Source organism: Elephas maximus, chromosome 21 (assembly GCF_024166365.1).
Source record: "Elephas maximus indicus isolate mEleMax1 chromosome 21, mEleMax1 primary haplotype, whole genome shotgun sequence".
NCBI classification, from domain to species: Eukaryota; Metazoa; Chordata; class Mammalia; order Proboscidea; family Elephantidae; genus Elephas; species Elephas maximus.
This window is the reverse complement of record NC_064839.1, coordinates 74246297-74387414: the sequence shown is the minus strand read 5'-3', so window position 1 is coordinate 74387414 and position 141118 is coordinate 74246297. Positions and strand designations below refer to the sequence as shown.

At 39.6% G+C, this 141118-nt stretch overlaps 1 protein-coding gene across 1 annotated transcript; it reads right to left on the bottom strand.

The window, feature by feature from the left end:
* Positions 1 to 69801: 69801 nt before the first annotated feature.
* Positions 69802 to 129157, bottom strand: NEIL3 (nei like DNA glycosylase 3). The gene is made up of 10 exons (XM_049864396.1): positions 128952 to 129157; positions 112088 to 112215; positions 100141 to 100275; positions 99417 to 99630; positions 96826 to 96900; positions 94903 to 95069; positions 82941 to 83107; positions 81009 to 81426; positions 71842 to 72016; positions 69802 to 70013 (listed from the first exon to the last, which is right to left on the bottom strand). The coding sequence occupies exons 1-10, from the start codon at positions 129105 to 129107 to the stop codon at positions 69831 to 69833; spliced, it is 1818 nt and encodes a 605-aa protein (XP_049720353.1). The 5' UTR covers positions 129108 to 129157; the 3' UTR covers positions 69802 to 69830.
* Positions 129158 to 141118: the final 11961 nt, after the last annotated feature.

Genomic DNA, 141118 nt, shown 5'->3' with positions numbered 1-141118 from the left:
ATTCCTCCCACTCAAAACCTAACTCTTTGTACATGTGGATAAATGTTTTATCTTCACTTGAAATGTATATTGGTCATCTTAAGCCTCTCTGAAAGCCAGTTCAGCAATTGTGGTAACAATCCCAGCTGAGCCCAGCCTTCTAGGTCTTCACACCAAGGTGCTAGACATAGGAATACCGCTGTCTGAGGCCCTGCAGAACGGCTCCTCCAAAGCTGAGTACTACCCAGTGACCTCTGTCAACATCAAGAGGAGCAGAAGAGTCACTCACCAAAGCACTGTCTGAATTCTTAACCCAAAAAATCATTAGATATCATAAAAATATTTTTGTTTTAAGCCATGGGTTGGCAAACTACAGCTCATGGGTCAAATCCAGACCACCACCATTTTTGTATGGCCTATGCACTAAGAATTGATCTTACATTATTAAATGGCTGAAAAAAAATAAAAATAACAATACTATTTTTGTGACACAAGAAAATCGGTGTACATGAATAAAGTTGTATTGGAACATAGCCACGCTCCTCTGTTTTGTGGCTGCTAACTGAGAGGTCAGTGGTTTGAACCCAGCAGCCACTCCACGGGAGAAAGACCTGGTGATCTGCTTCCATAAAGACTACAGTCTACTACAACCACTGTGGAAAACAGTGTGGCATTTCCTCAAAAAGCTAGAAATACCTTACAATCCAGCAATCCCCCTCCTAGGCATATATCCTAGAGATATAAGAGCCATGACATGAATAGGCACGCACACCTATGTTCATTGCAGCGCTGTTCACAATAGCAAAAAAGATGGAAACAACCTAAGTGCCCATCAATGGATGAATGGATAAACAAATTGCAGTACATATATACAATGGAATACTACTCAAATATAAAGAATAATGGAGCCCTGGTGGTGCAGTGGTTAAGAGCTTGGCTGCTAACCAAAAGGTCTGTAGTTCAAATCCACTAGCCACTCCTTGAAAACCATATGGGGCAGTTCTACTCTGTTCTACAGGGTCACTATGAATCAGAATCAGCTTGATGGCAACAAGTTCTATAAAGAATAATGAGGAGTCCGTGAAACATTTTATAACATGGATGAATCTGGAGGACATTATATATGCTGAGTGAAATAAGTCAATCACAAAAAGACAAATATTATATGGTCTCACTATTATAAAAAGCCTGGAATAGATATACACCCAGAAAGCAAAGGTCTTTAAGGGTTACCAGGGATGAGATAGAGAGGAAAGGGGAGTCACTTTCTAGACACTAGACACTTGTTACTCTTGGTGATAGGAAAGGCAATCCCAAATATGGGTGAAGTCAGTACAACCTGACCAAGGTAAATAAAGACACTAAGAAGCGCAAAAGGGACAATTTTGGTAAATGCTATAACATACACAATTTTGCCACAACAGAAAAAACAACCAAAAAATATGTGCGTGGTTACATAGATAGATATGGATGCACATAGGTGTATAGGAAGGCATATGCCAATAAAACCAAAAACCAAATCCGTTGCTGTCGAGTTGATTCCAACTCATAGCGACCCTAAAGGAGAGAGCAGAACTGCCCCATAGGGTTTCCAAGGAGCACTGATTGTTTGGTTAACAACCATAGCTCTTAACCACTATGCCACCAGGGTTTCCATGCCGATAAAGGCATGTGCATATATAGATGTATCTGTAGGCGTGTGTATATACATGTTTTTATGTGCTACATATATACAAACCACACAGGGGGCACAATTACAGAGGCTACTTGACATATACAAACAACTCGTGGGATTGCTTTACTGGGTTGAAAGCCTGGGGACCATTGTCTCGGGGGACAATTTAGTCAATTGGCATAACAGTTCACAAAGATAATGTTCTCCATTCTAGTTTAGTGAGCAGCATCTGGGGCCTTAAAAGCTTGCTAGCAGCCATCTAAGATACAACTGTTGGTCTCTAGTCTGGAGCAAAAGAGAATGAAGGAAACCAAAGTCTTAAAAACTAGGCCAGAGGACTAGTAGCCTACATGAACCATGGCTTTTTCTAGCCTGAGACCAGAAGAACTAGATGGTGCCCAGTTACCACTAACCAGGGAAACAATAGAAGGTGTTGGACAGAAGCAGAGAAAAACATAGAACAAAACTCAAATTCCTAAAAAATGCCAGACTTACTAGACCAAAAGAGCCTAGAGAAACCCCCGAGACTATCACCCTAAGATACCCTTTGAACTTGGAATTGAACCTATTTTTGCTGGTCACCTTTCAGCCAGATAATAGACTGGCTTACAAAATAAACAGTATCACCTGTGAGAAATATGCTCCCTTAAATGATTAACTATATGAGACCAAATAGTCAACAGTTATTCAAAAGCAAAGAAAAGACGGCAAAGAGGGGAAGGAAGTGAGATCAATGGAAACAGAACAACAGAAATAATGAGAATGGTGACACATTGTAAAAACTGTAACCAATGGCATGAAATAATTTGTATAAAAATTGTTAAAAGGGAACCTAGTTTGCTATGTAAACTTTCACCTAAAACACAATAAAATATTATTTAGAAACAAAAACCAAACCAAAACAAAAAATGATTACAACCTAGAAAGCCCTACAGGGGCTATGAGCTGTAATCAACTTGGTGGCATACAACAACACCAGTTTTTATTCTACAGGGGAGTAAGTAAAGTAATTGGGTCCCCAAACCTAAAATATTTACTATATGGCTGTCTTAGTTACCCAGTGCTGCTATCACAGAAATACCACAAGTGGATGGCTTTAACAAAAATGAATTTATTCTCTCACAGTCTAGTAGGCTAGAAGTCCGAATTTAGGGTGTCAGCTCTAGGGGAAGGCTTTCTCGCTCTGTTGGCTCTGCAGGAAGGGCCTTCTCATCAATCTTCCCCCGGACTAGGAGCTTCTCTGCACAGGAACCCCGGGCCCAAAGGACGTGCTCTGCTGCCAGCACTGCTTTCTTGGTGGTATGAGTCCCCCAACTCTCTGCTTGCCTCCCTTTCCTTTTATCTCTTATAAGATAAAAGGTGATATAGGCCACGCCCCAGGGAAACTCCCTTTACACTGGATCGGGGATGTGACCTGAATAAGGGTGTTACATCCCACCCTAACTCTCTTTAACATAATCTAATCTTGTCTCATTAACCACAGGCAGAGATTAGGATTTACAACACACAGGAAAATTACAATCACAAAATGGAGGACAATCACACAGTACTGGGAATCATGGTCTAATCAAGTTAGCGCATATTTTTGAGGGACACAATTCAATACATGACAATGACCCTTTACAGAAAAAGTTTACTGGCTCTTGTTTTAAGCCACTAAATTTTAGGTTAATTTCTTACACATCAATAGCTAAAGAGCTGTAATCTAAGTCAAAAATCGACATAGAATTTTTGAACTAAATAGACAAAAAAAAAAACAAACAAACACATTTTAACCTGACAAATGTTAACAGTTGATTTCTTAACCTATGGTCAAAACCTTCATAGTCAAGACTTAACTTCAGAGGCAACTACTGAAAAAAAGTAACATCGAACTGCATCGAATTTTTTCCTATTCATTGTGTACACAGGGCAATATTTTGTTTCAGTGAGAAGCAGGATGTATCTGACATTTCTTGACTTCCTGTCATATGCCAGGCACCATACTAGGCTATGTGACAGTAATGGTAAGTAAAAGTAGATAAAAATTCTGCCCCATTGGAGCTTATAGTCAAATAGAGAAGGCAGACAGCAATCAGATAATTCCACAATAAAATCTGTGATAATTTTTAGAAAGAATTGTGTATAGTGCCCTGATAACCATACCAGGAAAATCTGGCAGCTAAGCTTCACCCCAAAAATGAGATACTTCAGCTGAGACCCTAATGGTGAGTAGGGTTAATGAGGTGCAATGGGGTGAGGATGCTATGGAAGGGAGAATTTTTCAGACTGAGAGAGCGTGGTACGTTTGGGAAACTGGCTGGAGACAGGGAGAATGGTGCAAGAGGAAGGCTGAGATTGCAGCTTTTCTGGACTGTACTGCCAGCTTTAATTTTTATTCTAAGAGTCACTGGAGTGTTTCAGGAAGCGGTGTGGCTCAGTAGGAGGCTGTGGCTTCAGTGTAATCAGACCCACATGTTGCAAAATGATTTTGCAGAGTGGAAAAACGATTGATGGAAATGGGAAAGTCGTTACACAGAACGGAAAACCATCAGGGTTGGTGATAGCCTATCAGAAGGATCAGGATGTAGTTCAAAAAGGAAAAAATAAATAAGATCCTCTGAATTTAGGGAAGTGATTAGTGACTTTAATGAGGACTGTTCCTAGGGCGTACTCAGGTCAGAAGCCAGGATGGAATGAGCTAAAGATGACTGCTGGCTAGAAAATTTGGTGTTGTTGTTAGCTGTTGTTGAGTTAGTCCTTGACTCGTGGCACCCCCATGCCCATCCCTGTGATCGGTAGCTGATTGGACCACTGTGATCCATGGAGTTTCCATTGACTGATTTGCAGAAAAAGATCACCAGGCCTTTCCTCCCAGTTCATCTCAGTCTGGAAGCTCTGCTGAAGCCTGTCAGTGTCGTAGCAACATGAAAGCTCCACTGACAGAGCGGCGGTGGCTGAGCATGAGATGCGTTGGCTAGGAACAGGAAAAGAAAATAAAAACAACTTCTGTATTTTTCTGAAGTTGGCTGTAAAGGGAGAAAAGAGGGTGATATCTGGAGAGGAGAAAGCAGAGTCAATGGTTGGCTGTTTTCCTTAAAATGGGAGATCCTCAAGCATGCTCAAAAGCCAATGATTAGATCCAGTAAAGGGGGGAAAGTAAAAATAAAATTAAAAAAAAAAAAAACGAACTCAGTGTTACAGAAGTAACACTTGCTGGTGTGAGATTCCTGGGCAAATAGCAGGGGACAGGATTCAAAGCTTAGGTAAAGGCAGGGAGGCCTTGCAAATTAGGAGAGGACTCTGAGGCTGCAGCAATGAGCTCAAATACAACAACCATGATAAGGATGCGGCAGAAATGGGCAACATCTTGTCTGTTGTATGTAGGGTCGCTGTGAGTCAAATCCAGCTCGACAGCACCTAACGACACCAACAAAGCTGCATGTAGATAGCTCTATATTTTAGAAGGCATTGGGGACTTTGATGAACAGCTTTACAAAGAGATATAGCTTTTGTTACATTTTAATTTGAAGGCTGATCCCAGGAGGAAATAGAATTTATCGGTATAGTAAACCAAATGGAAAGACTTTAATGAAGGAACTACTTACATACATGTGAGTCAATTTAAAACAAAAAATAGAAGCACCAGCTGGTAGCCTAGGGAAAGAAATAGTGTTTCCAGAGCCTGGGGGGCGGGGGGGCGGGGCGGTGGTCTGGAACTGTAGAACAGGAGCCCTGGTGGTAGCTTTAGATTTGCCAGAACAGTCATATCAGAAGGAAAGAGGCACCGATGTGGGATGGAACAGTGAACAGTACCCTGGTCTCTCTCATTCCAGCCTTCCATCTGCTGCTGCCGCCTTTTTGCAGGATGCAGCTGGGGTTCAGCTGAGGAGGGAGCCTGGGAGATGACCTGGAAGGGGCCAGCCTCCCAGAGCACTGAGTTAAACAGAAAAAAAAAGAAGGGGGTGGGGTGAGAAATTGAGTATGTCTGTTGTTATTACATCTTTAATCCTTGAATTCACCTGAATTCTGTGGTCTCTTGCCTTCACCATGTGTAGATCAGGGATCATTAAAGCACACAGCACAGACAATGCGTCAAACCCAGAATGCTTCGGCGGTGAAGCTCTGCTGGTTTTGCTCCTGCTCCTCTGGGTACTTCTCAGATTGTTATCCCTGTGCCTCTACATTGAATGCTCTGTCCTGGGGCCCTGTGCTCTTCTGCCACACTCTTCCTCGGCTGGCCCATCTACTCCTATGGCTCCAAGTCTGAGCTATGAAGTGATGACTCCCAGATCTGTTTTTCCTGCCATCTCTCCCTCTCTGAAGCTTTGGACTTCTACGCCAGCATGTCTACTGGACAGCTCCACCACAGGCCCAAGGTCATCCCAAACTCATTAGGTACAAACCAAACTTGTTTTCCTTTTGAAACCTGTTCCTTCTGTCTTGTTTCTTGTCTCAAGGAATGGCAACACCATCCATTCAATTATGCAAGTACCTTGACACCCACTTGTCCATCACCCAAACATGGAATCAATCATGGAGTCCACTTTACCTCCAAAATATTTCAAACCCATCTATTTCTTGCCATCTTCACCAGCATTTCCTTAGATGAGCCATTACTTTCTCTCACCTAGATCATTCCAACAGCACCTAACTGACCTTCTTACCTTTAGTCCTGGCTCTTCTCTGATCCATTGTCTAAACTCCAGCTTGAATAAACTTTTTATAACCCAAGTATGATAATACACATACTTTTTTAGTAATTCCATTGGTTCTAGGATGGAGGGATAATCACTAATATAGTTTGAAAATGTGTTAAGATGTGGTCTCTGCTGACATTGCCAATCTAATTTCTCACAGTTCTCCACCCCCAATACCCTACCTCCCACTGCGCCCCCTCCTTTGCCAGGATAATTCCTCTACACCCTGCAGCTTCTAGCATAAACTCCATCACTTCTTGAAGGGTGCGTTCCCTGAGCCCCTTAATCCAGATGAAGTATCCCTTCTAAATGCTTCCTTAGCAACTGTTCTATCCACTGTTATGCCCATCATAACATTCATCACACTAAATTGTTATGGTCTGTAATTGCCCTTCCTAGATTACAGGATTTGCACAGATAAAGAAATATTTCTGTGTTGAGTATTGAATCCACAGTTCCAAGTATAATGTTTTGACCTAAGTAGGAAATCAGTAGATATTTGCATTTAAAAGAAGGAAGGAAGGAAGCAATAAAACTCATATGGAGCCATGCTGGAGTTAGTCCCAGAGGAATTTCGTAAAAGGACAGGATGCCAAGGCTGATGATGAGGGCGGAGAAGTGTGAGTGGCAGTGGAGAGAGGGAGAAGGTCTATTTACACTTCATCTTACCTGTAGGCAAACAGATGTTGCTTTCGTCAGCTTGAAACATAGAGGTGGAATTAATTACCTTAAACCTTCCGTAATAAAAACACTTTTTATTAGGGACTCAAAAGTGTTGTCTGTTTACATTGGTATATGACAATTAATTAGCAAGATGCGACAGGCTGTGAGTGAGTTTGCAATAATTCCTGCCTTGGGTGTTCTACACAAGTGGGATAATAAGATGTGATCTTAAAGAGTAGGCAGAATTCTGAAGCCAGCCTATGAAATATTAAATTTCAAGTTTCCATTGACAATTTTTTTTCTAAATTTTTCCTTCTAAGCACTTTAGTATAAAAGCAGGAAGTTTAAAGGAATTTGAACTGTCTTTTTAAAGCTAACTTCTGGACTTTTAAGAGTTAGTCTTAGGATCTAACTGCATCTCCCCTTGGTCAGCCGGACAGGAAGCAGCGCGTGGGGCAATGGAGGGAAGGCCAGGGGCATTCCCTGCTGTCTGCAGCTGGTGGCCAGTCTCACACCCCACTGCAGTTTTCTGCCACTTTTTGAGAAGGAAATTCCTTCATACAATGGTTGCTAGTCAGTGAATATTTAGATATTTTCTCTTTCAAAAGAGAAGACCCCTCAACTTCTGCCACAGCACGTATGGCATCTTGGTAATGTGAGTTAACAAACAAACAAAAAAGCTAACTAAACCAGTCGCTGTGGAGTCGAGTCTGACTCGTGATGACGCTACGTGTTGCAGAAAAGAGCTATGCTCCATAGGGTTTTCACGGCTGTGACCTTTCTGAAGCAGATAGCTAGGCCTTTCTTCTGAGGTGCCCCTGGGTGGATTTGAACCTCTAACTGTTCGGTTAATAGTTGAGCTACTTAACCATTTGTACCACCTGGGAATGCTGGTAATGTGGGTAGCTGTTCCTAAGTCACAAACTTCTTCCCCACAAAAAGAAAAAAATAAAGCTTGTGAGAACTGGCCTTGGCAAAATAACTTACATCTTCAGAGGTCCACTTCTCACATGACGTAAATCGGAGCAAAATATTCATCAGGCAAGATGAGTTTCTTTTTTTTTTTTTAATCCTTTATTTTTGTCTTCCAAGCAGAGAAATTTCTTTAATTAACAAGTTTCCTTTTGTCTAATGCGTAAGAGTCTTTGTTTCAGGGTGTGAGGAAGATGGGGAAGTATGGATATTATTCTTTTCAGATTTTCTTTGGGTCCATTTGGCTTCCTGGTTAACTTTGTTGTCAGGTTACACTGTTTGCTACAAGTACCGTTTGGAAAGTGTTGTCCTTTTTTGTACTTGGAATGGCTTTCCTGAAACTTTTGCTCCATTAGACCAAAGTACTGGTTGTATTCTTTAACTCAGCTGAACTTACTGGACAGTATACTTGTATGCTGTGTGTTGTATCCCCTCTTGGAGGTTGGGGCTAAGGGTTTGTCACATCTTTCTTTCCTACAACTTCCATTCAAGTTAGCAACGAAAGCACATTATTATAGCACTGAATACCAGATGTGGCAGGTTTTTAAAGCTCTGTAAATAGTTTTGCCATTTTTATTTGGGTTGCTGAGTCAGGAAATTGACATTCTACTGTTGTGCTTTTAAAAGTATTTGCTGCGACTTCACTTTTTTTTCCTCTGACAGTTAAAACAGAAAGGTAGGTTACCTTTCTTGATTCCAATTATCTCCCCGGTAGTATATGGCTGATATGCTACTGTGTCAGATAAGTTATGTGAAGTAGAAGAAGCAAATGTCACCTGGTAAATGTGACAGTGTTTGTGAGAGGGCTTAAAAGGCATTTCTTGTCATTTATGGGTCTCCAAGAACATTTCTTTTAAGACAGATAGAATTCTTTTGAAAAGACGGAACTGGATTTTTTTTTTTTTCCTGCCAAATTTGCTAAAAGACTACCATATAAATGTCAACTTTTGTTTTTAGAAAAGATATAAGTTGAGATAGGGTCATGTTCTATTTGATTTCATTCTACATTTGAGAGTAAAACTGGAAAAAGTTATTCATGGCCCTTGAGACCTTCTCTGATTTCCTATTGTCAAACAGTAGGTCGTATCTCAGAAAGATCAGATTCTCATTGCTGCAGTGAAAGAAAGATTTGAGAAAACCATTGCATAATATGTGAAAAAAATGTGTGTCTGTGTGTTTGTGTGACTCCGAGTTTACACTTTTGTGTTCTAAGGTGGTAGAAGGCAGCTAAAGTGTTTGTGTACTTACCCAAATCCTTTTGGTTACACAGAACTGCTTGCGGTTTGTCCATCTGGTGAGGTCGAGTTTAGTTTTTTTTTTTTTTTTTCTCTCCATTTTGTTTCATAATAACATTATTATTTTAAAAGTGTACAACTTTCCTGCTTTTCCTGATGAAGCATCTTTTTCCTTTTACCACACTGAGAAAATTTAAATCACAGTTAAAATAGAAATGCTATCTGTATTTTTGTGGCAAGGATACATCCTTCAAAACTTTGTGAGTCAGACAAAGGAACTTCTTGCAGAGATAAGATTAAAGATGAAAGTAGGTGATTATTTATACGGACTAGGCAGAAAATGACGGTTGGGTATTAAATTTGAGTTCTTGGCATTATGGGTTATATCACTGTGTCTTTGTGTCATATCAGAGACAATAAAACTATAAAACAATGTCTTGTGATTTAAGCTAAGCCTGTCTTAATTCTTCACAGAATGGAAAGGAATGAAAACTAATTTTTCTGAAATGCTACCGGGATCATGACTCCTACTAGATAGGCCTGCAGACCACTTGATTAGTTCAATAATTTTCAGCACCATATTGGATATACTTTTTCCTATCCTGACAGAAGGATTCCTGCAGGTAAAAAAAACTTTGGTCCTAAATCCCTTTTAGTTGGTTACTAGCTTTTTGATAAACATGCAACAGGAACCCTTATCTTCCTGTTAGTATTTAGTTGCTCTGTTAAAATGAAATGGGGTAAATCAGCTCCTCTAGCCCTCAATTTTCTTCAACTCAGCACTTAAGCACTGCCAGAAAAAGAAAACCCCTAATCATCCTCAAGATGTCTTCCTATTTGCAACCCAATAGCCTCAATCTAATGAGCAATCAGCAGGACCTTTACTGGAACCATGAAGAGACTGTACAGGAATTTTATTTCTTTAGGTTTAGTGAACAGAAAAAAGAGATGATGCTCTATGGGTAGGCACAGGAAAAATACCGGGAAAACCAACAGTACTTCTTTTAATGTTAGAAACTGACCTAAAGAAAAATAACATAGATGAAAAGGAGCAAGAAGGAAAGCTTGCTGAAGAAAGGTTTGCCAACTCTACGTAAGTTTTTCTGTATGTTGTCGTAGTGAAGAAGCTAAGTCTGTTTAAAAGTAAAAATAAGAGTTTTATTGGGGCAAAAAGGTAGTTTGTAAAATGGGGCAACAGTGCTGGGGGAAATCCAACAATGTGCTCCAGGGGGCTGCCGTAATACAGACACTTGAGAAGAAAACAACCCAAACAAAGGGTGCAGCTAAAGCATTTTTGATTGGTTAACATTACAAAGTTGACTTGCAGGTAGCAAGGTCTTCGGCTGATCATCCTTGACGGGGTTGACCTCTTTTGCAAGGATGGCTCCAGGTGACAGGATTCCAGCCGACCACTAACATCACACGTTTCCGGGCATCCAGACATCTGCAGTCTATGTTAAATTGAGTCACTGTAGCATTATGATGGAGAGTTCTGTTGAAATATAAGAGTTTGTTGGAGGAGCACGAGTGAAAATGCTAAGTATTTTAGTGTTTAAGGAGAGAAAAAGTATTTTGATACAGAAAGCTAAACTTCATTTTTATTTAACATTAGCTTATGTTAACTATAAGTTGGGTTAGTTAGAACAAAGGTTTGGAAAATAACAAGTATGGTTGAAGGGGTTTAAGGGGAGGCATCTTCTTAGAATCGACTTAGCAGCTGAGGTCACATGTTTAACACCATGTCTAACACCTGTGGAGGTCTTGGATTATCTTTTTCTAACATCAACTATTTCTAACTACAAGCTCTTCCTTTAGCAGAATAAGGTAGGTAAAACCACATTTATCTACACTGAGGTACGGTGGAAAGTTTCACAGAAGTGGCAAAGCTGCATTGTGTGACAGAAACTGCATTTAGAAATCCAAGATGGAGTCGCTCATGACAAGAAGGGCTCAAACCCTAGCTAGACGTCCCAGTCACATCAAGAGTTTTAGTTTTGAAATGCTCTTTCCCAATGTGTTTGTTAGCAGTTGTTTTTCCCTAAATACACTCCTCTCTGTCTTGGGGCAGCAGTCAAGAGCTACGGCTGCTAAACAAAAGGTCAGCATTCGAATCCACCAGCTGCTCTTTGGAAGCCCTACGGTTTCTACTCTGTCCTACAGGGTCACTATGAGTCAGAATCCATTCAACAGCAATGGATTTGTTTGTTTTCTGTCTTTCACAAGCACACCCCAGGCTCTGAGTAACCAGGTTTAATCTGCAAGATGAATACTGAAAATTCTAAAGGCACAGAGGGAAACAGGCTGTTATCTACATGGAGATGAATTACACCTGTAACTTGCTACTGCACAGCCCCTTCCTACCTCAACCCCTGCACTCACAGCAGTTGCCAGCTTCCTGATTTTTCTTTCAGAAAATCTACTTCTGCAGAAAATTTGAAATGGGTGGGAATTTAGGAACAGGTAAAGGAGAAGGGTGCGTGGTAGTATGATTAGTGTTAGAAAGAATCCAAGAAAAGAGTATACAGATACCCATACATATTTGATATATACATTGAGGTTGGTGGTGAGAAGGACACATCTTTTTTTTTTTTTTCTGAGAATATTTACTAGAATTCTGTTTAGGTTTGGAAAGCTGGACTAATCTGAAACTTGAGGTAACCAAATAATCTGAAACTTGATGTGACTCTAGGACCTAGTCCAGTCACTAAATAGAAGAGTTTATTTTTTGAATTCACCCTTATTAAGTTAGCATGCGCTTTTTAAAAAGCGAGAATCTGTAGTCCCGCCTTCTCTCTTCACCTCTATCATTATTTTCTGTGTGTTTAGCAGACGAGAATATGCGTAACATGTTACTCACATGTGTACATGTGTGCAGTGGGGTCTAAACAAACAACAACCCACAGGAGGCTGTGAAAAGTGGTAGGAGGGGGAGCTGACAGGGGCTGGGGTGGACTGGGAACTGGGTGAAATGCTAAGGCATCCAAGAGTTGCCAGCAAAGACCTTCTCTATTCTCACAAAAAACAAAACAAAGCAAAAAAACAAGTATCAAAATAAAGGGCAGCAATAACATGTGAAAGAGGACACAATAGTAACCCGGAGCAAAAGGGCTATAAAGGCCCTTCCTCCTATTAGCCAAGCCATGAGTGTTTTATCTCTGATCTATGAGTGTTGAGAAATCAGACTTGGCCAGCACACTGCCAAGAACCGTTGACAACTACCAAGAAGCCTGTGGATACTGAGAGAACAGAAAGCTCAGCACCCAGCTGCAGCCCTGAAAGGGTAACACAGTGGATCTACTCATTCTTTGATCATTTAATGATTTTTCCTTGGGCAGTGTTGCAGACCCAGGAAACACAGCTATGAAAAAATAGACAAGGCCCTTGTCCCTGTGAATCTCGTGCACTGGGGAGCTGGGGGTGGGGGTTATTAAACAAATTCTGCAATGAGATCAATTCAGACTGACTGGGGATGGATATAGATGTAGACTGAGACTGGTGACCAGAGAGGTCTTCTCTAAGGTGGTGACTCTGAGCTGAGACTTGAATACTGGGGTACAAACCAGGCATGGATGATAAGAGGTCTGATATTTTGCAATGAATATTAATCAGCAAAATTGGCCCATAATTACCACATAATAGGGTTTCAAAATGACAAACTTCTATACTGTGTCTAAGAGTTCTGCATAAAATCCTGCATAAATATCATGAAATGTATCTCCTAGACATTCTTTCAATATTTTATAAAACCCACTCGCTGACCATTCACACTCAGCCATATTTCTCCTGTTAAGATAATCACTTTTCCTTTTGGTCTTTCAGTCTTAATTATAGTTCCTTTTAAACTCTCCTTTGCACTCTCAGTTTTTAGAGAGAGTGTTAATTTGAAAAAGTAAAAAAAAAAAAAAACATTTTAGACTATGTTAGAAATTTTCTTCAGACAAAGGATATAATAAATGGTTGTCTTGGCAAGAACAACTTTTTTCCCCTGTCTTCGTGTTACTTTTTTTAGCTTTCAAATAAAAAAAAAAAAAATTTCAAATAGCAGAGCTAAAACACCTGATACGAAAACTGAAAATATTGTATTTCTACTCTCAGAGTATTTGCACATTAATTAATTCCCTTGTAATATTAGCACTTGCTTCCCGAGTTTGCCATCGAGTTGACTCCAGCTCGTGACATCCCCATGTGAGTCAGAGTAGAACTGCACTCCATAGTGTTTTCAGTGGCTGAGATCTTACGAAAATAGATCACCACGCCTTTCTTCCACAGAGCCGCTTGGTGGATTCAAACCACTAACCTCCCAGTAGTAGCCCAGAGCACACTCTTAGTGCCACCCAAGGAACCTTGGTCTTATGTGTGGCGTAGTGGTTAAGTGCTACGGCTGCTAACCAGAGGGTCGGCAGTCTCGTGTGTAGACAGGGAAAATATTCGTCAATGTATTTTGAATGCATAATTTCAGAACAACAGTAAAAAATTTCTGTTTATTATGACGGCTAGCATTTGCCCATGTTCTTCCAATTTATATTCCATTCTTTTTTAACTCAAGTCATTGTCAGTCTCAGATGGTGTCTTAGTCATCTAGTGCTGCTATAACAGAAATACAAGTTGATGGCTTTTACAAACAGAAGTTTATTCTTTCACAGCCTAGTAGAATAGAAGTCCAAATTCAGGGCGCCAGCTCCAAGGTAAGGCTTTCTCTGTCTGTCATCTCTGAGGAAGGTCCTTGTCATCACCCTTCCCTGGTCAAGGAGCTTCTCAGTGCAGAGACCCCATGTCCAAAGATGCGCTCTGCTCCTGGCACTACTTTCTTGGTAGTATAAGGTCCCCCTGTCTCTCTGCTCTCTTCTCTCTTTTATATCTCGAAAGAGATTGGCTTAAAGCACAATCTGATCTTGTAGATCTCATCAGTATAGCTGCTGCCAATCCATCTCATTAACATCATAGATGAATGATTTCCAACACATAGGAAAATCACATCAGATGACAAAATGGTGGACAATCACACAGTACTGGGAATCATGGCCCAGCCAAATCGATACACATATTTTTAGTGGGCACAATTCAACTCATGACAGCTAGGAAACGTTAAAGCTGTAGTCAGTCATTTTTACCCTGGTGCAAATATACCTTACTTCCTTTCCGAGGATCTGGTCTTCATGAGGGCAAGAAGTGGGATGAGAATAAGGGGTTGGAGGACCTGAGAGTTAGTTACCCCTAAAGAGGAAAACCTATGTAGGACAGGGAGACTGTGTTGTCAAAATGAAAATATAGTCTTATTGGTTTCTATGCAGCTATGGGTAGGGGAGGTTCTCTAAAAGTAGAATGTTGACAGAGGACATTATTAACATCCCTGAAAAAAAAAAAAAAAGATACACCACTGTAATTACCTAGAAGATTGGCTGGACCTTCTTCAACAAACATTTGTTATGTGAGTTCTATGAAAGATATGAATAAAATATTCTTCCTGCCATCTAAGGGTTTATAATCCAGGGAAGGGTGGGCAATACGGAGGAAAACAATGCTAGGAGACAGTACTCCATGGGTTTGACACATTTCTTCATGTCTTGCGAGCAGAGGTACTGACTGCTTTTGCTCCAGACTATATTTTTGAGGAATATTTGAATAGTGAACAGACTTGGAAGGTAGAGAAAAGCGATCTGCCTCTGGAGCAAAGGGCAGGCTTGTTGACTGTCCAGTATAATAAAGATAACGTCTCTTTCCAGAATAAAGGTCAGGTAGGCTTGTTGGTGGCGGTAACTGCTACCCAGTTGGCTCTGACTCATGGATACCTTATGTATAACAGAGCAAAACACTGCCTAGTCTGGCACTGTGACGGTTAAGGTTATTTGTCAACTTGGCTGGGCCATGATCCTCAGTTGTTTGGCAGTTTTGCTGTACTGTGGCAGCCTTTCAGTGATGTAATCACCCCCATAATGAGATCTGATACGATGTGATTACCTCCGTGATGAGATCTGTTGTGAGCAACCAATCAGTTGAAAGGGAGTTTCCTCGGGGGCATGGCCTCCATCCAATATAGGTAGACTTTCTGGCAAGTCTCACTAGCTTTTGCTCCCTCTGGATCCTGCAGCTGGCTCCTGTTCATCTTACCCCCAGTTCTTGGGACTTGAGCTAGCAGCTTACCTGTTGTCTTACCTGCCGATCTTAGGATTTGTCAGCCTCCACAGCCTGTGAGCCAGAGGCCTCCTATCTGACCTTCTGATCTTGAATTCACCAGTACCTTGTGGCTATGTGAGTCAGGAGAAGGCTCCAGCCTGACCCGGGAACTTGAGATTTTCCAGCGTCTACAACCACGTGAGCCATTTCCTTGATACAACTCTCTCTCTCTCTCCATTCTCTCTCTCTGTATGTACGTATGTGTGCGTATATGTGTATATATATATAAATGCTTCACTGGTTTTGTTTGTCAAGAGAACCCAGCCTAGGACATACATCATCTTCACGATCATCAGTACATTTGAGGTCATTGTTACAGCTATTGTTTCAATTCATCTTACTGAGGGTTTTCCTCACTTTCACTGGCTCTTTCCTTTACCAATTGTGATGTCTTTTTCTAGCAATTGGCCTTTTCTGATGATGTGTCTAAAGTAAGCAAACCGAGGTCTTGCCACCCTCTCTTCTAAGGAGCACTTTGGTTATACTTCTTCTAAGACTAATTTGTTCATTCTTTGATGATCCATGGTAAGGTAGGCTTACTGCTCATGATAAAGGATTTGAGTTACATAAGCTGAGGGTTCCTCTCCTATAACGCAAACCACTGTGTGTGCACAAATGTTACCTGGCCCTTTTGGATCGTCCTGTAGGAATGGGAGTTCAGGAAACCAGTGCAACTAGTGATTACTCTGGCTATTGCTACATGAAGTCCTTTAGTTGCGTGATAAAGTTCTTTGTCTATGACCCAGGAGTTTCTTGTTTTCTGCCTGCATCCATGAATCTGAAACGCAAATTTTGTTGTCTTGAATTAGGATAAAAATCTTAGACCCTTCACAATTCTTGACAACTAACATGCTGAGCACCTTTAATTTCAAACACAGTATATAATGAGTGATAAAGTTGATTATAGTTCTTTTTTAAGTGAAAGTCTACAAATCAAGTCAGTTTCTCACACAAAAACCCACATACACCTTGCTACACACTCCCAATTACTCTCCTCCCAATGAGACGGCACACCGTCTCCCTCCACTCTCTCCTCTTGTGACCATTCCGCCAGCCTCTAACCCCCTCCGCCTTCCCATCTCCCCCGCCCCAGGCAGGACATGCCAACACAGTCTCAAGTGTCCACCCGATCCAAGAAGCTCACTCCACACCAGCATCCCTCTCCAACCCATTGTCCAGTCCAATCCATGCCCAAAGAGTCAGCTTCAGGAATGGCTCCCGTCCCGGGCCAACAGAAGGTCTGGGGACCATGACCACCAGGGTCCCCCCAGTCTCACTCAGACCACCAAGTCTGGTCTTATGAGAATTTGGCGTATGCATCCCACTGCTCTCCCGCTCCCCCAGGGGTTCCCCTCTGTGCTCCCTGCCAGGGCAGCCATTGGCTGTGGCCGGGCACCATCTGGTTCCTCCAGTCCCAGGATGATGCAGTCTCTGGTTCATGTGGCCCCCTCTGTCTCCTGGGCTCATAATCGCCTTGTGTCCTTGGTGTTCTTCATTCTCCCCAGATCCAGGTGGGCTGAGACCAGTTGAGGCAACCTAGATGGCCGCCTGCCAGCATCCAAGACCCCAGATGCCACTCTTCAAAGTGGGATGCAGAATGTTTTCTTAATAGATTTTATTATGCCGATTGACTTCGATGTCCCCTGAAACCATGGTCCCCAGACCCCTGCCCCTGCTATGCTGGCCTTCGAAGCTTTCAGTCTATTCAGGAAACTGCTTTGCTTTTGGTTTAGTCCAGTTGTGCTGACCACCCCTGTATTGTGTGCTGTCTTTCCCTTCACCTAAAGTAGTTCTTATCTACTATCTAATTAGTGAATGCCCGTCTCCCACCCTCCCTCCCCCCTCTCATAACTACAAAAGAATGTTTTCTTCTCGGTTTAAACTATTTCTCAAGTTCTTATTAATAGTGGTCTTATACAATATTTGTCCTTTTGCAAGTAATTTCACTCAGCATAATGCCTTCCAGGTTCCTCCATGTTATGAAATGTTTCACAGATTCCTCACTGTTCTTTACCGATGCGTAGTATTCCATTGTGTGACTATACCATAATTTATTTATCCATTCATCCATTGATTGGCACCTTGGTTGCTTCCATCTTTTTGCTATTGTAAACAGAGCTGCAACGAACATGGGTGTGCATATATCTGTTCATGTAAAGGCTCTCATTTCTATAGGATATATTCCAAGGAGTAGGATTGGTAGATCATAAGGTAATACTATTTCTAGCTTTTTAAGGAACAGCCAAATCAATTTCCAAAGTGGTTGTACCATTTGACATTCCCACCAGCAGTGTGTAAGTGTTCCAATCTCTCCACAGCCTCTCCAACATTTATTATTTTGTGTTTTTTGGATTAATGCCAGCCTTGTTGGAGTCAGATGAAATCTCATTGTAGTTGTGATCTGCATTTCTTTAATGGCTAATGATCCTGAACATTTCCTCACATATCTATTAGCTACCTGAATGTCTTCTTTAGTGAAGTGTCTATTCATATCTTTTGCCCATTTTTTAATTAGGTTATTTGTCCTTTTGTGGTTGAGTTTTTACAGTATCATGTAGATTTTAGAGATCAGGTGCTGATCAGAAACGTCATAGCTAAAAACTTTTTCCCAGTCTGTAGGTAACCTTTTTACTCTTTTGGTGAAGTCTTTGGATGAGCATAGATGTTTGATTTTTAGGAGTTCCCAGTTATCTAGTTTTTCTTCTGCATTCGTTATAATGTTTTGTATACTGTTTATGCCATGTATTAGGGCTCCTAACGTTGTCCCTATTTTTCTTCCATGATCTTTATCATTTTAGATTTTATATCTAGGCCTTTGATCCATTTTGAATTAGTTTTTGCGCATGGAGTGAGGTATGGGTCTTTTTTCATTTTTTTGCAGATTGGTATCCAGTTATGCCAGCACCATTTTTTAAAAAAACTGTCTTTTCCCCATTTAACTGTTTCAGGGTCTTTGTCAAATATCAACTGCTCACATGTGGATGGCTTTATGTCTGGATTCTCAGTTCTGTTCCATTGGTCCAGGTATCTGTTGTTGTACCAGCACCAGGCTGTTTTGACTACTGTGGTGGTAAAATAGGTTCTAAAATCAGGTAAAGTAAGGCCTCCCACTTTGTTCATCTTTTTCAGTAATGCCTTATTTATCCGAGGCCTCTTTCCCTTCCATATGAAGTTGGTGATTTGTTTCTCCATCTCATTAAGAATGTCGTTGGGATTTGGATTGGAATTGCATTATATGTATAGATCGCTTTTGGTAGAAGATATTTTCACAATGTTAAGTCTTCCTATCCATGAGTAAGGTATGCTCTTCCACTTACGTCTCTTTCGGTTTCTTGCGAAGTGTACTGTAGTTTTCTTTGTACAAGTCTTTCACATCTCTGGTAAGATTTATTCCTAAGTATTTTATCTTCTTGGGGGCTACTGTAAATGGCATTGATTTGGTGATTTCCTCTTTGATGTTCTTTTTGTTGGTATAGAGGAGTCCAACTGATTTTTGTATGTTTATCTTGTATCCCGATACTCTGCTGAGCTCTTCTATTAGTTTCATTAGTTTTCTGGAGGATTCCTTATGGTTTTCTGTGTATAAGATCATGTCATCTGCCAATAGAGATACTTTAACTTCTTCCTTGCCAATCTGGATGCCCTCTATTTCTTTATCTAGCCTAATTGCTCTGGCTAGGACTTCTAGCACAATGTTGAATAGAGTGGTGATAAAGGGCATCGTTGTCTGGTTCCTGATCTCAGTGGGAATGCTTTCAGGCTCTTTGCATTTAGGGTGTTGTTGGCTGTTGCCTTTGTGTAAATGCCCTTTATTATGTTGAGGAATTTTCCTTCTATTCCTATTTTGCTGAGAGTTTTTATCATGAATGAGTGTTGTACTTTGTCAAATGCTTTTTCTGCATCAATTGATAGAATCATGTGATTCTTGCCTTTTGTTTTGTTTATGTGGTGGATTATATTAATTGTTTTTCTAATGTTGAACCATCCCTCCATACCTGGTATGAATCCCACTTGGTCATGGTGAATTATTTTTTTGATATGTTGTTGAATTGTTTCGGCTAGAATTTTGTTGAGGATTTTTGCATCTACATTCATGAGGGATATAGGTCTATAACTTTCTTTTCTTGTGGTGTCTTTACCTGGTTCTGGTATCATGGATATGGTGGCTTCATAGAATGAGTTTGGCAGTACTCCATCCTTTTCTATGCTCTGAAATACCTTTAGTAGTAGTGGTGTTAACTCTTCTCTGAAAGTTTGGTAGAACTCTGCAGTGAAGCCATCTGGACCAGGGCTTTTTTCTGTTGGGAGTTTGTTGATTACCTTTTCAATCTCTTCTTTTGTTATGGGTGTATTTAGTTGTTCTGCCTCTGTTTGTGTTAGCTTACGTAGGTAGTGTATTTCTAGGAATTCATCGATTAGTTCTAGGTTTTCAAATTTGTTTGAGTATAGTTTTTCATAGTAATCTGATATGACTCTTTTAATTTCAGTTGTGTCTTTTGTAATATCGACCCTCTCATTCCTTGTTCGGGTTATTTGCTTCCTCTCCTGTTTTTCTTCTGTCAGTTTGGCCAGAGGTTTATCAATTTTCTTGATTTTTTCAAAAAACGAGCTTTTGGTCTTGTTAATTCTTTCAATTGTTTTTCTGTTTTTTATTTCATTTATTTCAGGTCTAATTTTTATTATTTACTTTTTTCTGGTGCCTATGGGGTTCTTTTGTTGCTCTTTTTCTATTTGTTCAAGTTATAGGGATAATTCTTTGATTTTCGCCCTTTCTTCTTTTTGGATGTGTGCATTTATTGATATAAATTGACCTCTGAGCACCGCTTTTGCTGTGTCCCAAAGGTTCTGATAGGAAGTGTTTTCACACTCATTGGATTCTCTGAATTTCTTCATTCCATCCTTAATGTCTTCTATAACCCAGTCCTTTTTGAACAGGATATTGTTCAGTTTCCAAGTGTTTGATTTCTTTTCCCTGCTTTTCCTGTTATCGATTTCCACTTTTATGGCCTTACGATTAGAGAAAATGTTTTGTAATATTTCAATGTTTTGGATTCTGCCAAGGCTTGCTTTATGACCTAATATGTGGTCTATGCTAGAGAATGTCCTATGTGCACTAGAAAAGAAAGTATACTTGGTTGCTGTTGGGTGGAGTGTTCTGTATATGTCTACGAGGTCAGGTTGGTTGATTGTGGCATTTAGATCTTCCGTGTCTTTATTGAGCTTCCTTCTGGATGTCCTGTACTTTACCAAAAGTGGTGTGTTGAAGTCTCCTACTATTATTATGGAACTGTCTTTCTCATTTTTCAATGCTGATAGAGTATGTTTTATGTATCTTGCAGATCTGTCATTGGGTGCATAAATATTTAATATGGTTCTATCTTCTTGGTGTATTGTCCCTTTAATCATTATCTAGTGTCCTTCCTTATCCTTTCTGATGAATTTAACTTTGAAGTCTATTTTATCAGAAATTAATATTGCCACTCCTGCTTTTTTTTGATTGTTGTTTGCTTGATACATTTTTTTCCATCCTTTGAGTTTTAGTTTGTTTGTGTCTCTAAGTCTAAGGCGTGTCTCTTGTAGGCAGCATATAGACAGATCTTGTTTCTTAATCCATTCTGCCACTCTCTGTCTCTTTATTGCTGTATTTAGTCCATTTACATTCAGGGTACTTATGGATAGGTATGAATTTAGTGCTATCATTTTGATGTCTTTTTTTGTGCATTGTTGACAGTTTCTTTTTCCCACTTGATTTTATATGTTGAGCAGATTTTCTTTACATATTGTCCTTTCCTCATATTTGTTGTTGTTGATTTTGTTTCTGCTGAGTCTGTATTTTTCCCTTGTTTTTTATTTTGATGAGTAGGATAGTTTGTCTCCTTTGTGGTTACCTTATTATTTACACCTATTTCTCTAAATTTAAACCTAACTTTTATTTCTTTGTATCGCCGTGTCTTCCTCTCCATATAGAAGGTGTATGATTATATTTCTTAGTCCCTCTTTATTACTTTAATGTTATCTTCTTTTATATAATAACATCGCCGTTACCCTGTTTTGAGGGTTTTTTTTTTTTTATAATCTTGCTTTGTTTTTTTGGATTTCCCTGTCTGGGTTGACTTCTGGTTGCTCTGCCCAGTGTTCTAGTCTTGGGTCGATAACTGATATTATTGATTTTCTAACCAAAGAACTCTCTTTAGTATTTCTTGTAGTTTTGGTTTGGTTTTTACGAATTCCCTAAACTTGTGCTTATCTGGAAATGTCTTAATTTCACCTTCATATTTAAGAGACAGTTTTGCTGGATACATGATTCTTCACAGGCAATTTTTTTTCCTTCAATTTTTTAAATATGTCATCCCATTGTCTTCTAGCCTGCATGGTTTCTGCCAAGTAGTCCAAGTTTATTCTTATTGGCTCTCCTTTGTAGATGACTTTTTGTTTATCCCTCGGTGCTCTTATAATTCTCTCTTTATCTTTGGTTTTGGCAAGTTTGATTATAATATGTCTCAGTGACTTTCTTTTAACATCTACCTGATGTGGAGTTCGATGAGCATCTTGGATAGATATCTTCTCATATTTCACAATATCAGGGAAGCTTTCTGCCAACAAATCTTCAGCAATTTTCTCTGTATTTTCTGTTACCCCTCCCTGTTTTGGTACTCCAATCACTCTTAGGTTATTTCTCTTGACAGAATCCCACATGATTCTTAAGGTTTCTTCATTTTTTTTTAATTCTTTTATCTGATTTTTCTTCAAATATGTTAGTGCCAAGTGATTTGTCTTTGAATTCAGAAATTCTAGCCTCTTCTTGCTCAATTCTACTCCTATGACTTTCTATTAAAAAAAATTTTTTTTTTTCTATTGAGTTGTCTAATTCTGTAATTTTATTGTTAATCTTCTGAATTTCTGATTGCTGTCTATGGATTTATTCCAGCTTATTAAACTTTTCATTATGTTCCTGAATAATCTTTCTAATTTCTTCAGTTTCTTTATCTGTGTGTTCCTTGGCTTGTTCTGTGTATTGCCTCATTTCCTTCCTGATGTCTTGAAGGGTTCTATACATTAAACTTTTCCATTCTCTATCTGGTAATTCCAGGTATGCACTTTCATCTAGAAGATCCCAGGATTCTTTGTTTTGAGAGTCTGTTGAGGTCATCATGGTCTATTTCTTTATGTGACTTGATATTGACTGTTGTCTCTGAGCCATCTATAAGTTATTGTATTAGTTTATGCTTGCTTACTGTGTTGTAGCTTCTTGCTTTGTTTTGTTTTGGTATACCCCTATGGGTTGCTTGAGTGAGCTAGCTTGATTATTTTTACCTTTGGAGCTCTGGTGTCCTGTCCCCAACTGGCTAGAGTTGTTATCAGGTATATCAGTCTAGGAGTCCTTTCAGTTTTCTTGTATGAATTCAGCTCAGGTTTCCAGGTAGCTGATATCAAGTGTGTGGTCAGGCTCTGTCCTACAGTCTTAGAGGGGCAGGGTTGATTGGCATATATACCTGTATCTGATTGCAGCAGGGGGTCACGCTCTGAACAAGGCAGGGGGCTGAGAACAAACCCCCAAGTGTCTCTGAGGAAAACGCATCCCTGTTCCCTAGAGTGTGCTGGTGGGTGGGTTCTGCAGAGGGACCATGGGCACCCAAAGTTTTTGGTTGTAAGGACGGGGAGGTACCAGTTATCTTTGGACCCCTGTCGTGTGTGGCTGGGTGACCTGAGTCGAGCTATCAGTTCTTAGGTCCCTGATGTGGGTGGGTGAGGACCTTGTTTAATAGGCAAAGCAATCTCAAATGTCAAACACCCACCTTTCCACCGCACTGCTGAAATGGTTGGAGTCTGCCAACAAGGGCCTATTCTCCCGAAATAGGCCCACACAGGTCCATGCAGAAGGGAAAGGTGCTCAAGGTTCACGGACAGCTTATGCCTGGATAGGAGCCACTTCTGTCCTGAGTTCCCCCGGTTAATGGAGCTAGCAAATTATCTTTTCCCTCAATTGCAAATTTTTTCCTTCCCCAAGGCCCAGAAGATGGCTCTAGGTGCTCATCAGGGTCTATCTCAGGCCCAGGGATTCAGCCACTAAAGCTGGCTTGGGGATGGGGAGGGGGGTGCAGTAAAATATACACAAGTACTTAGCTTTTGCCAAGAGTGCCATTCTACTGAGGTTCTGGAGGTGTTAGTGGGCTGTGTGGCTGCTGCTTCTCCCTGAGGAAACTGTGGCAGAACACTAGTACCAGCACACCACCGCCGCTCTGGGAATGGTGCCTGAGGCCTCCCTGCAATTCAGGTCCGGTAACTCCTCTCCACTTCTGAATGGCCTCTTCCTCCCCCTGCCCCTCAGTTCCTTGTCTACACTTGCATTTGATGCTCAGGGCTCCCAGCTTGTCACAAATATACTTGTTTCACTTGTTTTTTCGGGTCTTTGTTGTACAGAGGGCTTGCTGGAAGCGTCTGTCTATTCCTCCATCTTGGCTCCGCCTCCAAATAGTCCTGATTATAGTCCTTTTATTAATAAAATTTTAAACAAATTCCTCTAAAGATATGTATGAGAGACAGATAACTCTGATTGGAGAACATGTGGGAAGACTTAGAAAAGTCAGTATTTGAACAGTGTATTGTAAGAAGGGTGGGCCTTCAATAGCTGGAATATCAGGGATGGGCATTCCTCAGAGCAGGAATAGTTTGAGGAAAGTCTAAGAACATATTTAGGAATGAGAGACTGATTATGCTGGTAGGTAGGGTCAGTGAAGGAGAAGAGGAAGAAATAAGGCCAGAAAATGGATAGCATCCAAATTTGAGGGAACTTTGGAAGCTGTGTAATTTTGACTTTATTCTTCATTAGAATCATGGAGTTTTTTTTTTTTTTTTTTCTTTTACAATCTAAGTACCTCGTACTGAGGAATTAGTTTTGGCCCGGGGAAGGGGGAGCAGGGAACTTAATAGAAATAATTTCTACTCTTTCAAAATGAGGGTTGACATTGTCTTGAAGTTTCTTGACCAAAGGTTAATTTTTTTTTTCTTTATTTTTCTGAGAAAGAGGAGGCATACACACAAGGACTGTAGATTCACTGTGCCATTCACCACAACTTGAATGTCAGTTGGGTGGTATCACCAGGACCACGCGAGATCATGGCGTCGTCTCCTTTTTGTTCCATGTAACCCACAGCTCTAGAATGTAAATACCCATCTGGGGAGAGAAGCACAACTCCCCTTTCTGTGCCGCCATTCAAGCCACTGAGATTTTTTCAAGTGGGGCAGCCCGATTCCATTGCACAGCAAGTCTCCTCCTTACACAGAAAAGCAAATCTAGCTAAATATGCACATAATTGCCAGAAATACTTTCTGAAGAAAGCAATCTTCATCTCTTGAAAGGCTTCAGTAAATGTCAATGATTTTAAAAGTATACTGCAGTGCTACATCCAAGACCATGCTTGCTAGAAACAGCTCATTTACAATCCGAGAAAAGCAGTAAGAAATAAAATGCAGGGATATAGCTTTTAAGATATCTTCGTGGTTGATTCTTATAGTATTGATGTTAGAAAGTTCTAGCATTAATGATATTTACCACAACAGCACAGTATGAAAGCATCAAGGTCACTTCCCAAATGTTCTTTCCCAGTGTTTCTTTCCAGAAGTATAAATAGGATTGAGTGTCTAGAAGCTGCCTCGTAGTGGTTTTATCATAAATTCTGAATGATAAATGACTTTCAGACAGTCCTAAGCATCCCACAATGGGCTCTAATAATACTGAAGAAAAATTTTCATGGTGAATACAAATCACCACTAAAGCCTATAATACATCATGCTGAGTAATATCACAATAAGGATGGGAAATGAGACTTTCAATAGGCATATGCCTTTATGTACTTTGACTGGAATTTGTGTCCTTTCTATCCCTTCCCTCAATCTAACAATAAATATTATTCTGAAAAATAAGAAAATACCTTAAATATCTCTTTCAAAATTTGATTTGTGAAAAACTAATACAAAATTTCCATTAGAAGATATTTGCCCTATAATTCTTACTTATCAGTTAAAACAAATATAATGATTATGCTTTAAACATGTTCACTTTTATTTTTATGTGAATTCTTATTTGAACTTTACAATAGCTCTGAATAATAGATATCCCCATTTTATAGAAAAAGGAAGGAAGTTTTAAAACATTGCTTTGGCTTTTTTTTTTTTTTTTGGCTAACTCCCAATGTTAATGAATGATAAAACTAGTAGTAGAAGCTTAGATCTTTTTAAAATTGCACATTAGCCTTACCAACTACCTAAGATCTGCATAAATTAATTTCTGAGCTTTTATTCTGATCAATAAGGAGCCCTGGTTGCACAGTGGTTAAGCACTTGGCTGCTAACCAAAAGGTTAGTGGTTGGAACCCACCAGATGCTGTTGGAAAAAGATATGGCAGTCTGCTTCGGTAAGGACTACAGCCTTGGAATCCCTATGGAGTATTCTATCCTGTGATGGTTCAGATTGTATATCAGCTTGGCTGCCCCATGATTCTCAGGGTTTATGTGTGATCACCCCCATGATGGGATCTTCTATGAGTAGCCAATCAGTTGAAAGGGAGTTTCTTTGGACATGTGGCCTGCATCCAAATATAAGTGGATGTTCTGGCTTTTGCCTGTTCTGTATCCTGCAGCTGGCTCTTGTTCATCTGACCTCTGGTTCTTGGGACTTGAGCTAGCAGCTTACCTGCCAATCTTGGGATTTCTCAATTTTCACAGCCTGTGAGCAAGAGCCCTGCTGTCCAACCTGCCGATCTTGGGTTTGCCAGCCCCTGTGGCTACATGAATCAGAAGCCTCTATCCTGATCCATGCACATGGGATGTTCCAGCTGCTACAATTGTTTGAGCAGTTTCCTTGATATAAGTCTCTCTCTATACATATTTATACATATTACTCATTTTATTTCTTAGAGAACCCAACCTAAGACGTACCCTGACCACCAGCATGGTGGTCTCAGGTCTGAAGCTGGGCTTCCCACATATCTCTGGCTTCCAACGAGATTGTCCCAAGAGAATGAAGCAGCTGCTCATGATCTTTTAGGATCTAGTCAGGAAATGACATCAGTGCCACTATCTTCTATCGGTTAAAGCAATTCCAAGTTCTTGGCAGGAGTGACAAATAATTTGTGACCTTTTTTTTTTTAACCACCACCATCTCTAAAATCCCCTCTCTGCTTTCATTTGAGCCAAATATATCATGCATTACTATATCTAACCTAAATTTTTATGATAAATTTTCTGATAAACCTCACCTAAACACTAAAGCAATCCATTCTTTTGAAGTTAAAATAAATTCTATGTGATTCCATCAAGTAATTTTAAGAATGAACTCCTTAATATCTTCTTATGTTAAAACAATTTTTTTTATTAAGAAATTGCTATTCTAAAATCAGTCAAGTCCACTTAGAGTAATAACAGCAGAAAAGATGGTGATTTCAAAAGGATGAGAAGACATGAGATCACCTAGCCCTTTCTTAGTAACTCGTATTGTTCAGTAAGTCAGCTCAGTGCTGTTCTATGCATGAAGCTTGCCTTCTGTGTAAAGTGATAAAAAAAGATAATGGAGTAAACATTTGTAAAGTTTATAAAATGATTATCATCCTTTTCTAGAAACAGTTCAAAACCTTTTTCCTAAAATGGAGCAGTGAGAGAGTAGCTCACCTAGTTGGATTTGAAGTGTTCACACTATCTAGTGGTACTAAGTAGTGCTTTATAGTACTGCCTGTCTCAGTATGCTCCGTGGCTGACTCACCACTTTCCTGACGACGGTAGGCATGCATAACGTTTCACTCTATGTATCAATTATTTCTTAAATGCAGTTAAGTTTCTTAGAAATGATAGGTAGGAAAAGAAAATGCAATTCGATTTAGTATCCTAAATTGGGCCCTTTACAGCAGTTTACATTTGTGTTCTGTGTTGAAGTTTTTTGAAGTGTTTTCCCAGATTTGATTCTTTTGATCTTCATAACAGTCTTGTGAGTTAGATTAGGATCCCACCACCCACCTGTCAGTTTCTCTTACTGGGGTGACTTGCATGGAGCTATGATGCTGGAAGCTATGCTACTGGTATTTCAAATACCAGCAGGCTCACCCATGGTGGACAAGCTTCAGCTGAGCTCCAGACTAAGACAAACAAGAGAGGCCTGGTGATCTACTTCCAAAATGTGGCTAATGAAAACCCTAAGAGTTACAACAGGACATCGTACGATATAGTGCTGGAAGATGAGCCCCCCCCTAGGTTGGAACACACTCAAAATACAGAGTGGTCACTCACAACAATGGACTTGAGCATACCAATTATTATGAAGATAATCTAGGACCAGGAAATGTTTTGCTCTGTTGTACCTAGGATTGTCCTGAGTCAGAGCCAACTCAAGGGCAGATAACAACAGATTCCGATTTTACTGACACCCAAATAAAGTTTGTAAAAGCCAAGTAACTTGCCCATAAGCCTAGTAAGTCAGGGGAGGGAGGATTATAACAGGAAACTGACTAATCCAGTGCTGCTTCCTTCAAACTACCAACAGAGGAGAAGAAAGGACAACACAAATGGGGAATTTTGTATATTTAGTTGTCTGACCAGAATAGGCCTGAGCTATTGTGAAAGCCCAGGTTGTTTGGAGAAACCAAGAGGTTTTAGAAAAGGAAATGTGTGGTAGTAAAAAAGAAAAAGAAAAAAGTAGCAGTTCAAGAACTGAAGAGCATTCAAATAACCAGTGATATGCTTTAATCCCCCATTAATCCTTTTTTTGTGCTGTGTATAATGACCAGGCCCCTCTTTATTTTTAGTATTTTTGATTTCTCAAATCTCTCGGAGTATTTGTTACATTAACCATCATAAACTTGGAGAAAGAAATGGAAAAACTAAAACAACAGTCTATGTGATATAATTAAGCAAGTGGAAGGTGATACATAAAAAGGAAATAGTTGTGGCACTTGAGACCCTTGGGAGATAAATTGTTGCCTTTTAATATTGTTAACATACTATATTTTCAATTTAAAAAATAAACCTGCTTGATTTCTCTAAGTCCAGCTTTGAGTAAAATGATGATACATGCACTGCTTCCTAAATGATTATTTTTAGGGTTTGCTCTATTTTATATTTTTTGTTGTCTTTAACAAGCAGATAGTGTAAGAGTATATTACATGTGGCTCTGAAATTGATTCTACTTAAGTGACTAAGTTTGCATCTGAAAATTCCTATGTGCCAGAAAAGGTTGTTTACTTGAAGATGAATTAAATTTGTCTCTGAGCCCCATTTTGACTACCTTGTGGGGAATTCAGTCTCGGCCATTATTGGTGTCCTTCTATTCCAGGATCCTCAGAGTACCTTGGGCATAGGGAGACTCAGGCGAGCTGACCACGTGGGGACACCCTCCAGTCACCAGTCCACCCTGGACGCCTTACATGTGTTCCTGTCCCAGATCTGAAGTTCAGCTTTGTTGTTTCTGTGCCACCAAGGGCACAGGGAGCTTTGACGTGGCTGAGGACCCTATTGCTAGCATCCAGTCTTAAGTTTGCCCTAGGGCCATTTCCTTCCAGAGCCTTGTGCTCAAAGGCACTGATCTCCCTGACCTCTGCTGTTGTTATTAAGTGCAGCTGAGTTGGTGCCGACTCATAGTGAACCCATATACGACAGGATGAAACACTGCCTGGTCCCGCACCACCCTCACAATTGTTATGCTTGAGCCCATTGTTGCAGCCATCTCATTGAGGGTCTTCCTCTTTTTCACTGACCCTCTATTTTACCAAGCATTATGTCCTTCTCCAGGGACTGGTCCCTCCTGACAACATGTCCAAAGTACCTGAGACAAAGTCTCACCATCCTTGCTTCTAAGGAGCATTGTCGCCGTGCTTCATCCAAGACAGATTTGTTTGTTCTTCTGGCAGTCCACGGTATATTCAATATTCTTCCCCAACACCATAATTCAAAGGCACCTGTTCTTCTTCAGTCTCCCTTATTCATTGTCCAGCTTTCACATGCATATGAGGCGATTGAAAATACCATAGCTTGGGCCAGGCGCACCTTAATCCCTAAAGGAGCTCAAGGTTCTTGAAAATAAAGGCCAAGAGACAGGACTGACTACAAACCACTTCTGCTGTCCTTCTGCACAAACTTGAGGCAAGGGGACACAGAGACCTGGCTACCTGCTTGGAAAAGGTAAGGAAAGCAAGGGAGAGTAAAAATTCAAATCCATATAGCAAAAATTTATCCAGCTAGAATCAGTTTCATTTCCCAGTCCTCTTTGAAAAGCTGGTATAAATGAATTCTCCCAAAAAGTAAGATCTGCTTTTTTGTTTGTTTATTTCATTTATTTCCAAAAACTCTCCCTCTCTTTGTTTTCTTTTTTTTCAGACTTAAGATAGAAATTATCTCTGAGTGAATAAGCCTCATCATCCCCTGGTGTGAATTATTCTCATCAAATTAATGTCCTACTTAATTATTGAAGTGCATGGAGATAGTTGACTGGGAAAAAGCATAAGGAGGAGAGGAGTGGAGGCCAGGGCTAAAACCTGGGCAGCCTGAGGACAAAATGGGTGCGATGGGCTAGTAGAAGACAAATGGGAGGGTTAGAGTGACAAGCGGAAGTTCCCTGTTTCATAATTATTATTATTATAATTATTATTGCTGTTTCAAAGACTGCAAGCAGCCTTTGCTTCTCTCAACTCAGAGTCTTTCTCTTTGTCCGGAAAGAGAAAGCTTGGTGTTTTCCTGTATCTTTCATAGAAGAGGCGCTCCAGTAGGATTTCTTTGTCTCTCTAATCTTTAATCCTGTCGCGCTCATCAATTTATCTCCACAGGGCTCTCTGTGCATGTGAATGTCTTCTTGGTTTGAATATTTTGGTCACAGTGGTAAAGAGTTAACATCAGGGCCACTATGACTGAAATATTAAAACCAAGAAGACAGTTGAATGAAATATAATAAACCTAGAGATTATAATAACCTAGAAAGAATTTTTGTATTTTCTTTCACAGCTTCTTAAATGATTTGCTTTGGAAATCATTGCAAAAAGTATACATTACATTGGATCATCTCTTCAACCACCTAATTTCCTCACTTATGAGCCTCAGTTACCAACTCAAACATTTTTAAAGTACAGTACTTCTTAAAAAAAAAAACCCATTGCCGTCGAGTCGATTCTGACTCATAGCGACCCTACAGGACAGAGTAGAGCTGCCCCATAGAGTTTCCAAGGAGCGCCTGGTGGATTTGAACTGCCAGCCTTTTGGTTAGCAGCCATAGCACTTAACCACTACGCCACCAGAGTTTTTGCAGTGCTCCCTAGTTCAGTAAGTGACACTCCATTCATCCACTGCTTAGAGCCTTAACCTGGACTCTCCGCTTACTCCTAAACCGATCACATCCAAACTCGAAGCTGTTCCATCTCTACTTTCTCTTGAATTCATCCTCTTGTCTCCACCTTCACTGCCTTTCGCTCAGTAGAGACCGCCATTATCTCCTGTCTAGCTGATTACCATCGCTGTCCTCCTTCCCCCCACTCTTCCTTCCAGGACCTCTTCCTCTCTCACAGTAGGTTTACTTTACTAAAAAGCAAACTGGATAGGTCGTTTTCCTTTCTCAGTACTTTTCAGTACCTTCCGACTGACCACAGGGTGAAGAGCGTCCTCTATTTACTGACTTACAAGGTCCTCAGTGATGTCCCAATTATTCTCCCCCCATGCCATTCATTACACTGTATTGCAGTTCCTAGTTTAACTCACTTCTTTGCATAGGCTGTGGAGCCACTTCTGCCTTATTGCTCACAGCATCTTCAGCACTAAGCACAGTGAACAGCTGATGCTTAATACATGTTTGTGGAAGCGAGTGAACAAATGAATTAACTTGAAAATAGATTCCTAAAAACCACATATTTTTAACCATTAACATGATAAAAAAAATTGTACTGTATGAGTAGAATAGAGACTAGCTTAAACTATCAAAGTTGAATCATTGTTATGAGCACTGACTCTTGAATCAGACTACCTGGGTTCAAATATTGGCTGTGCCACTTACCTTGGAAAAGTTATTTTATATCTATGGGCTTCAGTTTTCTCATCTGGAAAATGGGGATAATAAAAAATTAATTTCATAGAAACATTCTGAGAATTAAAGGAGCTGACATGTTAAAATTCTTAGAAAGGTCACTGATGCATTATAAAAAACAAAAAACCCATTGCCATCAAGTGGATTCTGATTCATAGTGACTCTCTGGGACAAAGAAGAACTGCCCCACAGGGTTTCCAAGGCTGTAAATATATATGGAACAGGCTGCCGCATCGTTCTCCCACAAAGCAGCTAGTGAGTTCAAAATACCTACCTTTCTGTTAGCCACCAAGTGCTTAATCACTGCGCCATCAGGGACTCTCTCCTGTCATTCCAGGAGCAGCAGATCCACCAGTTTTCACAAAGGCACATGTTAGAGAGTCAGTGATAGGCAGATAATGTGAAAAACATCTGTGTTAGAAGGAAAAAAATGGGAAAACAAAAACTTTGTCCTGAATTAATGCAACAAAAAAACCAAACCAAACCCAGTGCCGTCGAGTTGATTCCAACTCATAGTGACCCTATCGGACAGAGTAGAACTGCCCCATAGAGCTTCCAAGGAGCACCTGGCAGATTCGAACTGCAGACCCTTTGGTTAGCAGCCATAGCACTTAACCACTACGCCACCACGGTTTCCAACAACATAAAATACTGCTTTTGTTTTTAGTAGAAAGTAGAAACACTTAATGGAACTAAGGAACTAACAGATATTTTGAAGTCCCACTTGATAAAGCTTACTATGTTTTATCATTCACATACAAATAAAAATTGTTACTCGATATGTAAACAATACAATATTATTGATCAAGTTTTACACTTGGATCTTGAGATATAGAACAAAAACAGGGCCCATGTCTATTGATTCTAAAATTATATTTAGTTCTCCAGAAGGGTTTAGTATAATTTTTTTTCTTTTTCATTTTCAACTGTACCCCAACCACAAAATTTATAACACAATGAAAGAGGGGAAAAAAAGGTATATTGAACAAGATATTGGGGAACTCTTTCTTTTTTCCTTAGCATTATCTCTTACTAAACTTTTTTCTTAATTGTACTTTAGATGAACGTTTACAGAGCAAACTAGTTTCTCATCAAACTGTTAGTGCACACATTGTTCTATGGCATTGGTTAACAATCCCATGACATGTCAACACTGTGCTTTCTCAGCCCTGGGTTCCGTCTCACCAGCTTAAACTTTTAGGCTCTCTGTATCTAGGCAGGCACCAAGTGTAACTGACATTTTCTTTTGGGTGTCTCTCCTCTCTCTCTGGGCTAATAACCACATTAGCCTAGACCCTCCTCGTTGACTCGTGACTGAATTATTGCCAACGCTCCTGTTTTCTTCTGCTTCAGTTCCTACAGCCCACTGCTCACAGGCTCACCTTCTTACAACAAGCTCCTCTAAAAACTCTTCAGCACTTTCTCAGAGGATTGGCTTCAGTTCCTTAAAGGACTGGATATCATCCCAACACCTTAGATTCGTACTCAACACACCACATCAGTTGGTTCTCACTGTATAATCTTATTTCTCACTGTCCTCAAATCATGACCTCCATCTAATCAGGTGGGTTTCCTTCCAGTCTTCTGCATATATTCTAGAGGGAGCCCCATCTCTGTGCCTTTGCTGTGTGGTCCCCGTTGCCTAGAACAACCCCCTTACCAGCCAGGAACTTACCTTTCCTTTAGGTCTCATTAGCATCCTAACTGTTGTGCGAAGATTATTTGGACAATTCTGGCCCGTAACAATGTCTATTTTTTCTGAATTCCTACAGCAGTACTACATTATGTTAACATTAAATGATTCTTTACATTGGTCTCTAGTTGTTTCATTAAAATAAAATATACCATATGTTGTAAAATATTAGAACTCGCCCACCAGGCTTACCTGTACAGTGAAAATAAAAAGATGATTAGTTCAAATATCCAGTGAATTTTAGTATGTCCTTCTAGCCAACCCAGACCTTTTAGAACAACTGGTCCAAGCAGAGCGGAGGAGTGGCCTGAGAGCAAAGCTGAAACGACCTGAAAATCACATCCTCATCTCTACCTGCATGTATTTAACCAAATCTCTGCAGGTAGCTCCTTGGGTCATTGCAGGGAGCTTTGGTGTCATTATGTCTCTCAGAGGTCTTCTGCCACCACTTTCCCTCATTTCCAACAATCTTCAATGTTCATGAAAGGCACTGCTGCTCTGACGGTAGTAAAAATAACTCCATGATGTAAAATCAGGCTTTGTGTTCGTTGTCATCTGTGGTCTCAACCTCAGGAACACCTGAATTGTTTCCTTTTTATTACACCGTGTTGTATATGTATTTCCGAATGACGTGGCATTTTTGTTGTTGTTGTTGAGATTGTTTGATGGAGTCATACGGAAGCACACGCAATAGTCTTTCAGAGTCACAGGAGAGACAGAAGCCCTTCAGATCACCTTCAGATCACAAGAAAGGAAAGAGATATTTTTTATATAGATGATCTCCTTGCTAATGCTTCCACATTAGGGAAAGAAATTCCAAAATACAAAGTTTTATAATAGAAGGAATTACAGAACTACAAATGATTATAACCACAATAACTATCAAACCTGAAGGATGTAATTTCCCTACAGATTTGTTCAAATTTGTCAGGCACCGGAGAAGAGACACAGGGAACAACTGTCATTTGAGTAAAAGGGTAGTAGTGGCATAGATGAAGGGTCTTCACCACTGATGAGGCTGATGTTCCATTTTGCTTGTTAGACTAAAGAAATAAATTCAAGATTTATGCCTGGTGTTTCCTAAGACGCCATTTAATAAATGCAACCAGAATTTTTAATGTGTAGATGGCAAGAGTATCCAGGAAATCGATCCATCTATGTGTCATGCATACTAATTAAGGAATAATGATTGTCATCTGAACAAGATTAACCCTCCAAAAGTCAATTAAATATAGGCAAACAATTTTGGACCAAATTTTCTGGAAAGCCAATATTTAAGAAAAGGTAAAATTTAAGTTCAGAGACTCAGTTAAGGTAATGAGGAAATTTTATAGCATATTCAAGGAAACTAGGAAGGACTAAATTGTTTGCTATATCAGTCCATTGAACTGTGGGAGAAAATAGAAAAACTAAGTGAGGCTGTGTAAATTCTTCCAAACAAATATTAAAAGTCCTAACAAAAATATGTAGATGGATGAATAAGATGCCTGTTAGCAAGAGAAAAGCTAGATATCACTTGAATTTCAGATGCTTGGAAGATGATAGAAGATACAGGGCACCCAGATCATAAAGTCTACAGGAAGGATACAAAAAGATGGGAGAAAGAATAGCATTGTATAGGGAAGAGCGGAAATCATCAGAGTATCAAAGCCTTACTGCAGAAAAGTATGTTAGTCCATCTAATATTTTTTAAAAATTGGCAGTGGAATACAGTACAGAAATTTGAAAAGAATAAATCATTCTAAGCTAGAAATACAGCAATTGGAAAAAATGCAAACTTCGACATAGCAATTGTTTATAAGGGAAAACTTTATCCATACTATATTGGTAAAATCTATCCTTTCGGCAAGAATAATTTATTGTAGGATAAATGGCTATAGATTTCCACCTGAGCAGTGAAAAAAAAAAAAAAATCCATGCTGGAAGTATCCGTGGATTAAACCACAACATAATACGAATCAATGTCTTCTTGAAGAGTCAACACTATTAAAAAATCCATCACTTGGTTCCTTAACTTTAGAAAACAAACTCTGACAAAATACAGGTATTGTAAAGCACAGTCAATAATCAGCAGGAAATCTGTACGCTATTTGAAAACACCCTAGAGCAAATCCTGGAAAAGCCTCAAAAAGAATGTGAAGTAAACCGTTGCCTCTACCATCCTCCACTTCCTTCTTTCTTCTTCCCACTTTTTGCCTCCCTTTGCCTCTTTTTGTCCCACCAGTCACTGCCCCTCTTCCCAAAGTCCCTACATAGTTATCTGGAAAATGGTAGGCGGGTAGAGTTGGAAATATATCTTTTCAAAGATGGTAAGTTTTTCCAAATGAGAACAAAAAAATTCCCCACATACTGTGTCAGGTTAAGGACAAACTAGAATCTAAACAGCGAGAAATAATTGAGAGTATCACTATTATCCCAATCATTCAACCTTAACATCTTAGAGTTCTTTTTTCTTCTCTCTCCCATTTCCTATATATCCTTTTTCAAACTAATTGCCTCAAATCTAGATTGCAATCATGGCTACAATTTATGGAGCATTTCCTATGACTCAAAAATGGAATATATTTCCGTTAATGCTCTGAGCAACACAGAGGTTAGACACTGCAGCCTTCATCCTGGAAATGAAAGCCCTGAGTGTCAAAGACCTTTAGTGATCTGCCCAAGGCCACATAGCTGGCAAGGGCTAAGAATTAGATCTTAATTCATGTTCTTCTACATTCTCTTCATTATAGCCCACTTTTCCTTCCAGTCCCTTCATCTTCTTTTACCTAAATAATTGCAAGAGATTTCAGATTGATCTCCTTCTTCCAACCCGGTCTTCACAATTGTTCCAAAATAATTTTCCCAAGCACATCTTTCATATCCAAAGTAGCTTGTGAAGTCTGTTTGATATGTACTTTCAGAAGAACATTGTTGTTGTTAGGTGCTGCCGAATTGGTTCTGACTCATACCGACCCTATGTACTACAGAGCAAAATACTGCCTGGTCCTGCACCATCCTCACAATCCTTGATATGTTTCAACGCATCATTGTAGCACTAAATCAACCCATCTCCTTAAGGGTCTTCCTCTTTTTCGCTGACCTTCTCCTTTACCAAGGATGATGTCCCCCAGGGCTGGTCCCTGCTGATAACATATCCAAAGCATTTGAGACATTCTCACCATTCTTGCTTCTAAGGAGCATTCTGGCTGTACTTCTTCCAGGAAAGCTTGGTTCATTCTCCTGGCAGTTCATGGTATATTCAATATTCTTCACCAACACCATAATTCAAAGGCATCAATTTCTCTTCAGTTTTCCTTACTCTTTGTCCAGCTTTCACATTCATATGAGATGATTGAAAATACCACGGCTTAGGTCAAGTGCACCTTAGTCCTCAAAGTGACATCTCTGCTTTTTAATACTTTAAAAAGGTCTTTTGTAGCAGCTTTTCCCAATAAAATACATCGTTTGATTTCTTGACTACTGTTTCCAAGGACATTGATTGTGGATCCAAGTAAAATGAAATCCTTAACAACTTCAATCTTTTCTCCGTTTATCATGATGTTGCTTACTGGTCCAGCTGAGGATTGTTTTCTTTATGTTGAGATGTAACACATACTGAAGGGTGTAGTCTTTGATCTTCATCAGGAAGTGTTTCAAGTCCTTTTTACTTCCCACAATCAAGGTTGTGTCATCTGCATAAAGAAGGTTATTAATGAGACTTCCTCCAATCCTGGTGCCCTAACTTCTCTTCATATAATACAGCTTCTTGGATTATAAGCTCAGCATACAGGCTGAATAAATATGGTAAAAGGATAGAATTCTGATGCACACTTTTCCTGATTTTAAACCATGCAGTATCTCCTTGTTCTTTTGGAACTACTGCCTCTTGGTCAATGTACAGGTTCTTCATAAGCACAATTAAGTGTTCTGGAACTCCGTTTCTTTGCAATGTTATCCCTAATATGTTATGATCTGCACAGTGGAATGCCTTTGCATAGGTAATAAAACACAGGTAAACATCTTTCTGGTATTCTCTGCTTTCAGCCAGGATCCATCTGACATGAGCAATGATATCCCTCATTCATGGCTCCTTCTAAATCCTACTTGAGTTTCTGGCAGTTTCCTGTCAACATACTGCTGCAATCATTTTTTAATGATTATCAGAAAAATTTTACTTGTGTATGATTTTGATGGTATTCTTTGGTAATTTCCACATTCTGTTAGATCACTGTACTTTGAAATGGGCACAAATGTGGATCTCTTCCAGTCAGTTGGCCAGGTAGCTGTCTCCAAATTTTTTGGCATAGATGAATTAGCGCTTTCAGCATTGCACCCATTTGTGTCTTTCAAGACACAATTGATATTCCATCCATTCCTAAAGCTTTGTTTTCACCAATGCCTTCAGTGCAGTGTGGGTTTCTTCCTCAATACTATCAGTTCCTGATCATATACTACTCCCGAAATGTTTGAATACTGACCAGTTCTTGTTCATACAGTGACTCTGTGTTCTTTCCATCATCTTTGATGCTTCCTGCATCGCTCAATGTTTTGCCCATAGAATCCTTCCGTATTGTATCTTGAGGCTTGAATTTTTTTATTCAGTTCTTTCAGCTCAAGAAATGCAAAGCCTGTTTTTCCCTTTTGTTTTTTCTAACTCCAAGTCTTTGCACATTTCATTATAAGGCTTTACTGTGTCTTTTTCAGCCACCCTTTGAAATTTTCTATTTTTGGAGCCCTGGTGGTCCAGCGATTAAGCCTTTAGCTACTAAGCAAAAGGTCAGCAGTTCAAAACCACTAGTCGCTCCTGGAAACCCTCTGGGGCAGATCTATTCTGTCCTACAGGGTTGCTGTGAGTTGGAATTTACTCGATGACAACGTGTCTGGTTTTGGCTATTCAACTCTTTTATTGTTGTTAGGTGCTGCTGAGTGTGTTCTAACTCATAACGACTCTATGTTCAACAGAATGAAACACTGCATGGTCCTGTGCCCTCCTCACAATTGTTTTTTTGGAGCCCATTGTTGCAGCCACCATGTTAGTCCATCTCTTTGAGGGTCTTCCTCTTTTTCACTGACCCTCTATTTTACCAAGCATTATGTCCTTTTCAGGGACTGAGCCCTCCTGATAACATGTCCAAAATATGTGAGATGTAGTCTCACCATCCTTGCTTCTCAGGAACATTCTGATTGTACTTCTTCCAAGACAGATTTGTTCACTCTTTTCGCTGTCCATGGTACATTCCATATTCTTTGCCAACACCACAATTCAAAAGCATCGATTCTTCTTTGGTCTTCCTTATTCATCAGTGAGTTTTTGCATGCATATGAGGTGATTGAAAGCACCATGGTTTGGGTCAGATGCACCTTAGTCTTCAAGGTGAAGTTAGCTCTTTTATGTCATCATTTCTTCCATTAGCTTTAGCTGTTCCACATTCGAATGTAAGTTTCAGAGTCTTTTCTGACATCCCTTTTGGCCTTTTCTTTCATTCCTGTCTTTTTAATGACCTTTTGCTTTCTTCATGTATGATGTCCTTGATGTCATCCCACAACTCATCTGGTCTTCGGTTGCTAGTGTTCAATGCATCAAATCTATTCTTGAGATGGTCCCTAAATTCAGGTGGGATATCCTGAAGGTTGTACTTTGGCTCTAGTGGACTTGTTTTAATATTCTTCAGATTCAACTTGAACTTGCCTATGAGCAACTGATGGTCTGTTCCATAGTTGGCCCCTCATTTTGTTCTTACTGATGATGTTGAGTTTCTCCATTATCTCATTCCCAAAGATGTAGTTGATTAGATTCCTGTGTATTCCATCTGGTGACGTCCACATGTATAGTCTCCATTTATGTTGTTGAAAAAAGGTATCTGCAATGACTAAGTCATTGGTTTTGCAAAATTCTATTATGCAGTTTCCAGCATCATTTCTATCACCAAGGCCGTATTTTCCTACTTTGATCCTTCTTATTTCCAACTTCTGCATTCCAATCACCAGTAATTATCAATGCATCTGGATTGCATGTTTGCTCAATTTCAGACTGTAAAAGTTGGTAAAAAAAAAAATTCAATTTCTTCATCTTTGGCATTAGTGGTTGGTGTGTAAATTTGAATAATAGTCTATTAACTGGTGTTCCTCGTAGCCATATGGACATTATCTTATCACTTATAGCATTGTACTTTAGGATAGATCTTGAAAGGTTCTTTTTGATGATTAATGCAATGCCCTTTCTCTTCACTGTGTCATTCCTGGAGGCATAGTAGACCATATCATTGTCTGATTCAAAATCATCAACACCACTAATGTCACGTAACAATATGTGTATAAATTTTTCTATAAGAAATTTTTTTTAAACGGCCAATACCAGCCCATTTCATCTCACTACTGCCTAGGATATCAATCTTTATGCAGTCCATTTCACTTTTGACGGCTTCCAATTTTCCTAGGTTGCTGCTTTGTACATTCCACTCCATGTTCCAATTATTAACTGATGTTTACAGTTGTTTCTTTTCATTTTGAGTCATGACACATCAGCAAATGAAGTTCCTAAAAGCTTTACTCCATCCATGTCATTAAGGTTGACTCTGCTTTGAGGAGGCAGCTCTTCCCCAGTTGTATTTTGAGTGCCTTCCAACCTAAGAGGCTCATCTTCTGGCATTATATCAGACAATGTTCTGCTGCTATTCATAAGGTATTCACTGGCCAATTTTTTCTGAAGTAAATCACCAAGGTCTTCTTCATAATCTGTCTTCGTCTGAAAGCTCCACTGAAACCTGTCCACCATGGGTGACCCTGCTGGTATTTGAAATACTGGTGGCATAGCTTCCAGCATCACAGCAACACACAAGCCACCGGAGTATGACAAACTGACCGATTAGTCGTGGCAGAAGAACATAGTGGTTGGTAAAAGTGTTGAAGGCAGGGCAATTAAAGAACTCAAGAGAAGGAGGGACAACAGTGTGATAACAGACAACTGAATTAGCTCTCTGAAAGCTCAAATTTGGGAAAAGGTATAATAAATACATTCACCAAACCAGTCGCTGTTGTTTCCAATTCATGGCAACTCTATAGGACAATAGTAGAGCTGCTCCATAGGGTTTCCAAGGCTGTAAATCTGTACAGAAGCAGGCTGCCATGTCTTTTTCCCTCAGAGCAGCTGGTGGGTTCAAACTACCGATCTTTCAGTTAGCACCCAAACACTTAACTACTGTGTCACCAGGGCTCCTAAGAGATATAATAGAAAACAATAATAAAGGAAGATAGGGAACGGAGTAAACACAGATATGGGCAACAAGCCAGGAAAATGTCATAAAGCTGAAAGAGGTGAAGTGTGACAATTTCAAAAGGAAGAAGAGTTTAAGTGGATGGGTGCTCCACTTCCGGAGAACTCCAATCTATGAGACAGTAAGAGTAAAAAATTTAAATGACTTTAAGATGGCATTGCATAAATTTACAGACAATAGCCTTGTGAAAGGCCATTAAGGGAAGCTTGTGATATTTGGAATATACTTTCTTTTGAAGTTAATATGACTGAGGACAGTTATTTTCTTTTTTAAAGGACACTCTGTGGCTATGGTCAAAGATAGACTCATAGGCAGAATGGTTAAGCAGGTCACTCTATATGGAAAGTCAATGTAGCTTTATTTCATCTATGACTCTGTTATTACTAACTTGGTCAATTTTATGGGCCCCTTCCAAGCCTTAGGTTCAATATCTTCAAAATGAGGGAAATAGTAACTTCAACTTCAGAATGTAGTTGTGAAAACAAAAAAGAATATATATGAATAGACTTGGCACGTGTCTAGGACCTGCTAAGCATTGGATAATGGTTAGAAATCTATGAGCCTTCTATATGGTTTAAAATAAGGGAGAATGCAAGGGAGCAGGAAAGGATGAAGAAAGGAAAGGAGGGAGGGAGGAAGGGAGAATACAGGGAGAAAAGAAAGAAAAATTGTAAATGGAAATATGCCAGAAGACTTCAAACAAGAAATGCGTAGCCAAATAAATGAAAGTCAAATACACTGAATCTCAAAATTGTTCAACTAACATAAAAAACAGTGTAAAAAAATTAAATTAGTAAAAATGATTGAAACAGAAAATTACCAAATAATCTGACAAGTTAATGAGTTATTAGGTAACCATCTGCAAGGAAAAAGAGACAAAGAAATAGAAAATCATGGGCAGATGTAATCCTCCCTCCCCATTTTCCCAAAGTGACAGCAGGCTCTGTTACAGAGAAAAGGGAAGTGAGATCAAACTTACAGTGCTCAGAAGTTCCAGCCCAGTGGTCTAGCTGGACAACAGAAAGTCTGAGACTGCAATTAGGTATATGGGTTACTCGCTCTGTGAAGGGATAACAATGACTGAATTTGCTTATTATCCCTTTTCTATTTCAGGAAAGTTCGATGTATGGATAGCCCAAATAATGTATTTGAAACAATGATAAAAGAAGTAAAAACAATCATAATAAATAAAAGTAGATATTATTAAGTCAGTTAAATACCATGCCTGACCTTTAATATTTGTTCAAACGCATCCAGAGAGTCAATTTAGCAAACTTCAATGGGCACGTGAACTGCTTTATGGTCAATCAGGCTGTGAAGCTGTTCCCTGTGGCAGTTCTGAAAGACCACGGTGGAGGGCCAGCGAAGCTTGAGACATTTATTTCCAGTCATTTCCCTTGCCTGCCTGAAATTCATCTTCATGTCATCAATCTCTTGATATACTCTTAAAAATCATTATCCTCGTCTTCTGACCTGGAGGAATTCTCTCCTCCTTCACACAGCTGCAGTCACTCTTTGGTGTTTTATCAGACAACTTGATTAACAGTTCAGAACTACAATCTATGTGAAGGGAGAAATCTTTTTTTTTCCCCCAATTCTTATCTTAAATTCTAGGAGCTCTGGTGGTGCAGTAGTTAAGCCCTCAGACACTAACAGAAAGGTCAGCGGCTGGAACCCACCAGCAGCTTCATGGGAGAAATATGTGGCAGTCTGCTTCCGTAAAGATTATAGCCTTGGAAACCCTATGGGGCAGCTCTACCCTGTCCTATATGGTCACTATGAGTCGGAACCAACTCAACAGCAATAGGTTTGGCTTTTGGGGCTAAGTTCCATACAGTAAAGTGTTCAAATAATATATTGTGAATAGTTTTGTCACTGGGAATAGTTTTATCAGCCAGCCTGGAGGCCAGTGTCCTGTGGCCTGTGGCCTATAAGGTAGGTAAATTGATTTTTGACACCAGCTCTCTTGGTGTCATTTGTCATCTGAGAGTCTGCCTTTTTTGTTTTGTTTGTTTTTCTCTTAAGGAAGAAAGACTTTACTGAGACATGAGAGGGTCAGCATAGAAATTAGTAGATTAGATTTTTAAGTGTATGTTTTTCTTAGAAAATGCCATGGGTTTTTGGTTTTTGGTGTTAATGTTTGCCTTATGGTCTAATTCGTATTTTTGGTATATTTTTATTATTAGACCAAGAAAAAAATCAAGATAAACTTTTTTTTTATTTAAATATTAGTCTTTAAATGAAAAGCAATGAAATACAGTAAAAAAAAAAAAAAAAACCTGTCTGACAGTTTATCTCCTTTATCATTTTAAACTTGGGAAGATTCCTTACACAGGATGAGATCTGAACGACTTAAAAATAGTGTCTAGGCATTTTAAGCACATCAAAGAACTCAGCAAAAGTTAGAAGAATAAAATGTGGGAGAAGAGAACAGTAAGAGTTGAAAACAGGTTCAATACCGTGAGGGCAGATCAACGTTTGCCCAACCTTGCTAAGGGTAGAAACACTTGGGTAATTTTTAAAAACATTGATGCCTGGGCTTCACTCCCAATGGTTCTGATTTAACTGGTCCGGCATGGGGCCGGAGTGCAGGTATTTTTAAAAAGTCTCCATGTTCTTTTGATATGCAACCAGGATCCAGAATCCCCTGCCTCAGGCCAGTGTGGTTCGTGGGTGCTGGGGGTTCCTGAGACCCTTTCCCGTGGTTCATGAGGTCAGGACACTTTTGGTAATAATACTAAGGCATTATATGTCTTTTACCAAGTCGACATTCTTGTTGGTGGTGCAAAGCTAGTGATGGGTAAAGCTGCTGGCATCTTAGATGAATCAAGAAGTGGCACCTAATTTTACTACTGGTCATCATAATCTTTACTGTCACACTGACAATTAAAAAAAAAAAAAAAGCCAGTTTCTCTTAAGAATGCCCTTGATGAAGCAAGTGAATAGTACTAATTGTATTAAATCTCAACCCCTGACTATACGTGTCTTTAATATTGTGCGTCTGAGACAGCCATTGTGCCTAAAGTGTGCTTCCTACATGGTGACATAAGCTAGTTGTGTGATTGAATTATGAGCCAAAACTAGTGTCAAAGAGAGAACTTTATAGCAGCTACCTTGCTTTGAATTGGGGGTTTTCTTACCCATGGAACCAAATATTCACTTTAAAGAAATCCCTGACCAAAATTAATCTGTCAGTGGCTTTTGTTTCAGCCAGAGTGGCAAATCCCTCCTTTCCTGTTCAAAGCCAGGCTTGTCCCACTTGAATTTCAAAAAACTTGGCTGAGCCGAGGGCCAGAGGCCATCTAGTGACCCGATATCCATTGGGCTCAGTAAAATGGGGAGGGGAGGCTCAATTAATTGTGTTAAGATTCCCTCACGGTTGAACTTCTATATTTCTCGTTATAAAACTCATGCTTTTTTGAGCCATTTGCTTTTCCTGGAATCAAAATGATCTCCCAATATGCATATAGAATAACTGCTCAGGATAAAATTTATGTCCAAATTTCATTGAGTTTTGGTTATTTTTTGACACCAGTCAATGATTTTATGAAACATTATTTTTGTTTGGAAGAATCTCTAACAGACCATGATTACACAGATTGGGGTATCTGGCAGACATTTTATCAAAACTGAGTGAAGTAAGTCTGAGACTTCAAGGAAAACTACTGTCACTATACTGTCAATGGTAAAATTTGAGCTTCCATGTGAAAGTTTGCTCTTGGAAAACTTATATTCACAGCTGTGGGACTTGACAGCTTCCCGTTACTTAAAGGCTTTTCTTATGAAATTTGTAGTAATAATAATAATTTTTTTATTGTATAATGAAATTATCAACATTTGGAATAGGTGCATAATTCGGTGAGGTAATATGACCAATGCAAGATGTTTCCATATTATGCATGGATAAAAGACCCATTGAAGTACAAGAGACACCAGTAGATTTCAATGTAGGAGATTCAAACAAGTTCATTGACAGGATTTCAGTTTCCGCATTGTACACAACATTTAGGAAATTATCACTTGTTAAGTTTTAGTGTAGTATTAAAGAAGAGCACTCTGGTTGTATTTCAACCGAAATGCCCCTTAGAAGTGAGGATGGCGAGACTTTGGCTCTCTTTTGACACATCATTGTAGTTGGCAAGTGGAGGGTCAGGGAAAAGGAGGGAAACCCTTAATGAGATGAATTGACACAGTAGCCACAGACTCAAACGTACCAATGATCACGAAAATGACACAAACCAGGGTACGGATTTATTCTGTTGTACATAATGTCATCATGAATCAGAACTGACTCTATAGCATCTAGCAACAATAACAAACATCAACAAAGAAGAAAAATCCAAAATTACCTGAAAAGGATGTTAAGATACCCTGGTTGCATGGGGCCAGATTTCCTTATGTACTTCAGACAGAAGGACACGATGCAACAACTGAATTCAGAAGCAGAAATGAGAGCCCAACACTCTTCTGTTAAGACAATTAAAGAGATTTTCAAATAACGTAAAATAATGTTATTCTTCTCACTAAATTTTCTTGTTTTGAAAAATTGTTATTCTTCATGAAAAATATTTTACATTAACATACAATGGATTTATCATTTTTTAATGAATAGATATTTTTAGAATGTCTCTGTTAAAATTTCTATGGTAAATATAGGTAAAGAGTCCCTGAGTGGTACAAATAGTTAACGTGCCTGTCTACTAACTGAAAGGTTGTCAGTTTGAGTTCACCAAGCAGTGCGTCAGAAGAAAGACCTGGCAATCTACTTCTGAAAAATAAGCCCTTGAAAACCCTATGGAGCACAGCTCTGCTCTAACACACTTGTCACCATGAGTCAGTGTTGACTCGACAGCAACTAGGACTGGCAACCCACATAAACATTGGGGTTCTAAATAATTTTTAAGAGTGTAAAAGAGTCCTAAAACCAAAACATTTGAGAACTGCTGCACTAAACCAAAGGGGGAAGGGGACAAATCCTTGTAAGATGAATGAACCGGCTGAACTGAAGGAAACTGAGGGAGCTGAAATGGAATGTGAGACTAAAGTCCAAGGGAAGTCAGGAAAATTTTGAGGAGCTACATGACATGGTCAAGCCGAAACTGACAGCTCAGAGAGATGGCGTTCACAGTGGCAGACAAAACTAAGCAAAGGAGAGTATTACAGATAGTGATCCAGGCATTAAATGACTGTCATCTAAACCAGAAACTGATTCTCACCTGTGGAAAGAAAGACGTCAATGTTATGACTGCTCTAGAGGACATTATTCTGAGTTTTGAAGGGACGAGCCAGAATTTACTCTAACTTCTTCTACTTGGTGATTATACATATACATATGCCCCATGATTTTTAGGGGTTGGGAGGAGGCTAGACCTTGAGGAGCAGCATTACAAAGTAAATCATGCTTTGCTCTGGTAAGGTCATTTCTTGCCCCCAAATTATTTGTGATACCTTAGTTGATTGTCATATTGGCAGTATTTGACACACTGTTAGGATCTCTGAATCCATGCACTTAGCTCTGTTTTATCCTCTTGGTCTTGGACGTGTCATCCAAAGTACATTCCCACGTTTGAAATCTGGAAGAGTTGGAGGAATTTGAAGTGAATGTCGGAAGTGGAGTTTGAGGCCAGGAAGCAAGGATTCTCTCCCTCACCTTGGAGCCTAAATGTATCAAACCATGTTCATGCAAGAACAAAACACCAAACCATGATCCAAAGTTCATAGTGTAGAAGACATTTTCAATCTTTGGGATATGTTCTGTTGTTCAGAATGTTAAGATTGTTACTTCACCCTGTGATACTTAAGTAGGTTTGATGTAATTAATTTACCAGGCTGACCGGTGCATGCTGCTCTTGCATAGCCATGCTTCTATGAGCTGCTACTTGAAAATCAAATTGCCGTGTTACATTTGTGTCATATGTTATGCCTGGAGTATTGTCCTTTGAAATAGATTGGTCAGGGTATGCTACTCACAAAAGAGCAATAAGCAACCGGTTTGATATCCCTACTCAATTTTTGCTCTCGTGGAAAGAATGCCAAAGTAAGTTGTCATAGACTGCTCCTGAAAAATAAATAAGCCTGTTCAAACCAAGTAGAGTATGAAGAAAAACCTCTTTCCTTAACCAAACACTTCTTTATTCAGTGGAAGTATTCACATTCTCCAGGTACAGCTGAAAAGTTCTCCGACAGTCTCAACTATGGCAGATTTTCCCCAACTACATGTTCACAACTGGGCTTCCAACCCCTTTGTGCTCATCGGATTGCTTCAGAGTAGCCATGTGGTTATCATTGAATGTGTACAGACTGCCATTTGTGGCCGCTAGGAAGAGGACACGCTCTCCGTTTCCTGAGAGGTGAATACTCAAAGTCAGTTTTCAAGAAATTTACTAAATGACAGATTTCTTAGTATCAGGTTCATTCTGTGATCCCATCTGGGAAAAAATAATTTCAAATTGGCCTTAGATAGATGAATGCATCCTTGAAGTCATGTTGGAAATATATCAAGCTCAATGAGGTTCATTCAGCCCATTAAACAATTTTTCTGAGAAAGGCAAGGCTGAAGAAAATGTCACGGACCTGGTAAACTACTAACACTTTAACTTTATAATTGATTGGTTGATTAAATTATCAGTGATCTCAAATATCTGAAAGAGTAGCATTTATGGTACAAAAAATTCAAAATTTAGTCAACCAATCAGTAGTTATGGTAGAATTATAAAAATCTATGTGATGATCAAAATAAAGGTTCCTTTCCTAAATTACTGAGTATAAAACATTTTCTGATCATCAGTTAAGACTGTACAATTGAACCCACAAACAATTGCCATCAAGTCGACTTCAACTCATGGTGACCCCATGTATGTCAAGGGAGAATTGCGCCCCATCAGGTTTTCAATGTCTGTTTTTTCAGAAGTAGATCACCAGGCTTTTCTTCCAAGGCACTTTGGAGCGCATTAACTGTTTGCACCACCCAGGAACTCTGGACATTTGAAAAACACTGTTCATTGACTGTCATTGAAGAAAGATTTCTGTGGAGGAGGCATAATAATTACAAGATTTAACCTGTGCAATGCAGGTAGTGGGCTCATGTGGCAAACAAAGCTTGTGGAAGTTCTCTTTCGGTTGGTTCTGTTTTTTAGTGACCTAGGAAATAAGGCAACCAGCTGAACATGAGGATGTGGAAGGAAGTGTCTAGAAGTTTGATGTCTGAGGACAGAAGAGGAGGTATGACGCTAACATTTAAGAGAGTTGAAAGAGAATAAACTAAGGGAATAGAAAATGATTGCTGGGTGGCCCACACGATATTAATATAAATAAGTGAGACCTGCAGTGTTACGGAGAGTTTTCCCTCCATCTCATTTAGATTCAGAGATTCCACACTTGTTGGGCAGAGATGGATTTGATCATGATTTAGCCAAGCAAGCATGACGGTTATTGGGATTGCCCACAAAACTTCAGCTGGATAAATGGGATGGGGTCGTGGGGGAGAGTAAGAAGGTGGTTGTTGTTAGCTGCCCCGGAGTTGGCCCCTGACTCATGGCAACCCCATGAACAAGGAAGTGAAATACTGCCCGGTCTTGTGACATCCTCATGATCGTTTTCTCATCAAAACCTTGTCATCCATAGGATTTTCACTGGCTGATTTTTGATGTGAGAGACTAAGAAGACATAAAAAGGAGGCTCTTTTCTGCCCATGGACGGAGGCAGGGTGCTGCTTTTCCCTCTTCTAGTAGGGAATGGTGCCTGATGTTCTTGGATTAGATCAAATGCAGTCTATAAATTCTAAAACACGTTGATTGTAGACTTAGCAAAATTATGTCTGGCTTTGCCGTTCCCTTTTGACTAAGAAGAATCATGAGAAGGTCAGCTGGATCTACTTTCAAAACATAAGGACAAAATAGAACTGATTTGGAAATAGTCTGTGCTTAACTGGTGCCAACGTTCTTTTCCTTTAAAGGAGTGAATTGGACACCACAAAAAATACTAATGTGCTGGAGAATACATCTAACTTCAAACCATCCCTTTGAAGGCAAGTGCCATTGTAAAATGTCCTCTTACCTCTGTGATTCATTTTGCTCACTTTTTGTTTCTTAGAACGATATTTCACACACACGCATCATCTCATAGCAAGCCTAGAAATCAGAAAATAACAATTATGAGGAAAGAATGTACTAAATCTATGTTCTTTTTAGTTGTGAAAGTCATCCAGTAAGCAATAGATTTCTGATTTTTCCTTGTCTTTTTTATATACAATGTTATGCAGAATATGCTATTTATATAAAGGAATAAAGTAAAGGTTTTTTTTTTTTTTTTTTTTGGTTGGTATTTTTGTGGGCAGGGAGAGTGGAAGGTTTCTACCTGTCTCAATTATAAGTGCTGTCATTTTAGTCTAAAGACATCTCCTGTTCTTTAAATATTTCACCTGAAATATTTCAGATTTTCACTTCATAGGAATGTCTCCAGCATTCCATACTAAGCTGCTGTAATAAGTCACTTAAATTGCCAGGTTATATTTGAAATCCTCAGTTGCTTGAATATTTATTGTAAAGCACCCAGTTCCGTGATTTTCATTCCTATAATTAATGAGAAGCTCAGGAAAAATAATTCTAATTTGTAAGACAAGAGTGATTGCAATGTATTCTCAAAATTTTGTTAAACTCCTTAGGTATCATTCTTCCTTTCATGAGCACAATTTAATTAGAAGGTGAGGAGACGTGTACTAACTAGAAGGCTGGGTCACGCACATTTTAATGGGGAGGCGAAAACCAAAACCAAACCCATTGCTATCCAGTCAATGGAGAGGTGAGCCACCAGTAATAAAAGGCTGCCTGGATCATATTACGCAAGCCCTTCTTTCCCAGGCACAAGTGACTTTTTTTGATGCATTTTTCTATCATTTTCAAAATATTTTCCAGTCTTAAATAACAAAACACCTCTTTGATTAATGCAATTAAGCCCGAATTTGGGTCTCCCAGCATCTGTTGACAATATTTGACAATTTCATTGGCCCCAAACCTATTCTAAGTTAGCTACCTCTTTTATCATTTACTTTGAATCTGTTATCTTCCTAAAGTTTTATGTCAATTCATCCTTCATTTCTTAAAGAATGCAGTCTACCTTCTAGTTATGCTAGACAGTACTTTGGTTTTAATGAGCGCTGGTGGCACAGTGGTTAAACACTCACCCACCAGCAGCTGGGTGGGAGAAAGAAGTAGTAATCTGCTTCCAAAAAGAGTTACAGCCTTGGAAATCCAATGGGGCAATTCTACTCTGTCCTCTTGGGTCGCTATGAGTCAGAATAGACTGGATGGGTGATTTGTTTTTGTTTTTTTAATTTGGTTTTGCTCTTTTTTCTCCAAATTTCCTCTTTTTATGTTGCTCCTAAGGCCAAAAATAGTTATCCTTGACTTGAAGTGACCATTTCCTCCTCTGCCTTTCCATTTGTCATCCAGTCCTGGCCATTTCTAATACAAACCCTTACTAGAATCCTGCCTAGGCTGAGATTCTTATTTATATCTTAATTATTTTCTATACCACCTCTGCCTCATTGATGGCCTTCTGAAATCTTCAATCTGTGAGTTTCAGCAGATCTAGAATCCTGCTATACTATGTTACCTCTCCATTTTTTAAAACTCTGTATTCCTGACCTTTCCCTACAATCTTTGATGGCTTCGTCATCCATTTTATTGAACTTTCAGTTACAAGCTCTTTTTTTTTAATTGCGCTTTAGGTGAAAGTTTACAGCTGAAGTTAGTTTCTCAATCAAAGATTGGTTGCAATACCTGCAATGTGTCAGCACTCTCCCCCTTTCCCTTTCCACCCTGGGTTCTCAATGTCCCTTCATCCAGTTTTCTTGTCCCTTCCTGCCTTCTCTTCTTTGTCTTTAGGCAGGAGTTGTCCATTTGGTCTTGCATATTTGAACTAAGAAGCACATTTCTCACATGTGTTATTGTTTGTTTTATAGGCCTGTCTAATCTTTGTCTGAAAAGTGGGCTCCAGGAGTGACTTCAGTTCTGAGTTAGCAGGGTGTCTGGGGGCCATAGTTTCAGGGGTTCCTCCAGTCTCTGTCAGACCAGTAAGTCTGGTCTTTTTTTGTGAATTTTAATTTTGTTCTATGTTTTTCTCCCGCTCTGTCTGGAACTCTCTATTTTGATCCCTGTCAGAGCTGTCAGTTATGGTCACCAGGCACCATCTAATTCTTCCGGGCTCAGGCCGGCGACGGCTATGATTCATGTGGTTCTCTGTCCTTTGAGCTAATATTTTCCTTCTATCTTTGGTTTTCTTCATTCTCCTTTGCTCAGGATGCGATGGGACAAATAGATGTATCTTAGATGGCCGACTAGTTCACCTTCTTTATTCTTGATATCCTTTTAACTTTTTCATACCCTTCTCTTGAAATAGTCCCCCAAAATTACAACACAATGTAGCTCACTTCCATTGTGTTTCTGTGAGGTCTATTTTCACACTATCATTCAAAGGGTATCAACTGAATCCCTGGCATGTGCCAGAAAACATGTTGGGAGCTGAATATAAAATGTTACCAACGAGGATACCAATACACAGCTTTTCTCCCCATCTCTCCTTTTTGTTTTTGTGTCCTGAGGTCTGGAAAACCAGGCAATTGAGCTCGAGAAAATAATGCACAAAGAGTAAACGGGCTTAGAATCCCATCCTCCTCTTAAAAGTGGCAGGAGTTCATTCTGAAAGTAAGTTGTAGAAGTTTGGTGCCTGAACCTGGAGACCTACATTTTAGCTCCTCAAAAGCACATTTTGCTTATCCCACAGTGTTAGAGTTATATGAGATTGTTGGATACATGAGCTCAAAATACAGAAGTTATTAAATCTGCTAGTGAGGTATGTAAAGACAAGTTAAATTTTATCCAGTTTCTGAAGTGCGCATAACATGGCCATACATTTAGATGAAAAGAATGTCTTGAAGCCTTTTGGGAATGAAGATATTATACAGCAGAAAAGTTATTTTTGAAATTAAAAATATATAGTTATTTGTAGCTCTGTTTTTCCTTTCAGTATACTTATTTTGGAGCCCTGGTGGCCCAGTGGTAAAAGTGCTTGGCTGCTAACCAGAAGGTTGGTGGTTTGAACCCACCAGTCAGCTGCTCTGTGGGAGAAAGATGTGGCAGTCTGCTGCCATAAAGACCACAGCCCTGGAAACCCTATGGGGCAGTTCTACTCTGTCCTTTTGGGTCACTTTGAGTGGTAATTTGACTTCACAGCAATGGGTTTGTTTTGGGATTATACTTATTTTGTAAAGTTCTTTTGCTTGTGTGTCAAGAGATTATATTTCCAATAGGTTAGGAAAGCTTGGAAAATAAAGATGTGTTTTGTATGTATTTAATTTCAAGGTTGCACCTCTCTTTTTTGCCTGGAAAGCAATTAGATGTAGCCCTGGAGATGGAGTGCTGGGGTGGATCTGACTGTACAAATGGAAGAGAGATCAAAAATATCAGAAAACTAGGACTCGCAAGCTTTAACATACTTTAAGAGCATACAAGAGATGTAAGGCTGATAAGAATAACTATTTAAAGACTAAAAGAATTTCAATCACTAACTAATATCTGGAGCCCTGGTGGTGCAGTGGTTAAGAGCTTGGTTGCTAACCAAAAGGTCGGCAGTTCGAATCCACCAGCCGCTCCTTGGAAACCCTATGGGGTAGCTCTACTCTGTCCCTATGAGTCAGAACCAACTGGACAGCACCCAACAACAACAATTAATATCTACCATGAGATCCTTTGTACTCTCTTGAATTTCTTGGGGAAAAAAAACAAACTTTTTTTAGGTAATGACGGGCTATACTATAATATTTCTGGAGGAGCCTTAGGGAAGCCTCTGAGAGTTGATTGCTGTGAACACTAGAGGAAGTTGTCCATTGTTCATCCAAACAAGGCTGAGATGTCAAATACAGGCAGGGACGCAGCCCACCCTGTTATTCTCTTGACCTCCTAGAGAACAAATGCAGTGAACCAAACGGCCTGAGATGTGTAGTGCTGCTGAGATTCTCTGTGTAGGATGGCTCCTCCTATGCTGGTGGGAGGCGTATTTGGAGCTATTACCTGACCCTATTTCACCCTGGAAGCGCTGAGCCCAAATGTAAGTAAAAACCCACTGCCGTCCAGTCGATTCCGACTCATAAAAAAAAAAAGTAGCAACCTCCAAATGTAAGTAGTCGGATATAAACTCAGTCGTGGTGGTTTTTTTTTTTTTTTTTAAATGTGTGTGACATTGAGAAGTTAGAAACTTCTTAATATCATTATTTTTAACTGTGAGTCAAAATCGACTCGACGGCAACGGGTATGAGTGCTTCTGCCTGTTCTGCTCCTACGATCTACTGAAGAGAGCGACCAGAACTTACATTCCAGGCCCCTGATGAAAAAGTCACAAAAGGCTTCGGAACTCTTTGTTAGGAGTTATTTATGAACAAGTCTCTGCCACACTCCTCTGAGACTAAGGAACAGAGAAGTAGAAAAGGCAAAGAAAGAAGGGACGTGGTTTGTTACCTGTACAAGCACCGAGTTAGGGTTACTTGCCTGTCATGGTTAGTCGGGGGAGGATAGGAAGTCACCCCAGGAGTTTGTGATAAAGTTGCCCTCCAAGAATAAAATCAGTAAGATGCAGAATTTAATGGATGAGATTAGTTATCTGTAGAAATGACATACCCTAAGGAATAAGCCAAAAAAGATTATGTGAAGAAATTTAGAAACACCCTGAGGAATTTGACGATACCAGAAGCTTGATTGTATCCGTATATTTCCAGCAACAATCCAATCACAGTAAATGGATGGAGCTGTAACACAATCAAGCAGTAACTTAATCAGTTATGGTGAATAGATTAAGTCCTCTAATCACAATCAATTGTATTGTAACCCACCTGAAGAAAGACTGTACTAACTAAAGAGGGGTGTCTGTAAGGAAAAGGGGAGCCCAAGGAGCCGGAATTTGTCTATGGCACCAGCTCCCTCCAGTGTGAGAAGTGCAGCCACAGAGCTCAGCAGAGCAAGCAGGTAGGCCCAGGGGCTGTTTCCATGGTGATCTGGATTTCAGAGGCTTCATTCATATGTAGATTTGCCTACAAAGACAGAGTGCAGCCATCAGCCAAGCCGCAGTCCTTATCAGCTTTTAGGCCAAAGGATGGCAGCTTTAGAATTATAATAACAGCCGAAGAGCAGTGAGTAAAATTAATAAAGGAAGAGTAAGATTTTTTTAAGAGGGTACATATTCATTCAACATCCCACTGAGGAGTGCCCACTATACTTGAGCCACTGGCCCAGGAGCTTGATGCAGCAGGTTGAAAAGAAGGATGTCCATGTCTTCATGGAGTCTATATTTTAAAACAGTTCATTTAATTTATATATTAAATAAGTTACACAATGCACTGCTTTGTTTCAGTTGTGACTACTTCTAGGAGGAAAAATACAGGATTTACCTAAACTGATAAAAATCACCTGGGCACCTGACCTGATCTGAGGTTTATAGATTTCTCTGGGGATCCCTTTGGAAGATTTATACGTACCTTATTAAAGGGGAAAGAGAAGGCCAAAGACAAGAATGAATAAAGTTGAGGGGCATAAAGCTAGGTTAACACTGGAAAGAAACTGGGTGAAATTAAGTAGTTCAAAAATGATCTGTGACAAAACAATTATTCTTGTAGGGACTATTTAAAAAGACTACTGTCAATGTTCCCTTAAGAGTGGCACCAAAGAGGGCTGACATAACCTGCTGAGGTGGAGTCAATTCCGGCTCATAGAGACCCTATAGGACAGGGTAGAACTGCTTCACAGGCTTTCCAAGGAACGGCTGTTGCATTTGAACTGCCGACTTTGTGGTTTGCAGCCTAGCCCTTAATCACCACGTCCCCGGGCTCCAATGATGTACCACTTAGAAATGAACTACTTTCGATATTTTTAGAACAGATAACAGCTTTGAAGATCTTACACCACTGGAACTGACCATGGATCAAAATTATCTATGTTCGCTTCTGCAACAAAAGGAGGGTGCTGGAAACGTGTTATGGTTACAGCCCTATTGTAAAGCACTGAACAATCAGCTGTAGCAGATAGGACCAATTTGGGGATGCAAGTCCACAAGGCATAAAGGTGGAATGATTACCAAGTGATGCTGGGATAGAGCGTTCTCCTGTAATTTCCTATCGGAGGCAGAGAAGCGTCATTGAAAAGTTTTAGATCAACCATGCACAGGTTCTAAGTGGGCCTCAAGGGCACTCAGGCAGAAGCTGCGTTACCCGGGAACTTTCAGGAGTGGAGTACCAGGACGTAAAATAGGGAGTGCTAAAACACCTTACGGTGTAAGACGTAAGGCAAGTACAGGCGTATGTTAGCTCTCCAGTCACAGATCTAGCAGAAGAGGGAGCAGGAGCAGGTGAAGCAGCAAATAGGCAGGTGGAAAAAATGTACCTCCTTGCAAAAATACAGATGAAACACCGTAAGCAGCCCTGCTGATGGTAGGGAAAACCAACCTACTGACTGTGGCTGGAATTACAAGGCATTGAGCATTTTTTCTTGGAGTATTTATTCATTAGGCCTCAAAGAAATTCAATAGCTAGAAAATGAACACACAAAAATGAGAGAAAGGAGGAAAAAGGAGAAAGAGAGAGCGACTCCCTAGGTGTAGGGTACAAACATAAGGGTTAAATTCTCCTTTTCCAGGGTCTTTAGTTTCTGTTAACTTCAAGGAAACATTGTTTTCTTTTTAGCTCCCACCCTCTGTGAATTGTTCAGCTGACATTCAAGACAGGATGCTTCACGCTCTGAGATGAGGGCCGTTTGTTTTGTTTTCTTCTAAAAGTCTGTTGGGGAGTTTTAATCAAGGAGACTTCATGGGAGTTACATGTATATAAATTGAGATAATCTCACATTAAATAATTGTGTGGTGAACCAACCGCTGACCCAAATGAGAGAAGGCAGAAAGACAAGAGGGTTTAACAGTGACACAGTGACAGGCAGGAAGCTCCACAGGGAGCTTTCAAAAGACACAAGAAGAGACAACAATTGAAGGTAATCTGCAAGGACTGGGATGATTATATTATTTAATTATGTAAATAATGTTAAAACCTACTTGCAAAAGGGTCTTAGAGATCTTTTAATACAACCCCCTTGTTTTATGGTTGGAGGTTCTGAGATCCACAGGGGTTAAGTCAGTTGGCAGCGTTACACGTTATTTAGTGACAGTTATTATTGCTATTTAGTGGCAGAGCTGCAACTGGAAACCAGGTCGCCAGATCCCAGTCCACTGCTCTTTTTTCAACCTCACAGTCCCATTCCACTGCAAATTAATTTGCGCGATTACTGTGATACATTTTTTTTTAAAGTATAATGTAAGTATTGCATGCTGTTGTTGTCAGGTGTCGTCGAGTTAATTTTTGACTCATAGTCCTTTTATTGTAAGATAAACCAAAACCAAACCTGTAGCTGTCGAGTGGATTCCAACTCCTAGTGATCCTATAGGACAGAGTAGAACTGCCCCATAGGATTTCCTAGGAGCGTTGCACTGGATTTAAACTGCCAGCCTCTTGGTTAGCAGCCTGAGGTCTTAACCACTGCACCGCAAGTGCTCCTTATTTGAATATTAAAAAAAAAAAACCAAACCCAGTGCCGTCAAGTCGATTCAGACTTATATCGACCCTATATAGTAGATTAAAATGTTTTCTAAAACCAGGTCTTTGAACTGGTTCCTTTCAGTTGGGGCCCCTGCTGAGAATTTGCATTTCTAACAAGTTCCTGCTGGTTAGGGACCAATTCTGAGAACCACTAGTAAAGCTGTGGTTCTCAAAATTTATTATACTTAAGAACCACCTGGAAATCTTGTTAAAAAAGATTCTGATTTAGTTATATCTGGTGTGGAAATACAAATTCTAACCGGGGGTTTGAACTGGAATGAACCAGTTGGAAGCCTTGTCTAAAATACACTCAAATACTCTGCTCTAGAACACTGATCCTCAAATTTGAGCTTGCACAAGTGTTACCTGGAGGGCTTGTGAAGTAACATTCATGGACCTTAATCCCGGAGAGTCTAACAGACTTCAGAGTGGTGCTGCTGTTGCTGGTCCATGTTTTTATTAGCTTTTTTAGGTGGCACAGTTAAAAGTGCTTGGCTGCTAACTGAAAGGTTGATGGTTCCAACCTACCCAGCTGTACAGCAAAAGAAAGGCCTGGCAACCTATTACCCAAAGGTCACAGCCATGAAAACACTATGGAACGCAGTTCTGCACTGAAACACATCGGGTCGCTATGCATCAGAGTCGAATTGATGACAACTGGTTTGGTTTATGGGCTAGTTCTACTCTGACCTGTAGGGTCGCTATGAGTCGGAACGGTTTGGTTTGGTTTGATTTACTAGCACTGCTCTAGGAAACTGAAAGGAGTTAGCCTGTTCTTGGTAATTTGGGTGAAAGCAATACATAATCTGCAGTGAATTGATAATTCATAAAATTAATAATATGCATGAATTAATGGACATGAAAATAATTACCACTACCAGAGTTTGCTGATTTTAGCTCTAGTTATCTTTTATATGGAAACCTTGGTGGCATAGTGGTTAAGTGCTACAGCTGCTAACCAAGAGATCAGCAGCTGGAACCCACCAGGCACTCCTTGGAAACTCTATGGGGCAGTTCTACTCTGTCCTCTGGGGTTGCTATGAGTCAGAATTGACTCGACGGCAGTGGGTTTGGTTTAGTTTTGGTTTTATCTTTTATATGTACAATATACTTTCTTTAAGACTTTCCTTGACAAACTGCCTTTATCCATACTCCTTTTCTGCATATAGGCTTTTACCTGGTTGCCGCTGACTAACTCCTCATCTCCAGTGCCACCTCCTTTGGGAAGCCTTCCTGGTCTCCTCCAGGCCGCCATGACAGGTCTCCCTTTTATTTTCTCTTTGTACCCTATATTGCTCCACTGTAGCCATTGTCACTAGGGGGTGAGGGTGGGGGACCATTGCCATGAGTCGAGTTGATTCCAACTCAAAGCAACCCTATAGGACAGAGTAGAACTGCCCCATAGGTTTTTCAAGGATTCCAACTGTCAACCTTTTGGTTAGCAGACAAGCTCTTAACCACTGAGCCACTAGGGCTCCAGCCTTGTCACACTGAACAGTAATTGTTGCTTTTCATACTTATTCCCACTCCCCCTCTCAAGACTTTAAATTCCTTGAGGCACTGTTCTTTAAAATACATGTAATAAAACTTGTTCTTAGTGAGTGAAATTCATGGTTCTTAATTATATGTTTATTATTCTCTCTCTCTCTCTGTATATACACACATATCCACTTTCTGCTTGGTAAAACTAAATCAAACTCAGGGCCAACAAATCAGCTCTGATTCATAGCGACCCCATGTGTTACACAGTAGAACTGCACCATAGGGTTTTCGTGGCCATAATCTTTACCGAAGCAGATCGCCAGGCCTTTCTTCCATGGCACTGCCACTGGGTGGATTCGAGGATTCAAACCACCAACCTTTAGTTTAGCAGCTGATTGTAACCTCCTTGTGCCACCCAGGGACCTTCATCCTTGGCAAACCTATAAATAAAATGAAAACTAATGTCTATCAGAAAACAATAAATATGTGCTAAGGTCTCTATGAGTTGGAATTCAGCTCAACAGCAACGGGTAAGTGTAATTGAAGGTAATAATCAAGGCAGGCATTCAGAAAGTGCCCTCAGAAAGTTTAGTGTCATTCATTTTGGTTCCTAGAATCATACAGTGGGAGAGAATCTTCGCTACAACCTGGCTCACACAGCACGGAAGTCCTTTCTGAGTACATCCGCCTTGCAGTAGGTGAGTCACTGAATTTGTGTGATGTCATTCCTGGCAGAAGCTAAGCACCTCGCAGTAGACCTATTTCAGTTTTAGCAACTCGCATTTTTGAAATGTTGTCTTTTTTATTTAAACCTATATCTCCCAGTTCAATTTTTCTGGACTTGCACAGAATAAATATAATTTTCTTTTTCATATCAGTCCTCCAGATTTCTAATGGCAGCTATGTTCTGCCTGGCATATATTTTCTCAGTGAAAAAAACTACATTTTTTTTTTTTTAATTTATAAAAGATGTACTTATCAAAGACAGAAAACCCTAATGGTGTAGTGGTTAAGAGCTATGGCTGCTAACCAAAAGGTCGGCAATTCAAATCTACTAGGCGCTTCTCGGAAACCCTATGGGGCAGTTCTACTCTGTCATATAGGGTTGCTATGAGTCGGAATCAACTCGATGGCAGCTGTTTTTTTTTTTTTTTTTTTTAAATCAAGGATATCTATTAATTCATGTGTGATTGTGTCATTTTAATATCAGTGCTATACAAAATCTCATTCAGAAGGGATATATGGGAACGTGCACATCAAATTTAAGCCAAAAATACAAACAAGTACAAATGATAACCTGTTGCCTTTGAGTCGATTCTGGCTCCTGGCAACCCCACGTGTTACAGAGTAAAACTGCTCTGTAGAATTTTATTGGCTGTAATCTTTAAGGAAGCAGGTCTCCAGGACTTTGTTCTGTGACACTGCTAGATGGGTAGTGGTCGAGTGCAAAGTATTTGTGCCATTCCGGCACTTCGTATGAATGAGACACACTTGTTAAAGGAACTTTGCTAATTGATTTTGCTTTCAGATTCTATTTCAATTTCCCATTTTACGAGAGGTTTTGGTCATTGGTAATATCCTTTCGTCCATATTTTTCACTTAAACAGAATTCTATTCATGTGAGCATTTGAAGTATTATCAGAGGAAAACTTAAAATAGCAATGCACCATCAAATGTTCGAATTTGTCCTTAATTTTTCTTCACGGTGACACTCCTACCCAGTTCAAGACACCTTTGATAAACCTCCTTTCTGTTTGAAGTCTCCATGTCTGATAAAAAATGGGATACTTGAGTTTATGCAGCTGTTCATGAGCTAATTATCTGCAGTCATTTCTGATTACTTAATAGGCCACGGTAGGTTGTGTGTTGCTGCTGAGCTGAGTTTACACACTAGGCTTTAATGTGCTGATACGGTTAATTGTGTTCACTGCTGCCCGCTAATAGACCATTCCTGAAAATGAGACCATATCTCAACGGAATTTGCTTGTTTATTTTAAATAAGTAATAACTACCAACTCGGATCCTAGATCCAGTGTTTACCATTTTAAGAATGCACTTTTTACTGCGGTATGATTTCTAATGCATTTAAATTATTCAAGTTTGGAGAGGAGTTATTAAACTAATGAGTCAATAACCAGCTCAACTACTTAGATTTAACATTTTTCCTGCTCTGTTCAGTTTCCTAAATTGTTTTCTGCCATTGATAGCAAAATAAATTCTTTTTAAATGCTGCCAAACAAGCTGAATGTAATAACATAATAATGAGAAAAATAAATGCATATTAAAAGCAGGCAAGTATTTATTAATATGTAAACCGAGGTGCCAAGGCTGGCGATTGGGAGTGACACAGCTATGTTAGTACGGAAGGTGGAGATGGGATTGTTGCTATGAGAATGTTAATTTGCTTTGCAATTTTGCATTTTATGGTAGCATTTAGCCTAAAAAGCTAGTATGCAGTTTTAAAAAATTTAGAAATTTGTTCTTCCATTGACTCTATATTTCTGTTTCTAGTTGCAAAACCCTGGATCCAAGTGCCAGGACAGATGCTCTAGGTGTTGCCCTTCGTTCTTTCCTGCCAGTTCACAAGATCTTATTTTTTGCTTCCTGCCGCTATCACTTTTTCATCATTTCTTTTAACTTCCTTTTTTTCCACCCTCACTGCTCTTTTGTTAGCAAAGCCAATAGGATTCAAATAATAGGTATTAAAGAATTTCAAGCCAAGAACCCCTGGCTTCCCATCTTAAACTTCCAGCAGTGATAGGGTTCTGTTCCGCGACGCTCCCCAGGCCGCCTCTGGATTCACTCTTGTTGCAATGGAGTTCAGTAAACGGGACCCTGGGACGGCGTGGGCGGTAGCTCTGGGTGAAACCGTGCTATCCTGAGACCTGCTTCTCTGCAAACACTAGACCTGGAGTGCTTACACGCACGCGAAAACCACAATCTCTGTCGCAAAGAAATAGAGAAAGAATGAGATTAGAAGAATTTTAATTCGACATGGTTTATACTTATTCTTCTGCTCTATGACTTTTATCTAAAATGTGATGTATGCCTGAGTTACTCTGAAGCTTTGATCTCTCGGTTTCTTAGGGATTAACAGATTTTTATCAGTTCTTTCATGTTTTATAGTTCTAAATATTTGACTCTTTACTGGAACCATCTAACTCACTTCAGCATCTTCTTTCTAATACTTTCTTTTGGAAAGTTCTGGACTCTGTGTTCCCCGAACACCAAATGTACTTCCTTATGCTTCCTCAGGTTGCTTCTTTCTGCCTCTAGTCCTTTGTCTGGGAAAATTCAAGCCCTTCTTTAAGGTTACAGCCATTGCCATGACGTCTCTGAAACATGTCCTGATAATAGTTGTGAACTTGGGATCACGGTAGTAGTAGTAGTGTAATCATAAAGATAATAAAATTAACTTGAGAGCTTTGACAGCTTCCTTACCTGTTACCAGTTGCCACAGTCAGCTCTGGCTCACGAGGACCCCACATGTGTCAGGGTAGAACTGTGTTCCACAGGGTTTTCAGAGTCAATTCTGGCTCACGGGGACCCCACATGTGTCAGAGTAGAGCTGTGTTCCACAGGGTTTTCAGAGTCAGTTCTGGCTCACGGGGACCCCACATGTGTCAGAACAGAACTGTGTTCCACAGGGTTTTCAAGTCGAGTCTGGCTCACGGGGACCCCACATGTGTCAGGGTAGAACTGTGTTCCACAGGGTTTTCAGAGTCAATTCTGGCTCACGGGACCCCACATGTGTCAGGGTAGAACTGTGTTCCACAGGGTTTTCAAGTCAATTCTGGCTCATGGGACCCCACATGTGTCAGGGTAGAACTGTGTTCCACAGGGTTTTCAGAGTCAGTTCTGGCTCACGGGACCCCACATGTGTCAGGGTAGAACTGTGTTCCACAGGGTTTTCAGAGTCAATTCTGGCTCACGGGACCCCACATGTGTCAGGGTAGAACTGTGTTCCACAGGGTTTTCAAGGCAATTCTGGCTCACGGGACCCCACATGTGTCAGGGTAGAACTGTGTTCCACAGGGTTTTCAGAGTCAGTTCTGGCTCACGGGACCCCACATGTGTCAGGGTAGAACTGTGTTCCACAGGGTTTTCAAGTCAATTCTGGCTCACGGGACCCCACATGTGTCAGGGTAGAACTGTGTTCCACAGGGTTTTCAAGTCAATTCTGGCTCACGGGACCCCACATGTGTCAGGGTAGAACTGTGTTCCACAGGGTTTTCAGAGTCAGTTCTGGCTCACGGGACCCCACATGTGTCAGGGTAGAACTGTGTTCCACAGGGTTTTCAGAGTCAATTCTGGCTCACGGGACCCCACATGTGTCAGGGTAGAACTGTGTTCCACAGGGTTTTCAGAGTCAATTCTGGCTCACGGGACCCCACATGTGTCAGGGTAGAACTGTGTTCCACAGGGTTTTCAGAGTCAATTCTGGCTCACGGGACCCCACATGTGTCAGGGTAGAACTGTGTTCCACAGGGTTTTCAGAGTCAGTTCTGGCTCACGGGACCCCACATGTGTCAGGGTAGAACTGTGTTCCACAGGGTTTTCAAGTCAATTCTGGCTCATGGGACCCCACATGTGTCAGGGTAGAACTGTGTTCCACAGGGTTTTCAAGTCAATTCTGGCTCACGGGACCCCACATGTGTCAGGGTAGAACTGTGTTCCACAGGGTTTTCAAGTCGAGTCTGGCTCACGGGACCCCACATGTGTCAGGGTAGAACTGTGTTCCACGGGGTTTTCAGTAGCTGTTTTTCTGGAAGTAGATCAGGTCCTTCTTCCGATCTGGATAGACTTGAACCTTCAACCTTTTAGTTAGCAGTGGAACACGTTAACGTTTGCACTAACTGCTTTATTACCATCCTAATAAATAATTAAGACTTATGTCCTAAGCCCTCTAGGTGGATATCGCACTTTACCCTCACAATAGCCCTGTGAAGTTGGTGCCATTATTGTCAACATCAACAAATGAGGTGGCTAAGACTTAGCAACAGTAGACAAAGTTTAGTAGAGATCATGTCCAAGGTCATACAACTGGTAAGGGGTAGAGAAGGTCTATGAACCGGTAATGCGACCCCAGAACCCAGTCTTACTCCAGAATCGGAGTAGCCATCACGCACACCGACTCACACAGCACTGATTGGCAGAATAAATCCCTTTTTCATTTGTTCAGAGTCCTGTGTTTGCGTCATTAGTTTAGTGTGTGTCCCGGTGTGCATTGGCTTACTTATCTGCCCATGGGCTCCTAGAGGGGAGAAAGTGATTTATTTTATATCCTCAAGACCTAGAATTGGTCCATCTCAGGAACTCTATTTATAGCTGTGAAATGCAATTTATTATTATTCTTGTGTGTGTGTATTTGTATTGTGTTTCAAGTGAAAGTTGATAGTGCAAATTAGTTTTTCATTCAAAAATTTGTACACAAATTGTTTTGTGATATTGTTTGCAATCCCAGCAATGTGTCAGCACTCTCCCCCTTTCCCTTTCCACCCTGGGTTCTCCGTGTCCATTCGTCCAGTTTTCCTGTCCTTTCCTGCATTCTTGTCTTTGCTTTTGGGCAGGTGTTGCCCATTTGTATACTTGATTGAACTAAGAAGTATGTTCCTCACATGTGTTATTGTTTGTTTTATAGGCCTGTCTAATCTTGGGCTGAAAAGTGGACTTCAGGGGTGGACTCATTTCTGAGTTAGCAGGGTGTCCAGGGGCCATAGTCTCAGGGGTCCCACTAGTCTCTGTCAGACCAGTAATTCTGGTCTTTTTTTTGCAAATTTCAATTTTGTTCAACATTTTTCTCCTGCTCTACCCAGGGTCCTCTACTGTGATTTCTGTCAGAGTGGTCAGCCACTGTAGCTGGGCACCATCTAGTTCTTCTGGGCTCAGGTTGGTGGAGGCTGTAGTTCATGTGGTCCAGTAGTCCTTTTGAATAATATTTTCTTTGTGTCGTTGGTTTTCTTCTTTCCAAATATGATAGGACCAATAGATGTATCTTACTTAGACAGCCACTTGCAAGCTTTTAAGACCCGAGTCACTACTCACCAAAGTAGGATGCAGAACATTTTCTAATGAACTCCATTATGCTAATTGACTAGATGTTCCCCGAGACCATGGTCCCCAGCACTCAACTTGGTCCCTTAAGGTGTTTGGATGTGTCTAGGGAGCTTCTCTGACTTTGCCTTGGTTAAGTTGGGCTGACTTCCTCTATATTGTGTATTGTCTTTCCTTTCACCAAAGTTAACACTTGCCTACTATTTAGTTAATGATTCCCTGCCCCGTCTTGTAACCATCAAAGATTGTTTTTTTCTGTGTGTAAATCTTTCCTTGGGTTTTTATGATAGTGGTCTCACAAAATATTTGTCCTTGTGTGATTGACTTATTTCACTCAGCATAATACCCTCCATTTTCATCTATATTGTGAGATATTTTTCGGATTCACCATTGTTCTTTATCATTGTGTAATATTCCATTGTGTATATGTACCGTAATTTGTTTATCCATTCATCTGTTGATGGGCACTTAGCTTGTTTCCATCTTTTTGCTATTGTGAATAATGCATCGAACATAGCTGTGCATATGTCTACTCCTGTGATGGCCCTAATTTCTCTAGGATGTATCCCTAGGAGGGGATTGCTGGATCATATGATATTTCTTTTTCTAGCTTTTGAAGGAGGTGTCATATCATTTTCCATAGTAGTTGTACCATTTTACATTCACATGAGCAGCGCATAAGAGTTCCAATATCCCTGCAATACCGCCAACGTTTGTTATTTTCTGCTTTTTTAAAATTATTATTAGTGCCAGCCTTGTTGGGGTCAGATGGAATCTCATTTTAGTTTTGATTTGAATTTCTGTAATGGCTGCTGATCTTATCTTTTTTATTGAGGTGCTGAAGTATTCTACAGATTAGAGCCTTGTTGGATATGTCATAGCCAATTTTTTTTTTTCCCTGTCCATAGGTTCTCTTTTTACTCTTTTGGTGAAGTCTTTTGATGAGCATAAGTGTTTAAATTTTAGGAGCTCCCAGTTATCTAGCTTATCTTCTGGTGTTTGTGCATTGTAATTTATGTTTGTATTCTTTTTATCCCATGTCTTAGAGCCCTTAGTGTTGTCCCCGTTTTTTATCCCATGATCTTTATCATTTTAGGTCTTTGATCCATGTTGAATTAGTTTTTGTGTATGGTGTGAGGTATGGGTCCTGTTTCATTTTTTTACAGATGGATGTCCAGTTTTGCCAGCACCATTTGTTAAAAAGATTGTCTTTTCCCCATTTAATGGGGTTTGGTCCTCTGTCAAAGATCAGCTGACCATAAGTGGATGATTTTATGTCTGGGTTCTTGATTCTGTTTCATCGGCCTATGTGTCTGTTGTATGAGTACCAGACTGTTTTGACTACAGTGGATGTATAGTATGTTCTGAGAACAGGTAGTGTGAGGCCTCCTACTTTGTTCTTTTTCTTCAATAATACTTTATTTTATCTGGGGCCTCTTTCCACATAAAGCACATAAAGTTGGTGACTAGTTTTTCCATCTTGTTATAGAAGTTTTTTTTTTTTTTTTTTTTTACAGATTTATCCCCCAGTATTTCCCGTAGTAATGAGCCCTGGTGGCACAATGGTTAGGCACTTGGCTACTAACTGAAAGGTCGGTGGTTCCAACCCGTCAGCTACTCCATGGGAAAAAAGACCTGGCAACTGAGTCCATTGTTACGGCCATTGTGTCAATCCATCTCTTCGGGGTTTCTCTTATTTTTACCATCCCTCTACTTCTCCAGTGATTGGTTCCTGCTGATGGTGCATCCCAAGTAAGCAAGTTAAAGTCAGACAATATCCTGTGATCCGTAGGGTTTTCACTGGCTGGTTTTCAGATGTAGATCACCAAGTCTTTCTTCCTGGTCTGCCTTAGTCTGGAAGCTCCACTGAAACCTGACCACCGTGGGTGACCCTGCTGGTATTTGAAATATCAGCGGGATTACTTCTAGCATCACAGCAACATGTAAGCCACCACAGTAAACTGACAGACACGTCGCGGTTGTATATATTAAGGGCATGTAATTCTGGGTCCAGCCTCTTTTACTTAATACATGGAAAGCAGAATAGCTTATTCAGAATGTGGGCTTCAGCATCATGCAAACTTCATTCAAATCCTGGTCTGCGTGACATAGACACATTTCTTAATTTATGTAAGCCCAGGTTTCCTAAACTAGAAAATTAGAAATACTGCTTCTACTGCTACCACTACAAGCCTATTTCGTGGGGTCATCAAGAGGATTAAATGAAATGCAGATAGTCCCCAACTTACAACAGGGTCCTGTTTCGACAACACCATCATAAGTTGGTTCTGACGTAAGTTGAATACCTCACTTTTTTTTTTTTTTAGTTTTCATTATTATTGCTTTTATTATCAGTATCTTTATAAATCTGAGCTTTATTTGTCTTTGGGAGTTGGAAACATTATCTGAAATTTACAGATATACTTTAATATGTACATACATTAAAAAATACACAGATCGTAAAAGTTTACTCTGATGATGAAAAGTGGGACGATGTTGGCATTTTATCAGTTCCAGTAAGGACTCCACTTGTGGAAGGTTCTGGACCATCTGGGTTATGAATCCCTGGTAATGAGGGTGGCCTTTCTAGTTAGAAAATTAGTGAGAGTTGTCTGCATAGTCCTTTTCTTTTTTTCTTCATATATTTCGCAGTAACATCTCACTGCTTCCTAAATCTGCCTATTGACTTTAACAAACCGATCAGCATTTGGGTCCATGTTTTCAAGCAACTGGAGCCCCTGATTTAGTTTAGAAAACTAAGTGTTTATGGCTGCGTTTTGAACCAAACTGTAGCGACCCTATAGGACAGAGTAGAACTGCCCCATAGTGCTTCCAAGGATCGCCTGGCAGATTCAAACTGCCTACCCTTTGGTTAGCAGCCATAGCACTTAACCACTACGCCACCAGGGTTTCCAGCATGTTTTGAACAGTAAGTCATAAAATTGAACATCTGTGAGTGAACATCTGAGAATGATAACATCAGGAAATTACATGCTGCAGCGTTGTATCCAGTACATATTACTAGCAATAAGATGTACAAAAATGGACAGTTGTGAGTGCAGTTCGTTGTAACTTGAATATGTCGTAAGCCGAGGACTACCTGTAATGTATAAAAAGTGCTCAACACCTGTCACAAAATAAACAGCGGTTCTTAAAATCATTATCTTCCTCATATTACTGTCTAGCTCACTCTCAGTTTTTTCTCCTGTCATCAAAATACTTTATCTTCTTGTGATATTGGTTTGAAATAACGGAAAATAGGCAGATAAAACCCAAAAAGATGAATAGCAGCAGACCTCATAGCATCTTCCAAATGTTCAGCATAGTGATTAATAGATACGGGCTCAGGCTCTGCAGTCAGACCACCCTGGTTCAATCCTGGTTCTGTTGCTGTAGGAGTCAATAGAGTTGTTCATCACACTTCAGTTCTCCTTCAGGGCACAGAGCGGGGTTGCTCTTCCCCATCTCGTTTGAAGAAATACAACCTCCTGTGGTCAACGAAATACGAGAAGCGAGTGTATAACTTCCAGCCAGAAGCGTTTAGAGCAGGTGTACCCGCCCCTCAAGGCAGTGATCATGGAAAGCAGTAGGTGTGATGAAGCTTTCCGCCTGAGTCCCCAAGTGACTACCCTGAGCAAAGCCCTTCTGCCAGCCTGAGATTGACTAGTACGATCAAGGATCAAGAAATAATCCCAGTGGGTGCCTGATAAGAGTCTGTATTCTGCTGTTGTTGGGTGGAGTGTTTTATAAAGGTTAATAAGATCCTATGGTTTGGTAATGGCGTTCAGTTCTTCTATATTCTCACTGATTTTTTGTCCACTTGTTCTTTCAGTTGTTGAGAGTGGGGTGTTGAAGTCCAAAACTATAATCGTAGCTTTTTCTATTTCTCTTTTTAGCTCTATCAGTTTTTGCTTCATATATTTCAAAGCTTGGTTGTCTGGTGTAGATAAAGTTAGGGTTACTAGGTCTTCTTGGTGGATTGATCCTTTTATTGTATCCTTTTTCCTAGTAATTTTTGTTGCTCTGAAGTCTGCTTTATCAAATATTAAATGTAATCATTCCTGCTTTTTTTAATGTTTGCATGTTATAACTTTTGCCATCCTTTTACTTTCAACCTGTCTATGATGTTAAGCTTTGAAATGTATTTCTTGTAGACAGCATATAGTTGGGCCATTTTTTCTTTCCAGTCTGTCAATCTCTGTCTTTTAATTTGTGTATTAGGACAATTTATATTTATTTTGACTACTAGCCAATAGGTTGGTGGTTTGAACCCACATATCAGTGCCTCAGAAGATAGGCCTAGAGATCTGCTTCCTAAAGGTCACAGCCTTGAAAATTCTATGGAACAGAGTTCTACTCTGCACACGTGGGGTCGTCATGAGTCAGAAATGACTCCGTGGCAACTAACAATTGTTTAAGTATAATTGTCTTAAATATCTCATCTACATACATTAAACACTATATTAGATAATGTTATATCTTTTGCTGCAAATATATATGTGATTAAAAAAACTCATAAGGTAAATATTATGTCTTTACTTCCATTTTTATGCATTCTGTTGTTCTTTCATCTTTTATCATTTTTAGTTGGGAGCGCTTCCTTTAGTTATTCTTGAAGGGTAAATCTCCTAGCAACAAATTCTCTTAGTTTCCCTTCATCTTTACTTCCCTATTATTCCCCAAACATAATTCCTTTGCTTTCTCTTTCAGCGCTTAAAAAGCATTGTGCCACTTCCTTCTGGCTTCCATGGTTTCAGATAAGAAATTCACTGTCATTAGAATTAGTGTTTCTTTATAGATAGCACATCTTTTGTCTCAGGCTGTTTTTAAGATTTTTTTTTTATCTTCAGATTTCAAGTTTAATTATGATGTGTCTTGGTATGGATTTCTTTGGGTTTGTCCCATTTGGGGTTCATTCAGCTTTTTGAATCTGTAGGTTTGTCTTTCACCAAAATTGGAAGTTTTCAACCATTATTTCCTTGAATACATTTTTAATCCAACACTCTTTCCTCTCCTTCTGGACTCTGATGATACAAATGTTAGAATATTATTGTCCCACAGATTGTTACTGCTCTGTTCATTTTATTTTTATTTTTTTCAGTCTATATTCTCTGTTGTTCAGGTTGAGTAAATTTTTTTGATCTGTTTTCAAATTTACTAATTCTGTTCTCTGCCATATACACTCTACTATGGAGGCCAATCAATGAGTTTTTTTACTTTGACTATATTTTTCAGCTGTATACTTTTCATTTTTCATAATTTCTATTTCTTTGCTGAAATTTTCCACCTTTTCATTGGTTTTAAGAGAATTCACAATTGATCCTTGAATTGCTTTATGATGATTTGCAGGAATCGAGGACAAATTCTATATTACACACATTGTCTTGAGTTTTATAACATAAGTAGATACAAAGGACAGGGAGAGTGAAAGGACATACATGATTGCAAGTTTTCTATATTTTATGTGAAGTGGTTCCATATTAACTCTAATAGACTACACACATACACAGACAACTTTTGTTCTTAAGTGTTAAAACTTTTATATTCTAAATCCCTACAGCTTTCCATGAGACTGTACTTGAAGTTATACAAATATTTAGCATGTGCCTGTTGTCTAACAGGAACTTAATGCTTGGTGAATGGAACAAAAAAAGAAAATACTCTTTTCTTTTTTGAAGATCTCATTTTTAAAACTTTATTTGAGAAAACAAGAAATACCTTTAATCATAAATTAAAAAGCATAGTGGTAGTAACTGAGAAAAGTATTTATTACAGATGGAATAACTTGTTGCTGTTGAATCGACTCCGACTCACGGTGACCCCGTGTGTTACAGAGTAGAACTGCTCCATAGGGTTTTCTTGGCTGTAATCTTTACAGAAGCAGGTCACCAGGCCTTTCTTTCACAGTGCCGCTGGGTGTTTCTGAACTGCCAACATTTAGTAGTCGAGCGCTAACTGTTTGTGTCACCCAGGGACCAGACAGAATACCATATTATTTTATTATATTGTATATTCCTCTCTTAAAAAAAAAAAATTGCTTCCCTCCAAAAGTTACAAGAGATTAAGAGCATACTAAAAATACTGTTTCATCACTAAATATATAAAATATACATTCTAAGTGGAATACACTGTACATTTGATGAAACACAGCACTCATCAAGATTAAAAAAATAATGTAGCCACAGGATGAAAAGATAAAAAAAAAAAAAAATTTTTTTTTTTTATGCACTAAACATTATACATGGCTTAAAGAGGTTCAATGCCGGTTAATTTACACAAGAAAAAAATATTAGCATCCTGGAATAATTTTTATTCCTGGCCCATTTTCTGCCCATTGGAAAAAATTGCACTGTTTTTCCTTCCCAAGGGGACACACAAAAAAATTCCTTCCGTTATTAGGTCCAATCTTCAGCACTGTTCTCATGATGGAGCGTTTGCCATGGTTGCAGAATGGGAAGGACAGATCTGCCCACTAGGGAAAAAAGAAGACAAGACTGTAATGCTGATATGGAAGTTAGCATGAGGTACAGGCTCAGCCTGGGCTCATTTGATTAGTGCCAGATTGTCTTCACTGTTGTTGCCATTAATTTGACATTGTAAAACAGACGTCAACCATTAGTGGCTGCCCTTAAAAAAGCTTATATCCTGGAAGAAGCATCCCTGCCAAATCTGGTTGAATCACACAGAAAATTGCCCTCACTCTGAGCTTCCCTTTGTCTTACAGGCATACGTATAGAAGTTCCTTCACTCCATTAAGAACAGTTGAACGCTAACAGAATCCTGATGTAATGCAATCGCCAGTGGCCCTGCTACAGCTCTGTTTTAGTTAAAATAAGATCAAAGATTTGCCGTGACTCTAACACTAAACTTCCTTCGTCTCTTAGGAAAAGAAAGGATCCAATGCAGACTTAACCAGACTAAATTAGGCAGATTCCATCATGTCGTTCTTACTCAGTTTGGCCTCAAAAGCGGTGTGAAGCAGGCTGTGATTTCAGCACTACTGCTGATAACATCCTTTCCATCTATAAAAGCTCCTTGGAGAGGAGACTGGTGAGCTCAGTAGGGTAGTGTCACATCTTGTGCAAGGGTTAAGATCTAAAACCAACATCAATTTTTCCAGAGGAAATTCCTTAGGAAGGCACCAGGTTGCAGAAAGATATTTTATCTCTCAATAAGCCTAACCGGAAATTTTGTTCCAGCTTTTGAACAGATCAATATTTTCTTTTTCTCAATTAAGCACCCGATGAAGCAGTTGGAAAAACACGCCTCTTTAACCACTGGAATCACAGTCAGCCTGGTGATGCTCACACTCTGAGAAAGGTAGGAAGTGGGCTAACTCCATTTCCATCGAGTCGATTCCCACTTATAGCGACCCTATAGGACAGGGGAGAACTGCCCATAGGGTTTCCAAGGAGTGGCTGGCAGCTTTGAACTGCTGACATCTTTTGGTTAGGAACGTGGCTTGCCGTAGCTCTTAACCACTGTGCCACCAGGGCTCCACGCTGACTAAAGGGACCCCACATTCTTGCTTCCTATCCCACACTCATTTTCAAGAATACACCCATAGATTGGGAAGGCATGAAGAATTGCCTATCACTAAATCATTATTGGGCCATTTCTTTTATTTACGTCAAGCGTGTGCAATCGGACTTGCTTAAGTTGATTGTAAATCAAAGGATGTAGATTATTTGTCTCCCGCACCTCTATCAATACATAAACTGAGGGTTTGGGTGTAGCACTGGTGTCAGCAGGAGCAAGCTCTTATTTTGGGTTATTAGCCACATGGGCCAGGTGCTTCAATACCTTTCTGTCTCTACAAACCGAGGGCAACACTTCTACACTTGTGGTTACAAATAGGATTTTATTAATTTTTTTTTTTTTTATGAAGTACTTTAAATTTTAAGTTATTCATCATTCGGTCTTTTTAGAATGAATATCAATATGGCTATTTAAAGCTTAAAGGTAAAACTGGGAAAAGATGGCTATTTGTTACATTTTAGCCAGAGTATTCAATTACACTGTGGTGAGGTTGACAAAAGGAGCCCTGGTGGTGCGGTGGTTAAGGGCTCAGCTGCAAACCAAAAGGTTGCCGGTGGGTACCCGCCAACCGCTTTGCGGGAGAAAGATGTGGTGGTCTGCGTCCATAAAGACTGCAGCCTTGGAAACCCTATGGCGTTATTCTTCTCTCTCATAGGGTCACTGTGCGTCAGAATCGACTTGACGGCAGCGGGTTATAAGGTTGTTATGAGTCATCAACTCAACGGCAATGGGTTTCTAAGGTTGACGAATCGTATACGTACTTCAAAAAATCCACATTGTGCTTCTCTAGGTAGAGGACACGCATAAAACTGCCTGCCCTTGTTTTCGCCATCCTTCCTCACAACTCGGAGAACGCAGAGACGGTTGTGTTTACTGCAGCGAGGACTGCCAGCGTTCAACGCCCAAGTACCATCTGTCCCGTGAATTTGAAGTTCACTGTAATGACAAGTTACAAAATAAACTACAGCAAAATAGTGCTAAAGGGATCATCCACACCACCCCATCCTCACACATTAGAATTTTGCTTGCACAAAGAGATTATAGCAAAAAGTGGACCATGGTCAACTTTAGGCAAACACACAAACCACTATGGGTCTTTATCTTTGTTTTCTCAGGTAATTCTAATTTACTTCCAAAGAATCCTACGTGCCTAAAGCACCTAGTTTAAATTTTTAAAGAATAAAAACAACTGAGTTGTCCATCTAGTACATCAACTGGCTACAATTTCTTGGTTTTCATTTGAGATATTCAGTTCTTCCCTTGGTCAAGGATCAACATAACAGTGTAGCCACTTTCAGTTCCTTTAAAATATTCTCAAGTCCAGCTACCCCTCCAAACATAACTAGAGCCACAATCTTCTCTAATTATTTTCTCACTGGTAGTACGCTCTCATCAATGGCTCTGACAAGGCCAAAGAGATCACTCTCTACTGTCCACTTTAAAGGCAATCTTCGATGCTTTTCTTTGATCAAGGCCACTATAATAGTAGCAATCATATTTCAGCAAGATGCAGGCTGCCTGGCAGAGCAGAAATGTGTATTTTGTAAAGCTAGGAGGGAAGCTTTATTCTGCCCGGTGACTAGGATCAAGAGTAGCTGGAGGTCATTCCTGTATACAGTGTACAAAGGCCACACGCTGCTCGTCTGTAGCTGTATAAGCTGAATTTTCTCTTTGAAAAAAACTTCCACTGTTATTTTTAGTATTTTGCATATTTAAATACTGTCATTAGAGCAGTTTGTCTTATAGTGAACCCATTGAAGAGAAAAACTGCTCATAGTAATTAAAATCAGAAGTCCCTCCATCTAATATCCCTTTTTAAAAAAAGATTTCAATGATAAAACAGTTCATCCTTTCTCTTTTTGGGGTAAATGTCTAAGAAATAAAATAACATTCTTAAAAATTTTAAAAAAAAATACGTGAAAATCATTTCCCTTTTTCTCACTTTGTAAACTACATTTTTCATGTATTTTTCCTATAAGAATGTCTCAAGTCAGGATAACTGAGATGTTCATAATATAAGATCTTTTATTTAGGATGACATTGGAATTGGTTTAAAACTCATTTCTGCAGCAGATGTTTAAATACTTTGCTTGAAGAACTGCAAGGGATTGAAACATTGTGAGGATAGTTTCTGAGCCTGCTGGTAGAGCAGCCGTTTGTAAAGTGAAAGCAGCTGTAGGCATTGCTAAGAAAATCATTAATAGTTAAATATTTCAGCAGCAACTGTTTTGTTGGTACCCTTTTCACTGGGCAGGATGCAGGTGGAATGGCGTGTATTTTAGAATTATGGGAATACCACAAGCATCCCTCCCTTACACAACCTCCCTCCCCTCCACCATAAGAGGGGATATTAAGACTTGAACTTCAAGAGACCACCACCTGCCTGCCGGTGCTTTGTGCTTTGGTGGGCTGCAGGTTGCTCTGATGTTGGAAGCTATGCCATCGGTATTTCAAATACCAGCAGGGTCACCCATGCTGGACCAGTTTTAGTACAGTTTTCAGACTAAGGCAGAGTAGGAAGAAAAGCCTGGCGATTTACTTCTGAAAATTAGCCAGTGAAAACCCTATGGGCCAGAACAGAACGTTGTCCAATACAGTGCTGGAAGAGGAGCCCCCTAGGCTGGAAGGCACTCAAAATACAGTTGCCACAAGGGTCTGGAGCGTACCAGTGACCGTGAAGAGGGCACAGGGCCCGGCAGTGCTTTGTTCTGTTGTACAGAGGTTTGCCGTGAGGTAGAGCCAACTCAGTGGCAACTATCAACAACCTCCAGAGAAACTAGTTGTCTGGCTGGTTACAGAGAAGCCAGGGATTTCAAATTAAAGCAAGTGGGTCATAAAAAGTTTCAGTTTTTTAATTTTTAAAGGAGAAGGAGAAAAGAAGTTATAAGGATACTAACAGAAATCAGAAATGAATAACATGACACTTTCCTTTTAAAACAAACACACACATGCAAACGTGGTTTTATATATTATTTTAAAGACGGTGTCTTAGATAACTATTAGTTAAGCGTTTCCTCATCCACTTGCTTCAACCTGGAGATCTCCAGGGCACCACATCTGCAGGGAGACGCTCAGAGTCCCTTACTACTAAAGCCTTTCTGGGGGAGGTGGGACTAAGGTGGGAAGGAAAGGCCCCAGTGTCTTCCCTCATTTCTGTCTTTCACTCCATTTCTTCCTTGGGTAAAACAAAACAAAACAAAGTATATATATCGTTGTTGTGTGCCACTCGTGGGGATCCTATATGACAGAGTAGAACTGCCCCGTACAGCTTCCTATGCTGTAATCTTTCACAGGGTCTTTTCCCCCATGGAACCACTGGTGGGCTAGAACTGCCAACCTTTCGGTAAACGGCAGAGTGCTTAACCATTGCACACCAGGGCTTTCTCTCTCTCTCTTGCTATACATATATGTACACACACACACTGATGTTTCTGGTCACTCTGAGTATCTGAGAACCAAGTATCTTAATACATATATATAATCTCACCCTTGATACTCAAACTATGAGTCGCTGACCAGAAGCAACAGCATCACCTGGGAACTCGTTAGAAATACACAGGGCTTCTAACTGGTTCTACCTGATTCGAACCCCTGCTGAGAATGAACATTTCTAACGTGTGCCCAGGTGACGCTAACACACTAGTTAGGGGCCAGCTCTGAGGACCACTAGTACAGTAAAAAAAATAGTGGTTCTCAAAATTTGTTATACGGAAGAGGGAGCTTGTTAAAACGTAGATTCAATTTATTATACCACTTGTTAAAATGTAGATTCCGATTCAGAATATCTGGGGTGGAAAGGAAAATTCTCAGCAGGGGTTCGGAGCGGAACGAACCGGCTCGAAGCCCTGGGAATACAGAATCATCCACCAGGTTGCCTACAGAACTAGAATCTGCGTGTTAACAAGATTCCCAGGTGACTCAGACACATTATCTTTGCAAAGCACTGAGTTAACGTAGCCAAGATACTGACACCACCTGTCATCACGTCAGTTCTAAATATGCACAACTAATCTTCATTTTATGATAGCAAACATTATCCAGGATAATGAAACATTCTGATTAATTGAAGATATCTGGGTTCCTCTTTGTTTTAATCATTTCACAAAAACTTTCTAAAATGTAGCAGAGCATTGTCTTAGGTAAATTTGGTATACAGAAGAGTCTGACTTATTCTGATACACAGAACCATCGTTTTGAGTATTCATACTAGGTTATAAAGCGGTGTTACTAGAGCAGAGGTCAATAAGCTTTTCCAGGCAGTGAACACTCTAGGCTGGCCAGTACTCGCTCTGCTGTGGTAGCGTGAAAATCAGCCATAGAAATATGTAAATGAATGGGTATGGGTGGGTCCCGATAACCTTCTATCTACTAAAACAGAGAGGGGCTGGACTTGGATCTGTTGGGCATAGTTTGCTTGCCTGATACAGAGGTCGTTGGAACCAAGAACAACGCTCGAAGCACAGTAGATTCTCAATAAATCCTTATAAATTAAAAAAAAAATTAAGTGATACAATAAAAGTTATTATCAAGAAGGACGACACGACCAAGCACGGGTTTATAATTTTAAAACGAGTATTATTATTTTTTTTGGTCAACTACTATGGTTTAACTTATTTTACAAACAGGGTGATTCATTACAACGAAAATCTTGCCTGAATTTTTTGAATTAATCACGCTCATGGAATGTAGATTTTGCAGTCTAGCAGTATTCTGAAGACTAAAACAGAGGTAAATTGACTCATTCTGGACGGTTCCAGTGGCTCTGAAATCCTTAGTGACTGAAAGCTGCAGAAGGTGGGCCGGGAGCAAGCGCAAGGTGTCAGCCCTTGCTCCGGTGACTTAGGCAGCCTTCACCACCCCGGATGGCAGCAGCCAGGAGAGAAGGTTAGCGACTTTGTCAGTTTCACTTCCTTCATGTAAGTGAGCCCTTAAGTCCATTCAGGAAAAATTTCAACATAAAACAAACGTACTCTCTGAAAATCCATCACTGTGCGTTGCGCTCAGTGATTACAATGATTGTATCGAAGACTTAAAGCTGTTTCTAGGACTGTGATTCTTAACTGCTTAAAAATCGGTGCAACCATCCAATTTATAACCGAGTTAAAAAAACCGAGTAGCTGGATAAAATTCAAGTATCTCAAAACCAGTTCCAAAATATGTCTCATCAATATAGCAGCGAGGGCTGGTGCATCATGGGGTGATGTGATCAGCAAGTAAGAGAACAAATTATTAAAGAAAAAATAAACTGGCTAAACGTTCCACGAGTGGACCACCTGCTATAATACTGTTACCATGTTGTGAACTTCTGCTAGGTATCTTGTCCACAAGATGAACACCGTAGCTGCCAGACAAGGAGAAAAATGAAATAAATGACAGTAATTTGCAATTTATTCCTTGCAAAGTAGCGGGGTGCGGAAGGGCTGCTGGGTGAATTTATTTCATCACTTGACATTTATTCTGCTGGTTGATCTTGATTGATTGTAGGGTCTCCGTCTGGTGTTATATTAACACGTAGGCAGGCCGCAGCATTTCGAAGTAACGCCGTGCACTGTGATTAATCGTACGATCCTATTACTAATGGCTTATGAAAAAATCATTTAAATTTAAGGTTACGTTAATGTTTTTTTTTGAATCCCTAATTCATTACTTATATTGTCTGGGATTTTCTACAAAGCACTAAGGAAATAAAAATATGCCAAGATATTTCATCTGGGTACAACAAATGCCACAATATTTTAAAATGATCACTTCTACTTCTTTTTACTTAAGCCAGAGAACAGAAGAGACTGTTCAAAACTGATTTCTACCCCAGGGTAGCCTGCCAGCCCAGACACTCTGAGCTAACTCGTATGTGAGCTCTCATCAAGAGGCGTTAATTATGGTTACATTGAAGAGGGGGTGTATTCATTAAGTCAATCAGAAGTTTGGCACCCATAGTTTAATCCAAAACTCTGTCATTTCTGAGCATTCTGGACCAAAGTTAGACAAGTTATCATAAATAATCATGGACAAAGTATTTTTAAAAAACCGTCAAGGGTGAACTGGCCCAAGGAGCCATCTTAACTGATAGTAATTTGGAGTTTTTTTAACTGAAGATTTTTACCAAAGTCTGCAGTCTGAAACTGGGCAAACATGCTGTCGAGATTCTCGGTGATTGGAATGTGAAAGCTGAAAACAAAGAAGAAGGATCCAGAGTTGGAAAATATGGTCTTGGTGATAGAAATGATGCCAGAGATCACATGATAGAATTTTGCAAGAACAATGACTTATTCACTGCAAATATATTTTTTGAACAACATAAGTGGTGACTAGACACACAGACTTTGCCAGAAGGAATACACAGGAGCCAAAGCTACTACGTTTGTGAAAGAGACAATGGATAAGCTCAATATCATCAGTCAGAACAAAGCTAGGGGCTAACTGTGGAACAGACCATTGGTTGCTTATATGCAAGTTCAAACTGAAGCTGAAGAAAATTAAGTCCACGAGAGCCAAAGTATGACCTTCAGTATATCCCACCTGAATTTAGAGACCATTTCAAAAACAGATTTGATGCGTTGAACACCAGTGATCAAAGACCAGATAAGTTGTGGGATGACATCAAGGACATCATATATGAAGAAAGCAAAAGGTCATTAAAAAGACAGGAAAGAAAGAAACGACCAAAATGGATGTCAGAAGAGACTCTGAAAGTTGCTCTTGAATGTAGAATAGCTAAAGGGAATGGAAGAAATGATGACGTAAAAGAACTGAAGTTTTCAAAGAGTGGCTCAAGAAGACAAAGTATAATGAAATGTGCAAAGACCTGGAGTTAGAAAACCAAAAGAGAAGAACATGCTTGGCATTCCTCATGCTGAAAGAACTGAAGAAAAAATTCAAGCCTCAAGTTGGAATATTGAAGAATTCTACTGGGAAAATATTGAACGATGCAGGAAGCATCAAAGATGGAAGAAATAAACAGAGTCACTGTACCAAAAAGAATTGGATGAGGGTCAACCATTTCAGAGGTAGCATATGATCAAGAACTGGTGGTACTGAAGGAGGAATGGTGAAAAACAAGGCTACAGGAATTGACAGGGTACAAATTGAGATGTTTTAACAAATGGATGCAACATTGGAAGCACTCGCTTGTCTATGGCAACAAATACGGCAGACAGCTGCTTGGCCAACCAAGTGGGAGAGATCTATATTTGTATCCACGTCAGAGAAAGGTGACCCAACACAATGCTGAAATATCAAAGAATATCATCAATACCATATGCAAGTAGAGTTTCAATGAAGATCATTTAAAAATGGTTGCAGCAGTATATCGACAGGAAACTGCCAAAAATTCAAGCCAGATTCAGAAAAGGACATGGAACGAAGGATATCATTGCTGATGTTAGATGGATCCTGGCTGAAAGCAGAGAATACCAGAAGGATGTTTACCTGTGTTTTATTGACTATGCAAAGGCATGAGTGTGTGGATCATAACAAATTATGGATAACACTGCGAAGAATGGGAACTCCAGACCACTTAATTGTGTTCACGTGGAACCTGTATGCAGACCGAGAGGCAGTCATTCGAACAGAACAAGGGGATCCTGCATGGTTTAAAGTCAGGGTTGTATCCTTTCACCATACTTGTTCAAACTGTATGCTGAACAGATAATCCAAGAAGCTGGACTATATGAAGAAGTACGGGGCATCAGGATCGGAGGAAGACTCATTAACAACTTGCCATATGCAGATCACCCAACCTTGCTTGCAGAAAGTGAAGAGGACTTGAAGCACTTACTGATGAAGATCAAAGACCATGGCCTTCAGGATGGATTACACCTCAACCTAAAGAAAATGACAGTCCTCACAACTGGACCAATGAGCAACATCATGGTAAATGGAGGAAAGATTGAAGTTGTTAAGGGTTTCATTTTACTTGGATCCACAATCAATGCCCATAGAAGCAGCAGCCAAGAAATCAAACAATGTACTGCACTGGGAAAATCTGCTGCAAAAGACCTCTTTGAAGGATTAAAAAGCAAAGATGTCACTTTAAGGACTAATGTGTGCCTGACCCGAGCCATGATGTTTTCAATTGCCTCCTATGCATGCAAAAGCTGGATAATGAATAAGACCAAAGAAGAATTGCTGCCTTTGAATTATGGTGTTGGTGAAGAATAGTGAATAACCCTGCATTGCCTGCAGAAGGTACAAATCTGACTTAGAAGAAGCACAGCCAGAATGCTCCTTAGAAGTGAGGATGTTGAGACTTCATCTCACGTACTTTGGACGTATTATCAGGAGGGACCAGTTGCTGGAGAAGGACATCATGCTTTGTAAAGCAGAGGGTCAGTGAAAAAGAGGAAGACCCTCAACGAGATGGACTACCACAGTGGCCGCTACAATGGGCTCAAGCATAACAACTGTGAGGGTGGTGCAGGACCAGGCAGTGTTTAGTTCTGTTGTACCTAGGGTTGCTATGAATTGGAACCTCTTGACAGCACCTAACAACAACAATTTAGAATGGGAATGGCAAACCTGAGACAAATGCATCCACTGACCAAAAGCCACCCAGCAGTCATGGAATAAGCTTTAAGGATTCCCAGAGGTTGGTCTGTGAGTGCACACCAGCTGGCCGCTCATCCCACTGCCGGGGGGGACACCTTACCATCAGCAAAGGCACAGTCAATCGGAGGAAGGGCAACACTCAGAACCCTGAGATTATTTCACAGGCCACCCACAGTAACTCCTTCTCTGCTTGTTTCCCACTGGCAAGAAAAGACATTCATAAACGGGATGAAGACCCTTGCCTTCACATGTTATATCGTCTTCATTAAACAGTGCTGGATACATAGCACCTGCTTTCTGAAGAAATGAAAAAACAAGCAAACAAAATACCCAAGCAGCTAGGGAAAGTAAGTAGTGGAGGAAGGCCTTTCTCTGATGGAGGCATAATATCAAGCTGTGAAGTTAGGAAGCTCAAATCAAAGGGCTAAACAAGGCAGGGGCAGAAGCGTCCACTGAAGATTGGTTCAGGAGCTGCCAACAGGCAGTAAGGAACAACAACGGATGATGTTGGTTATTAAAATTTCTGTAACTCTGGTGACAGCAATGGGGGGTCTTCCCCTGGACATACAGCTGGAAGTCTCATAAAACGTATCTGGTCAAGTAGTATTTATTAACTGGAATTACAAGTTTTTAACTTAAGTATAAAAGTAGGATGCACGCTACTTGGGTCTTTTTGGTTGAAATAGAGAACACCATCCCACATGTCACTAAAGGTAACTTAGATCCCTCTTTAGGGTAACCGGTTGCCATCGAGTGGATACTGACTCACGGCGACCCCTTCTGTGTCAGAGTAGAACTGTGCCCCATATGGTTTTCAGTGGCTGATTTTTCAGAAGTAGATTGCCAGGCCTTTCTTCCAGCATTCCTCTGGGTGGACTCAAAACACCAACCCTTAGGTCAGCGGTTGAGATTGTTAACCGTTATACCACGTGGGGACTCCCTCTTGCGGATGGTTTGAGACTTATTAACTTTTATGAAGGACAGTTTCCGTTTTGGAAGAATTACCTTTCCTTGGAAGGAAATATAAAACAATGCTAACAGTGCTTACTGATAATCAGTATGACTGTGGGAGATTTAAATTTTATCTTTATACTTTGCAATACTTTCCAACTATTCTATATGAAGCACGTATATGGTTATAAAAAAAAAAAAAATCAGACAAAAAAGACAAAAAAAAAAAAAACTTTATAGATGTAGGAAAGTAGTTTTTTGATTTCTTCCCTTCTTTAAGGAAGGAAGGCAAGTTACTATAAAATGGTCTTTCAGGGTTTGATTTACATTACCAAAATCAATTCAAATTCCTTATTAATAATGCGTGATTTTTCTATCTTCTTAAAGCGCAGTGTAGATACCTTGAAGACCAAGATTAGAAGCATCATACCTGTTTGAAAATCCTGGCTTACGACTTTTCAGATCTGGTGATGAGTGGACTGTTTTCAATTTTTTATGTGCTGGACTAAATAATTTAGACCGAGGGCCGACCGTAGGTGATATGTTTACTTTGCTAGACAGCTGAGTTACATAGTTTGTTCTCTCCTCGGAAGGGTGCTGTGTATCACCAAAGCAAAAGCCAGTGGGAGCAGAGGTATGAAATTCCCCATCTAGTATCTGGTTTTGGCTTTTTTTTCCTTCCAAAGTACTGGATTTATTGCTAAAATCGGTCAAGACAAGGGTTGCAGTCCCAAAGGCAGTTTTTCTGTTGATCTTCACTTCTGTATTTGGTTTTCCGAAGTTATTACAAGGATACTTCACTAAGTTGCTAAAAGCAATAGAGTTTTCTTCGTCCTTAAGTACTGAATCTGAAAGGAGAGAAAAGTAATTCTGCAATATTCCTGTACATAGACTGTGTTAACTATTTAGAACACCTTCTTATGTAAGACACTTACTACACTACGCCAAGTTAGCATACGGATTTCAGAATCAGCCACCTTCTTGGAGTGACTTATGGGGACCCCGAGATGGGTTTAACAAAGGTTTGTATTTGCTTTGTATTATGTTTAAGCATTTAAAGATTACTCAGGTATTGGCTTTGTTAACATAGGACAACACATCAAAGCGGTGGTAATTAAGAGACAATAATTTTTTTACCCCATAAAGCTTTAGGTTGGCAGTGAGAGGCCTATACCCGTAAGTAATGGTGAATTACGCAGACAACGTTTCTTAAACATACGCCTTCAACCAAGTGTTACAAGATTTTGGACTCTGTATTATAACATATTCTAAATTATAATTGCATATGTCTTTCATACACAGAAAAGATATGGAAATAGGTGAATGAGATGTGCAAAGGCATTTCAGAATGTTCAAATGAACGTGGAAACCTAAGGCTGTGGCTTTGCCAGGGCTCTCTCTGCTGATGATCCTGAAGAGGGAGGGACAGAAATAGCGGGCGCCATCCTTTCTGCTACCAGCAAAGCTGTACCAGGGGCGATGCCCGCCTTTCTGGCCCAGGGAACAAAACACAATATGACAGCTAACACAATGCAGGGTCCATCAGTCAAGAGTGCACTTTCTTATCTCTAATTGAAGAAAGAAAGAACACTTTGAGAACACAATAGAAGCAGCATCAATGCGATGGTTCTTAATCACAGGTTTCCTCCGAGGTTTTACATTCTCTGAACGCATGAAATTGTGAGCCATAAAGAGTTATTTTGAAGGATTTCAATGAAATCAGTACAATTGTCTGGGTAAAGATTTTAATAACAAGGGGTAGGAAGGATAAAGAAGAGAAAAAAATTCAGCATTTTTCTATTCCACCTGCAAGATATTCTTAGAGGAATCCTCCCTTTCAATTTATGAAACACTCAGACTGAATAACAAACTTGAAAGTTGCTGAAATCTGCATAAAACAAAGCTTTATTGAATAATTCATTAGAAACAGTAGAGAACAGATGTGATCATCTCCGTTTTTTGAGATACAAAGGCACATACTGTTTTAGCACAAGTATGTTTTCCCTCCTTGTTAAAAAAGTACTCAACAGAATATCAGCATGGTTTACATGAGAAGGCTGGCAACTCCTTTAAACCTCTCAGAAAGAAAGCGTTTTACTTAATTACTGACTGTCAGGATAGAGCGATATGTACCTGACTTTGTATAATTAGCCTCCTTAGAAATGAACCTGTTGCTGTCGAGTCGATTCCGACTCCTAGTGATTCTATAGGATGGAGTAGAACTGTCCCATAGGGTTTCCAAGGAGCAGCTGGTGGATTCAAACTGCCAGCCTTCTGGTTAGCAGACAAGCTCTTAACCGCTATGCCACCAGGGCTCCCCTCTTAGAAGTGGAAGGAACTCGAAACTGAGATTCAGTCTTACCGTTGGGCCTTGAAGTCAAGCAAGCATCGCATGCCTTAGCAGAAGGCTTGTTGATTAGTGTACAGACCCCGCATGCCCACTGCTCTTCAGCTTTCCTAGCCACCGAGTCCAAAACGTCCATCCTGCTACATGGCCAGCTGATGACGGTATTTCTAGTTGGCACCTTGCTGGAAAATAATTTAAAAATTAATCATTAGCATTGTTACAATTTTCTTGTTCTTACACATTCTGAATAGCACAAGAAAATCTGAAAGTAAGATGCATCTCATTATGATTCTTTTATCGTTACTTACTTACTTGGACTTCTAATGCCACCTAGTATTTCTTATTCCTGTAGGACACCAGACTTTCTATAAACTTTGTTTATCTGGCTTAATCCCTGCCCTCTGCTAACTCACTCCGAGAGGCTCCAAACCAAACGCGCTGCCGTCGGGTAGATTCTGACTCATGATGAAGTAGCAAAAATCCATTTTCTTTAGTGTTTTAATATTAGGGAGAATGTATTTTCTCATTTGTTTTAGTGTAGTTGTATAAGCTGTGATTGATCTCTAGTCCTTGAAAAATGGTGCAGGCTCTGTTCAAAATATAGCTGAGCAGCCTGTTCGCTCTTACACATAACAAACACCCTAATACCTTACATGTTTTCCCCTGTTCAAAACAGGCGATTGAGAGCTTGACGTGACTCACGCCATAGTGATGCTCTAAGTATCTCTAAACGTTTTTTAATTGCACCAGCTGCACTGGTCTCTTCCAAAGGGGTGCGGAGCTCTCTCAGCTCCTGTGGCCTTGGTCTCTCTTCTTCTTTCTTTGTTCTCTTGAGAAATGGCCCTCAGCCTGCAAACCGACAGGAAGGCTTTCTTTCTTGCTCCCTATCTCAGCCACAGTGGACTTGGCAAAACAGCTCCACAAGCTGAGAGATTCTTATGAGAGTTTTTCAGCCTGTTATAAATATACAGCTGCCCCATAGGGTTTCCAAGGCTGTAAATCTTTATGGAAGCAGACTGCCACATCTTTCTCCCACCAAGTGGCTGGTGTATTTGAACCACTGACCTTTCAGTTAGCAGCCGAGTGCCTTAACCACTGTGCCACCAGGCTCTCTCTCTAAAAGGCAGTATGCATTTATTCATAATTAAATAAACACAACAATTTAACTGACCTTCACATTTTGAATCTGCTCCAACTTTTCACTATTTTCTCCTGCTGTAGAGATTTCATGAATCATAAGGGGAGGTTTATTATTACACATGGAGGCTTTGGAAACATTCTTTCCACTCTTGAATCACCCACTAAGGAATCCTTTCCAATCTCCACCTGGATGTGTAACAAGAATCTCAAACTTAACGTGTCTGTCGTAGGCTGAAGAGTGGCTACCCCAAGATATCAGGTCAGAATGTTGGGAACCTGTAAATGCTACCTTATAAGGAAAAAGGGTCTTTGTAGATGTAATCAAGTTAAGGATCTTGACATGGGGAGGTTACCCTGGATTACCTGGGTGGGCCAACCACAAGTGTCCTTATAAGACAGAGGCAGAGGGAAATCTGATACACACTGAAGAGAAGGCAACATGACCAAGGAGGCAAGAGGCTGCAGTGATGAGGCCACAAGTCATGGAATGCCTGGAGCCATCAGAAGTTGGAATCAGCAAGGAACAGGTTCTTGTCCAGAGCCTCCAAAGGAAGCAGTGCTGCTAAAGCCTTAATTTCAGCACAGTGAAACTGGTGTTGAGTTTCCGGCCTCCAAAACTGTGATAGAATGAATGTATGCTGTTTTAAGCCAGTGGTAATTAATTATGGCAACCACAGGAAACTAATACAAACCAAATTTGTGATTTCCCCTCTTCTCCCCAATCTGCAACTCTCCTAGTTTGTCTCATCTCCATAAATGGCATCACCGTGCACTCAATCCATCAAACCAAACCCTAGTAGTCGTCCTTAACAGCTCACATCCCACATCTGATCCATCAGCAACTCCTGTGGGCTCTGCTGCTGAGGCAAATTCACCGTGCAGTCAAGGAAGCTTAAGCTCCCACAGGCACCTTGCATGGCTTGGTGATTCTCCTCTAAGAGAATGGAAGCAGTAACTCCAGCCATGTGCGAAGGCTGAGCACGCTGTCCATGATGAAACTCTGTCCTGAGGTCCTAGGAGAGCCTGCAGGCTGCCAGCACCACCTCACATCTGCTCAGTGGCCAAGGACGATGTGTCCTGATGACCTCACTGAACATGTGGACACTTTAACCTTGAGGAGGGGATCTGTTGTTGATTGGTGACTTGGGAAACCCCACGTGTTACAGAGTAAAACTGCTCTCCAGGGTTTTCTTGACAAATCTTTACGGAAGCAGATTACCAGTCTTGTTTCTTTCACAGTGTTGCTGGGTAGGTTCGAACTGCCAACCTTTTGATTACCAGCAGAGGGCAAACTGTTTGTGCCATCCAGGGACCTTCGAGGAGAGGATCTGAACAATAGATGCAGCTCCATTCCTTGCTCATGGGCCATTATGACCCAGGCTTCAAAATCACTCAACCCATGCACCACCCCAGGCCCAATCCAGAAACTGTCTGATCAAGGTGGGCAGTCAGAAGGAGATGAGAGGGCTGGGGTTCCCTCAGGCAATGGTTCTCAAAGTACAGTCCCCAAGCCGGCAGCATGAGCATCACCTGGGAGCTTGTCAGAAATGCAGATACTGAATCAGAAACTCTGGGTGTTAGGCCCAGCAATCTGTGTCTTAATGAGCCCACCAGGAGATTCTGAATCACTTAAAAGTCTGAGAACCACTGCTCTAAGGGCTTCCTTACAGACAAGAAGTATTGCTTGAGCAAATATTATCAGAGCAGTTAGAAATGTGCCATTATCAACAGCCAATTGTAAAACCCAAAGATGAAGCTATAAAAAAAAACTAATATTGTTGGCGGTCATATGACAAGGCAGTCAGGGATCAAGCAGCCAGAACATATAGGAAAGCAATCATACAGTGTATCAGGCAGTTAACTAATAATAATAAATAACAATATCTTATTTCTCTGAATCTTTTGGTATTTAAAAATTGTACTTTGTCGTGATTTCTCTTTGCATTCCAATATTCACATTAGACCCTAACTTTGTATTCATAATTTTTTTTTAAGACCTTCCTTTTTTTTTTTTTTTGAATTGTACTTTAGACGAAGGTTTACACAACAAACTAGCTTCTCATTAAACCATTAGTACACGTTGTTTTATGATGTTGGTTAACAACCCCATGACGTGTCAACACTCCCCCTTCTCAACATTGTGTTCCCTATTACCAGCTTTCCTGGCTCCTCCTGCCTTCTAGTCCTTCCCCGTAGGCTCGTGTGCCCCTTTAGTCTCATTTTTTTTTTTTTTTTTTATGGGCCTGTCTAATCTTTGGATGAAGGGTGAACCTCAGGAGTAACTTTGTTACTGAGCTAAAGGGTGTCCGGGGGCCATACTCTTGGGGTTTCTCCAGTCTCTGTCAGGCCAGTAAGTCTGGTCTTTGTGAGTTAGAATTGTGTTCTACATTTTTCTCCAACTCTGTCCGGAACCCTCTATTGTGATCCCTGTCAGAGCAGTCAGTGGTGGTAGCCAGGCACCATCTAGTTGTACTGACTCAGCCTGGTGGAGGCTGTGGTAGTTGTGGTCCATTAGTCCTTCAGACTAATCTTTCCCTCGTATCTTTAGTTTTCTTCATTTTCCCTTGCTCCTAAAGGGGTGAGACTAGTGGAGTATCTCACATGGCCACTCAGACTTTTAAGACCCCAGACACTACTCACCAAGGTAGAATGTAGAACATTTTCTTCGTAAACTATGTTATACCAATTGAGCTAGGTGTTCCCTGAAAACATGGTCCCCACAGTCCTCAGCCCAGTAATTCAGTCCCTCAGGGAGTTTGGATGTGTCTATGGAGCTTCCATGACCTTGCCTTGGACAAGTTGTGCTGGCTTCCCCAGTATTGTGTACTGTCTCACCCTTCACTAAAGTTATCACTTATCTATTGTCTATTTAGTGTTTCTCCATCCCCAACCTTGTAACCATTAAAGATTGTTTCTTTTTGTGTGTAAACCTTTTCATGAATTTTTATAGTAGTGGCCTCATGCAATATTTGTCCTTTTGTGATTGATTTATTTCACTCAGTATAATGCCCTCCAGATTCATCCATGTTGTGAGATGCTTTGCAGATACATCATTGTTCTTTATCATTGCGTAGTACTCCATTGTATGTATGTACCATAGTTTGTATTATCTCTTCATCTGTGGAAGGGCATTTAGATTGTTTCCATCTTTTTGCTATTGTGAACAATGCTGCAGTGAACATGGGTGTTCATATGTCTATTCATGTGATGGCTCTTATTTCTCTAGGACATATTCCTGGGAGTGGGATTGCTCGATCATATGGTGTTTCTAGTTCTAGCTTTCCAAGGAAGCACCACACCATTTTCTGAGGTGATAGTACTATTTTGCGTTCCTACCAGCAGTGCATAGGAGTTCCAAACTCCCTGCAGCCTCTCCAATGTTTGTTACTTTCTGTGTTTTTGATTCATGCCAGTAATGCCAGGGTGAGATGGTATCCCATTGTGGTTTTGATTTGCATTTCTCTCTCTCTCTCTTTTTTTTAATTGTACTTTAGGTGAAAGTTTATAGTTCAAGTTAGTGTCTCACAGAAAAATTTATGCACACATTATCATGTGACCCTAGTAGCTCTCCTATAATGTGACAGCACACTCCTCCTTTCCACCCCGGATTTCCTGTGTCCATTCAACCAGCTCCTGTCCCTTTTTGCCTTCTCATCTTGCCTCCTGACAGGAGCTGCCCGTTTAGTCTCATGTATCTACTTGAGCTAAGAAGCACTCTCATCATGAGTATAATTTTATGTCTTATAGTCCAGTCTAATCTTTGTCTGAAGAGTTGGCTTTGGGAATGGTTTCAGTCTAGGGGCCATGTCTTCTGGGGTACCTGTAGTCTCAGTCAGACCATTAAGTCTGGTCTTTTTACTAGAATTTGAGTTCTGCACCCCACTTTTCTCCTGTTCCATCAGGGACTCTCTGTTGTGTTCCCTGTCAGAGCAGTTAATTCTTTTTCATAAAGAAAGCCCATAAACTCTGTAAGTTTCAGGCCTTATTCCTACCCTGCCTTCTAAAAATATCCTAAATTCACCCATTTTTTACCGTTCCCTCTGTCCTCCAAGCCACCCTCATTTACCGTCTGGACTTTTGCTGAGAGGCTCGATGTCACTGCTTCACCCTAGTCACACTAGTCTCTTTTCCACACAGTAGCCCAAATGATCCTCACAAAACACAGGTCAGATCATGCCACTCCTCTGCTCAAAGCCTTCCAACGGCGTCTCAGCTTACCTCACGTAGAGTCAATTCCCCCACATCAGCCAGAACCATCTTTTTAAATCAGATATCTCACACCTGCTCACAACACTGGAACAGTTTTCCATTACGCTGAAAATAAAAGCAAAATTCCTCTCCATGGCCAATGAGGCCTTGCCAGGAAGAGCAATTCCTCTCCCCTCACTTATCCTGCTGTGATCCGTCCCACTTTTCTTCTTCGTCCTACGTGAACATTTCAGGGGTTTTGTGCTTTCTGTGCTACTTTCTTCAGTATTTCTCCCCCACCCGAGATCTTCCCCACTCATCAGGTCTTTTCAGATCTCTCCCTCTCAGGGACCTCACCAACCACCCTCTCTAGAATGAACCTTTCCTACTACAATCTATCCCCTCACTCTGCTTGATGTTTCTTCAGAGGACTGATGGCTCCTTATCATTGCCTGACACCTTATAACCCACTGCTGTTGAGTTGATTCCAACTCACAGGAGCCCTGCAGGGCAGAGTAGAACTGCCCCGTGGGGTTCCCTAGGCTGTAATCTTTATGGAAGCAGATTGCCTGCCACATCTTTCTCCCCCCGAGTGGCTGGTAGATTTGAATCGCCAACCTTTCAGGTAGCGGCTAAGCATGTAGCCACTGTGCCACCAGGGCTCCCTTAGATACCATATACATATATGTATATATAGGTTTTTCTTAAACCTGTCTCCTCTCACTGGAATATACTATTTTATAAATACTCCATAAATATAGGTGTAATGAATGAATTTTGCCTGTATACCTCTATTATACCTGCTCTCTTGAAAATCGTCTTGATTTCTCAGATGTCAAAAAAAATGGCCTTTCCTCAAGCCTCATCCTCTCTGACTTGGTAGAATTTCATTCTCTCCATCACGTCCCACCTTAGTTTCTGTGACATTGTTTTGTAGGCTCCGTTTCTTCTTTTGGTCACCCAAACAAGCACAGTCACAGTGGGGTGAGTCGCGACTGATGGCGCCCTCGTGTGTGTCAGAGTAGAACTGTGCTCCACAGGATTTTCAGTGGCTGGTTTTTCAGACGTAGATGACCAAGCCTTTCTTCCGAGACACCTCTGGGTGGACTTCAACCTCCAACCTTTTGGTTAGCAGCTGAGCTTGTTAACCATTTGCACCCCCCAGGGCCTCCTTGGTCACCAAAGTTAAGATAATTTCAATTCCTGTACCCTCCTCTCTTCTCTCCTCACGTCCTCAGTTATCACAAACACTATGAGATTAAACCGTAATATTAAAGCAGAAACTCCAAGTGGGTGATGGGGAGGGATTTTATTCTCAAAAACTGAAGGGATAAAATACCAACAGAGGGGGACACTGACTCTACGGTCTCTGCGTTTCTCAGACACGTATAACAGAGACTATTTACTAGCACAGGAAACAATTTTGCTGTGTCTAAATAACCATTAAAAGATAGCAATATAAATGTTAATAAAACTAAAAGAAAGTTATGCAAAATAACATAGCATTTAAGGAAGGTTTGAATTCAATTGCTAGTTCCTTAGGTCTATTCTGCTTCTTTAGTCATGGAGCACAAACACTTCAGGAAGCTCTCCAGAATGTCATTCTTCTACTGAAACTGAAAAGAACCTACTATCATGAGGCTTGAGGTATGAGGTTTAGGCAGGAAGCCTTTAGACTTTCTATTTGTTCTATCTATGGACACTCCAGGTGAGGTCACCTACAGGGTACCGGTCTTTGAGGGTCCGGTTCCTGAAGCTTTTCTGTTAATTCTGTGAATTACTCATATATTCACTGTTGCTATATAAGCCATAAATTCCCTTTTTAGTTTAAGCTAATCTGAGTTGGCCTTCTTTCGTTGTAGTAAAAAAAAAAAAAACCCTTTTAAATTATGTTTTTGAACACGGCAGCTGTGCAATAGAACTCACTTCCCCAAACAAGGTTATCCTACCAAAAATAACCCATCACACATTTTCCTCAGCTCTCCAAGTGCCCTATTGCTCCACCCCCTCAAAAAACTTTGCTTCCTCAGACTCACCTCAAGAATTGTTTTGCAAACAACACTAACTTCTCATCAACTAGCAATCAACTATCAGCAAATCTCCAAACTAGACAATTTCTAAAGACCTGGGTGGATCTTTTTTTTTTTTTTTTTTATTGTGCTTTAGGTGGAAGTTTATAGCTCAAGTTAATTTCTCATACAAAAACTTACACACATATTGTTATGTCACACTAGCTGCAATCCCCGTAATGTGACAGCACACTCCTTTCCACCCTGGGTTTCCCGTGTCCATCCAGCCAGCTCCTGTCCCTTCCTGCCTTCTCATCCTGCCTCCAGACAGGAGTCACCCCTTTGGTCTCATGTATCTTCTTGAACTAAGAAGCACACTCTTCACAAGTATTATTTTATGTTTTATAGTCCAGTCTAATCTTTGTCTGAAGAGTGGGCTTCTGGACTGGTTTTAGTTCTGGGTTAACAGAGCATCCGGAGGCCGTGGCTTTGGGGGTTCCTCCAGCCTCAGTCAGACCATGAAGCCTGGTCTTTTTATGTGAGTTTGCCTTCCTCCCCACACTTTCTCCTGCTCTGTCAGGGACTCTCTGTTGTGTTCCCTGTCAGAGTGATCATTGGTGGTAGCCGGGCACCATCTAGTTCTTCTGGTCTCAGGCTGATGGAGTCTCTGGTTTATGTGGCCCTTTTGTCTCTTGGGCTAATATTTTCCTTGTGTCTTTTGTGTTCTTCATTCTTTGCTCCAACTTGTTGGGACCAATTGATGCATCTTAGATGGCCACTTGCATGCTTTTAAGACCCCGGATGCTACTGACCAAAGTGGGATGCAGAACATTTTCTTAATAAACTTTGTTATGCCAATTGACTTAGACGTCCCCTGAAACCAAGGTCCCCCGATCCCAGCCCCAGCTACTCTGTCCCTCAGAGTGTTCAGTTGTGTTCAGGAAACATCTTAGCTTTTGTTTTAGTCCAGTTGTGCTGACTTCCCCTGTATTGTGTGTTGTCCTTCCCTCCACCTAAGATAATTCTCGTCTGCTACCTAGTTAGTGAATTTCCTTCTTTCTTCCTCCTACCCTTGTAACCATCAAAGAATGTTTTCTGTGTTTAAACTTTCTCTTGAGTTCTTATATGAATATACCTTCTGATAAGAACAAAGCATCCTCTCTTTATTCAGTTTGACCAGGCATTGCACCTCCCTGTGTACTTTCCCACATGCTGTTTTCTCTTCTGGGAAATCCCTTCCTACCTCTTGTCTTTGATGAATTCCTATTTCCTTCCATCTAGGCTCAAATGTCACCTCCTTCAGAAAGATTTCCTTGCTCTTCCCAAGCTGATTTAAAGGTTTCCTCCTCTGTACTTTCATTGCCATTCCTAAAAACATACCTTTTTGCAGAACTTTCACCATGGGATATTGTCTATTTACTCCCCACATTAAACCATGAGCACTTTGAGAGCCTGTATTCTATTTTGTCTTTGTATTCCCAATACCTGGCATATAAACCACAACAAACCAAACCTGTTGCCATCGAGTCAATTCTGACTTGTAGCAACCCTATAGGACAGGGTAGAACTGCTCCATAGGGTTTCCAAAGAACAGCTGGTGGGTTCAAACTGCTGACCTTTTGGTTAGCAGCTGAATGCTTCAACACTGTACCACCAGGGCTCTCGCTGGCATATAGTAAACTCTAATAAATATTTATTAAAAACAAAGAATAATGCCAGAAAGTTTCTCCTAAAGGAAACAAAACTTACCTTCATAGCTAGTACATAATGAAGAGCCAACAATAAATGGCATAGGAATTTAAAGTGTGCTGTGATCAATGTAAACTGGAAAAGGAGGGAAGGGCTTCATGAAAGGAGTTAAGTAAGTTTTTAGTAATTGAAAGGAACACAAGGATTTAGGCCACTGCACTGGGCTTTTCAGACTTCAACTTAGGTTGAGATGGCTTTATATTAGAATGGGAAAGCTCAGCCAACATAAAGTGTTCAGATACTAATCCAGAATGTGAGTGAAATACAGTCACAGAAAACACTAAGAATAGGGCAAAGAATGATGGTTTTCCAATGTTTTCTTTATTAGGTATGTATTTATTTTGCAGTGGATACCTGCTTTCTCAAAGAAAGTTTAAGACTGAATGCTGGTATATAAACCAGAAGTAGCATAGGCGGGAGGAAGGGCTGCAGGGCCCAGAACATTCTCAGAGTTGCACGGCACCCCTCATTCATACATGACCTCTAAGGCTCTTTCAGGAAGCCCCTGAACACTTAGAATCCAGTTCCAAAAACCTTTGGAATTGCCAGTTATCTAATTTATATGATAAATAACATATTTATTTGATTTGGAAGAATAAAGAGGGCTTTTTGTTTTTTTTAATCTTAAAAGCTATCCATTCATAGAAAATAAATATTGAGCAGTAATCATTAATTTAGTCAACAAATGTATATTGAATGTCTTCTATATTCCAGGTACTGTGTTAAATAGATTTGATCAAGTCAATGAATCGTAAAGATTTCAGCCTAGAAAACCTTAAGTGCCATTGAGTTGGTTCTGACTCATAGGGACCCTATGTACAACAGAACGAAACACCGCCTGGTCCTGAACCATCCTTATGGTTGTAGCCACTGTATCAATCCATGTCATTGAGGGTCTTCCTCTTTTTTGCTGACCCTCTACTTTACAATGCACGATGTCCTTCTCCAGCGACTGGTCCATCCTGATAACATGTCCAAAGTACGTAAGATAAAGTCTCGCCATTCTCTCTAAGGGAGCATTCTGGCTGTACTTCCTCCAAGACAGATTCGTTTGTTCTTCTGGCAGTCCATTGTATATTCACTATTCTTTGCCAACACCATAATTCAAAGGCATCAATTCTTTGGTCTTCTTTATTCACTGTCCAGGTTTTGCGTGCATATGAGGTGATTGAAAATACCATGGCTTGAGTCAGGTGCACCTTAGTCTTCAAGGTGACATCTTTGCTTTTTAACACTTTAAAAAGGTACACTTTTAAAAATATTTTAGTGTTTTTTTTTTGCTTTGTAACAATTTAAAAAATATACACCTATATTATGAAAAATAGTTCTTATTTATGAGAAAGATGAAAACTTTAAAACCATACAATATAATGAGCTATCTACTAAACATATTTCAGATTTCTATGACTGAAAGGTCGGCAATTGAAATCCACCAGTGGCTCCGTGGAAGAAAAAACCTGGCAATCTGTTCCCGTAAAGATTTCAGCCTAGGAAACCTTATGGGACAGCCTACTCTGTTCTATAGATTCGCTATGAGTTGGAATTGATTCAGTGGCACACAACATCAATAACGACAGTAAGATGGGATGGAGAAGCTGAGGGGAAGGGAACAGGGAGTAGTTTAGAGAAAACTAACCCATTGTTGGCCCCATCCTACTTGTAGAATTTTTACTATTCGACAACTTGAAACCTTCTTTGGCTTGGCCAATATCATCATCAACTCTCCAACATGCCATGCTTATTAATGATTCAAGACTTGCGGCTGTGCTCGTTTTTTTCAGCTAAATAATACTGCTTTATCATTTATTTAACCAACATTCTAAGATGTTTTTAAACTACTTTTCAAATTATACTTTCTTTATGAGATCTTCCCAACCTCTCTTGTATATACAAACCTCTAACATCCCTGAGGAGTCCTTGGATGGTGTAAATGGTTAATGTGTTCAGCTGATAACCAAAAGGTTGGAGGTTTGAGTCCACCCAGGGGCACCTCAGAAGAAACACCTGGTGATCTACTTCCAAAAAATCAGCCACTGAAAACCCTGTGGAGCACAGTTCTACTCTGACACACATGGGGTCACCGTGAGTCAGAATTAACTGTTAGACAGCAACTGCTTTCGTTTAACATCCCTGATCTGTCCTGGCATTTAATGTGCTTCAAGTCTGTACAAGGTATTTTGGTTAATAATCACATACATTTCATGAGGAGCCCTGGTGGTGCAGTGGCTAAGACCTTAGGCTGCTAACCAAAAGGCTGGCACTTTGAATCTACCAGCCATTCCCTGCAAACCCTATAGGGCAGTTCTACTCTCTCCTATAGTGTAGCTATGAGTCGGAATCAACTTGATGGCGATGGGTTTATATTCATGATGCTACTTACATCTTTAATAAGTAATGGGTTGTTTCACCAACAAGATATAAATTCTGTAAAAAAGATCATGGTCACAGTTTATAATAATATTTCCGAATGGAGCACAGACTTTTGAAGATGGCTGCATTTTTCAATTATTGACTTATCTACACCTCGTGGTACTTATTTCACAAATCAGACTGAACTCAGGGATAGAAGTTGACACTGGAGCTAGAGGTTTTCAGAAGTCATCCATAAATCATCTTTGGCCCCTTCTGGTACTTTGGTGATGTTATTTCCTATTTCTTTCCAAGGGTTCAAATACTTTTCAGTTATGTTCGTTTACTAATACTTGGTAGTTAGAGAACTGGGAGCAAATAATTTCTCTTCAAACTCGATATCAGAAGAAAGGCTGGGTGATCTGCTTGCCAAAAATCAACCACAAAAAAACCCTGTGGAACAGTTCTACTTTGACATATACGGGGTCACCATGAGTTGGGGCAACTCAACAGCAATTAGGAAAAAAAAATATTTATCTTACCTTATGTCAACATGTTGAGGATCTTCTTTCTGACACTGAGGGCAGAAATATGTCATTCTGTTATTCTCCCCTAAGCGACACACAGTTATTTTGCAGTAGCACTGACCACAGTTAGGACGCTTATAAACCTTATAGTGTTTAGAGACAGCCGATCCTGCTTTATTGCACTAAACAAAAAACAAAAACAAAAAAAAACAAAAGTTAACTTGCTATCCACAGAAAAAGTGTTGCTAAACAGTCAAACATATATTATTGAAAGTCATCTCTGAAAATAACCTGTTAAAAATTTCCATGTTTGTACTTATGTGCGTATAATTTTTTCTTTCAACTGAGAAAAAGGTATTGACAAGAATCAGCAATATTTGACGAATAAGATTTGTGTGAAATAATTAAGTCATTATTTTATAACTTAATAGTATTCAGAATTGTTCTTTGCATAGCTTTATCCTTTTATCCAAATGGGATATAAAGGTTTTATAATTTAAAATATCTTTCAAGCTTTCAGTTTTTTTAATTAAACATAATTATGTGATTATAAAAAAAAAGACTAGATGAGCTTTAAATCTAATTGTTCTTAGAAACCTTAAGCTGCTCACTCAGTCAGTTTCGACAGCCAAAACATTTATTTCTAGGGGCAAAATTTAACAAAACCATCTTCTTGGTTGACCTGACAAAGGGCAGTTTTTCTTTTTAAATCTTACAGAATCTCTAAAAAAGAAAATAAATATTCAAACACCATTCTAGCAGAGAACATATTCCATTTTGATACAAGTTCTATTTCAAAAGACATTTTGATATTTTCTGTCCAAATTTTATCCTACTCACGTACATTGAAAGCTCTTACAAAGAGAATATTTCAGATTTACATCAGCAGTGTGAAAATCTAAAAGCCCAGAAATACGGCTCACCCTGTGTAAGCTGGAAATTACACAAATAACTGATATTAATTTAAGCAAAGTATTGAAATGCCTAACTTAATGTGGGCAAGAAATGGGCATTTTTCTATAATTATCTTTCCCTGGAAGAACAAACAAGCACATAAAATTAAAAAGCAGCCACAGTTACCCAAGGCAGCTCTGTAAAGCAAGAGGTCCATTAACATTCTAGGCCAATTAATGAAGAATTCAACAATATCTGCTTTCTGAACATAATAAAACTAAAAGTGTTGAATATAGAAAATGGACTGTGGAGGAAAACACCAGACATTCGTGATACTTTTTTTTAAAAAGATGGGGCCCCGGTGGCACAGTGGTTAAGAGCTTGGCTGCTAACCAAAAGGTCTGCAGCTCGAATGTACCCGCCGCTCCTTGGAAACACTAGGGGCAGTTCTACCCTGTTGTATAGGGTGGCTATGAGTCAGAATTGACTTGACAGCAATGGGTTTGGTTTTTGGTTTTCTATATATGCGTATATACAACATTCAAAATTCACATCATTTTAGCAAGCACTTATTTCATTCTCAAAACAATCGTGTAGTAGATGGAGAAATACTATCCCATTTTACAAATGAAGAAACTAAACCTAAATAAAGTTATGTCAATAACCTAAGTCACACAGATAGTAAGTAGCAAAGCCTGGAGTTACACTGAGGTCTTTTTATCCCAGTGTAGACCGTCCATCTCAATAGGCTTTCTATATTTTACTGTTATGTGTCCAAAAACTAGAACAAGAATCTAAGTAAAACACTAATACAGTTGCTCCCCAACTTAGTATAAGGTAATTTCATATAATTATTGTTAGACAAGCTTAGATTGACTTATTATTTAAAGGATTTCAAGGTGTTAATTACTCCATAAAATACCCCGTCCTTCATTGTACCTGCACACCCTTACCACTAGATGGCTATATGCGGCTTTGACATATTTGGTGCCACGAAAAGGGAAACCATTGACATTTTACATAGTTGAAGAACTTTGTCCTTACCCTGTAAAACAGGATGCTGAAATTACGTATCATTTTCACAAGGTGAAGGGTCTGTTCATCTGTTAACTGACAAACCTTAAAATGGAAAGATAATTTCATAATTTGTTCATTACTAAAAAAAAAAAAAGTTGCCACTTCTGTTAGCTACTGTAAATAGGTTTAAAAATACATGCATATCTTCTAGAACTCTAGTTCTCATATTTCTATTTAATGTTATTAATTAACAATAGTTGTAGGGGTGGTACTACAGACAAAAACTACCGTTCTTTTTTATGTTTTAATTAATTCAAGTTTTTATTGAATGTCTATTCTGTATACAGTACCTTCCAATTTCCAGCATTTTCTATCAATCACCCTGAAAACTCTTATTTGATGTGAAAAATAAGAAAAACAAACAAATGAACAAAAGCAAGAAAGAAGGAAAGGAAGAAAAATATGAACTAGAGTAGACAACCATTAATGTCACTATCAAGTTTTTAATAGATATGAATTTCTATACATGCATTAATATCAAAGTACTTGTTAACACATGGAAGAGCTGGGAAACAGACATTACTGAAGTTTTTTTTTTTTTTTGGTGACAAAATCTGGCATTAAATCTCAGTGTTATCAGGGCAGAATTATTATCATTTGGTACGTGTGCTTTCAACAGTAATTCCATGAAATTCTGTCCAATGCCTTACCTTTGAGGTATATACATGAATGTATATAAAACCAAAAAACCAAACCCAGTGCCGTTGAGTCGATTCAGACTCATAGTAACCCTATAGGACACAGTAGAACTGCCCCATAGAGTTTCCGAGGAGCTCCTGGCGGATTCGAACTGCCAACCCTTTGGTTAGCAGCTGTAGCACTTAACCACTACAGCACCAGGGTTTCCATATATATATACACACACAATTGTTTATTATGGTATATTCATTGTTTATTATGATATATATATAAATATAATTGTTTATTATGGTATATTAAATATAAGTCTAAGCCATATGTACTTCTAAAACTCATTTATTCCTTACCATATCTTTTATGGTATATTAAGTCACACCTTGAAATATTAAACTGTACTTTTTTCAGTTATGACATGTATGCTTTTAAGGGACTGATAGCTAAACTTCAGAAATGTCATTAATTTTTATACCCTCATCAGACATTATGAGTAAACAATCTTTTACTAGTTGAAAGTCTCGATGAACGGACAGAAAAAAATAAATTCTCAGCTTATCTTAGATAAAAACAATACTCTGGTATTTTTTTAAAGCATTTCCCGAAGCAGTCTAAGTGATTTTAAAAAGCTCAGTTTTGTTAAAATTTCGTTATTCCCATATTTTAGGAATCTGACTACATTGTTCAGATGTCGAAAGCAGAACCTAATCTAGAACTAAGATTAACTGGTTTCTTTTAAAAGTTAATTTCTAATGATTTAAATTTTAGTGGGACTACCAAGAAAACGTCTGTTGCTATCCATAAGGACTGAGCAACATTTTGCTCTGTTATGCATGAGGTTGCTGTGAGTCAATGCCTACTTGATGGCACCTAACAACAACAACATCAAGGAAATATCTATACAAAATAGGTGTTTTTGGATTCATGGGGAAAAAAAATCAGTTAATAGAGGCTATTCAGCTCTGTGGAGCCCTGGTGGCACAGTGGTGAAGAGCTACAGCTGCTGTCCAAAAAAGGTTGGCAGTTCAAATCCACCAGCCACTCCTTGGAAACCTTATGGGGCAGTTCTGCCCTGTTCTCCGGGGTCCCTATGAGTTGAAATCGACTGGACGGCAACAGGTTTGGTATTCAAGTCTAGATAAAAGTGATAAAGTTAAGTTCTTCCTTGTAAACTAAAATACACCTACTCCTCACTTATTGACTATTTTGTTATCTGATATTTCCCATTTATGACAATAGTAAAAAAAAATCTACTATCTATTTTGCACATTAACAGCTTGGTTCCCACCCTGCCAGGCAGATCAGTGAAATGAAGCTCTGTCGCTGAACTGGACTGTGTGGGGTACAGCACATCCCTCCACCCCCTTCCCAGGTTCCAAGGGAGGTTGCAGTGGGTGCCACCCTATGTGGTGGAGAGCATAGGCCAATAGGTATAAATAGGAATACACGAGTGTGTGCGTGCGTGTTTAATATGCCAGAAGGGAAAAGTGTGACCTCAGTTCATTCATATTTCAACAAGTATTCATTCAGTGCCTACCATGTGTCAGACATTGTTCTCTAGACCCTTGGGATACTTCATAAAAGATTGCATTCTAGCGGGAGAAAGATTTTAAACAATAAATACAATAATAATAATTATTATTATGTTATATTTGAAAGTGATAAGGGTTATGAAGAGAATAAAAAGCCAAGCAGGTTAGGGAAGATTGGGTGTGTGAAGTGGAGGAAGGCATGCGTGTTACAGCTTTACGCAGGGTGGTCAGGGTTGGCTTTACTGGGAGAGTGACATGAGGAAAGACTTGGGGCAGACCGGGAGTCTGTCTGAGGAGAGCATCTCACTGTAACACAGATGTAAGTGCTCCACGTTGTTCCCCTTAACTGTAGCTAAAAACATACAAAGTGTTTAAAAAACACTTGGTACATACTTTAACAGCTGGGTGGAGACCACTGTCAAAGAGAGCTTCATTTTTTATGATGTTTCCTACCCCAGGCAAGACTTTCTGATCCATTAACACATCACATAGCATTCGGCCTTTCTGTTTTTTAACTTCACTTTCTGCTCTTAAGAAACTAAATTTAGGTGAACACACATCTAATTCTTCCATCATTCTTATTCTCTGTTGACTTTCCAATGCGTTTCTACAGAAAGGAATAGAAAACACATTAATTGTAAGTCTGGTTACAATTGCAAAAAGTGTCATTTAAAATGAGCCTTGTTGTAAATATGAACAATTCATGTTAATCAGTTTTTTTTTTTTTTTAATAGTTCTACAGGCAAACAGTGAAGACCCTAAAAAGCTATTATTTGATGGTTCCATTAGAATGAGATTTTATCGATTGTAAAACCACTGATTGCCAACTCATAGCGACCAGCAGGACAGAGTAGAACTGGCCCATAGGGCTTCCAAGGCTGTAATTCTTATGGAAGCTGACTGCCACATCTTTCTCCTGTGAAGTAGCTGGTGGGTTAGAACCAACAACCTTTCGGGTAGCAGCCAAGTGCTTTAACCACTGCGCCACCAGGGTTCCTATCAATTGTAAACCACCCATTTATTCATTTATTTTCTAACACTTGTGACATGCCAAACCAAACTGTAGATGCAAGTGTTAGAGTTGAGTACTGCTGAAGTACTTTTATTTTACTTTTACCTGAGTTCTACGGATGAATCAAAGAAGCAAATCAAATCTTTGGTGAGCTGGACTTCAAAAACAGGAGAAACTCCATTTTTATTTTTATGCCCAAGTGGATTAATCATGATGGAGCCTTTCAGGCCAAAATGAATCCTGAAACAAAATCAATCCCGGTTTTGAGTGGCAGAAAGTATATCATGGGTCAGAGTTTTGCTCCTTCGCTTTGTTTTTTTTTAATTATAAACAGATAGTAATCAGGTAGGTACTTTTAAAGGGCAAAAAATGGTAGCTAATGTTATTATATATCTTTCTCTTATAACTTTCATATGTTTATAAAGCTAGACAAGGTGACAGTTTTTCAACTCACAGAAAAAAAACAACTTCCTAGAGAAATGATAAAAAATGTATATAAGGCCCCAACAAATAAGCACAAGAAAGCAAATCTCTGTTCTTGCTTTCTTGTCAGATGAAGTACCTTTTATTCACAGAGCAGTCTCTCAGCTTTTTTCAGATTCAAAAGCTTCAGATGAGACCAGGTTAAATTTAAATTGCCTGTAGTTTGTGCTTTTATAAATCCCACAAAGCCAGTAGCATTCCAATTCTTTATTTCTAGCCACAGTGATTGAAAATGTTTACCCATTCCAAAATAACATCTATAGTTTTAAAAGCCGTTACTCTTTTCTTCCTCAGCTTTGGGCTAAGGAATAAAACAATTTTTTTTTTTTTTTTTTGCAAAATCGTTATGTCTCAAAAAAAAGAAAAAACAAGTCAAAATCCTATTGTCTTCCATTCTTTTAGTTTTCTTTAACCTTTCTATGTATTGGGAGAAGAGATTTATAAATATTTACAGTTAACTTTAAAACTGCAATGCAGTGATGAAAAATTTATAACCTTTCAAATTTTATAAGATTGATTAACATGTCCAGTTTAAAAAAAAAAGAAAAATAGTTCTTTGAGACAACTGATGATGAAGATCAAAAATGATTCTCAAGATGAAAAACTGTTCTGCCTTTCAAATCCTTTTCCTTACAGCTTTGATGAGTCAATAAATGAGGGCCCTTTTGGCAACAAATGTTACTGCTCCCTGGTTCGAATTCCAAAGCGCGGTGTTACAGTTTTGTGCAAGGTTAACTAGTCTGACTTTAAAAATGTGGGTTTTAAACTCTCTGTGCCCTGCTATCAATCAGAAACGCATCTTACATGCCCCACAGTTCCTGACAGGAAAAACGTGTGCCTGTAAGTACCCCATAATTTAGCTTACGAAGGTTCAACCCTAGAGAAAGGTGTACAACTGTCAAGCCCAGAAGCTGTCATATCTAAAGGCTTTTCAGCTGCATGGCTCATAAAGGGGAGTCTAAACCACTTTCTATAATGAAACCATATCCATGTCAAAAATCTCAAAGGTTAAGGCCCAATTCAAATGCAAGAGTGGCCCCAGTAAGAACCTTGAATCAAATACGTGTGCCTTTTTTTGTCTTATAAATCTATTAAATTTAGGAAAAACAGACATAAAACAGGAATCCTCCAAACCGTTTTAATAGTAATAATAGCTTCAGTGGTTTCTGTCTGTCAAGGAATTTGTCCATTTCTTTTGTTGTCTAATTTCATTAATATTAATTCATTACAGATCATGGAAATTCCTCCAAAACTAAGTCTACATAAACTCTTCCAGAAAATCAGATAGGAGGGAATTTCTAACCCAGTTTTAGTCAGCATCACCCTAGTACCAAAATAAGACAAAGACATTAACAAGAAAATAAACTACAGGTCAACACTGCTCACATAGACAAAACAAAAATCCCGACAAAATATTAGCAAATCAAATCTAGCAATATGGAGAAAGGATCACGTGCAATGAAAAAGTGAGGCCCATGTTGGGAAGGCAAAGCTGGTTCAATTTTCAAAAATCAATCAGTGTAATTCCCCATAAATAAAAACAGGTTAAATAAGAAAAGCCATGTGATCATCTGGATATAGGAAAAGTACTTGACATTCATTCATCATAAAAACTCTCAAAATACCAGAAATAAAAGGGAACTTCCCCAATCTGATCAAGGACATCTACTGCCCCTCCCATACACCTAATATCATACAGAGCAAGGCAAAACTATCTGCTCTCATCGCTCTTACTCAACATCGTTCTGAAGTTTTTAGCCAGTGCAATAAAACAAGAAAGAAATAAGAGGGATGCTGATTGAGATGAAGAAAGAAAATTGCCTCAATTCATAAATAACATGATTTTCTACATAAAAAATAATCTACCAAAGAATTAGGAAAAAAAAGCTACTAAAAGGAATAAGTGAGTTATTACAAACACACAAAAGTATATTTCTATATACTAGCAATGAACAATTAGAAATTCAATTTAAAAAAAAAAGGAATACCATCTACAAAGCACCAAAAAAAAAAAAAAAAAACCTTAGTTAAAAATACAAAATGTACACCTGAATCTGAAAACTACAAAACACTGACCAAAGAAATCAAAGAAGACCTAAATAAATGGAAAGATATATGGGGTTTAGGGAGTGGAAGACTCAATATTTTTGATAACATGTCAGTTATCACTCAACTGATCTACGGATTAGAGGTAATGCCAATCAAAACCCTAAAAGGAATTTTTTAGGAATCAACGAGCTGATTTCAACTTACTTTAAAGCTACTTTAATTAAAGCTGTGTAGTATTGGTGAAAAGACAGGCACATAGATTAATCAAACGTAGAAAGTTCAGAAACAGACCTACACATACATGGTCAATTGATTTTCCACAAAGCTGACAAAGAAATTCAATGGAGGAAGGATAATCTCTTCAACAAACGGTGGTGGAACATTTGGACCTCCATATGCAAGGAAATGAACTTACATATAGGAAAATTAAAATGGATCAAAGTCCTAAATACGAGGGATAAGACAATAAAACTTCGAGAAAAAAAGAAAAATCTTGGTGCCCTTGAATTAGGCAAAGATTTCTTAGACTGATCTCAAAAAGCATGACACATTAAAAAAAAAAAAAAGTTTGAAAAATTGGTATTCATCAGAATTAAAAGGCTTTGCTCTTCAAAAGACATGCTTCACTAAATTAACAGATAAGCCAAAGACTGGGAGAAAATAATTGCTGGACGCATATCAGATGAAAAGCTTATTTTCAGAATATGTGAAGAATGCTTACAACTCAACAATACGCAGACAAATAATTCAATAAAAGTTGGAAAAAACATTTGAACAGACCCTTCCCCTCCCCAAAAATGCAAATAAGTACATGGCATCGCTGGTTATCGTTGCTAGTTGCTGTCAAGTTGATTCCGGCTCATGGCGGCTCCATGTATGCAGGGTACAACTGCACTTCATAGGGATTTCCAGGCTGTGACCTTTCAGAAGTGGATCACCAGGCCTTACTTCTCAGGTACACCTGGATGGGTTTGACCATTCAACCTTTCAGTTAGTAGGCCAGGGTTTAACCATTTGCGCCACCCAGGGACTCCTTCTGTGGTCATTAGTGGAATGAAAATTGAAACCACAATGAGACATACTACGTAACTATTTGAAGAGTTCAGATTAAAAAGACCAACTATACCAAGAGCTGACAAGGATGTGAAATGCAATCCGCATATACAGTGAAACCTGTGAGAGCCAGAACTCAACAGGACTGCCTTGTTCTTCCAGATCTCTCAGGTTTTCCACCTTTGACAGGGTGCAGTCTTACCACTTTTCTATAGCTCGTTTTAGTGGAAAATATTTGAGTTTTCCTTCTCTGACGGGTTTCTGCCTTAGACAGGTTTGGACTTTCACAGGTTTTACTATATTTCTGGTGGGAATGCTTTGGAGCCTTCGTGGCGCGGCGGTTAAGAGTTCAGCAGTTCGAATCTACCAGCCGCTCCTTGGAAACCCTGTGGGGCAGTTCTACTCTGTCCTATAGGGTCGCTATGAGTTGGAATTGACTCAACAGCAAGGGGTTACAGTTAAGGGTTACAGCCACTTTGGAAAACAATTTGCCAGTTCTCCTTAAAGTCAAACGCAATTACCAGATAACTCAGAAATACTGTTCCAAAGTATTCACCCAGGATAAATAAAATATATGTCCACACATACATGTTACATGCATGTGAATAAGCCTAGCAATTTTACTCACAGTAACTCAAAACTTGAACCAATTCAAAGGTCCATCATCTGACAAATGGATCTGCAAATCACGGTCTTTCATACAATGGAAGATTACCTGGTGATAGAATAGAATGCACTACTGATATTTCAAACAATATGAATGAATCTCAAAAGCATTGATCAAAGTAAAACAGAGCAGATGATTCTAGAGATGGCAAAACTATAGAGAAAGAAATCATATCAGTGGCTGCCAAACATAGGCGAGGGCACTGACTACCAAGGGACAGAAAGTATTTTTTAGGAAATATTCTCTATTTTCACTGTGGTGGTGGTTATTCAAAATTCAGTTAAGTATATTCTTAAAAAAGATGAATTATGCAATAAATAAGTTATACATGAAGTCCCTGGATGGCGCAAACGGTTAAGCACTCAACTGTTAGCTGAAAGGTTGGTGGTTTGAACCCACCCAGAGGTGCCTCAGAAGACAGGCTTGGTGATCTGCTTCCAAAAGGTCGGAGCACTGGAAACCCTATCAAGCAGTTCTACTCTGCACACATGAGGTTGCCACAAGTCAGAACTGACTCGACAGCAAGTTATACCTGATAAACACAACTTAAGAACGCTTAATTGTGCTCATGCCCAACCTGTACATAGAGTAAGAGGCAGTCTTTTGAACAGAACAAAGAGATATTGCATGGTTTAAAATCAGAAAAGGCGTGGGCGAGGGTTGTATCCTTTTCCCATCCTTAGTCTGTATGCTGAACAAATAATCAAAGAAGCTGGACTATATCAAAAAGAACGTGACATCAGGGTTGGAGGAAGATTCATTAACAACCTACGATATGCAGATGATACAATACAACCTTGCTTGCTGAAAGGCAAGAGGACTTGAAGCACTTGCTGAAGATCAAAGACTACAGCCTTTAGCATGGATTACATCTCAACATAAAGAAAACAAAAATCCTCACAATTGGACCAATAAGCAGCACCGTAATAAATGGAGAAAAGATTGAACTTGTCAAGGATTTTGTTTTACTTAGATCCACAATCAACGCCCATGGAAGCAGCAGTCAAGATATCAAGTGACTTATTGCACTGGGCAAATCTGCTGCAAAAGACCTCTTTAAAGCGTTGAAAAGCAAAGATGCCACTTGGAGGACTAACGCACACCTAAACCAAGCCATAGTGTTTTCAATCGCCTCATACACAGGCGAAAGCTGGATAATGAATAAGGAAGATCAAAGAAGAATTGATGCCTTTGAATTGTGGTGTTGGCAAAGAATACTGACTATACTATACTATGGACTGCCAGAAGACTGAACAAATCTGTCTTGAAAAAAGTACAGCCAGAATGCTCCTTAGAACAAGAATGGCAAGACTTCATCTCATGTACTTTGGACATGTTATCAGGAGGGGCCAGTCCCTAGAGAAGGACATTTTGCTTGACAAAGTAGAGGGTCATCGAAAAAAAAGACCATCAAGGAGATGGATTGACACAGTGGTTACAAACATTGCAATGATTTTGAGGATGGTGTAGGACCACACAGTGTTTCGTTCTGCTGTACATGGGGTCTCTGAGTTGGCACCAATTTGATGGCACCTAACAACAACAAAGAACTGGGGGGGGGCGTCTAGAGAGGGAGAAATGTCCAGATAAAATTACTAAATAGCAAGAAGAAGCAGCCTTGGGAAAACCACGCTAGGCAAGTCTGTGATAAGCTTCCCCACCTTCCACAGTATCCCAGTGCTGCAGATAGATTTCATTCTAACAGGTTTTAGGGGTTTTATAACCTTGTGTGGAGACGAAGACAAATACTAAACAATCAGAGCCAAGGCAGCCGTGCACATGAGTCATTCTCTAGTGTGCAACCAGTAGCAGGTGTCTGATTTCCACCGATGATAAACGTGAATATAAAAATGCACAAGCACCCGAGACTCAAAACACTAAGACTAAGGAATCTCTCCTAAGAAAATATTAAAATGGTAAAAGATACAGGTTCAAGGATGTTAACTGCAATTTTTTATTAGAGCGAAAAATGGGGAAAAATGGTAATCAAGGGGGATTGGTTAAAAAATGATAATTCATCTTAAATAGAAATTCTACACACATTAAACACAGTGAAACCTGTGAGAGCCAGAGCTCGACTGGACTGCCTTGTTTTTCCACATCTCACGAGTTTGACAGGGCATGGACACTTTTCTAGTTCTCTCTACTAATGGAAAATACTTAAACGTTTTCTCCCTCTGACAGGTTTCTGCCTTACACAGGTTCTGGCTTTTGCAGGTTTTACTGTAATAATGGAATGTATATTTTGATGTATGCAACAGGTATTTTTTGTTTAAGAAGCCAAATATATATTAACATTCTCATTTACATAAAAATTATACTATATAATATGATATAAAAATAATTATAATGTATAAATATGTAAATAAACTATGTTGTTTTGGATAAAAACTAAAAACCAGTTGCTGTGGAGTTGATTCCTACTCAAGGTGACCTCAGGTGTTGCAGAGTAGAGCTGCGCTCCATAGGGTTTTTATGCAATGGAAAGAAAGCAAAACTAGTGTCCTATAGAATATCAGGTGCAGAAGGGACAGAAAATTAAAGTAAAGATGTCCATATATTCTCCAGATACACATGGAACTATTTAGAGTAATTAAAATTAAAACCACCATTTCAAAAACTACAGATACTCAATTTTCTACTTGCAGATTACTTTAACAGTCAGTGCTCTTAGGTTGCAAGTGACAGGGACCCAATTCAGAAAAGGGTTAGGCACCAAGGACTATTTAGTAGCTCACAAAACCTTAGGAAGGGTTGAACAATAAAACTGAAGAAAAGGCTGAAATGTAGCTGGAGCTCAGTAAAAGACAGAATAAGGGACTTTGGGATATTCTTTCTGCTTTATGTAGGTTGGTTTTATTTTTATCACCACACAATGTCATTCTTGGCAGACCATGCAATGCAGACACTGTCTTAGGCTGGGTTCTCTACAGAAGCAAAACCAGTGAAGTGTACACACACACACACACACACACATATATATACAGAAAGAGACAGAGAGAGAGAGAAAGAAAGATAGAGAGATTTATATGAAGGATCCACAATCAATGTCCATGGAATCAGCAGTCGAGAAATCCAATGACGTATTGCATTGGGCAAATCTGCTGCAAAATACCTCTTCAAAGTGTTAAAAGCAAAGACGTCACTTTGAGGAGTTAGGTGTGCCTGACCCATGCCATAGAATCTTTAATTGCCTAATATGCATGCAAAAGTGGGACAATGAATTAGGAAGATCAAAGAAGAACTGACTCCTTTGAATTGTAATGTTGGCGAAGAATACTGAATATACCATGAACTGCCAGAAGAATGAGTAAGTCTGTCTTGGAAGACGTACAGCCAGAGTGCTCCTTGGAAGTGGGGATAGTGAGACCTTGTCTCACATACTTCGGACATGTTATCAGGAGGGACAAGTGCCTGGAATGGGATATCATGCTTGGTAAGGTAGAGGGTCAGCAAAAATGAGGAAGACCCTCAAGGAGATGGACTGACACAGTGACTGCAACAATGGGCTCAAACATAGCAATGATTGTGAGGATGGTGCAGGACTGGGCAGTGTTTTGTTCTGTTGAACACAGGGTTGTTATGAGTCAGAACTGACTCGATGACACCTAACAACAAAAACATACTAAGGAAATGGCTCGCATGGTTGTAGAGGCTAGAAAGTCTCAAGTCTATGGGTCAGGGGTCAGACTGGAAACTTCTCCTGACTTATGTAGCTGCAGGGGCTGACAAACCCAAGATCAGCAGATCAGCCAGCAGGCTGCTGGCTCAAGTCCCAAGAACTGGAGGTCAGATAAAGACAAGCCAGATGCAGGATCCAGAACACAGCAAAAGCCAGGGAGCTTTGCAGAAAGTCCATATATATTAGATGCAGGACACACCCCCATGGAAGCTCCCTTTTAACTGATTGGCTACTCATAACAGATCTCATCATGGAAGTGATTACATCATTATATAACTGCCAAACTATATCATAACTGCTAAACCACTGAGAATCATGGCCCAGGCATATCGACACACAATCTTAACCATCATAGGCAGCTACCTACAAGTTCTAAGGCCTCGTATCTCCAGCTTCTCAACATCAGAGAGATCCTGAGCCTCCTCAGGTCCAGATGAGAAAGTCTCACAGAAGAACTCAGACTGACCTAATCAACTCTGTATGAGATAAAGTATGTAAGATTATGTTAAATCCAACTTGAATTATGTGATTGTGGTGGCCAGAAGACCAGTTTCTAGATGGAATGCTGTCCCTAAAAGAAAAGTGGGCACACTGGGTAAGCAAACAATAGGTATTTATTATTTTATAATATATAATTTAAGGAGCCCTGGTGGTGCAATGGTTAAGCACTCAGCTGCTAAACAAAAGGCTAGCGGTTTGAACCCACAGTGGTTCCACAGGAAAAAGACCTGGCGATCTGCCTCTGTAAAGATTACAGCTGTGGAAACCCTATGGGGCAGTTCTACTGTGTTACATGGGGTCACCATGAGTCAAAAATCAACTCGATGGCACCCAACAACAATAAAAAACCAAACCCGTTTCGAGTCAATTCTGACTCATAGAGAAAAACATGATTTAAAATCTTTATCACATTTCAATTCCTCCTATCTTGTTATGCCAAAACTATGTCTAAGCTGTAAAATCCTTTTATAAGCAGCGCATGATGGATTCCATAAAGACCACTAAAAAGAACCGCTACATTCATTATCTCTTGCACGTCTGTTTATAAGTTCACACTGCTTAAACGCCAATAAATTAAAAAATTGATTATGTATATAGCATCTCGAAAATGGCGAAGCCTCCAAAATATTTCTGGTCTCTGAATATGTATGATAATTGCAAACAACTAGAGTCGCATAAATTACAGATTGGAAATAGCCAAGTGTTTTGGAGATATTCATTAAATAAATATACCTTTTAAATGTTAATCCAAGATGTAACAGCTGTGTCCATTTTCACTGAAAATGAAAGCTTGTAGGGTGGGTTTGGGTGAGTAGACATATAGATACAGGCCCACACCAGACTGGCAGCGCATGCCTCCAAAGTTAACTGAGATTATATTTGGTAGTGGGATTGCAAATGTATTACTTTATTCTTATTTGTTCACTCTTTTTCAGTTTCTTTCTAGAGAGCATTTGTTACATTTACAACAAAAAATAGAAGTGATTTCTGCTTGTTTTGAGCTGAAAAGCTTCTGTGAGCATTCAGAAGTAGTATAGATATTAATCACAGATCACACCAAAAGCTGTGCTCCGAAAATAAATGTATACGAAATAATTTTTACTATGCTGTGGTACCATTTGGAAACCCCGGTGGTGTGGTGTATCAGAGCTAGGGTTGCTAGTCAAAAGGTCAGCAGTTGGAATCCACCAGGTGCTCCTAGGAAACCCTATGAGGCAGTTCTACTCTGTGCTATGGGGTCGCTAAGAGTCGGAATCAACTCAATGGCAACGGGTTTGGTTTTTTGGTTTTGGTTATGGTACTATTACAAGCACCTTGACAAATCCTTTAGTAACCGAAATAATCACTCCTTAATTTGTATCTTTCTGAAGTTTGGGTTTTTACATGGCAGATTTTTCTCAAAGAGGGCTACATCTGTATTCCTCTCTCATAATCAAACACATCCCAGGAAGAATCACGGCCTACCCTGTGAGATGCACATGCTTTCTGACTAAAATCCTGTAGGCACGTTTGATTGTAAAAAGCTGGGTATTAAGGGGAAACTGGAAGCCATCATTAAGCATGTTTCCTGCGATTTGTTCTCTAAAATGCAGAGCAGACTGGTGAGTAGAAAACAGGTCAAACACGAACACCCCATGCTTCTATCTCCTCCTCACAGACCTGCAGCCCCACACCAGGTCACATTTCTTTGATAGAATCATCCATTCTCCTAAGAAGCATAGATTGGGAGTGCATTTTTTAAACTTACATTAAATCGCAAAAGGAGATACAGTTGATTCTAGATTGCTTAGTTCAAACAGCTGATCTGCCGCTGACCTTGAATTGTTACAGCCAATAGTCATTGAGGCTCCAGGAAATTGAAAGGAAGCAAGCAACTGTACCTGTCCTACCCATATGCCGAGACACCTACTCTCCAGGAACTAGTTTGCTTAGAATGGAGAAACAACTGCCCTTGTGTAGAACTTCCTGGAACACTTCCTGCCAGTGCTGACTGAGCAATGATTCCTCCTTATCAGTCTGGTGGAGAGCACTTGATAAACGCCGTCCTCTCATCCTACAGAAATAAATCTGCACCTCACACTAGAGAATCAATAACATATCAATGTTTTCAACTGTCTTGCATGGGATTCCATTGTGTGCTGTTCTGTTCATAGCTAAGAGTTCTCAATCACGTCAGTCTACCACAGCAATAATGTAACCTGCAATATATCATTACTGCATGAACCAGTAGGCATAGGCTGACGCTATCAACCCCGGATTAAGAAAAACCACCAAGTGACAATGTTGTCCAAGGACAGCAGCTGCTGACAATGAGCAGAGAACACCTCAGAGGAAAAGCAATTACATAAACCCTGAAGTATTCTAAATATGTGGTAGATGAAGTACAATAAATAACAATCATGTAGTCATATAAGCTCTTTGTGTCTATATTCACCTTCAGTTGGAAAAACAGGATCCAGTAATAGGACTTTACTTTTAAGTGGGTGATAACTGTTTAATATCTTTTTTTTTATTATTAATGTTCATAATCTTTAATAGTCATTTTTTAAATTGTACTTTAGATGAAGGTTTACAGAACAAACTAGCTGCTCATTAAACAGTGCACATATTGTTTTATGGCATTGGTTAACAACCCCATGACATGTCGCCACTCTCCCTTCTTGACCTTGTGTTCCCTATTACCAGCTTTCCTGTCCCCTCCTGCCTTCTAGTCCTTGCCCCTGGGCTGGTGTGCCCTTTTAGTCTCGTTTTGTTTTATGGGCCTGTCTAGTCTTTGGATGAAGGGTGAACCTTAGGAGTGATTTCATTACTGAGCTAAAAAGTGTTCGCTACCTTAAAGAAACATAAAAAAAGATTCAAAGATGCAGTACCAATCTTTATAGTTTGCAATAACTTAGGCTAAACTCAAAAAAGGCAGGCTGAGATTTGAGACGTATTAATCCACAGAACTTTATCGTTTTCCTGCAAAAATTAAACAGTGACCATGCCCTGGAAATTACATAAATTTTGACTCCTTTTTATCATTAAATCAACCAATGTAGTAGACTGCTTATACCTTCTTTGCCCATATATGACCCGTGAATTTCCAGAAGAACTGTGAAACAATGGGGAACATGTTCTCCTGTGGAAAGTTTTTGAATTGTATAAATAAGTTTTCAAATTTCACTCAGTTTCAGAGAAAAAAAAGAAGACAGAAAAATATAAAAATCTAGTGAGATATTTAGACCAAACTAGGTGCTGTCACAAGTATAAAGAAATTCATGTCACTGAATGCAATAACTTGGTGGAAACAAAAGAGAAGAACAGCAGGGTAGGGAGTTTAGGGAAGAGGAAAGCAGAGATCTGTTGCTATAATACATCTTGGGAAGCCCCACTAGCCTATCATTTTTAAAAAAAGAAATAAATTGACTAGCCCTCCAAGTAACGATGACATCACAATTTATTCTTCTGCTGCTTAGGGCTTTCCACGATAGAATCTAGACCTCATATGTTAGAGCTTTCTTAAAAATAGAGTACTTTCCACATGATTAAATGTGACACCCAGCAAACTGCAAGAAAAGCCTTCAACACATCCTTAAACACAGCGAGATAAGATGTATTGTACAGGTTTATCTTACCGTAAAGCTTTCGGCCCAAAGTACATAAAGAGCTCTTTCCCCAAAGTTTCTACGCCGCTGTAAGTATATCCATTAAACAGTCTCAAGAAATTCCAGCTGGAATCTTTATTATTATTCAGTGCAGCAGCCTAGTAGAAAATACATACAGACATATAAACACACACATAAACTATAAACAAATTATAATTTAATTCTTAAATGTATTTATATTACTTCACTTCCAGGTGCATTCCAATGAGAAGAATAATCTCCAGCAAGTCAAGTAATGTAATCAGTGGTTTACATACATTTTGTCAAATTACTATGCAGCCATGCAAAAAGAAGGAGGTCAAAAAAGTTAAGTAAAAAAAGTAAATGACAGACAATCAAAATGAATTTCTTCCAGGACCATCTAGCTCTGCGCATATGAAAAGAAAGCAGAGGAGAATTATGTAACTGTCTTAAAACTAAATCTAGAATATAGGGTCTTCCATTTCCGGAAGGATAGCCAGGTTCCTTGAAAGAACATTCCATTAAAAACAGTTAAAAATGTTAGATAAAATATGAAAACAAAATATTTGTAACTGCATTGATAAACTCATAAACAAGGACTAATAAGAGGTGAAAAACCAAATAAAGGTGGGAGAAAGCCCTGAGAGGCAGGCAGATCCCTTAAGCCAGCTTTGGCCATGAAGGCATTTATGGCACCTTGGGCATGAGGCCTTCTGTTTTGTGGTCTTGCAGGGCAGGGGGACTGAGACAAAGCCAGGGTCTACCTGAGTGGGGGAATCTAATAGGAGGCATGTCCCTCCTCCCAATATCAATGATACAGGAAAAATAAACCCTTTACACCTTTCTCCCATTAGCCCTGGTGGCACAATGGTTAAGAGCTATGGCTGCTAACCGAAGTCGGCAGTTCGAATCCACCAGCGGCTCCTTGGAACCTCTATAGAGCAGTTCTAGTCCTATAGGGTCGCTATGAGTCAGAATCCACTGGACGACAATGGTTTTTTTTTTTGTTTTGTTTTTTTCACTCCTTTTTCCCATCAGTCATGCAAAACCAAACGATATATTGTTAGGATTAAAATATATGAGATAAACACTCTAAAGAAAATCAAGGGAATTATAAACATAAAATGTAAGTTCTTCTGTGGAGTTGGAAAGGAATGGGGTTGAGTTTCAATACTGGTAATGTTCTTTTTCTTAAATCAGGCACTATGTATACTGATGTTCTTTGTATCAATATTTTTTATTCATTACATATGTTTTATAAACATTTAAATTTGCACTCAAATTTAATGAAAAAAATCAAACCTATTATAGATGCATAACTATCATATAAAAATATAATAGGTAAATATATTTACACATAATTAAGAATTAACTCTTTATCTAAAGTAGTTTTCTTGCATATCTCTAACTTTGAAATTTATTTTTTCCTTTTTACCAAATGGACCTAAAAATCCTGAGAAGATCCTGGAAGAAATCTTGGTGGGGAGGGTGGGGGTGTTAGGGAGATGGTTACAGAGTAATTTTTAGATACAGAGCCAGGAAGCAAATCACAATTTTGGGTTTACAGAAACGTCATTCTAAATGTTTATGATAACATGTTCACTCTATTCTACTAAATGAGCCCTTCTTAAAAAGATACAGAAGAGGGAGTGAGCCATTAACCAGGCAAAGGGAATGGCAGTGAGAGGCGATAAGGTGGGAGAGTGTCTGGAGCTCAGAGAGCAAAGGGGAAAGTAGTGGAAAGATGAGGTCTGACGTATAATAGGACCAGATCATGTGGCCCGCAAGGCCCATTCTAAAGACAGGCTTTTTTCTCTGGCAGAAATGAGGGAGAAGAAAGATATGATCTACATAATTTTTAAAATGTTGTCTCTGGCTGCTGGGTAGAGTGTTGGCTAAGGAGGTTGAGAGTGGAAACTGGGAAATTCCTTAGAACACTACTACCATAATCCAGACAAGGGATGACAGAGATCTGTACCAACATGGCAGCAGTGGGGGTGGTAAAAGAGGGCATGCTTTGAAAAGGATTTGCTGATGGAAGTGAGAAAGAGAGGATCTGCCATGATCTGTTTTTGGCCTGAACAAATGGAAAGATAGGAGTGCCGTCAACTGAGATGAGGAAGACTTGGGTAGGGCAGATGGAGAAAGGAAGATCAGGGGTTTGGTTTTAGACAAGTTGAGGTTGAGATGTCTATTAGACATGCGAATGGAAAGGTCAAGTAGGCAGCTGGATATATGAGTGTGGAGTTCAGGGAAGAGGTCTGGGCTGGAAATATGTATTTGTTTAGTGATTAGGATATAAATGGCTTCTAAAACTGTGAAATTGAAATCTCTGCCTCTCTTGCTCATGTATTAAAATGTCCAGGGTTCCTAATAATGTCTATTAGGAAGAATTTCAAACCTAGGTTATTCTGATCTCTATCCTAGATTTTCCCCCAGGAGATTTCTAACTATGGGCTTTATGGGCTTATAGGGTCTGGTCTCCAGACTGTAAAAAACCTACAGGGTGGGGAATTCGACACCACTTGTAGTTGCTTGTGGAGAGCACAGCTGAAAAGTTCTCTATAACAAACTTTGTGGGGGTGGGCTAAAAAAGATTTTATATGCAGAATTAAACCCTAAAGGCAGAAATGTTTGTGGTGGAGCAGGCATTAATCATATGGTATCCAAATCTATTGTCAGATAACAGAAATAAGTGAAATTTGACTATTTAGAAAAGTTTCCATGGAAGGTCTTCCAAAACTTTATGGTTACTGGGCTACTTATTAACAAGACAAAGGGGAATATGTGCCCTTGTAAATAAATCCTGTTCTATATAAGAAGGTGAGTCCCAAAATACAAAGGCCAATACACTTAAAATGCATGAGACCATTAAATCTTTTCACATAGCTGTCAATGAAAAGTGAAATACGTTATCTTGGCTGACAGAGCCTCAGAGACCCACAAAACACATCCTTAAATGTCTAATTCCTGCCTTACTTATTTTTCTGGTGTTTTTCCCTCTTGTCCATAATTAAGAACAGCATACAATATGACATCAGAAAACAAAAGTTGAAGCAGTTATAAAATCAGTCTCTACAAATGCAGAAAAAAATGTTTATGGTCTGATGGATATGAATATTATGGCATAGATGTCGGCAGAAGGGCAAGTGAAAGAACTACTACAGGAAGGGAAATACTCGCTTGTGGAAAAAGTGACGGAAACCACCAAATGACCTCAGAGCAGCAGAAACTGTCCCAGTTGCACAGGTTGTGTGACATTGGCTTCAATACGCTTGAGATTGGTTTTTTCATCCTTGATTACGTATTTGGAAATTCAAATGAAATGTCAGTATAACCTTTTTCTTGCTCACATACAAAAAAAGACCCCATGTGTGTCAGAATAGAGCTGTGCTCCATAGGGTTTTCAGTGGCTGCTTTTTCAAAAGTAGATTACCAGGCCTTTCTTCCAAGGTGCCTCTGGGTGGACTCAAACCTTCAACCTCTGACCTTTCAGTTAGCCTTCCTTTGCTTCAAAATGGAAGAAAAAAACAAAATCATCACTGCTTTTATTGCCGTTATTTGAAGAAATTACTGTATTTCTATGCAAATAATGCACGTCTTCTAAGGTTCTTTGCCAATCGCACCCTACCCTTGCAAGGTATTTTCATAAGCACCACTATGCCAATTTTTTTTACACATTGCTGTAAAAATATTAGCATAGCATGCTTATGAAAACGTCTCATGAGGGGATGCTCGGCTGGCAAGAGAACACAGCAGCCGTGCATTATTTGCAGAAAAATATAGTAGCTAATCAGTGGTGATTCATTTTCCAGAATTACTGAGCACAGTAATCATGTGCACCACCCCAGGCCCTCTGGGACTAGAGCTTCCCCAGCAAGATAGAAGAATAAACTTGAGGCTTTCTACCTCCCAAACTAGTATAGTCTTTCCCACAACTCTTTTCATAGTATTCACCACGCTGAATTATTATATGTCTGTGACTTGTGTCTCTAAGCCCCTTGCAGACAGTGGCTACTGTGTTTAGCTAATATCCTGAGAGCTCCACCTTCACCTGGTGGGATTACTCAGATTCCTTTTACCTTCCCTCCTAAGACTGAGCGTGGCCACCATCCCCATCTTCCTTTACCTTTCCCAAGACTTCTTGACAAAAACTACTTCATCCTTGGTTTCACCTTCTTTTTATATTATTAACATCCCAGTCTCTTATTTTCTAATTATCCACTATAGAGAGATTTAAACAGGAAAACCAAATTCTCATGACCACCAAAAGCTATATACAAGTAAAATACTATATTTACGGGGATTTCCCATAAAGTAAAAGGAACCTAGCTTAGAAAAGGATTGATGTATTTTCACCAACCAGTCCTAGAATGCCCTTGTTTTTATTTGAGACATTTACTCCGCATTCAAATGGTTGTTTAAATCCATCTATTGTAGCGATGAGTCAGAATCGACTCAATGGCAATGGGTGTTTTTTTGGTATTCCAGTACTTCATTCTGAGTTGGAGGGAAATGATACCTAGAGATGTTTTTATTCAGTGGTTTATCATGCCTAACCCAAGGCACCTGGTCCCCAGTCTACTATCATTTCTAAAATACAGCTCTGGATAATATACAGGGGACAAAATAATATTTTAAGCAGTTGACTAACCATCTCAAGCACGTGAATATATTTTTCACTTTTTTTTTTTTTGCTCCATTTTAAAGAGAAATTCTGGTATTTCAGTGATGGCTTGTTCCAACTATTTTGAGTGCTATTGTATACGAACTGGGCAAGGCTTTTGCAATAAAACTAAGATTACCAGATATTCACTTGTACTCCTACAGAAATGTAGGTTATCACCTCTTTTTATAAGCTTCAGCTGCCTAGACAAATTCAAAAATTAATTTCCATAAGCCTACTATCTTTGCTATAACTATATACAATTGCCCAATATACACTTGACTTTCTCGTGTTGACCCTTATAATCCCAGTGCTGTGTTATTTGAACATTCATCCTTTTTTTTCCCCTGAAACACAGACAAAAATCTCCTTTGCCACAATTTTAAGTATGATTGAGAAAGGTTCACCTTCCCATTTTCAAGTGGCTTAATAATATAAAATCTTCAAAACAATATCTATTTTCAGAGACAGCACATGATTTATCGTGCTGATTACCATTTATCCTGCTTACCCATGGGTGAACGAAAATGAACTTTTCAGAGCAGAATAAGACTTTCCTTAGATAGATGTTTCAACTCTAGTGCCATTACATATTTTTCCCACAGAGGGAAAAAAAATACCGTATTCACTTGCATATTGTCTCTCTTTTTCTACATGCTTTTTCTCCCTAATACAATCCTTTTCTTAATCAAAGGTTATTTACCTACCAATCTAAGCCATCGAGAACATAGTAAAGAACCTAATTTTAAAATGGTCTCTAAGCATCAAAATAGAGGTCATACGGTCCATACATCAAAACATATTCTACAGGTTTGTAAGAGCAGAACCTTCAAGTCCTTACCCAGAAACTAAATGCTCGGTACATAATTTAAGGAGACCAAATGAACACAAACCTCTCATAAGGGAAGAAGGCATCTGTCAGATAACTGGCCTGGTGAGACAGCCCTGACCCAAAGGAAAAGAAACAATTGCCAGGATGTTTACTCTGCTAGCGCTCAACTAAGAGTTTTGCGTGTTCTCTAATTTAATCCTGACCAGACAAGCTGAAATGTATATAAGCATCTCCAGATGAGGAAGTAACAAAGAACTAGGCTTCAAAGTCAAGATGATCAGATGTTCTTTTTTCTACAGCACAAGGAATACTTTAATGTTGGATTGAAAACTATAAGGGCCATGACAAATCACCTTTCTTAGTGTTCTTAGCGCTGAGAATAAGGTTGGCCAGACATCTGTTATCTCTTGTTTGAAGATTCCATGTAATGCTGGATGCTGTTTTGATGACCCTGAGTCATTAAGGTGAAGTCATCATCTATATTAGTTTAAGAATGTAAGAAATTATATAATTAGTGGTTTATAAAACATTAATTTTAAAGGAATGAGCTTAATTTATCCGGAAAAAATGAATTGACATAGACATAGCTCATGTCTGCAAAAGCCTTGCCCAGTTCGTATACAAATAAAAAAAAATGGCAATGAAAGAAGCTATGCTTTTGTTTTTTCCTTCCATTTGGAAGAAGGGGAGGTAGAAGGAAAACTGTGAGCGTGTGGCTTCTTTGTTCTTTTGCAGTAGGGAGCTCCAAGTAACATATATATAACTATCCACACGCTACACATACATACTCATTATGACCATTCCAAAGTGAATGTATTTCTAAATCCTTACTCATTGGCAATTGTACAAAACTTTGCTCTTATCCATCCATCCATTCGCTAAAACTTGTATTAAGTGCATACTCTGCCCATGACACTATAAAGATATAAAAAGGTGAGTAAGAGTAGCTGGCATATTAAATGGAGCCCTGATGGCAGAGCGGTAAAGAGTTTGCCTGCTAACCAAAAGGTTGGCAGGTCAAAACCACCAGCTGCTCCTTGGAAACCCTATGGGGTAGTTCTACTCCATCCTATGAGTCAAAATCAACTCGATGGCAACAGATTTGGGTTTTTTTTTTTTTTTTTTTTTTTGCATATTAAATACCTGGATCAAATCTTAAGGAGCAATGGGAATGGCCAGATGACCATGTTTCAAAAGAAATGAATGCTCATAGATAAACTCTGTTTCATCTCCCATTTTGTAAAAGGAGATTGGAAACATGCAGATTACCTACTGATTTCACTAAAATATTGTATCCGCCCGGCTATTAAAATGGGAGGATTGACACTTCACAGCTCATTAACCAGACTTGTTCATTTATATTCCAGTAGTTTCTTACCATAAGGTCCCATAGGCTCCAGCAGGGTTTTATGCAATGTGCTCACACAGTGGCATAATTTTATGCTGACAGGATAGTGGCTCAAAACCCTGAGAAATAATATAGTGCATACATGACTAGCAGATGCTGGGAACTTCCATGGCTAGATTTTCTTTTTAAAATGAAGCTCGGTTGTCACAAGGAGGCATGCATTAAGGTGTACTGTCTATAAACTTTAAACAGGAACAAAGTCTATGAACTTTAAACGGGAACAAAGTAGAATATGATAAATAGAGTTGTTCATTAAAGCAGTAGCCTCTGAGGTGGGTTTTTTAAATTATTTTTAGTAGAGTGATTACTGAAGTGTAAGAATTAATTTTTTAATGCTCAATTAGTATTTTTCTAACTCTCCTTTGTAATTCTTGTCATGTTTACAGCATTGCAGAGTATATGTTGCTGTTGTTAGTTGTCATCAACCTCTCATGTAACAGAACAAAACATTGCCTTGTCCTTCGCCATCATCATCATCGTTGGTATGTTCGAGCCCATTGCTGTGGCTACTGTGTCAATCCATCTCATTCAGGGTTTCCCTCATTTTCTCTGACCCTCTACTTTGGCAAACATGACGCCCTTTTCTAGGGATTGATCTTTCCTGATGATGTGTCCAAAGTAAGCAAGATGAAGTGTTGCTATCTATATTATTATTATTTTTATTGTGCTTTAGGTGAAAGTTTACAGCTCAAGTTAATTTCTCATACAAAAATTTATACACATATTGTTATGTGACCCTAGCTGCAATCCCTGCAATGTGACAGCATACTCCTCCTTTCTACCCTGGGTTTCCTGTGTCCATTCAACCAGCTCCTGTCCCTTTCTGCCTTCTCATCCCCGCTCCTGACAGGAGCTTCCCATTTAGTCTCATATATCTACTTGAAGTAAGAAGCACACCCATGAAGAGTATTATTTTATGTTTATACTGCAGTCTATTGTTTGTCTGAAGAATTGGCTTTAGAAATTGTTTTAGTTCTGGGTTAACAGACAGACCGGGGACCACATCTTCTGGGGTTTCTCCAGTCTCAGTCAGACTGTTAAGTCTGGTCTTTTTACATGAGTTTGAGTTCTGCACCACACTTTTCTCCTGCTCTGTCAGGGCAGTCATTGGTGATAGCCAGGCACCATCTAGCTCTTCTGGTCTCAGGCTGATAGAGTCTCTGGTTTATGTGGCCCTTTCTTTCTCTTGGGCTCATATTTTCCTTGTGTCTTTGGTGTTCTTCATTTGCCTTCATTGCCTCCAGGTGGGTTGGGACCAATTGATGCATCTTAGATGGCCTCTTGCTAGTTTTTAAGACCCCAGATGCCACTCACCAAAGTGGGATGCAGAATGTTTTCTTAATACACTTTGTTATGCCAATTGACCTAGATGTCCATTGAAACCATGGTCTACAGACCCCCATTCCTGCTAGTTGGTCCCTCAAAGTACTTGGGTGTGTTCAGGAAACTTAACTTTTAGTTTAGTTCAGTTGTGCTGACTTCCCCTGTAGAGTGTGTTGTCCTTCCCTTCATCTAAAAAAATCCTTGTCTACTATCTTTTTTTTTTTTTTTTTTTACTATCTAGTCGGAAACCCTGGTGGCATAGTGGTTAAGTGCTACGGCTGCTAACCAAAGGGTTGGAAGTTCAGATCCACCAGGCGCTCCTTGGAAACTCTTTGGGGCAGTTCTACTCTGTTCTCTAGGGTCACTATGAGTCGGAATCCACTCAACGGCACTGGGTTTGGTTTTTTTTGGCACCCTCATACCCATCAAAAAATGTTTTCTTGTGTGTTTAAACCTTTCCTTGAGTTCTGTTATACTAGTGGTCTCATACAATATTTGTCCTTTTGCAACCAATTAATTTCACTCAGCATAATGTCTTCCAGATTCATCCATGTTTTGAGATGTTTAGGAGTAGGATTGTTGGATCATATAGTACTTCTATTTCTAGATTTTTAAGGAAGCACCAAATTGATTTCCAAAGTGGTTGTACCACTTTACATTCCCACCAGCAGTCTATAAGTATTCCAGTCTCTTCACAGTCTCTCCAACATTTATTATTTAGTTTTTTTTGGATTAATGCCAGCCTCATTGGAGTGAGTTGGTATCTCATTGTAGTTTTGATTTGCATTTCTCTAATGGCTAATGATCGTGAGCATTGCTTCATGTATCTGTTAGTTGTCTGAATGTCTTCTTTGATGAAGTGCCTGTTCATTTCCTTTGCCCATTTTTTAATTAGGTTATTTGCCTTTTTGTTTTTGAGGTTTTGCAGTATCTTGTAGATTTTAGAGATTAGACCCTGATTGGATATGTCATAGCCAAAATTTTTTTCCCAGTCTGTAGGTACTCTTTTGGTGAAGTGTTTGGATGTTTGATTTTTAGGAGTTCCCAGTTATCTAGTTTCTCTTCTGGTGTTTATGCATTGTTAGTAGTGTTTTATATACTGTTTATGCCATGTATTAGGGCTCCTAGCATTGTCTCTATTTTTTCTTCCATGATCTTTATCGTTTTAGATTTTATATTTAGGCCTTTGATCCACTTTGAGTTAGTTTTTGTGCCTAGTGTGAGGTATGGGTCTTGTTTCCTTTTTTCCAGATAGATAACCAGTTATGCGAGCACCATTTGTTAAAGAGACAGTCTTTTCCCCATTTGATAGACTTTGGGCCTTCATCAAATATCAGGTGCTCATAAGTGGATGAATTTATGTCTAGATTCTCAATTATGTTCCATTGGTCTAGGTATCTGTTGTTATACCAGTACCAGGTTGTTTTGCTACCGTGGTGGTATATTAGGTTCTAAAATCAGGTAGTGTGATGCCTCCCACTTTGTTCTTCTTCTTCAGTAATGCTTACTTATCCAGGACCTCTTTCCCTTCTATATGAAGTTGGTCATTTGTTTCTCCATCTCATTAAAAAATGCCATTGGAATTTGGATCGGGTTTGCATTAAATCTGAAGATCACTTTGGGTAGAATTGATATTTTCACAATGTTGAGTCTTCCTATCCATGAGCAAGGTGTGTTTTTCCACTTGTGTTGGTCTCTTTTGGTTTCTTGCAGTAGTGTCTTGTAGTTTTCTTTGTACAGGTCTTTTATGTCTCTGGTTAGATGTATTCCTAAGTATTTTATCTTCTTGTGTATTGTAAATGGTATTAATTTGGTGATTTCTTCTTTGAAGTTCTCTTTGTTGGCGTAGAGAAATCCAACTGAGTTTTGTATGTTTGTCTTGTGTTCTGATACTTTGTTGAAATCTTCTATTAGTTTCAAGAGTTTTTTCTTCTTGTGGACTCTTTGGGGTTTTCTGTGTATAAGATCATATCATCTGTGAACATGGATACTTTTACTTCTTCCTTACCAGTTTGGATGCCCTTTATTTCTTTTTCTTGCCTTATTGCTCTGGCTAGGACTTCCAGTACAATGTTGAATAAGAGTGGTGATAAAGAGCATCCTTGTCTGGTTCCTGTTCTCAAGGTGAATGCTTTCAGACTCTCTCCTTTTAGGATGATGTTGGCTATTGGCTTTGTATAAACGTCCTTTATTATGCTGAGGAATTTCCCTTCCATTCCTATTTTGCTGAGAGCTTTTATCATGAATGGGTGTTGGACTGTCAAATGTCTTTTCTGCATCAATAGATAAGATCATGTGGTTCTTGTCTTTTGCTTTATTTATGTGATGGATTACGTTGATTGTATTTCTAAGGCTGAACCATCCCTGCATACCTGGTGTGGATCCCACTTGGTCATGGTGAATTATTTTTTTCACATGTTGTTGAATTCTATTTACTAGAATTTTACTGGGGATTTTTGCCTCTAAGTTCATGAGGGATATTGGTCTGTAATTTTCTTTTTTTTGTGGTGTCTTTACCTGATTTTGGTATCAGAGTTATGCTGGCTTCGTAGAATGAGTTTGGGAGTATTCCATCCTTTTCTATGCTCTGAAATACCTTTAGTAGTAGTAGCGTTAACTCTTCTTTGAAAGTTTGATAGAATTCTCCAGTGAAGCTGTCAGGGCCAGGGCTTTTTTTGTTGGGAGTTTTTTAATTACCTCTTCGATCTCTTCTTTTGTTATAGGTTTATTTAGCTGTTGGGTTTTTTACTTCTGTTTGTGTTAGTTTAGGTAGGTAGTGTGTTTCTAGAAATTTGTCCATTTCCTCTAGGTTTTGAAATATGTTGGAGTACAATTTTTCATAATATTCTCTTAGGATTTCAGTTGGGTCTGTTGTGATATCATCCATCTTATTTCTTATATGGGTTATTTGCTTCCTCTCCTGTTTTTCTTTTGTCAGTTCGGCCAATGGTTTATCAATTTTGTTGATCTTTTCAAAGAACCAGCTTTTGGTCTTGTTAACTCTTTCAATTGTTTTTGTATTCTGTTTCATTTAATTCTGCTCTAATTTTTATTATTTCCTTTCTTCTGGTGCCTGTGGGCTTCTTTTGCTGCTATTTGTTTGAGTTGTAGCATTAATGTTCTGATTTTGGCCCCTTCTTCTATTTGGATGCATGCATTTATTGCTAAAAGTTGACCTCTGAGCGCTGCTTTTGCTGTGTCCCAAAAGTTCTGGTAGGATGTGTTTTCATTCTCATTTGAGTCTATGAATTTCTTTTTTCCATCCTTGATTTCTTCTATAACCCAGTAGTTTTTGAGCAAGGTGTTCTTCAGTTTCCATGTACTTGACTTTTTTTTTCTTTGATTTTTCTGTTATTGATTTCTACTTTTATGACTTTATGGTAAGAAAAGAGGCTTTGTAATATTTCAATGTTTTAGATTCTGTTAAGGCTTGCTTTGTGGCCTAATATGTGGTCTATTCTGGAGAACGTTCTATGTGCATCGGAAAAGAAAGTATACTTGGCTGCTGATGGGTGGAGTGTTCCGTATATGTCTATGAGATCAACTTGGTTGATTGTGGCATTTAGATTTTCTAGGTCTATTGAGCTTCTTTCTGGATGTTCTGTCCTTCACTGAAAGTGGTGGGTCGAAGTCTCCTGATACTATTGTGGAGCTATCTATTTCTCTTTTCCATGCTGTTAGAGTTTGTTTTATTTATTTTGGAGCCCTGTCGTTGGGTGCGTAAATATTTATTATGGTTATGTCCTCCTGATGTACTGACCCTTTAATCATTATATAGTGTCCTTCCTTATCCTTTGTAGTGGATTTTGCTTTAACGTCTATTTTGTCAGAGATTGCCACTCCTATTCTTTTTTGATTGTAGTTTGCTTGATGTATTTTTTCCCATCATTTGAGTTTTAGTTTGCTTGTGTCTTTGAGTCTAAGGTGTGTCTCTTGTAGGCAGCATATAGACTGACCTTATTTTTATCCATTCTGCCACTGTCTGTCTCTTTATTGGTGCATTTAGTCCATTTACATTCAGTGTAATTATTGATAGACATGAGTTTAGTGCTGTCTTGTTGATGTATTTTCGTGTGTGTGTGTGTGTTGTTGACAGTGTCTTTGTTGCACTTAATTTTCTGTACTGAGTTGTTTTTCTTTATGCATTTTCTTTTAATCTTTTTCATTGTTGCTGATTTTGTATTTACTGCATCTTTATGTTTTTCTTTATTTTTAGTTTGATGTGTAGGATTGTTAGTTTCCTTTGTGGTTACCTTAATATTTACTTCTATTTTTCTAAGTTTAAACAAATCTTTTATTTCTTGATATTGCCTTGATTTCCCCTCCATATGAAAGTTCTATGACTACATTATTTAGCCCCTTTTTTTTAGTTTTAATGTTGTCATCTTTTACATATTGACATCTCTGTTTCCCTATTTTCAGTGTTTTAGCTTTGATTTATTTTCATGACTTCCCTGTCTGGGTTGATACCTGGTTGTTCCATCTTGTGTTCTAGTCTTGGGTAGATGAGGACCCTGCTTGACAGGCAGGGCAGTGTCACATGTCATGAATCTGCCACTCCCCCTTAGCTTTTGCAGCTGTAGTTGAAATGGCTTCAGGTATATACCCTGTTGTACCGTGCTAATGAGGGCCTATACTATTGAAATGGGCCTACACAGGTCTATGCAGGGGTGAAAGGCTTTTAAAGTCCGTAGACCCCTTATGTCTAGGCAAAGGGGCTCTGCCTGCCTGAGTTCCCAGCTTAGGGAAACTAGCAGATTATTTTTTACTGTTTGTTAATTTGTTCTCTCTCCAAAACTGGGAGAATGGCTTGGGGTGCATGAGGAATCCCACTTCCGGCCTAGGGAGGGCAGCAATTGCTGAAGCTGGACCAGATGGGAGCAGAGAGGATAGAGGGCTGATAAATGGGAGAGAGGTACTTCCCAGAGCGGGGAGGGGTTTTTTTGTTTGTTTGTTTTTATTTTTTTATCCTGCGCAGTAGGTTAGAGGCACACGCCTAACTTTTGCTGGTTCAGTGCTGCTTCTCCCTAGTCCCAGAGGCTTGAGTAGATTCTCCTCCGCTGTTTCTCCTGATGCAGAAAATGCACCTTGAGTGCTACTGCCTGCCTCAGTCTGTGAGTGCCAGCCGATCCACGCTGCAGGGTGCCGGCCAGGTGAGGTCTGGCAAATTCTCGCTGCTTCTGAACAGTCTCTCCCTCCCCCTGCTGCTCAGTCTGACTCAACTTTGACTTTGATGTTCAGGGCTCCTAGATAGTCGTATATAATCAATTCACTTGCTTTTTTGGGTCTTTGTTGTAAGAGGGACCACAGGAAGTATCTGACTACTCTGCCATCTTGGCCCCAACTATCTAAATTATTTTTAAATGCTGTCATGTGAAAACTAATCATTTCTAGCTAGTAGTAGAAACATTTAAATAGCTTCAACATTCTGGCATAAATGCCTAGGAAAAATGGAATCTGTTACTGTAACGATCTTGCCTGAGGTTTGTGATAACCTACCATATGTTTTGATGACATTTACTATGGTTCCAACATACCTCTAAAATGCAACAGGCCCTTCATGTTTACAAACGGTTATTTTTTTTTCAGATCAAAGTTCCAGGAAATGAAGGCATGGCAAAATACCTGGAACTTTACTAACAGCCACAAAGAGATTACATAATTCCATATTGATTTTCAAATCCAGTTTCCATAGCACTAGATTCCCTGATCCTAAGTCACAAAGACCTATTCTAATTTTTAATGCCCTTCTCTGTCAAGATACCAAACATAATAGCTTTAAGGGTATGGCTTTTTACTTGTGGAGTACAGCTTGTTTGGGTATTTACCAAGTGATGTTAATAACTCTACAACCATTAATGAAGCATTTATATTATATCAGGCTACACTCTGTTGTCCAATCTGAACATTGAAATGAAAGCCATTAGGAGTGAATTAGCAGAGTGGATAAGAGAATTTAGAATATAAATTGAACATAACTAAAAGCAGTAGCAGACATGCAAAAAATCCAGGGTCTCACTTCTCTAGTTAATAAGTAATCATTACCACATTCTACATACATAAAATCAGGAAAGGTATGCATCAGGGTTGTATCCTTTCACCGTACTTACTCAATCTGTACGCTGAGTAAATAATCTGAGAAGCTGGACTATATGAAGACGAACATGGCATCAGGATAGGAAAAGTACTCATTAACAACCTGCGATATGCAGATGATACAACCTTGCTTGCTGAAAGTGAAGAGGACTGGAAGTACTTACTGAAGAAGATCAAAGACTATACCCTTCAGTATGGATTACACCTCAACATAAAGAAAACAAAAATTCTCACAAAGAATCAGGTGAGTCTTTTGTCAGAGGGTTATTATTTCTTGGGACTAAATGAGATAATGTATGTAAAAGCACTTCAACAGCACTTTGTGCCTAAATCACAACAAACCGAAAAGGAAATCACAGCGAAACTAAAAGGAAATGCTCACATTATTTTTGGCCTAAATACCAAAGAAGTCATATTTATTTAAAACATTAGGTTGGATTCTCACCTTGGGAACCTTGTTTTATTTATCTTTGTCTTCCCAGGGGCTAGCGTAAAGCCTAACGCAAAATACATTATTGTTGAAAGATGCAAATTACGTATGTTCGTATCAAATCCATTGCCAAGTCCTACAGCCTTCATTTCCAAAATAGTAATTCTGTTCCCTTCTCTTCGTCTCTGCCACCAGAACTCTAGTCCAAGCTCTAGTCACTCCTTGTCTGGATTATTACAGCAGTCTCCCAACTGAGAGAGCACCATGGACTCTGGCTTTCCTTGTCTTTTCCTTTTTCTCTTTTCAAGGTAGAGTGTTCATTTGAAAGTACAAATGGATCTTATCTCACTTCAAAGACTCCCATTACTTCTAGGATAAACACTAAAGTCCCTAAACTGGTCTACGATGCTCTGCATGGTCTGGCTGCTACCCACCAGCCTTATTTCAAACAACCTACATTAAAACCCGGAGTCCTTTGATGGCGCTAACGGTTAACGCACTTGGCGGCTAAACTAAAGGCTGGTGGTTCTAGTCCACCCAGATGGCCCTTGAGAAGAAAGGCCTGGCAACCTACTTCCGAAAAATCAGCCGTTGAAAAACGCTATGGAGGGCTGTTTTACTCTGACACACATGGGGCAACCAGGAGTGCAAACTGACTTGACGGTAACTAGGTACTTGTTTTCTTCTATCTCATTCTCCCTTTTCCATCCACACTGGTTTTCTTTCAGCCTCTCCTCTATTCTGAGTACTATTCTTTGCTATCTTTCTGCCTGCCAACCTTTGGCCCAGATTCCGCATATCTCCTACTCATTTTTCATAGCTAAGTTCAACTGTCACTTCCCTAGGAAGCCTCTTTTGATCTTCCTAAAAGTTCTTCCTATAAATTCCGTGTACCTTTCCTTCTGAGTGCATATCGGTTTATAGTAGTTCTTTATACTATTACTTTATCAATGTCCGTGTATCTCCCCAATTAAAGTATAGGTGAGAGGAAGTCTTTATTTTTGCACCTCATGTGTTCCCCAGGTGCCTTAAGTATTCAAAATTTTGTTGAATGAGTGATTTTCCATAAGCATTAATATTCTTAAGAGATCAACCCAAGATCCATCTCTGTGGTGCCCTGAGACAATTTTGAGAAAAACTATTGCAAAGAACAGGGACAGAGTACTTACTGAAAAAATATCAAAATAAATAAAACAAAAGGATAATCGGAAGGAGATGGAAAACTTACTCTCATTCTTTTTCTAAGTCTGAAGACTTGTTTTCTCAAACTTAGAGCCTCATTTCTTTCAAGCTGTAAGCATATGCTAATTTCATAGCAAGCAACTTTTTCTTCCAGGACCAAAGGTATGACGGCGCTTTACAAGAGAAAATGAAGTACAATACAATATTGCATTCATCCATGAAATACAATCACTCACACATTTAAAGGGCTTTTTAAAGCACCATGGCTTAATCAGAATATTTTTAGAAGTTCTAACTTCTTACCAAATGAATACCACACTATCTGCAATGAATGCCTGAGTGGCAAGAAGCTGTGCTGCAATTTATTTTAAAAAGAAATAAACTCACCCAGAACTGGGTTTTGCTGCCCCTTCACTAGATGGCAATATTAAGTCGAGTGGGAAGATTAGTGCTAAATTTTCTATGTGCAGTTTTAGAATTATACATTAGCTGTGAACTACTTACCAACTGCAGAATATTAGGCAAGCAAGAAGCTAGAATTTTGTGTTAAAACTTACTGTCTTAAAAATGTGAAAGGCAGTGGAAAAAAAACATGTTAAGAGGTTGTAGAGATGGTAATACTAACAGTAGAAAACGCAGCTACAGACACAAGGCGAACATCTTTCGCTGGGTTATAAAGAAGCTGAGCAAGTTGACAGGACGTGAAAACACCCCGAGTCAACTCCTGCCTGTGTCTACACACCCGCCCAGCACCCCAGCAGGTCTCTCCTACGCAGGGGCGCTGGAACGGCCCTCCGTGCAAGTCCAGACCAACTGGGAAACGCCAGGCCCGAGGGAGCCTGGACCAGATGAAAGAGACGACCCTTTGGAGACCTGAGGGGTCTTTAGCCCATTTTCCTCTGCCGGCCCCGCGGCAAGTCAACAGGCACAGCTCACCTGAGAAGCGCCCGCAGCCACGGAGGCGGCGTGCGGCAAGCCCCGGCCCTCCAGGCCCTGCAGAGCGCTTCCCCGCACGTCCGTCACCGCCTGGCCGGGGAGCACTCGCGCCCGAATTTTCTCTCCATTTAAGGTACAACCTGGGCCTTCCACCATCTCCGAACCCGGCTCCGCGGCCCGCTAGACGCAGGGCCCAGAGAGGAAGGCTGCTGCGCAGCCTGAGCGCGGAAAGGAAGTTCAAATCTCCCGCGCGCCGAGCCCCGCCCAGGCCCCGCCCAGGCCCCGCCCAGGCCCCGCCCAGGGCCCGCCTAGGGCCCGCCCAGCACCCCGGCCCCGCCCAGACCCCGCCCAGGACTCCGCCCAGGCCCGCCCAGGCCTCCCGCCCCAGGCCCCGCCTAGGCCCCCCGAGGTCCTCCCCTCACAAGTGCTGGCTGTTCTGCAGCAAAAGCCCTTGGCTCCAGATGTTATTGGCAAAAGCTGGGTGAGTGGAGCTGACCCAACAAATCTGAACTGTAGAAGAGAGGAACTTGGCATTTGATAAACTCCAAACTTATTTTCAGCTTTGAGGTTCTGCCCTTGTCCCTGAGTTACTCAGCACACCAACCCATAGTGACTGACTTGCCTTTTCCTCCGTCCTAAAACCCGAGTTTGTCACAGCCTGGCAGGCTTCTGTTTGTTTGCCTGCTCTGTTTCAGACGCGGTAGGAGGAAAGGGATTGAGAGGAGGGTTTTTGGAACATACAGCTTTATTGTATTTTTTTTTCCCCTCTAGATTTACCATGTCCTAGAAAAAATGGCTTTGCATGCTAAATATATATTAGTGTTACCTTAAAAACCTCTTCATTTTTAGATGGTGGAAAGTCCTATACAGCTTCCGGTTCAGCTTTTTATTTTGTATCGCTACATAACGAGATATACCATTTGTTACTTCAAATTTTCTGTGGATCGGAAATTTGGCAATAGTGTAGGTGGGCGGTTCTGGCTCAGTGCCTCTCAAGAGGTTGTGGTCCAGGTGCTGGCCAGGGCTGCAGTCATCTAAAGATCCGCTTCCAAGATGGCTCACTTGCATGGCTCTTGGCCAGAGACTTCAGTTTCTCATCTTATGGGTGTTTGCATATAGATATTTGGTTATTCCCATAACGTGAGGGCTGACTTCCCCTAGAGTGTGTGATCCAAGGGAGAGAGCAGAGAGAAAGTCTCAGTGCCTTTCAGTACCCAGTCTCTGATGTGACACCTCATCACTTATCCCTTATTGTATTCACTAGAAAAGAGTAAGGAAGTACAGCCCACACTCAAGGGGAGGCCAAATAAGCTTTACCTCTTGAAGGGAGGAATGTAAAAAAATGTGTGGACACATTTTACACCATCATAACCTTCATTTATCTTATTCATCAAGGACTTCTCATTTCTATGTAGGCATTGTATACTGATGTACATTTGGGCCAAATATGATGTTCAATAAAAATTAGGTTTTACCATTCCTCAGAGAACTAAGAGCTCGGCATTGGCACTGAACGTATTGAGACCTCAGTGATGTGACCTGCAAAACTAAGCCAGATATTTGTTATAGGCGACTAGACTAGCCTCTGAGTCTTTCAGTGCCCTTCTTTGTCTCTCATTCCTTGTATCCAGTCAAGAGCAAAATCACACGCAGGTACATCTGTGGTATTTGTAAAAACCGCCGCCTCACCATCACAAGCAAACTTAGCCTGGTGGGGACTCTTGGAACGTTGCACCTAGCCCATGTGACAGAGTAGAGTTGTCCCATACGGTTTTCTTAGCTGTAATCTTTATGAAAGCAGATCTCCAGGTCTTTCTCCTGTAGAATCCCTGGGTGAATTCGAACTGCCAACCTTTTGGTTAGCAGCGGAGCACTTAACTATTCCAAAACTCCCTTTCACAGTATTATTAATGTTCTTAAGCGCAGTTTCTCCTTAAACACAATTTATTAATTGTTCCCTTTATATAAGTTATTCGGTTTCTCTAATACTCACTTTCTTCATCTGTAAAATGAAGAATTCACAAATATAAACTAAGTGAAAACTCTTTGAAAACCAGAAAGCAGTCTACAAATTCAAGTAATTAAGTTAAAGTCTACGTGTTATTTTATGAATAAACTCTACACTTTTTGTGTCTTGGCCCATGCTGTTACTTTAAATGTCTTCGTCTTCAGATGACTACAGCCCTGGCCAACATCTTGACCACAACCTTTTGAGAGGCACTGAGCCAGAACCACCCACCTAGACCATTGCCAAATTTCTGATCCACAGAAAATTTGAACTAACAAATGGTATAACTCGTTATGTAGCGATACAAAATAAAAAGCTGAACCTGAAGCTGTATAGGACTTTCCACCATCAAAGAATAGAGATTATGACTGCATTTAAATTGGAGGGAATAGGATTCTTTCTTCATCATTTTGTAACATGATCCGGAAGAGTAAACAAAAGTTAAAACAAGGGAGCAAAGTACAAATTGTCCTGAACATGGTCCAGCCAACTTTTGACCACTTATCTCTTTGCACAAAGAGAAAGATGCAACACTTTTCAAATTTACGTCTTTGGCATATTCAAAGTCACTAGTATATGCATTCTTTTGGTTGAACTGCAGCACAATGATATGCTTTTTAAGTCACTGTCATGGATTGAATTATGTCCCCTCAAAAATGTGTGTATCAGTTTGCCTGGGCCATGATTCCCAGTACTGTGTGGTTGTCCTCCATTTTGTGATTGTAATTTTAGGTGAAGAGAATTAAGGTGGGATTGTAACACCACCCTTACTCAGGTCATCTCCCTGATCCAAGGTAAAGGGAGTTTCCCTGGGATGTGGCCTGCACCACTTTTTATCTCTCAAGAGATGAAAGGAAGGGAAAGCTAGCAGATTTGGGTACCTCATACCACCAAGAAAGCAGTGCTGGGAACAGAGCATGTCCTTTGGATCCGGGGTCCCTGCACCTGAGAAGCTCTCTGACCATGAGAAGACTGATGACAAGGACCCTCCTCTAGAGCTGACAGAGAAAGCCATCCCCTGGAGCCGACACACTGAATTTGGACTTGTAACCTACTAGACTGTGAGAGAATGAATTTCTCTTTGTTAAAGCCATCCACTTGCGGTATTTCTGTTATGGCAGCGCTAGATAACTAAGACAGTCACTTATAAATTGACATTGTTTTAATGTGCCATATTTCGATTTTCAACTCTAGGTGACTGGGGTCTGGGAAAGAGCGGCCCTTGGATGGCTGGTGATGAGGATGAGAAGTGGAGTGGTGAAGACTGGATCTATTTCCAGGCGGGAATTAGCTTCAAACTGGCCCTTACCAGGCAGTTAGCAATGAAGGTAGAATTTTTCTACTGTGTCCCTTGCTTAGTGCAGTTGTATTCCTGAGGGACACGATCAACTACATGTGCAGCGTTACTGCAGAGCCCCCGGGGAACAATTAACATGGCCAATACCCTGATCTGGACTTGTAGCTTGTAGAACTGTGAGACAATAAATTTATGTTCTTTAAAGCCACCCACTTTGTGGTGTTTTGTTATGGCAGCCCTAGCAAAATAAAATGCGCGGTCATTTTTGTATCTTAACTTATATGCATTTATCTTCACAGGAACCCTGTATGGTAGCCAGTCAAGATAATACCGTTACTATTTTACAGTAAAGAAACCAAGTTTCATACTTTTTATTTTCTATGCTCGCATGTGGGAACCAACAAAGAAATTAACGTGGAACCTAAAACCTCTGACCCGTAGACAAGAGATTGTTTTGTTTGTTTGTTACTCATAATCCAGTTAAACGTTGAGAAGTAAAAACGTCTAAAACACTGGAAAGGATGGCTTCCTTCAGGACCTCAAGTAGCCAATATATAGCATATAAGCACATAGTACTAGTGGAACAAGTGTTGAAAAGCAGTAATAAATTGTGAAATAGAGATGAGTCTAAAATGTTACTTTCAATTTTACTTCCAAAAAAATTCATTAATAAAATCATATTTAACACTTGCCGTGTGTGAGGCACAGAGCCAGGCTCCAAGGTGCGAAGTGACAGAGAGGAGCCTTTGTGCATGAGGAAATTACAACATAGCTGGAGAAAATAGCATTAAAAATGTAATAGAAGGAGAAGAGGCCTCATGCTAAGTACAAAAAGGATATAGACACTAGTGGGTAGATCACTCAGAAGAGATACAGTTTAGGACATAGAGGGGAGAGGAGAACTAAGTGAGTACTTAAAGAAGTGGGGGCCATTGGCAAGTAGAAAGGCCAAGTAAGGAAATTCCAAGCAAGGCAAGCAAGGAATATTAAGGAAGATATGTGATGTATTTGAGACACAAATGTATTATATATTGGAGGCTCAGTTATTCAAGCAGAAGTATCAAACAGAGGAGTAGCGGTAGATAACTTTGGAAAGATTCCAAGGAACCATAGTATGTAGCACCCAGAAGAAAACAAAATAGAATTCATGTTTCTGGGATAGATAATAAAACTTTTGGGCAGGTCTTGGTAAGGAGTCCCTGGGTAAAGCAAATGGCTAATGAACTAGTACTAACCAAAAGGTTGGAGGTACACGTCTATGCAGAAGGGCCTTGGAAGAAAGGCCTGGTAATCTACTTTTGAAAAATCAGTGAATTAAAATCCTATGGAGCACAGTGCCACTCTGACACACGTGAGGTCACCATGAGTTAGAATCGACCCAACAGCAACCAGCTTTTAAAAACCGAAAACTAAGCCTGTTGCCATCAAGTAGATTCCAACTCATAGTGACCCTATAGGACACAGTAGAATAGCCCCATAAAGTTTTTAAGGCTGCAGTCTTTATGGAAGCAAATTGCTACATCTTTCTCCTGCAGAGTGGCTGGCGGGTTCAAACTGCCAACCTTTTGGTTAGCAGCCAGGCACTTAACCACTTAAATACCTTATCTGGTATTAAAAAAGTATTTAAGGATCCCCCAAATCCACATTTAGCAATATGTGTTTATTAAAACTAAAACGCAGAGCTTCATTCAAACAATGACAGAGAACCCAAGCTGCTCACTTGGATCACCTATTTCCTTATTCTTCACAGTTGCTGATATTAGGTGGGTAGATTTTATTATACAATGCTGAGTTTATAGCATTTTGAAAAGTCCTTAGTTCAAATTTTCTCTATTTCTCTAATAATAATACCAAATACCTATTTTAGTACTTCTATATGTGAAGGGAAACAGGCTGTGTGAGGTCAAACATGGGCGCCCTCATGTGGTCCACTAGTTTACTACAGTTGGGGTTCTTATGTAAGTCCCTGGCATGGAGCCACTATTGTCCACCACCACTATAAAACCTCCATCCTCCCAGTGCAGGGAATGGAGATCTGCTTTGCTTCTGCACCTACCCAGGACTTGGCATCATATGTAAATATCCCTAATAAAACTCCTTTGCTGCCACAATGGAGTTGCCCACCTCTTTCTTCAGTCTCTTAGCACTCTCCATTTTTGGAGGCAAATTTCACTTACCTAGGCCATGTGTAGACAATGTACAAGGCAATATTCAAAGTGTTTTGCAAATATTAACTCATGATCCTCACAATTATCCTCTGGGGAAGTTCCTATTATTGTTATCTTCGTTTTACAAGGGAAGGAACTAAGGCACAGACGAGGTAACTTGCCCAAGGTTACGAATTGGGATTCAACCAGATAAGCCAAGATAATTAGCCAGATATTTTCAGCAACATCAGTGGTGTTACACTGGCCATCAACTAAATAATTTTAGCAACAACTTAAAAACTACGGTTTAGAGGAGAAGTAACCTTTTAAACATACATTATGTGGGAATTAAACAGATTCTAAAACCCTTCATTATACATATTAAGTTTTGACATATTTTGTATAATGAAATTCTGTTTTTGCCCTTCTCCTTACGAGATCTGTGGGTAGATTCATAGCTGGAGTGATAAAAATGTAGCATGAGGGAAATTTCTTTAATTTCTGTGTTTTACATAAATTACCTGATATATTTAACAAGTAGAGAGATGGCATTCATCCCCTCTGGGCACCCCCTTAATTTGATCTCTGAATCAAAGAAACCATCATTAGTGAACATTATGTGCAGGTGTTTTTGGTGGTATTTACTAAAGAGTCTCCAGTTTCTACACATTAAGAGAAACTTTTAGCATTAGACTACCAGAAGAATAATAAAATGCACAGCAAAAGAAACATTTTGACACTTTTATTGTTTGAAGTATATACCAAATGCTGGGACTTTGCCAATCAGTTGATTTTGTTCCATTGTGAATTCTGGAAGTGCCCAAGTGACAGTTTTCTGCCTACAAAGTGAAGATCTAAATTGCAAAATCAACCTTATCCTCCTGGGTGATAAAAGGAACTGTTATGAAAGCTTTGCCTTTGTCATAGTGTTGTGAAATCCATGATTGTGGTCTTTTAATTCTAACTTTGTTTTGCCAAGTTCTTTGTGGAAGAAATTTTTCCAGTTTAGTTTTCAAGTGTAAACAATATTAAGTGGGTAAAAGTAGTTTCTGAACATGAACCTTAACACTGGGGAAAATGACTAAATGGTTATTAAACTCTCGCAAATGAACTGAAATGATCTCTTGGTAAAGAGTTCTCTGTGTAAGAAAGGATGGGAGAATTAATTTCTTTTCTATTTTGAAATAGAAAACCAAGATATCTTCTGTTAATATCTTGGAGCAACATCCTTCCTCAGTCTCAGATTCCCACAGGAGATCGTCTGAGTGTTGAGGCATGAAATCCACCATTTACGCATTCAGTCGAAATGCAATTATAGTACAACTAATACATTCCAGGAACAGTGCTACAGCCATGGATACAGTTAAAGGTGAAAGGTGTAAAGCTCAGAGACTAGTGTAGTGAGTAGAGGAAATAAATATCTGCTTTCCGACAGAGGTAACACTTAGAGTGCTGCAAGTATGCATAGCAAGGGGACTTGGATCCTCGGGTTTCTAAACTAAATTTTGAAGGAGAAATAAGCGTTCATCAAATGCAGAATACAGAAAGGGGCTTTCCAGGCAAATGGAAGAAAACACACTTGCAACACCAGGAGGTGTGAGAGAACATGATATTCTGGGGAGCTGGAAGGATATCTGGAAGGCAGGAGGATAGGAAGAGAGGGTAGACGGAGCTAAGAGAAATAAGCAAAGCCAGATTATGAAAAATCTAATATGATATGCTAAGAAGTCTGGGTATTATTTTGAAAGCAATGAGGACTGAAGAAAAAAAAAAATTCTATGCAGAAGAGTAACAGGATTAGATTTGCTGTTTAAAAAGATCAGCAGAACAAACAGTTGTGGAACAGTGGTTTTCAGCTGGGAACAATTTTGGCCCCTCAGGTTACATTTGGTTACAACTAGGGTAGGGGGAGGGAGCTAGTGTCATCTAGTGGGCAAAGGGCAGGGATGATGCTAAGTACCTTACAATGCACAAGACAACTCACTGCAACAAAGAATTATCCAGCCAAAGTGTCAATAGTGCCAAGTTTGAGAAACCCTGGTGTAGTAGGCTGAAAAATGCCCCCTCCCCCCCAAAAAAGTCCACATCCTAATCCCCCAAGACAGTGAATGTATTACCTCACATGGCCAAAGGAACTCGAAGATGTGATGTGAAGTTCAGAGTTTTGAGATGGAAAGATTGTCCTAGATTATCCTGGCAGGCCCAATGCCATCAGAAGGGTCCTTATGAGAGGGAGGCAGGAGGGAGGGTCAAAGGCAGAGAAGGCAATGTAGGGACAGAAGCAGAGTCAGGGAAGGAGACGTTACAACACCATGCTGACGCCTTTGAAGATGAAGGAAGGGGCCACGAGCCAAGGAATGTGAGCGGCTTCCAGAAGCTACAAAAGGCAAGGAAGCAGTTTCTCCCTTAGAGCCTCCAGAAGGAGCCAGCCCTGCTGGCGCCTTAACTATAGTCCAATGATGTTGACTTTAGATTTTTGACCTGCGGAACACATTTATGTTGTTTTAAGCCACTGAATTTGTGGTAACTTGTTACAGCAGCAATAGGAAGCTTAGACATCTGATCTAGAAGATGCATAGATGGAAGAAAATCTCCAGACAGGGTACGTGTCAGAGTAGAAGCGCTCCACAGGGTTTTTTTGACTGTAATCTTTATGGAAGCAGATCATCAATTCTTTCTCCTGCAGAGTTGCTGAGTGGGTTTGAACTGACTTTTCTGTTAGCAGCTGAGGTTTTAAGGGTTGCGCCCCAGGGCTCCTTGGGTAAACAGTAAGGAGGTATTCATATGGCCCAACATTTTTCTGGGCACTGAGCTACAACTGGAGATTCCTCTTTGCTTGAAGCTTACAAGCTAGTGATTTTTATGAATTCCTTATTACACTAAAAAAAAAAAAAAAACCCTATATAATGCTGATTTTCCTAGTTTATCATATATTTGCAAACTTTTTCTATCCTGAACAGAAGTTTTTACTTTTCATTTGTTTAATTTATCATTATTTTATATTATTTTGTATTTTCCCCTAAGTCAAGCAACAGCCTTCCTCATCCCAATGTCATAAAAATATCTTGCTATCTTTTTTTCTATTAGCTTTAGAGCTTTATGATGGTACATTGATTATTGATCCCAATTATCCACTTGCTCCCTTGCAGTGGTGGTACTGTCCCCATCCATGCCATGTCTCCCTGTTGGAGAGTTAGACTTCATTGTGCCACTGTTGTTGCTGTTCGGTGTCATTGAGTTGGTTCTCATAGCGACCCTATAGGACAGAGTAGAATTGCCCCATAGGGTTTTTAAGAAGCGGCTGGTGGATTTAAACTGCCAGCCTTTTGACTAGTAGCCGAGCTCTTAACTGCTACAACACTAGGGCTCCATAGGCCTGCCCATTTGACTACATTTGTTCAATTGAACGTTACTTCTCTAAACCATAAACCTGTGAGTGAGAAATAAAATGTTACTGTTGTAAGCTGTTGAGATTTTGGCATGGTTTGTTATGCAGAATAACCTGAGGAAATTAAACATTTATGTGTACATTTAGTCCTTTTATCTGTGATGCCATCACTGTTATATCTAATAATTTATTAAATGCTTTTTCCACATCTGTTGAGATCCTGTATTTTTTTCTTTTAGTTCACCATTATGGTGAATTACATCAATAGAGTTTTTTATTTTGTTCTTAATTGTGGTAAAATGTATGCATCATAAAATTTACCATCTTAAGTTTTCAGATCTATGATCCAGTGGCATTAATCACATTCACAATGTTGTGCAATCATCACCATCATTTGTTTCGAAAATTTTTCATCACCCCAAACTGCAATTCTATATCATTAAGCAATAACTCCCCATTCGCTCGTCCTCCAGCCCGTGGTAACCACTAATCAACTTACTGTATCTATCATTTGTCTATTCTAGATACCCAGCTGCTGTTGAGTCGATTCCGACTCATAGTGACCCTATAGGACAGAGTAGAACTGCCCCATAGGGTTTCCAAGGAGCACCTGGTGGATTTGAACTGCCGACCTTTTGACTAACAGCTGTGGCTCTTTACCACTACACAACCAGGGTTTCTAGATATTCTAAATATTTCATATCAGTGGGATCATTAAATATTTGTTTTTTTGTGTCTGGCTTATTTCACTGAGTATCATGTTTTCAAGGTTTATCCATGTTGTAGCATGTATTAGAATGTCATTCATTTTTAAATGGTGGGATAATATTCCATTGTACACATGCGCCACATCGTGTTATCCCTTTGTTGATAGTCACTTGGGTTACGTTCACCTTTTGGCTATCATCAATAGTGTTGCAATGAACATTGCTTTCCAGGAGTGGATTTGTTGGGTAATATAGTAATTCCTTGAACAATATCACATACCACATGCAAATAAAATTTTACTAAGATCATTCAAAAATAGTTGCAGCAGTACATCAAAGGGAATTGCCAGTAATTCAAGCCAGGTTCAGAAGAGGATGTGGAACAAGAGGTATCATTGCTGCTGTCAGATGAATCTTGGCTGAAAGCAGAGAATACCAGAAAGATGTTCACCTGTGTTTTATTGACTATGTAAAGGCATTTGACTGTGTGGATCATAACAAATTATGGATAACATTGCAAAGAATGGGAATTCCAGAACACTTAATTGTGCTCAGGAGGAACCTGTACGTAGACCAGGAAGCAGTCATTTGAACAGAGTAAGGGGATACTGCATGGCTTAAAATTAGAAAAGGTGTATGTCAGGGTTGTATCCTTTCACCATACTTATTCAATGTGTATGCTGAGCGCTTAATCTGAGAAGCAGGATTTTAGGAAGAGGAACGCAGCATCAGGATTGGAGGAAGACTGATTAACAATCCGTGATATGCAAATAACACAACCTTCCTTGCTGAAAGTGAAAAAGACTTGAAACACTCAACTGATGAAGATCAAAGACTGCAGCCTTCAGTATGGATTACACCTCAACATAAAGAAAACAAAGATCCTGACAACTGGACCAATAAGCAACATCATGATAAACGGAGAAAACGTCGAACTTGTCAAGGATTTAATTTTACTTGGATCCACAATCAATACCTGTAGAAGCATCAGTCAAGAAATCAAGTGACTTATTACATTGGGCAAATCTGCTGCAAAAGACCTCTTTAAATTGTTAAAAAGCAAAGATGTCACTTTGAAGGCTAAGGTGCTCCTGACCTAAGCCATGGTTTTTCAGTAGCCTCATATGCATATGAAAGCTGTACAACGAATATGGAAAACCAAAGAAGAATTGATGTCCTTGTATAATAGTGTTTGAGAAGTATATTGAGTATACCGTGGCCTGACAGAAGAATGAGCAAATCTGCCTTAGAAGGAGTGCAGCCAGAATGTCCCTTAGAAGCAAGGACAGTGAGACTGTATCTCACGTACTTTGAGCATGTTATCAGGAAGGACCAGTCTTTGGAGAAGAGCATCATGCTTGGTAAAGTAGAGGGTCAGCGAAAAAGAGGAAGACCCTCAAGGAGATGGATTGACACAGTGGCTGCAACAATGAGCTCAAACATAGCTGTGGTTGTGAGGATGGTGCAGGGTTTCCTTCTGCTGTACATAGCATCGCTATGAGTCAGAACCTACTTGAGGGCATCTAACAACAACAATAACATAGTAATTCTCTGTTTAACCTTTTGAGGCACTGCTGAACAGTTTTCTACTGTGTCTGTAGTATTTTAATCCCACCAGCAATGGACAAGAATTCCAATTTCTCCACATCCTCATCAACATTTGTTATTTTCCTTTTTTTTCATAATAGTCATCTTAGTACCTCTGAACCTACCCAACAGTACCTTGGAAGAAAAGCCTGGTAATCTTCTTCCTTGAAAACCCTGTGCAGTGCAGTTCTACTATGCAACATATGGGGTCACAATGAGTCAGAATTGACTTCATGCCATTGGTTTGGTTTTGGTTTAGTGAATGTGAAGTGGTATCTCAATCTTGTTTTGACTGCATTTCCCTAATAACTAATGATGTTGAACACCTTTTCATGTGCTTATTGGCCATTCATATTTCTTCTTTGGAGATATCTCTACTTAAATCATTTGCCATTTTTATTGGATTGTTTGTTGTATTCTTGTTGAATATTAATAGAATTTTGATCAAGAAGCCATTCTTGCAATAGTGGAATAAGCCCTACTTAATCACACTGTATTCTAGATACATTTTGAATTTAGTTAGCTAGTATTTTGTTCAGTGTTTTCTTATTTGTGCTTGGAAGGGAACTAAGGCTCTTTATTTTTTTCCTTTTCTTTTATATTGTCTTTATCCAGTTTTTATATCGAGATTATAATACTAGGTTTATAAAATGACTTGGGCAGCTTTTTCTTTTCTGAAAGAGATTTTATAAGATAAAGACTGTGCAATTTTTAAAGTTTCACTTTAAAGGACCCCATTTCAACTAAGCATCAAGGGAGAAAAAGAGGAATACCAAAGGTGTTTTAAGACATTTTTAGAAGAAGCTTATTTAGTCAGTTAAAATGTTTGCTGTAATTCATTACAAATGAGCTTTAAAGCTTTGCAGCAGAATTTCCAAGTTCTTGGTATGTGGCAATTTTGGAAAGATCTAAGAACATTAGCATTTTTGTACAGTTGTCACATTTGCTGTTGCCATTTTGGTTGCTAGCCATTTTAGAAGACAGTTTCCCCCATAATTCCTGTCAGATTATTAGTGCAAATAATTAAAATAAT

Excerpts from the sequence above, each read along its gene's own strand:
- NEIL3 (XM_049864396.1), bottom strand. The coding sequence starts at position 129,107 with ATGGTGGAAGGCCCAGGTTGTACCTTAAATGGAGAGAAAATTCGGGCG. Across the intron at positions 96,901-99,416 it reads GTCTCCACCCAGCTGTTAAA|GTTTGTCAGTTAACAGATGA; the intron begins GTATGTACCAAG and ends TTCCATTTTAAG. Across the intron at positions 95,070-96,825 it reads TCAGCATCCTGTTTTACAGG|TGCAATAAAGCAGGATCGGC; the intron begins GTAAGGACAAAG and ends TTTTTTGTTTAG.